General features: G+C 30.6%; 1 protein-coding gene and 2 long non-coding RNA genes across 24 annotated transcripts; all 3 read left to right on the forward strand.

Annotated features, from left to right (window-relative positions):
* Window positions 1–10,767: 10,767 nt before the first annotated feature.
* Window positions 10,768–15,646, forward strand: LOC147803274 (uncharacterized). The gene is made up of 3 exons (XR_015428841.1): window positions 10,768–11,004; window positions 11,110–11,164; window positions 15,302–15,646. It is a non-coding gene; the product is annotated as an uncharacterized LOC147803274 (long non-coding RNA).
* Window positions 15,647–18,581: 2,935 nt separating this feature from the next.
* LOC147803275 (uncharacterized) lies at window positions 18,582–22,546 on the forward strand. Its single transcript, XR_015428988.1, has 3 exons — window positions 18,582–19,006; window positions 21,462–21,611; window positions 22,404–22,546. It is a non-coding gene; the product is annotated as an uncharacterized LOC147803275 (long non-coding RNA).
* A 2,994-nt stretch (window positions 22,547–25,540) lies between these two features.
* Window positions 25,541–101,637, forward strand: Sec31 (COPII coat complex component secretory 31). Of its 22 annotated transcripts, none has more exons than XM_087150701.1 (29): window positions 25,657–25,790; window positions 28,243–28,365; window positions 29,378–29,467; window positions 36,414–36,609; window positions 37,890–37,985; window positions 42,217–42,354; window positions 42,432–42,574; window positions 45,235–45,346; window positions 46,590–46,742; window positions 49,140–49,271; window positions 51,757–51,990; window positions 55,090–55,164; window positions 55,247–55,327; window positions 60,168–60,261; window positions 61,309–61,332; window positions 64,680–64,861; window positions 67,864–67,990; window positions 71,320–71,453; window positions 72,597–72,767; window positions 75,260–75,478; window positions 78,510–78,705; window positions 80,364–80,559; window positions 84,202–84,281; window positions 88,372–88,487; window positions 90,243–90,260; window positions 97,328–97,528; window positions 98,074–98,193; window positions 98,274–98,345; window positions 101,347–101,637. In XM_087150701.1, exons 2-29 carry the CDS (start codon window positions 28,253–28,255, stop codon window positions 101,533–101,535), a joined length of 3,702 nt encoding a protein of 1,233 aa, XP_087006827.1. In that variant the 5' UTR covers window positions 25,657–25,790; window positions 28,243–28,252; the 3' UTR covers window positions 101,536–101,637. The 22 variants fall into 22 exon arrangements, with proteins under 22 accessions (XP_087006844.1, XP_087006827.1, XP_087006830.1 ...); XM_087150704.1 differs by having other exon boundaries at window positions 98,077–98,193; XM_087150706.1 differs by having other exon boundaries at window positions 80,385–80,559.
* The last annotated feature ends 42,542 nt before the right edge of the window (window positions 101,638–144,179 follow it).

A 144,179-nucleotide genomic window follows, 5' to 3' on the forward strand; every position in this document is an offset into this window, starting at 1 on the left:
TTTTTTAATTATTATTCTCCTCTACAAAAACGTGGTTTTTAAAAATAGTATTTCGATTTTTATTTTTTTATTTTTTGTACTCACTACCAAAATCTCAAGTTTTTCACAAAACTTTTCAATTGACATGTGACACTCATTTGAAATAATCGAATCGACAACAATCGTGAAAATATTAATTTTTCTTTAATTTTAATTTGTTTTGTATGCCTTATTTTCTCTTCATTTTCATGCATTGTCATCCAATCCTGAACTATGTGCCAAATTTGAAGTCTGTAGATAGTCGGGAAGTTAGTTTAAAATCAATTACAATATTCCACCCGAACAGACATACACGAAGACAAGTTGATATAAACTTGGTAAAAAAGAAAAAAAAAGGAAAAAAGAAAGAAAGAAAACACTTCATGGGACGTACATATTATATAAATTTATACCTTTTTTTTTACCATTTAATGTCTTTCTTATAATTAAGCTAGTAGGAAAATCTCGAGAACAATGTATTGTCATAAAATTTAGAAAAGAACCGCAAGAAGGCTTTATTTTTTCTGCAAAATGCTTTCGAATAAAAACGAATAAACAGTATTTTATAAGTATTTCAGCTTAATATTAAGCTGAGGTAAAATAGATAAAAGCATGCACCCTTTGTGGTAAGCAAAATAAAAATTTTTTTTAATGAAAGCAACAACAATAATAACAGGTATAAACAGTAATAAAATTATTGATGACCTAGAATGTAATCATTTTAGAATACATGATTTTAACAGTATTAAAATTAATATTTTAGTCATAGTAGATGATTTAAGACTACAAAAAGAAAAGCTTTCATATTTTTAGACAAAAAAATTTCACCATACGGGCTAAGCCAGTGTTTCCCAACCCCCGGTCCGCGGACCGGTACCGGTCCGTTGATCAAATGGTACCGGATCACCCATTTCATTGAAACTGAATTTAAATTCCTAAGTTTAAACCCCAAATTAAAAATATATGAGTTCCATTAAAATTTTTCTTGTTTGAAAAAAGGGGGTCCTGAAGGTAGTGACGAAAATTTTTTAATGTTTTAAAACGATTACCCCCAGATGGAATCGTCTCATTGCAAAGAAACAAGCTCGGGGTTCTCATTGATTTAACATTCTAGTAAGTTAAAATGCTATATCACTTTATATTTATTTTTTGGTGTAACTGTATTTTATTTTTAAGTCATGTTTAAATAAAATTAAATTCAAATTAATAAATCAAAATTATCTAAAATCTAAACAATCAACGTCCCCCCCACCCCCAGCGGGCCGCGGGAAAATTATCAAACGTTGACAGGTCCGCGGTGATAAAAAGGTTGGGGAACACTGGGCTAAGCGATGCATTCACAGATTAACTTTAATAATTCCTCTACTTTCTCACTTTTTCACATTAAAGATAAGCGTGCAAATCTAGGTAAAACGGGGATCTGATAAAGCTTCTCTTTATTAGATGTAAATGTTTAATGTAAATTTATTACTAAACAGGAAAAAGATTTTAATAAACATTACAATAGTAAGCCAATGAAAGATTTTGTTTTCTCACTTAAAGATAATGGTGTTTATAAGCTTAGAACTTTTATTAAGAACTTTTCTTTTAGTAATTTACACTTTAAAAATTCGTTGTTTTGATCTTGGAAAAGCGAAAATGAGTCAAATTTCACCTAATCAAAAGAAAAATTGAGATAACTTATATTTTATTCAAATTTCCTAATATACTTAAATTTCATAATATATTTGACAATTTAAAGAATTTGTTTCCATTAAAAGATTTTAGCATAAATAAAAACTAGAAATATAATAAAACTCTTAATAGAACTATTTTTCAAATATAATGATATTAGCAAAAATTTAATGAAAATTTATATATCCGATTATGAATGTCACTGTAAAGAAGACAAATATTGTTATTTTGTTGATAAACATCGTAAGCATTTTATTACTGGTAATTTAAACATTATATAAAAATTGGAACAAAAGAAAATGCATCGTTGAAAAGCACAAAATTTAGACCTGTTTTCCACGTATCAATTATTAAAATTCCAAAATACTTTCTTAATGATCTCAATAGTTTTTGCCTAAAAGATATCAAATAGATTCTCCTTATCTTTAGGTACGTTAACAGAATGGAAATGTGCTCTTTATTTTTAATAATAAGTGGAATTTAACTAACAATAACTGTTCAACAGTTTTTTCTAAAACTGATTGAGTAATTAAGCAATTAACCCTGTTCAGTATCTTAGAAATATAACGCCAACTTGGCATCATTGTCTTAGCATCCTCTCCACCGTTTCTTGTAACCCCATAAGAGTTGAAAATTAGTTGTTGATCTTATAGCTTAGCGTGCTCGTAGCACCAATCATAATAAAAGTCTTAAATACAGTCCAATCGCTATTTTATTCTATTGTTATCAAACGAACCAACATAGAATACAAATCAATTAGTAACGAACAAACCCCATAGAAAAAGCTAACAATAACTATGCTATCTTCTGTAAAATATTCGATGTTGAACTTTTAAATAAGGAATTAAAAAATTGTAAAAATTTTAAACTTAGCTATATAAATAATAATATTATCTTTGAAATTTTTTTAAGCTTTCTATAAGATACTAAACATTCAAATTAGTAATGTACAACTTCCTTACCAATCCAAAATTTCATAAAATTCCTATAAAATTTAGAACAAGCACTTGTGGGTCTAATACTTGCCTAACTAAACCTGGCACCATTTTCTCTTACTACTTAAATAAAACTATTAACAATATTGTCGACGAAGGCTTTTTTTGTTTGTTTTGGATTATCACTAATAATCAACCTATTTAAGAATATATTAAACGAAACAAAATTAATTCTATTATGACTTTTGATTTCCAAGATCGCTTCATTAGCATTCCCCTTTTTACACTAAAAGATGTTCATTTGAGTTATTACTATGATTATAAAAGTATCCTTAATTGCGATTTTGATGATTGGGAAATTCTAATTAATTTATGTCTTTCTAATAATTATCTTTACAATTGTAAATTATTTTTTATTTATTTTTTCTGAATAGGTGGATTACCAAAAGAATCTAATTTTTCCTCATTTCTAGCTAACTTATTTTAACACTTTTATGAAAAAATTATATTCGTAATATAAAATTTGTTTTCAGATTTATTGATGATTTAATTATCTTTGAGTTTTAAAACTATACACTATTGTTAAATAGTATTTATTCCGAGAGTTTAATCTTGCTTCGCAATCATGACGATAACATTAATTTTTATTTCTAGAATTTAAGATTTGAAAGAAAAGAAAATATCTGCATTATTGAGAAGAAATGTAAATGAACTAATTACAGGGAGTTCTAATGTTTCCAGAATATTTATTTAAATATTATTTTCAATCAAATAAATAGAATTAAAAGAATTTGTAGCAATGTTTATTTATCAAAAAAAAATTAGACAAATTTGATTTTAAAAATGGATATTTAGAATAATGTAATTAGAATCTATAAAAAAAGAAAAATGAGTTAATTGTGTGTTAAAACTATTATTGAATTAACTTACACAAAGAATTTTTTTTTATCTGAATAGATATTTTTACAATGTGCAAATCCAATTTAGGCGATTAGCTAAAAGTCTTCAAATATTTAATACAGAATTTTTCAATAAATATTAATAATTTCTCTAAGAATAATCAAGACTAATATATCATAATTAAAATTTTACCTTTTGTTATTTATGAACTTTGAATTATCCAGGATAGTATAATTGCCTTGCGCAAATCCAGTTTCGGGCCAATCCAAGGTAACTGACAAATCAAATGTGGTTGATTCTGTACTTCAGTAAGAACGAGCCATTAAATACATCTCACTATCTTCTCTATTTGCGCCTTCATTTTCAAATTTTGGCAAACTAGTTGCGAAATTATTTTTAAATCATTTGTGTAATAAGTCAGTAAGTAAAAGGATGTTGAAATTCGCTTCCCGCTTAATATGTACCTACATTTTGTATTTCATTCTGCATTTTTCTTGTATTTTTGTTTTCATTTTGTATATTTTACTTAATTGCTTTATTTTCATGTCAATTTTTTTAGTGATCCTCTAATAATTGTATTGACATGTTTTGCTTTGGTTTTCTTAATATATTATTAGAAAGCACTTTTTTGAGGATATAATCGGACGACGAGATTATTTTGTTCTTCAAATTTTCATTTTATTCATTAATTACATTTTATTTATTACTAATTTCTTTTTCTTTTCTTCAAAATAATATTTTTTCCTTGTTTTCTTTGTTAATCTCCCTTTTATTTAATTATATATATATATATATATATATATATATATATATATATATATATATATATATATATATATATATATATATATATATATATATATATATATATATATATACGTAAAGTAAATTATGAATACAAAATATCCGTTTAAAATTGAAAAGCAATATTAAGAATTGACTTTTCACTCTGTTACTACAAGTAATCTCTCTGGCTAATAATATTTAACGAGTTTTTAGAGTCACTGAAAATTAAATATTAATGCCGATAAACAATTTTATGATTATGGAGAAAATTGATTATTAATAATAATATTTTTCAACACATTGGATAAGGAAATTGGTAAGTAAAAGAATTTTTTTTTCTTTTTTAAAGTTCTAAAGAAAATAATTTATATTCGTATATAAAAAAAGGTCAAATGTGTTTCTCTTCAAAAAATGTATTTGTGTTTGCTGTAGAACACATTTTTAACTTATAATTTCTTCCATATGTTTTATATGACCTAAAATAGTATGAGTGACGCCAATTAAGTTCCGTTTCTACCCTTTCGAATTTTCGGTCGTTTAAAAAACAAATGAACTTTGATTGATTACATGTAATAACTTATTCTATTATTAACCTTTAATGTAGATGTAAAAAATGCTCACAATTTGCCGTTTATGTAAATTCACATAATCTGTACTTCCAGTTAGAGTTGGTATGATTAAAATCATGACAATAATTTGCCGTTTCGTTGACGATAGGATACATTAGATGATATATTATATAAATATAGAATATTTACTATATCAAGCATTATATTAGTATATTACAATAATTAGATTGAATGATTAGACGCGCTGTAGTTTTTTTAATAATGACATGATTGGCACGAGTTTACAGGCAATACTTTTATATTTAACTATACGTGTAATGGATTTTTATTCAGGAGATTTTTCATATACTTCCCATTTGTATTTATTTTTAACGTATTGCATTACAATGTTAACCCATTGATACAGGAGCGTAAACAAATGCAAACCGGTTTCATCCGAGTAAAAACAATACAGCTGTATAGTATCACCTGATAATTATAACTTTATATAGAATCTTATGCGTCTAATAACATGGCCAGGGACTTATGCTGTGGACCGTAAAACTTCTTAAGAGTCTTTGGTCCAAATTGTTTTAAGAAGATTTCAGCTTCATATTTTAATTGTGCTGTCCTTTGAATTTTAAAAGGTTTTTTTTCTTCTTCTTATTGATGCCCTGCGAGCAGTGAGAACGAAGTCCCTGTGATGACTTCGAGCAGTGCCGTTCCTGGGGTGGCGAACGCCTGCGTGCAAGAATAATTTTATGCGCCCCTATATACACTGGTTATCATAAATTAAGGAAAAATCACAAAAATAGCGATAACTCTTTCAAAAGTAAGCCAAACCGTGCAAAATTTGCATATGTTGTCCACTAAGAGTAGCTGAGTAAAATTGCAATATGCAAATTAGTGGCGCTGCACTCGGCTTACGTCATCTGCCTGGAGCATAAAAGTCCAAGTTTGAGAGAAAGCACACAAATTTTACTGTGATTGCGACATTGAAAATCTGAGATAGCCAATTCGTAATAATGACCTCTAGGCATCATTTGCCTGAAGAACTACGATGGAGAGCCATCGGGAGACTAGAGGCAGGGCAGAGTCAATCAGAAGTGGCCAGATGGCTAAATGTGAGTCCATCTGTGGTTCATAGACTTTGGAGGCAATTTCAAACCACAGATTCGGCATCTAGGAGGTTCAGTCAAGGACGGCCAACTGTTACGACCAGTGCCGATGACCGATATTTGACATTAAGTGCACGCAGGAATAGAACCGCTACTCCGACACATCTTAGATCCTCTCTTGCTGCAGCCACCGGAAGGTTGGTGTCAACGTCAACTGTGCGCAGAAGGCTCCACGAAGGTGGTCTGTATGCGAGACGACCAGCCATTTGCGTGCCGCTCACATCACGCCATAGGAGAGACCGTTTGCAGTGGGCCCGACAACATGTCCACTGGACGTCAGATCAATGGAGGCCTGTTCTCTTTACGGATGAGTCCAGGTTTAGTCTAGAAAGTGACAGTAGACGTTATTTGATATGGAGAGAACCTGGGACCCGTTATCATCCATCAAACATCCGTGAAAGAGATGCATACGGAAGAGGCAGTGTCTGTGTTTGGGGAGGCATATCCTTAGGAGGGCGCACATACCTCCATGTCTTTCCAAGGGGAACCGTGAATGCTCAGGTTTACCGAGACAACATCCTTGATGCTTATGTGCGCCCATATGCCGGGGCAATTGGTGATTGCTTCCTGTTACAGGACGATAATGCAAGACCACACAGAGCTCGCATTGTTGATGATTATCTTCAACAGGAAACAATTACTCGCATGGAGTGGCCAGCTCGATCCCCGGACTTGAATCCTATCGAGCACGTTTGGGATGCTCTAGGGAGGCGTGTATCTGCCATCAATCCGCCCCCTCAGACCCTTGCCACGCTTGCAACTGCTTTACAAGAGCAATGGCTCTCACTTCCTATTGAACTGATAGACCGCATAATTGAAAGCATCACACATCGCTGTTTGTGCTGTATTGCTTCTAGAGGCAATCATATTCCATATTAAAGGTACTTTTTCTATTGCAAACCGATACTTCCAATTTGTTTATTTTATACATGTGCTAATTTCTATACTACTATTAATGTCTGATAATTTCTTTTTATGTTGTTTAATACCTTACTATGTGTTGTATATTGTGGGTAAGTTCCATAAAATTCCATGTGTAATTTCTTGAGTTATCGCGATTTTTGTGAATTTTCCTTAATTTATGATAACCAGTGTACTAAGCTTAAATTCTGATGATAAGGTCAATTGTCATAATCATTTTTAATTTGAGGTTTAAACTGAATAGTTTCCTTAAAGACTAAAGTCACTTTAGTGTAAGTGTTTGACTATGAAAATGGGCGTAGTAAAATAAAACAACGAAAAAATATGACAAAAAATTTATTTTCGACATCAAATAAAATAGACTATTAACGTACAATATAAGTCATAAATTCCAGTGGAGAAGCAAGATGTAGAAGTTACTTCTTATATTAGTTTACTGTTTCTTCCTGTAATCAAAGTTTACAGCTTTGCTATAATTTGATTTTTAATAGTTTGCTATAATTTGATTTTTTTCGAATAGTTGAATTTGGCGCCCCTTAAATTGGGCGCCTGCGTGCGGGGCATTCGCTGCATACCCGCCAGGAACGCACTGACTTCGAGTTCGATTAGTGTAATTCGAAGGAATGGGTCAGATCCGCAACTTTCTTTCGAGGGACAGTTGTCGATAAGATTAACAGAGAAAAGTAAGGAATTCGGTTGTTACGCCGAAGAAAATAACAATCCCAGAAAGCATGTAACCTTACGACAACGTTGCGCCTGAATTTTCTTTTCATTGTCACGAAAAGGTTTGCAGTAAAAACCTTTTTTAAATAAAGCAAAAATATTGCAATTTCCAACCTTTTATCGTAAAAGGAAAACTAAATGATTTTTAAAGCTTTTTAATAAAATATTGTTTCTTAGGTTAAAAAATAAGCAAATGGCAACCCTTATTTTTTTCATTTTTGTTTGTTGTCATGATAAGGTCAGCAGAAATATAAAGCTGAAACCTTTTTCCAAGGAAACGAAATAAGGCAAATATTAACCTTTCCAGCGAAAATATTAATAAATAATTAGAAAATATTTTTCCAAAAAACCTCATTTAAGGGAAAACAAATAAACGAGCATAAAGACTATGTTTTTGGATTGTTTTCTAAGGTCTGCAAAAGTACATTGCGAAAACCTTCTTTTAAAGTTTTCTCGTAGTCACGGTTTAGATTTAAAAAGTTGGGAAAACATTTCTGTTGAATCTGAATCATATCTAGTCAACGGCTTCCTGTAATAATGAGAAAAACTTTAGCAGTTTTCGAGTTTTGCCTTTTTAAGAAAATGTGGACACAACAAATACAAGTTATCGTTAATTTTTCGAAACTTTTCATTCGAATAATCTCATTAAAAAATGAATAAAATTTTTAAAAAATTTCAATTTAATCTTCAATATTTTTTTTAGAAATTGTAATTTTTTTTCTTCAAATTTTGCTTTAGGGGTCCCATACGCAGCGGTTCCTTCAAAATGTATGGCCTTTTCTCGTTCATTTTACCTTATTGCAGACCTTATTATGGTATAGCAATGAAATATCCGCACCAAGAGAATTTTACTTAAAATATTCGATACAAAAAATTCGCCCAACTGTCCCTTGTGAACTAGAGGGTCATCGAGATTAAGACTCCACGTTTTGTGACTAACGGCGTGATGGTGACAATAAAATCAGAATTGCGCATCTTCCGCTTATATTTCCCTGACAAGCTGGTACCCGCTCTAAAGCTGGGTAGATTCAAAGCCTAGACCCATAGCTTTCTTTCATCATATCTTTGGAGTGAATTTAAAACCTTTTTGTACACAAAGCTCGCTGTATAGTGCGCAAAACAAGAAACAGACCATCCTGAATAAATTTTGATCTAATGATCGGATCTTCATGTTTTACTACTCAATCTTAACGGTTCGAGGGGATGACCTCAAATATGCTAATTAATTAGTGCAGACGCTATTTTAAGTTACGAAATCAGACGCAAAAACTTACTTTCTCTGAATAAATATACCTTTCTTCAGACGTATTTAGATTTTTAACCCCCGAAATATAGGGAGTAGCCGCAATCTGAGGAATATAGTCCACATAGTTTGATCAGAAGAGCGATCCAAAGTTTGAATCCATTAATTTTAATTTTACTTTTTGCGTATTTCGCCATTTTTCGAGATCTTCTCAAACAAGTCGAAAAATTTCTGAACATAATTTTAAAATTCGTTTTTCTAAAGATAATTGCACGCAAAAAATTTTTTTTTGTAGACATTTATTATTTTTTATAAAGTTATTAAATAATAGCTGGAAAATTTTTTAATTGTAAAGCATACAACTTTTCATTAAATTTTAATGTATGTAATTTTACATGGCAAAATACAAAATTGAGTTAAATCGGTCGAATCGTTCCTGCGTGTGTATTTAAAATTCGATTTATCAGAAAGTATTCAACCGATCTTGCTCAAATTTTGTATTTTGCCATGTAAAATTACCTATTTTAAAAGGATGTAAAAAATACATACTTCATAATTTAAATTTTTTCCGACTACTACTTAATAAAATAATAAATAATAATAAAAATATTTACTAAAATATACTTTTACCATAACATAATAGATAAACGAATTTCATAATTGTGTGCAAATATTTTTCAATTTGCTTAAAAAGTTCTTGAAATATGGTGAACTACGCAAAAAATAAAATTAGCATTATGGGGATCAACCGTTGGACCGCTCTTCTGGCCAAACTATTTAGACCATATATTTCCCTGATTGCGGCTACCCTCTAGATTTTGGGGGTCAGAAATCCAAATCCGTTGGGGAAAAAATTGTTTATTTAGAGAAAGTAGGATTTTGTGCAGATTTTGTAACTTAAAATATTGTTTGCACTAGGTAATTAGCATTTTTGAGGTTATCCCTTCGAAATATTTAGATCGAGTCCTAGAACGTGAAGATCTGATCATTAGATCAAAAGTTATTCAGGGTGGTCCGTTTAATTTTTGCACACTGTATAGAATTTCAATAATATCAATTGCAGTTTTTGTGATCAATGTCATTAGGTTGAATTTTTCAACGCTATTTCACTTGGTAGAGTTGAAAATATATGAAGTGCATTAGTGGATGTATCTGTATGTTTATATATCTTAATTTTTATTCATATAATGTTTTTATTTTTATAACGTTATTTACAATTTAACCTTGAAACTAAAAAGTTATAAATGCTGATTATTTTATTTTTGAAGAATAAAATTTATTTATTTATAAAATTATTATCTTAGACTGTACAAATAATTTTTAAATAAATTTGTCAAACTAACAATCAAACAATTTTCACTACTGTAAAATGTTTTCTCTAAAAAGTTTATGAGTTAGCAGGTACGTAAATGTTTAACCAATTGCTGATAACTTGCATCAGTTTTTTAGAGTAAAAAAAATTTTATATACATTTTTAACAAAACACTGCTGAAAATAAAAAATTTGTATAAAAAAAAATGCATAAGTGATATAAAGAAAGACGCGTTTTTCTAAAGGGGGGGGGAGGCTAAAAGTCTGTTTAATTAAATTTTACTTTAAAAAATCTTTTAAATCTCTAGTCTTTCTTTTAACGTCTTATTTGTGTTAGCTAACAGCTATACGTCTAAAACACATTAAGTTAAAATGAAAAAGCAATAAATAAAATTTAAAAAAAAGTTCTTTGAGAAACTAGAAAAACTTCTATTAGCCTTACTGTACTGAAACTTTGAGGCAATGCTTAGTGTTCAAACTTCAAAATTCTCATTCGATTAAAAATAATAAAAATAAAAAGAAAGAAAAAGAAATTATCTCACTAAATTTCACTTAAGAAATTCTTGTAAACCTGATTCCCCTAATGCTGTCTTAAAAACTGCTGTTTACGTCATGCGCAATATAGCACTAATATTACTGCTGGTGGTCATTTGCACTCTTGGAGTTATCTTCCTCGATTGAAGTTGAAATTGGCGTTTCTGTTTTATTGATATTCTGTTATATTGTTTCCAGTTAAAGATTTCTACTTTTCTTTGCAACAAAAAAAAGTAGGTACACCGTTTGAGTGCATTTCATTTTCATTATTAAGTATTTAATTTAACTATTGTTATTTATTTATTTTAAGAATCTCAATTAATAAACATGTAACTTAGGAATCTAAAACTTACATTTATGTTTGGAACGACACAACCTAAGGGACATTGAATGGTAATTATGATGTCTTCATAATTTCAGTAAATTTTAAGTAAACACTGAAACTATAATTTAAATTTATTTAACAATATTTTAATTTATTATTTGTTATTACTGTTTTACATTCTTATTATTTTTTTTTTGGATGTACGAATTGCCTATAGATTCAAGTAAATAGTTCCACACTGCAACAAAAAAAAAGTACACTTTACATAACTATTAATAAATGAGATTAATACTAACTGAAATTAATAAACTTGCATTAATATAAAAATATAGCTCAGCAAATAAAAATTATATTTCTCAAATTGGAAACTTATCCATATTAAAAGTTTTATAACGCTCCAGACTACTTATCAGGATTTTTAAATTTAAAGTGTGTATTACTATAGTTTGAATCTGAGTTTTGCCAAACAGCATTTATAATGTTTTTTTAACTCACTTTCTAGTTTATTTAAGGCTAGAAAATTGTAATTTAAATTTCGGTAACTTTCCAATTAGCTTAAGCAAATTAATTTCTAGACAGGGTAATATACTTATTCATGTAGCCTGTGTTCATGTATAATGTGTTTTATTCGTTTTCTAACCACTATAAGTAGAATTTATTGCTTATAGGAATAATTTTCTATCGAAAATTTGACTTTTTTTCTAGTAGTTGGAATGCTCAATTTAAAATAGGAACTCTCTGCTATATGTCAATACATGTTTTAATTTCTTTCTGTTCCCTATAAGCACAATTATTACCATATTATTGACTGATAGGAAGTTATCATAAATCGAAATGTTAACCCCTTCCAGACTAGCTAGAGCGCGAATTCAGACTAAACGTCTTATCGGGATTCATACACACCGTACCTTAAATTAATTATGGTTTTAAAATGGGCATTAAGATATAAGCATAACTAACAATTCAGAAACTCTTCGACCATTATTAATTTTAAAAAAAAATTATTAAAAAAATTTTGACAGAATTATTTTTGGAAAAATGAATTTTATAATTTTGCGTAAAAAGTTTAGATTTATTTGAACATGAAATACGCAAAGAATTAAATTGACATTAAAGGTTGACCCAAACTTTCGATCCCTCGCCCACCTAAACTATTGGTACCATAGTTTTCATATTGTGATTACAACAATGTAATTTAAAGGCAAGAATTAAAATCCTACGAAAAGGAGGCATGTTTTTTCAGCGAAACACGCTTTATTTTTTGTCTGACTTCGTTACTTAAAATATCGTCATACTAATTATTTAGCATAATTAAGATCACCGCCTTAAACTATTAACATTGTGTTATAGTACGTGTAGATCCGATCTTTATAGAAAAAAGTTATTCTGGGTGATCTTATTTTGCGCGCGCTGTACATACGTTACGTTGCGTGCATATACGTACGTATGTACGTAGGTACGATGTGTGCAGCAAACGTACATACAATATTATTACATAGCGCATACATACGTACGTATGTACGTGCATTAAACATGTGTACCTACATATATATAAACTGTGTACATATATATGAATGTTTGGATCTCTTAACGTTAACAAGCGAATGTTAAGCGAATCATGAAGTTTTGGCACACTATTATAAGATTCGTTTATCCAAAGATAATCTATGCAAAAAATAACTTTAAATAAATATTATTTTTTATTTTATTTACTGATTGTCGAAAACACTTAGCATTGCAAAATATAGAATTTTTTCCTCATCATTTTAAAGGCAAAATAAGAAATTCGAATGAAATCGGGCTAATAGTTTCTAGGTAGTCCAATTCTAAAAAGAGTTATTTATGTAAAATTCGATTTCTGAATAACACTTCGATTAATTTCATTTAAAATTTTCGATTTGCTTAAAAAGTTATATAAGGCGAAATTCGCAAAAAGAAATTTTAACATTAAGTGATTCAAACTTTCTACCGCTCTCCTTCATAAACTCTTGATACCATATTTTGCAGATGGCAGGTACCTCCCCTATTTTAAGGGTCTAGAAACTGAATCCCTCATAAAGTTAGATCTTCAACCCAATAAGATCGAGTCGTAGTAGATTAAAACCCGATCAATAGATCAAACTTTTTCAGGGTTTTCCCTTTTTTGAGCCCTGTTTATACATAAGTGCATACATCGTTATTACATAGAGCATGAATACAAGCGTACATGTATTGAACATATATAAATTGTGTACATACGTACGTACAAATATACCCACATTTACATAGATACATATTTATATTATATATACAAACATTCATATAAGGTATGTGAGTATCTACATATATGTGAATTAACGTACATAAGAATATGTACTACTTAAGGTATATATACGTATGTACGATACGCAAAAAATAAACGGACCATTCTAAATAACTTTTAATCTAATGATCGTATCTCCACATTCAAGGACTCGATTTTAAAGGTTCGAGAATATGACATATATGCTAATTAATTAGTGCACATGATATTTTAAGTTACGAAATCAGACACAAAAACGTACTTTCATACTCTGAAAAAACATACCTTATTTTTGGTGTTTCTTGGGTTTTTGACTCTCAATTTATAAAGGTGGCTGCAACCTGGGAAAAAATAGTCCCAATAGTTATGGTCAGAAGAGCGGAAGTTTGTACCCCTTAATGTTAAAATTACTTTTTACGTATGAGACTACATCATGAGAGCATCTTAAGTGAATTGAAATTTTTTTTGCACTCAATTAGAAAATTTGTTTGTCCAAAGCTAATTCCATGCAAAATATAACTTTTAGTCAAAACAATTATTTTTGTTATTTTATTCAATGATAGTCTAAAAAATTTGGAATTGTAAGTCAAACAATTTTAAATGGCAAAAGGCAAGACTTGAACGAAATGAATAACTCCTAAAAATGCGACTTTTACAAAATTCGATTTTTCAGGAACTATTCGATCCCTTTCACTCAAATTTTGTATTTTGCCATTTAAAATTTCCTTCTTTAAAATGATATAAAAAATATATACTTCATCATTCAAAATTTTGTCGACTATTAAGAAATAAAATAAAGCAAGTAAATATTTACTAAAAGTTATATTTTGCAAAGAATTATCTATGGGTAAACGAATTTTATATTTGTATGCAAAATTACTTTAACTCGTTTAAAAAATTCTCAAGACATGGTGAAATACGCAGAAAGTAAAATTAACATTAAGGGGTCTAAGCTTTGGATTCAGACCACACTATTGGGACGATTTATCTCGGATTGCGAATGTCCGTTGGACGGCTCTTTTGACCAAACTATTATTGGGACCATATTTCCCAGACTGCGGCTGCCCCCTATATTTTGTGGGTCAGAAACGTGCATCCGTCGAAAAAAGGTACGTTTTTCAGAGAAAGTACGTCTCATTTTTGTCTAATTTCATAACTTAAAATATAGTTTGCATTAATTAATTAACATATTTGAGATCCTACGAACTCTTAAGATTGAGTCCTAGAACGTAAATAACCGATCATTAGATCATCTCGCAGTAGAGTGAACTTTAGGACACGTTTCCCAGTAGAACACCGAAGCATCACTAGCTACGGTCAGTGTGTGGATGGGTGATCACTTTGTTCAACCGGCAAAGGAACCAAAGGTGTCCGGTATCAATCCTAATTAAACTTTTCAACCATTAAGTTTTCGACTTCACGCGCAGGTCGTCACTGAAGCAAGCGATCCATTTCCTCTGCAGAGGATCAAAGTTGTGTTGACATGTCTTCGGATCATCCTCAAGAATGTTTCCCAACTCTACACCAATAGCCCATTGTTCATCGTTAGTGCGACATAGACCAACAAAAACAACCAATCATTAAATCAAAAATTTTTCAGAGTGGTCTGCTCTTTGCTTTGTACAAATAATTTATTCTTTCTACGTCCATATGACACACAATGTACTCACGTGTGCATGTACTATATGCATGTACTACCTAATAGCAATGTTATTCATACAACGATATTTAAAGTAACTACATATATATAATTATATACTGCGTACGCCCGCGTGTACGCACGTGTTTTTATTTATACGTTTGTATGCAGCTGTACACATATAACGTACGCATGCATTCTTGTACGTACAATATACTTTTGTGTCTAATATGTACGTACATGCAATTTATGTGTATATGCATAAAATTTCATCTTATTTTTCAGAGAAAGGAGTATATCTGACGAGGAAGTAATTTATTTGAATGAAGATTGTTTCGCTAATTCCTGTTAAATATGTTGTGTATTTACTGGTGGTTATTATACCTATATCAGTTTTTTATGTATTGACGAAATAGTTGATTTAATTATGGTATATTTGTTTTGTGTCATTCACTAGTGGTTATTATACGGATAATATTTCTGTATATTAACAAAGTACCTAATTTAATTATGGCATATCTAATTTGTACTAATGCACTTGTCATTTATTAATTGTTATGATAATCATAATATTTATTTGTTGTTGTGTATTAAAAAAATATGTTTGGAGTTTCTACATGCATTAAACGATTTTTTAAAAAAAAATATTTTGTTATCATTAAATTTCCTACATTTATCAGATCATATATATTAAGTAAGAGATAAATAATCAGTTGCATTTTATTTATTTTGACAAAAGAAGATATTTCATGTTAATTTTCCCTGACATGCAAAAAAACTGCATTAGCACTTTTACATTCATCGAAACTTCTCACACCACATAAAATTCCGAATAAGAGAGGAAAAAAAATACGCAGACCCTCTTTAAGTATTAGATGTTCTATTTATTTTGTTTTTTCTTTAATCAAATCGTTGAATAAAAAAATAAAATTCTTATTAAACGATATTTTAACTTGTAAATTGCTAAGTTCTCACTGCAAAGTATGTCAAACTGATAAAGAAATGATTATTTTTCCCCAAAATAATCGAGCAAAATTGATGAAAAGGAGAATTTTCCTCGGATTGAGAAGCTATAAGAAGTAAAATATAAAACAAATAATGAAACGCGTCGTCATACTAACGTCGTACAACCATGGAAGAGATGACGTCACTTTCAGAATGACGTTTTAGCTGACGTATACTAGCAATAGTATTAAATTGCATTGTCAATGAAAATCTCACGACAAGGTAGATTTTAGCTGAGCATACGAAACGCTGCAAACGGAAACCTTATAATTATGTAGATTTAAGATGATTTTCACCTTAGAACTAGCTTTATTCAAGGTTTTTTTTTCAGCCTTGAAAACCCTAAGACAACCTCGTTTTAAGGTTGTTATGTGGAAGGTTGTTTTCCAAGGTTTTGGATTAGGGTAATGTGCGTAGAATAGAGCAAATTGTCGCAGACCTCGTTTTAAGGTTAGAAGGTTTACACGAAAACCGTGTAAAAAACCCTTTTTAGGTTTACATGAAAAGGTTTTTGTTGGGTGAAAAAAACCTTATATTGCTATCTGGGAATAGCTTTTGAGTTCGTTGACATCCCTGCTCGACAGATTGTCGTTTGCGAAGGGACAGCAGCAAAAGGCTGAAAGGGTGAATTAATCAAGTTAAATAGAAATGAACCAAAATCGTACTTGGAATAGCCATTAAAAGCAGTCAGATTGACATCAAAGCAGAGCCGTTTTTAAGGATGGGTACCAATCAACAAAATTGGAAAATTGGTACTTGCCGCAGAGTTATTACTCAATAAAGGTGGACTCATGGGATAGAGCATTCTCCTCTGAATGAGGTGCACCGAGTTCGAATCCCAGTGATGGCTGATCGATATGAATTCCACATCCGGCTTTTACCGACCACAGTGCTGACGTAAAATATTCTCAGTGGTAGGCGGATCATGAATTAGAGTTCCCTTGGTATCAGACTAACCGTGGGAGGATTTCGCGGTTTTCCTCTCCGTGTAACTCAAATGCGGGGTAATTCCATCAAAATGTCCTCCACGAAGGCAAAAATTTCTTCCACTACTTGATCCAGGAGTTCTCTTGTCTGCTGGATTGGGTTCAAAATTACAAGGCTACGGAGTTCATTAGTAGTAGTAAACTCGAAATCGGGTGGCCTGCTCAATGACTGTTATAAAATAAACTAGTAATTTGGCCATGATAGCTTGGTTGATGGTAGGGCTATGGACTCCTGTTCGTGAGAATGGGAGTTCGAATTGAGTCGGCGCAAGTATAAAATGGTGACTGGTGCATGTTAAATCTGCCGGGGTCATAAGCTGCGAGTTCTCTTAACAATTCAATACCTCTGAGTATTGATCCAGGATTTTCCTTGTCTTCTGAATTGGTTTTAATATTTCAAGGCTACGTAGTTAAACATTGGCTCAAAATTGAGTCAGTCTTTCAACGGCGATTATAAAAAAGAAACTAATAATCAAACTGCATTTTCTTGTATTTTTTATAACTCCTTGCATATTTTCTACACACCTTCATAATCTTATGTTTCTAAGTCTAACAGATTTTGATCTGCAAAGCAAAATGTATGTCTTACAGGAAATTGATTTTGATGATGCGATAGAAGATTCGCCTCTCAAAAAGCGCGAAAAATATAGTTACCTTAAATTTTCGATAAAAATAATGTATATAAGCTTTTATAATTAATTTATATGTTTTTTACTCCTAAAATAAAAAAAAATTTAAAAATTATTCAAAAAAAGAATTTTTTTTCTCTAAATTTACTCATAAAGGGCCCCCAGATAATAACAGGCCCAAGGCCCCTATAAACGTAAAAACTGCTCTGCGTCAAGAACAAACAATTAACGGAAGGTCAGATCCAAAGGAGAAAATACCGAAGATGTTGAAAAAATAAATCCTTCAGAATTAAACTCAAAGTAAAGAGGTTGAGAAAAACACAAAAAGTGAAGTGTATTGTTGTATTTCTTCTTGTTGTAAAGTGAAGGTAAGTGTTGTATTTGTTCCAGCCCTCATTGGTTCAACGAACGCGTTCTCTCTAAGGTACTTGTGGCTAGTGCTAATCTCTGTTCCATACTTCTAATTGGCTTTATTTAAATTCATACAACTAGAGCAGCGGTCCCTTATGAAAATTTAAGGTATATTTAAGGTTGATTTGAGGTATTTTTGAGGTATTAAGGTTGTTTTGAGGTATATTTGAGGTATATTTAAGGTTGCAGAGAAAACAGAAATAAAAATTATACCTCGTAAAGGTTGTAATTAAGGTGTACGAGGTTGATTTATATATACTTCAGCTTGTTTTGAGGTTGTTTAAAATTCACTTCAAATCATCCAGACTGATAAGGTGATTTTTAAGGTATACCAGGTTTATTTTCTTACATTTGTAACAAAAGAGGTATTTTTGAGGTGTAAAATTTTTTACCTTATTTCAACTAAAAAGAGTGAGATATTTATTGAGGTATATGAAGTCATTTTATTTATACCTAAGCTTATTTTGAGGTTGTTTTAAATTCACTTCAAATCAACCAGACTGATAAGGTGATTTTTAAGGTATGTCAAGTTGATTTTCTGATACTTGTAATAAAAGAGGTATTTTTGAGGTATAAAAAAATTGACCTTATTTCAACTAACGAGAGTGAGATATTTATTGAGGTATATGAAGTCCTTTTATTTATACCTAAGCTTATTTTGAGGTTGTTTAAAATTCACTTCATATCAACCAGAATCATGAGGCAGTTTTTAAGGTTCACCAGGTTGTTTTTTTTACACTTGTAACAAAAGAGGTATTTACGAGGTATAAAAAATATAATTTTTTTCAACTAAAGAGAGTGAGGTCTTTATTGAGATGTATGAAGTCATTTTATTTATACCTAAGGTTGTTTTAAGGTTGTTTAAAGTACACTTCATATCAACTAGCTCACTTCCCAGAGTTCCGTGCTAGCCAGCAAATGGCGTGTGTGTTTACAATCGAAAGTTTCTTTAAAATTCGGTAAGTGTGCTTGACATTTATTAATTTAGCTTTGTCACTTTTAATCAAATATGCCTCAATTTTCAAACTTAAATTTCATTATTTTTGTTTTAAAGACGCGTCCTGATCTTACATTATTTAAGTCGGAGGATATTCTTTGAGGCTATTGTTGTAGGCTTAGCAATAAGACAGATCAATCTAAATATTTCTCGTCGCTGTTTAGAGTAACGTTACTGGTGAATCGTTACAGCAGGTTACGCACAGTATATTTTATTGTTTGTAATTTATTCAAATATAACTATTCTTTTTGTTTTGCTTAAATGTATATGTTTTAACGTAGCAGTATGCAAGCTGATTGAGTAAAAGGTTCATAATTTCTCTTATAAATAAATCACTGAAAATTGAAAGTTAACAGTTTTTATATATTGCAGGTAATAAAACAAATAAACAATACTATTGTAAGGAACGAAATGCATATTTGTTGCCTTCAACAAAAATCTAACATACATATTTAACTAATAAAATAAACATATACAATAAAAATTGCAATCAGGGTAAATACATCACACAAAAATTTTAATATTTCTTCAAAAGTTGCATTTTCATAAAAATATATATTTACAAACATGAAGAAAAAAAACAATCCTGTTTTTCGAAGTAAATATTCATTTTTTTAAATTAATGTTTACTATTAACAGGTGATTCTAAGGTAGGAAACAAGTTTACCATATCAAATCAACAAATTTCATAAAAAAATATATGAGAATTCCTAATAAAATCTGAAATTTTTTTTAATAAAAATATATGTAATATGAGATAAGATTCAAGCTAATTTTAGTGAACTAATTTTTTAACCCCCCTCACAAATTAATAAAGCAAACTTCATAAATTTTCATAATCTGAAAAATATTTTGTTTTTAAACTCCAGAAATGATGAGAAATTGGAAATTCTAACATTATCGCAGAGAAAGAAAAGAATTTTTTTTATTTTTAAATGTGCAGAGTAAATAAAAATATAACGCTAATAAATAAAGAATTTTGAAAATTAAATTCTAATAACATTAAATTATGTAAGGATCACAGAAAACTAAAATAATGAAAAAAAATCAGAACCGAATAATTTCGGTAATAATAAGTGATTGATATTAACAGCGATTACATTATATATAAGCGGGGATTACTGAACTTACATATACATTGCCTCTAGAGAGAAAAAAGTTATTCTAATTCTAGATTGTTCACTACATTAGCAAAATAAATTTTTCCAGTGTCATCGCACTGGATGGAAATACAAACAGAAGATATATTTGTCACAGGAATTAAGTTAAAGTTGCCAGAATTAGTTACTTGTGTAATATGGCTTAGTTCAACATTAAAATTAAGATTAAGAGAACGCATCTTTTCACCAGAAATCATTTCTTCAATAACACCATAATAATTCCAGCAACAGCATATTGAATTCTGACAAGTACAAGTTACTAAAATTTTTACGAAGAAATTAATGCAGCCTAGTTTAAGTTTACTTGCCCTTTTATACATAAGCTTGGTTTAGTTGAGTATCTTAAAAGTATTTGTATGTGTATCACCTATTAAATAATAGCTGAAGTTAGTTAGCAAAAAGGCAACTATAGGTGAAGGAAAACTGGCATCCACTTAAAAAATTCTCATGCAAAATTCAAACTTTTTGTCCGTTTAGTCCACTAAGGCAACGCCCCGCTCTTCCGTGCCACAGGTCCTGGGTTCGATCCTTGGGCCGGGCAAGGTTGACTCAGCCTTTCATCCCTTCAGTGGGTCGATAAATGAGTACCAAGCATGCTTGGGAACTAAACACTGGGGGTTCCGCGTTCGGCTGACCACCTAACCGGAACATCTGCTCCTGCATCCCAGAGCCCAAGGTCAAGAAAACTGAAATGGGCACAGTAGACCTTGGCCCTCTATGGGCTGTCGCGCCACTGTGTTTAGTTTTATTTTAGTTTTTAGTCCGCTAAGGCAAAATCTTGAATATTATTCTAGATCAACATGATGCAGTTTAATATTTTGGAATGATTTTCAATTTATTTTTAATAAGACTCGTGAAGACTCGTAAAGAGACTAAAAGAACATGAAAACTTTTCGTATAAATAGTGTGCTCTAATAAAATAGTTTTTATCTTTAATCCACAAAGAATATTGTATAAAACAAATTTACTGAGACAGCTATTCCAAAAAAATAATTTTATTATTTCAATTAAATATTAAAATCATTTTGGTGAACCTATACTTAATCTGCTTATATTGTAGTTAAAAAAGTTTAAAAGTATTATTGACTCTGGATTTTTGTTGTCAACATTAGTAACTTATCAAAGTTATATAAATATATATTTCAATTTCCTTCAATTTCTTAAAAAAAAATCTCATCTGAAAATTTCCAAATGAAACTTGCTATGCAACTTTTATATAACTTGATTTTACTCAACTTGAACATGCAACTTTTACAGAGCTGCTCCGTAAATGGCATCCAGAATTTCAAGGTTTGAATAAGGCTGTCAATAATACGTGCTCTGCAGCTAGGAGGAAGTGGAGACTAGTAACTGGAGAGCCTTCCCCTGGGAGTAACTCTAAATATACACCAAAAAGAAAAAAGACAAGTAAATTATTCTCCTTTGATTCAATGAAATCTTTTCACCTAAAAAATTACTGATAAAGTTTGCATGATCTTTGATTTTTGAAAACATTATTTTATAGCATTATCTTAAATTATTCTCTCAGGCAAGTAAACATATAAACTTAATGTTGCTTTTATTTCGATGGGGCATGAAAAACACAAAACATTGATGTTCTACATTCTTTTATTAAAAGATGATTGATTCTTGATCACATTAAATAAAAGGTTGAAAATGACCTTTTGTTTTTAAAAACCTTACGTGATAGACAATTATTTTCGGAATCAGCAGCATTGAGAATTGGTTTTAGTACAATTTCTTTTGCGAAATTGGATTAAAAATTTAAACAAGCAGGCCAGTGTAATTGAATTTATTCAAAATTTGCTGAGAAAAAAATTTAAATATCAGTATAACAATCCATAATTAAAAATGGTCGGTTGAATTATTGGAAAATTAAGAATTTCAATAAGCGTGTTATTTCTACAGCAGTTTTTATATGCATCTTATAGAAAAATTAGCTTTTTTAAGTGATATGTTTAAACAGTCAAAATAAAGAATTGAAATATACGGGGAGGAGAGTTTTGCAGGTCATTATTATTATTATTATTCATCTGCTGTTACTAAAGTAACCATTTATTTATTCAAAATTGAATAGAAATAGTAATAAAATGTGATTTATGCAACGAAATAAGCTTTAAAATATTATTCTAATCTTTTAAAATTTGTCATTATCAATGTAAATATGACTCTCGCTAATTCAAATTTTTTTATTTATAGGTTCCAATGCTCCAAATAACGTAAGCACAGCAAACTTGCAGAAGAAGCATAGTAATTGTCAAGAATTTTGATTTCTTGAACGAAAAATTAATTTTTTTTTGTTAATAAAAGTTTTTATTTGTAAGCTGGCTAAATTATTTAAATTTGCTGTTATTTCGCTTTTACAAAAAATTAGCGCCTGTAACATCCGTTCTATATAAATGAGTTCCCACATTTTTCTGAAACAAATGTATCCTCTTTTCACGATAGTTTAATTGAAATTATTAAAATTACAGAAACATTTGAAATGTTCTTTTAAGGTTTATGAGTCAGCATACTTAACATTATTCAACTCTACATGTTAATTCAAGATTAATAAATTTTATGAACTATTTAATTGCAAATTAGCACAAGGTTCACAAACTATAAATTAAAGGCGTTAAGTGAAAATTCCTATTCTGAATTGTGTGAGGAAGAATACATTCCAATGGGTTGTATTTCAAAATTAAAGGAAGATATATTCTTTGCATTGCATTTTACTTTTCTTCACACAATACATGGAAATCAGTCGAAAATTCTTTCGAAAGAAAGATTCATCCGTATTCCGCCTATGTGTTTAGAAAATAGTTTCTTAGCATCAGGATTAGCAGTGAAAATTAAGACAGACCGTAAAAAGTTAATAAGTAATTACCACCTAATGTGTAACATTAAAAACTCCATCAGAGTGATAAATACCTCTACAAGTGAAAAGATATATATTTTAGGTTAAAAATTAGCAGTCTAAGGAGAAACATTTTAATTATATTTAATTACCAGCATTAGCATAAAAAAATATAACCTGAAGGGAAAAATGGCATATTTTAGTTTGATTAAAAAAATTTCCTTTACAAGCATAAAAACCTATATTTGAGGTGAAAAATAATACACCTTACGTTAGTAAAAAATCACCTTTCCAACTATCAAAAATTACACCTGAGGTAGATTTGAAATAACCTGAAGAGTAAAATGACATGCCTCAGGTTGAAAAATATATACCTCTACAAGCATAAAATTAGATACCTGAGGTTGAAAAATAATTACCTGAGGTCGAACAACATACACCTGAGGTTGATTTATAATAACCTGAAGTGTAAAATGACACACCTTAGGTTGTTGAATAAATACTTCCACAAGTGTAAAAAAATATATTTCAAGCTGATAAGTAATAACCTAAGGTCGAACAAAATACACCTGAGGTTGATTTGAAATAACCTGAAGTGTAAAATGACACACCATACGTTGAAAAATATATATCTCTACAAGCATAAAATTAGATACCTGAGGTTGAAAAATAATTACCTGAAGTGGAACAAAATACACCTGAGGTTGATTTATAATAACCTGAAGTGTAAAATGACACACTTTAGGTTGTTGAATAAATACTTCCACAAGTGTAAATAAATATACTTCAAGCTGATAAGTAATAACCTAAGGTTGAAAATGAAACACTTTAAAGTAGTAAATATCTACCTCTCCCCAGATGTAAAATTAAACACCTCAAGTTGAAACATATATACCTCTGGAGGTATATATTAAGGTATATTTGAGGTTGGTTTTGAGGTATTCATTTGCACCCTTTTCAACCTCAACGACGTCTTTAAATAACAACCTCCTTTATACCTTTAAAATATACCTTGTTTATACCTCATTTATACCTCGATTTTTTCATAAGGGGTGGCTCTGTGGATAGAGCGCTTGCTTCTCTATGATGTGTCTCAGATTCGAATCCCAGAGTGTTCTAGTTGATACGAATTCAGCTACCTAGTCGCTCCGACCACAGTGCGACATGAAATATTCTCAGTGGTAGACGGATCATGGTTAAGAGGCATGTTATTGCTGCTGCTTGTATTTATTGTTTTTATGGGCAAAATCAATCTTAATGAATCTGAGTGAAACTTATGAAAATAATAATAAAATTATAAGGCATAAAATTTACAACTACTCTACCTAAGCAAAGAAATCTCCCGATAAATCGAGTTATCGGCAGGTATGTACTGTACAAGCATTTATGAAACATGCTAATTTAACCTTTCAAATGAAATTCTGAAAGAAAAAAAACTTTTCTACATTGATTTGACTATTTTTACCCTAATATATAAGTTTTTAAACTACATTATTTACATTAAGTTGATCAAAGAAATTTTTACCATAATTTATATAAAAATATGATAAAAATTAAATTTTTTCAACTATTCGCGATCGCAACACTCGAATACGCCATCTGGGGAGAGACCGGTTTCATGCTTTTAGCCCTTCTCCCTTCCCTCTCTTCCTCTTTTCAGTTGTATAGGAATGTACTACGATATTTTCCCTTTTCTTAATATTTCTCCCTTTTATTTAATAAAAATATTTTCTAAAATTTCCGTGATACTTTTCTTTAGAACTATGTTTAATGCAGTTTTCAGTTCCATATAGTTTTTCAAGTTAAGAGATTTTAATCTGTATGAAAATCAAGAGAGAAACTAACGTACTTCCTTCCTCTATGACTTTCCACACGCTAATGGGGAAAGCATGTGAAGTGTTGCCATAGGAAAAGAGTTCTGCTCTACGCCACCTGCAGCCCATTTCGATCGCCAATCTCAGCTACTCTACATTTACTTCTTTTTACTCAAAGGGGGCAATCCAAATGAACGAATTTCAATTGTTAAATTGTTTTACATGCATATTTTAATAATAAGGAAATTTGAAAGGAACAAAAACATATACAAAATATGTATTCAGTATTTAGCACTGCTGTATGAAAACATTTTGAGAAACTTGCAATCGCAATACTCGAATACGCAATTGGAAAAATTCGCGAACGCAATTGGGAAGAAGACCATTTCCATGCCTAGAGCTTCCATCTCCTCAGCTCAGATCAGATGTAAGGGGATGTAAGATGTATGGGGATGTATTACGATATTTCCCCCTTTCATAATATTTTTGCAATTTTGATTATTCAAAATATATTTTAAAATTTCCTTGATGCCTACATTAGGCACAATGTTTAATGCAGTCTTGAGTGTCATATACTTCCAAGCTTATAAAATTTCAATCGGTTTGAAAATCAGGACAGAAATAAATGCACTGTCTCCTCCTATGACTATCCACGTGCTAATGGTGATTGATGAAAGCATGTCACAAGTATTAACATTAGATAAGACAAGACAACAATTAACAAGAGTTCTGTTACGCGCTATCTTTAGCCCATTTTAATCGCCAATTGCATGCAACGAGAATGCTCCATGAAACCGATTGTAGTCAAAATACTATTTTGCCTCTTGCAGAATGGCAACAAAACTTTTAAGCAGAAATAATAAAATTTCGATTTAGTGTTTATTTATAATACGTGAACATTTGAATGCCACGTTAGGAAGGCTGCGAAAGCTAGTAGGTATATTCTGTATGAAAAGAGAAGCATTTTTTATTTAGCTAATAATGATAATACTTCAGTTTATTTTTTACTGTTTGATAATTTCCATTTTGAAGCCAATTTGTTATGTTTTGTGACACGGCAAAGCCACGTCATTAGTGACAAGCCGGTCAGATTCTCATCAGCAATCTTTATCTTTTTCCTAGAATTGTTCATCTTTTATGTCATTGTTCAGTAATTATACACAATTATTTCGACATAATAAATTCATTTGAGTTGTTTAATTATTATTTTTTTCTTATTGTACTATTCTAATGATATATTAGGTACTTGAACGGCATATGATACCTATATGTTTAATTAAGTCGTCTAATGTATCATATGTGTTATATTTCCGTATATCAAGTTAACACCATCATAAATGTTCTGCAATCTCATTCAAAATTGATTAAAATTTGCTGTGTGTTGCAGATATTTTATTTATAAACACTGTTGGGTAATACCTTGTTTTGGGATTTAACGAATTATTAATTATTTTCCTTTTTAGGGCAATTCCATCATTTAAGAATGTCTTATTTGCACGTTTTAAAATCATATAGCTCTGTAAAGAAAATAAGAAAAATTCTAGTAGGGTGACCCCGGGGTAATTCATGATCACTCTGTTTCTTGGGTAAATAATGATCACCTAAGTTTTATTTTAAAAAAATTATTTTTTTTTTTAAATTTGAGACATGGACAAGAATGCTTGTACACTTTACTAAAGTATAACTACATTTAGTTAATAATAGTTTTTTGTTTAATCTAACAAAATAAGTATCTTTTAAACTGCTCTCTGTATTTTCCATTTCAAAGATGGGTTTCAAAATGTGCACATTTCTGCAAAGATCCCCCTCCTTCTCTTAATAATAAATATTTTGAGTTACTTTCTTTTTCTTTGATATAAAAATTTTGTAAGCTTTTGTTTAATTGTTTCACATCTACTGTAAACATTATAATTGATTATAGGAAACTACATCAAATGTTGTCCCCAACAGATGGGGTAATTATTGATCACTGGGGTAATTCCTGATCATTGTCATTTCTTCTTATAAATAGTTTAAAAAATAGCTAATAAATAGTTAATTTTCTTTTCTTAAATAACAGTTCATATTTATTAAGTGGAACAACTATAAAATATATTTTAACTATAATCACAAAATTTGTTTTTAACTGTATACAAAACAAATGTGCTCTGATATGCACCATTTCTAGTTTGTCTTACCTTGCTTCTATCTTAATTTTATGTGTGTACATTGTTAGAATAATTTTTAAGTTGATAAATTAACCTAATATAAATATGGTGAGAAATTATAAGCTTAAAAAGGATACTAAGCTTCTAGAAAGCAAAAATAGTGAATTTCTTTTAATGATTGAAAATGAAAATTTCAGTGTGAGAGCTGCTGCCAGAGCTGAAGAGTTAATCTTTATTCCTGCTTTTAAATAAAACGTTTTATTAGCAGCTTAAACATATCTTTTTGGTTTATTTGTTTGATCTTAATGTCTTATTTGTTAATTACCATTGTATAATTATTTTTAAACAGCCCATTTACTATAAAAACTGGTGATCAGTAATTACCCCAGAAATGATCAAGAATTACCCCGGGAATGATCAAGAGAAAGGGTAATTCCTGATCACTAAAAATTTAAGATCTTTTAAATTCTAATTAGATTTTCAAACAAAAGAAGGTAGAATAGGACTCATCTCATATAGCTTCAAACTTCCAGTAAATATTAAAATTCTATCTTGAATAGTTTTTTCACAAAATAGATGTTTGCATTTTTTGATCAATAATTATCCCAGGTCACCCTAATTTAACTTTCCTCAAAATAACTCCTGGTGGCATTTAAACCTACTCAAATTAACTACAGTAACTTCAACATGTAGTTAAGAAATAAACTCAGAAACTTAAAATTAAAAACGGGTCGAAATTCCCTTTTCTTTGAGTTTTTATTTTAAAAAGAAAAATGTTGTTGAAGTTGAAACTTAAAAGAAAGTTGTTAAAACCACTCGTAACCACTATTGGACAACTTCTACATATTTTTTTAAATAGACTGTGCCCTTATTAAATAGAATGCCTTTGCCGTATTGGTGATTGTAGATAACGCAAATAGGTACAGAAATATTGGGGGTGTTTCTGTATTGTGATCTGTCGTACCAACTACAATCACCAAAGTGTCAAATAGATTTTAAACCTGTAATTTTTTTTTGAAAAACTATGTAGGTGTTTACCCAAGGGTGGCCCTTTCTGCAACATTATTTTTAGTTTCTCGTGAGCCACAGCTTGGAAGTTGGCATGACTTGGGGATTATTCTGCCGCAGATCACAATGTGAAAATCTCCCCCAAAATATCATTTGAATTATCTCCTTATTAAGTTCTGCATTGTATTGTAATTCAAATAAGTTTTGTTTTGAATCATTTTTGTTTTTAGATTTTCTACAATGAAGGTTAAAGAAATTGACAGAACAGCTAATATAGCATGGTCTCCAGCTGCTCATCATCCAATTTACTTAGCTGCTGGAACTGCTGCTCAGCAATTAGATGCTACTTTTAAGTAATTTTTTTATATAAATTTTTAAGTATTTTGATTTTATAGTTTGTTTACGATAAATGTGGGTGAAATTAGTTTTAAAAAAAATAGTCAGGGTTAGCATTTTTGATTTATTTTCCTAACTGTTTGATTTTATTTTCATAATTGTAATATAGATTAGGTACAACATCTGTGCCTTAAAAAAATAAAGTACACCAAATTATATAAACCTAATATTTATAATATTAATTTAAAAAGTATAGGCTTACATAATTTGTCATCTTCCATGATATTGAGCTTTTATATTTTTTTGCAGAAACATATATTTTATTGTTTTACTCTATATAAATAATTTATATCTTTATTTCATTTTTAAATAAATCTTAAATTTGATATACTTTGATCCTTTTTCAGTTAAAAATTTCCCTTATTTCAAAAAAAAAGACAAAATAAATAAAAAAAGTGTTTTGAGATTTAAATCTTTTAATAGATCTTTTGATAATTTGAAAGCTCAATCAAGTGATCAGCTATCTGGTGTTATAAAAATATATGTATAAGCTGAGGAAATATTTGAATATACCATATTCAAATATTTAATGGAATTAATTTGAATTACCTGGAGTTAATTGAAATGCCCTAATTTCAGTGTTATCAAAATGTATTGACATTGGTTTAGAAACCACTTATAAAATTATGATACTAGTTACGCAATTTTTTTTAAGAACTATATTTAAAAAAATTTTATTCTGAAATTTATATTTACTCAAGTATAAATTTCCTAAAATGTAAACAAATTGGTTTGGGTTGTTGTCTGGTTTAACAGCTATTGAATTTTGTCAAATTATTTTGATATTCCAATTCAATTGTTATTAGTATGTATAATTCAAAAAGTTTTTTAATGTTATTTTGTTATTAGAAAACTTGTTTCCCCCCCTAAAGTTAGTTATAGTTAAGTTATATATTCTATGGAATTAATTTAAGAATATATTGTGAATGTTACGTTCTACCTATATATTAATATTCATTGTTTTTATAGCACTACTGCTGCTTTAGAAATATATGCCCTGAACTTAACTGAACCTGGACTTGACATGTGTATGAAAGGCAGTGTTGTCTCTGATTATCGGTATGAAATTAAATGTTGTATAGATTTTTTAAATTGATTTGTTATTTATTTGTTCCATTTGTGTTATTTAATTTCTCTTTATTTATAACTTTTTAATTTATTGTTATAACTGTATTATTTAATGATTTAGAAGTAGACTAAATTTTAATGCGGACCAAGTTAGGACCTGTAAACATACAAAAATTACTTGATTTTAAAAAGAAATGAAAGATTATTTTTGGTTGTAATTTTTAGTCTAACTATAGAAACGAAATATATGTATATACAATTGGTACTATTTAACAAAGTCGCTAAATCCCGAAAAAAAGTTCGTTAAATTGAAAATCACCGTTTGAAATACTTACACAACACAAAACGGGCATTAAATTTATAAACACTAGAAATAATCAAAATTGCAATGGATATACCTTTATCTTGTAAATTATTATCGATTATTTATTTTTGAATCTTAACCAGCGTTTTCACTACAGCGCGAGAATCTAGTATATTTTTTCTTTTCTCGCAATAAAAAATGATTAACGCTGGAAGTTCGCGCACTCTATTAATCAATTTCAAAATGCGCGGATTTTGGAAAAAATTTCGTCTTTTGCCATTTTGAATAAAATCCGTTTCACTTTTCTTCCTTGATCTTTCATTATTTTGAACATTGGTCCTTGTTATCTAGCTTCCCTATTTACCAGTATTGTTCAGAACCGGTGCGAACAGCAGAACCCCCCCCCCCCCCCCGAACCACGGAACCCCATTCAGAACACATTTCTCTGCAACCACGTGTTCACCGTAGGTAAGGTTTCTTCATGTAAGACGTTTACATTTTTTGTGCATGAATGTAAGTTTGACAAATACCTTGTTATGCCGACATCTTCTAATCTGTAACAGACAAATGAAAATGAAACAAATGTCGATAGAAATGGTCAAAACGAAACAAATACGGATATTTTTCAGCCAAATAAATATAATAGCTGATAAAAAAACAGATATAGGACATTTTCCACATGATGATGATGCAGCAAAAAATTTCAATTAGAAGATGTTAAAAATGTTTTATAATTAAAGAAATAATTTTTTCCAAGTCTATTCGTGTTATTTTAATTTTTAAAAATCTCACTTAACTTTTTGAAATCTCGCCCCGTTTTTGAGAAAGAGTGAGAAATTTTTATTTTTCTCCCATTTTTTTAAAAATTTTTTTATGTAAATATAAAATCATCATCATATTCATATTTTATGTAAATATAAAATGTTATGTTCTTTAAAAATCATTGTGTTTAAAAAAATGAAAGAAAAAACATCTCTAGAGCGAATTATCTTTTAAACTTATGTGATTTCAGAGTTTTGTTATTATTTTTATTTTATCAATTTACAATTTTAAATGAAGCAAGCCAGTCATTGGCAAATTTTTTTTTATTCCAAAAAAAAAAGGGAAAAAAATTATTTGCTTTTCTATTTTTTCCAGCTATTTTATTGCTTCAACTCTTAAATCTATAAATATGAAGATGCAAAGTTTTGGTTATACCTATCATTTCAATTAATGTTATTGTAATGCTTTTTTAAATTTATTATTGTGTTTTTGTCGGAGAAAATAGTAACTTTGTTAAGTCATGGAAAATTCTTGGAATTAATCATGGAAAGTCATGAATTTGAAAATCTAAAATGTAGCAGATACTGTCTATTTACTACTGTTTAACAGTGCCTTCACTACAAAGGTGCCACTCTTCTATCCTGGGGACTGAAATCAGTCTTGTAAGAAAATCAGTAGATGAAGTTTCATAAATTAATATCTCTTTTCAATTTGTTTTTAATATTAAAATTTATCTATTTCCTTAAAAATGTTTTAAAAAATTTTCGTTGAATAAAAATTACATTTTATTGTAAACATTGGTCATCTTTATAATTACTGTGAAATGATCAAGTAATGATGTAGCTCATTAATGAAAAAATGAGATTGAACTTCAATGCTTGCTTGTTTAAACAAAATTTGTACTATGGTTGTATCTAAATTTTCTTATTTTTATTTTTCCCCATGCTGACCCAAGTTAAATTGGGATTATTATTTTTTTTAGAAAAGAAGACATTTTAGAGATAGGACAAAAAATAAATAATGATGAAGTGAAAAAATAGAGATATGTATAGCTTAGAAAAAATTAGTTGTTTATTATTCAGTGGTTGATGTAAAAAGAGGTGCAAGGTTAGCTGTTATTTTTATCTAGTTTGCTGTAAAAAATAAATTAATAAAATGAAAGAAAAAAAACTTGATAATTATAATATATAAGTTCTTATTATAGAAAGATACATTCTGGAGTCGGTGAACTATAAATGTCTAAAAATTCTAGTAAATAATACTAGATTGTGTTCATTTATATGTTCCGTCTTGAAATATTCTTAGAGTGGCACCCATGCTTCACTAATTCAGCTTTTGGAAAACCGGTAGTTTCACATAATACTTTTTATGAAACAAGTTCTCGTGCAAATCCCGTTCTCATTGCAATCCAGGGAAAAAAGGAGCCTTTTTGCCAGTTATCTTTTACCAAAAGGTAGCACATGTTTGGTCAGATACTGCAATGTGTTAAATTTAACCGGTCGCTCACGCCATATCAAAGCGAGATTTTTTTTAGCCGAGTTTTTTAAAATGAAACGACGAGGGTCTCCCTTTGTAAACTTTAAAGAAAGTCAAAATTCGAACATTATTATAAACACTCGAATGTTATCTTAAGGTATCCGACTACCTTCGGGACAAAATTTTTGAAAAATAAATATTTTCCACAACATTATTGCGATTTATATTGTATATTAATTTAAATAAACATATTTAATAGAGAAAATTTAATTATACAGGAAATTTTTTGTTTAAAGAGTATTTTTTAGATAATTTTAATGAAAATAACTCATCAACGGAAAACACTCTACACAAAAAACTATTGTACATACAGCTATCAAACTTTTTGAGCCGTTTCGTATAACCCTCTGAAGTGTTATGAACCTCAACTTAAATGATATCATGAAATTAAAAAAATTTATGGAGTGTTAAGCATATTTTTCCATTTTTTTTCTCATTTTCTTCACATTATCTACTGCAAAATATCTCATAAAACAAAAAATAATATATTTATCTGAATTCTGGAGGTCTGTTACATAACCACCAATACAAGAAACAATCTCTGAAAGTTTGAAGACAAATTTATAATAATTAGTTTAGTTATCTTGTTTTCCGTAGACGAAAAACAGCAAAATTTTCATTTTGAGAAAAACACAATTAAAGTTTATAATTACATTTTTTCTAAACACTATGAATGTTTGTCAGTAGGAAGTTATTATATTTTATAGGGGCACATTCCTTCACACATTTTCTTAGTTTTATTTAACGTAGCGATATTTTGACGTATTATTTAGCGATATTTTAAAGTATTTAGTGAATAACATTAAAGTCTACTACTTATAAAGCATTTAACACAGGAACAATTTTTTATTAAAAAACCATCTTACTGTATTTTCACACTTTAATATATATGTCTAAATATAGTTTTTATTAATAATTAGAAGTAAAAAATATTTTTTATAATATTTATAATAGCCCAAATCTAGAATTTTCTTCTAAATGCAATTTGTTATCATAGCAAACCGGACAACATAATGAGGCTAATATCATCATCAGCATCTCAATATATATTATTGGATTGCCACACAGATTGTCTTTATCCAAAAGGATCAATTCTTTATTGATATCCATAGAAATCGATAATTTTGAGGAGCTTGAAGAAATAGATTCATCTGCTTTACACAATTTTGAAGAAATGGTATAATTAACTTTACTCAAATCATCGCTTTTGTTGGCATGTTGATTACCGTAATATTTACGTTTCTTAGATCGAGAAGTACGTCCCTTACCCATCTCAATAAATTTATCAAAATAAATAACAAATTTTTTTGAAAGAAATCAATAAATTTCTTCAAGACAAATCAAAATCAAGATATAAAAAGTACGCTTCAAATGTAAACAAACTATCAGAAAATATGCTAACTTTTCATGTTACCCACAAACAGTAACCACGAAACGTAAAATCTAATTAAAATATAATTCAGATTATTAGCCGAGAGTTTAAGAGCCTTTAAAAATTAAATATCTAAGAAAAATAAACACACAAATAGAAATGGAATCGAAACTATTACCTACTACCGGTTTCATTTTTGTAATTTCCGGTAAGTTAGACAGCTGTCATCTGTTACTAAAATAGCTATAACTAAAGTTCTGCTTGACGTGCATTCAAAAACAAAACAGTTTTGAAAACTAGAAAAATTGAGCATTATTATAAAGCAATAAAATAAAAAAGTGATGTTTTTTGAAAATCCTCGTTTTTAAGGTAGTCGGATACCTTAAACACTATTGCAAATTTATTCTAACAGGCTTTTATTTTTTATGAAATTTTTTTTTCTTAGTGGTACTTTTTTCTGTATGACCTAGTGGAAAATGTTCTCATAATAAAAATAACTTCTAGTGCTAGTACTGTTAAATCCATGTTTTTATTAAATTCAAGTTGAAATTTGACTATGGACAATGATTTTTATGCAATTTTAAGCCCACAATTTTACAATAGCAAAATTATCTTTTTTATGTGGGGAAAAATAAACAAAAATTTACCTGTCATAATTGATTTTTATTTGAAGTGACAATTTTTGAAAATATTTTCTTACATTACAATATTTTTGTGCTGATTTTTTAATATAATTTTTAATTTTCACAAATTATGTCTAAATTTTCACAAAATGGGTACCTCTTAAAAAAAGCCCAGACAGACCACCCCTGCATTAAGTCTACGGGTGACTGCCATAAAATGGATGTTGCTTTTGCATTATTACTCTTGATTGTGCTCCGGTAAAAATCCGGATTTCCGGATTCTTTGCTAAATGTGAGAAATCCAAGGTCCAGAAGTTTTAAGAAATCATTGATTACATTGATGCGTGACAACTCTTGTATATTTTATTTAGAAATATTAGCACTAGAATTTATGCTTGACATATTTTTCATTTGTAAATAATTTTTCTGGTCCAATAATAAATGTGATTAGAGATAAAAGTAAATTTATACATAATTATTTTTTTAAATTATACTACATGTAATTTATTTAGAATTTCATGCTTTGAAAATATCAATCGCTTAGATTTATAAAGACATAAATTTTTTGAAATTAATGTCATTAATGATTTTACTTAAGAAATTTTCAGGATTTTTGAGTTGGGCTCGCAATCACCCCTGCATTATACAGGTCACAAAACAGTTTTGTTGATGTTGAATACAAATATTAATTATTAATTTACAATCAAAATATCTATTTTCAAAATAAAAAGACTATTCAAATGAGACTTAGAATCTTGCTTTAAACAGAAAAAATAATTTAACAATGTTAATTCCTGCTGCCTCAGTGCAATTAAATATGTATTTTGGTGTCGAACGTAAAATATCTAAATATCTAATCTTTGGAATTTTTTTGTAAATGGAAATGTGAAATGTTTCTACACACTATTTTATTATAGTTTACTTTAATTATTATTTATTCCATTTTGTATTACTAGTGTGAATTTTTTTTAAAAAAAAACTGCTCTTATAAGCAATTAACTTTTTAAAAATTTCAAATGACATAGCCTCTCATTTAACAGCCTAAAAATGATAGTATTAAACTAAATATTGTTGTTTCTAAATCTCCAGTTTTTTACCTTGAAAATGATACTTTGATTGCTTAAAAGTATTAGGTTTAAAATTTTAGTCATCTGGTTGACCTTACTGCAATTGGCCATCCCCTCTGCAGAGGATCAAAATTGTGATGGCATGACTTCGAATCCTCCTCAAGGACGTTTCCCTTATCGTCGCCAATAGCGCATTGTGCAGCTCTAGTGCAACGTAAATAAAGTACAGTAGAGCACCGATTATCCGAACGTCCAATTATCCAAACTATGTCCTATGAATACTTTTTAACTTATCAAAAATTTTCTAAATTTAGAAAAACAAATAATACCCACTGCACCTGAAGACCATATTTAATTTAGTTGATTCATTTAAAAAGAATAAGGGATATGGCTGCTCAAAAAAGAGCATTTTCTTTGAAACAAAGGTCTTTTCTGGACTTCCTTTGCAATGGAAAATAAAGAAAAATGTAAAATCAGTAATTGGCAAAAAAATTTTAAAAAGATGAAATATGATTAAAAAAAAAGTTTAAAATGAAAGAAAAGTTTTTTAAAAAGATTAATAAATAAAAATTATTTAAAAATCGAAGAAAACCTTTTAAACAAGTCGGTGCTATTTTAGATATTACTGCCAGTCCTAACCCTGGTCGATGACACAGTATACAACTCGGCGTCGTGTTATGTCACACGTCTTTGCGTTGATGGACTAATCAGCATGACATGGAACTCAAGAGTTATGAAAAGTGTGAAGGGAAGTTAGTGCATAAATAATGGTAATTTAAACTAGATTTAACAGCTTTTCATTATCCGAACCACGTTAGGTCCCGGGCACTTTGGATAATCGGTGTCTTCTTTACTTTAAAAGCTAATTACTATACTTATGGTATTAATTATAAAAATGAAGAAAGTTGATTGAGCTGCTAAAATTATTTGTGGCCATCTTCTTACAAGAAAGAAAAAAATTCAAAGCAGGGTTTCAAATTATACTAGTCTTTTGATCTGGGATGACGAAAATTGACTCGGACCGTTGTAAAACAATTATTAACAGCAATCAATATGAAGGAATGATATTCTATTTGAGATTTTTTTTTGGTTTGCTGTTCTCATCACAAAATTTTTTTAAATTTAAATTAGCCTTAGACTAGTAATATCTTCTAGTGGCTGGTCCCTCAGACCAGTCACTAAATTTTCTCAATTTCTACCCCTGCTTTTAATGAAACCTGCATTTTATTTATTTTAAATTGAGTTACCTTTCTCTGATGTTTAATTCTTGTAGTTTCCATAAAGTGGTTTGGGGCTGTGAAGGCATGAAGACATCAGAATTGAGCAGTGGTGTGATTGTAGGTGGTGCTGATGATGGCAATATTATGATTTATGATGCAGCCAAATTGATTCTGGGTGAATCAGCTCTCATTCACCACAATACAAAACACACTGGACCGGTTCATTCTCTTGATTTTAATAAATTTCAAGTAGGAATCAATTCCTTTATCTATATTTAGAAAGCCTATTAATTTTATTTTTTTACTAGTTGTAAAGTATTGGATAATATAAGGTGAATTTTTTTTATTTTTTTTTATCCCTTTCAATTTCTAGTATTAGGTCACACTCTCCCTCTATCTTGTTCAAATTTTCAATCGTTCATAAAATGCTTTTTAATCATCCACTCAAGTTCAAATAAAAATTTTTTTAAGTTGTTGTGGATGACATTTGATGTTAATACAGTTTTTTTCAAATATTAATTAATTTTATTTTTATATGAGAGAAAAAAATGTAATTATTTAATAAAAAGTAACTAAAATAAAATTTTTCTTTGTTGACCTAAGTAGGAATTGACATTAATTTCTTTTACTTGTTTTATAATGTTATCTCTGCCACCTTGGGTGTTTCTTTGGCATATTTGGCACTTTATAGCATTATAGATATGTCACTGCATTAATTTTCTTTTATTATGAAATCATTTGTGTTTTTCTTTTAAATGCATTATTTAAATTTTCATTCAAAAATTGCTATGGAATATTTAATTTATTGGGATAATAATATTTTGTATAAAATATCTTCCTGTTTTTTTTTTTTTTTTTTTTTTCTTCTTTTAAGATTTGAAAATTAGCTTGCATATCATTAAATTGGCTTGCATTTTTTTATTTTTTACTGGATGCATATGCTAACTACTGCTTAAGTATTTACTATTCCTGTGTTCAATATTTCTTAATGCTATTGATACATTTACGACTTGATTTAAGATCAACCAATGTATAGATTTTAAAATGTTTAACAAGCTGTTTTTTAATATACTTATTAAAAAAAACACTCATTTTAGTTTATTGCATGAAAAAAATTGTTCAATAAAAATTTCCATTCGTAATACTTTTTTAGTCAATTGGGTACTGAGAAGACCTATGAGTTGGGTACCTATGACGTAGCGTCAGTATTTGTGGAATATAATTCTTTCTTAGATTTATTATTTGTTCATGTATTTTATTGTAACATGTGATATATTTTTGTTTTCTGTACCTGGCAACTTCGATGCATAATTAGTTTATGTTCTACATGGCTCCTGCCTGTCTTTTTGTTAAGTACGAAATATAGGGGGAGGGGGAATTTAACTCTGTGTGAAAGAATATAGAATGTATCACTTAAGAGAAGTGATACTCGGCGGGTTAACTTGAAATTTGCAAAACATTCTTGTTGTATTAAGTTAATTAATTTTGCTTAACTGTTCTTCTCAAATGTACCATTTTATTTTTACTAGGACTGCCTATTAGCATCTGGTGCTACCGAATCAGAAGTGTATATATGGGATTTGAATAATCCTGCTGCACCTGTAACACTTGGAGCAAAATCTCAGGTATTTTTGTAAAAATTTCATGCCTTTCTCTAGGGCACCCAAATTTTCTCGGTTATGTATTTCTAAATGATCAACCTCAGTGTGATGAAAACCCAAACTTTTTTAATAAAGTATGTGAAGGCAATTGGGAACTATAAAAGACTATTCTGAAAATATTCAATAAGAAGAATGAAGTTTTTTTTAAAATAGTTTTACCATTAATAATCTTAAATTAGGTTTTATGTTCAAAAATTAAATTTGCACTTTTAGAACTGTATCTAGTCCTTTGACTAGATACAGCTCAAAATTATAACTATAGTTATGATTTTGTTTTTTCTGTTCATACATTAACTGAAAATAATAAAATAAGGCTAATTATTTTTCTTTCAAATGAAAACTAATAAGAACTGCTATAAAAGTAGAAAAAACTTATTCAATATGTTAAAAGAAAGATTATATATTACTTCTGAAAACAATTTCCATTCTTTTTTTATCGGCATTTTATTAGGTGTTTTTATAAATATTGTAAGATTATAATTTCACTTTAACTGTGTACCTTCTTTACGGTTTCAAAAATTCTTCTTTTCTAATTGATTCATATAGATAAAAAAGTTTCCTATTAATCAACCTCTAAATCCAATTGTTTTTTAAAAATACCAGGGTGCATAACGTTTTTAAAAGGTGCTTGTGGGGAGTGAGTTGTTATCGACAATGTTAACCTTCATCTATGAAAAGGTACCCCACCATAGAATCGAGTGTCTTATATACTAGTGTATTGGAATTATATTTTTGTAGTGGTAGAAACACTACATACTTATAAGTGCTTATTTTCGATTTTAAAAATCCCTTAAAGGTGCTTTTTTCATGGGATGTTTTTAAAAAGTGCTTAGTTTTTCCTTTTCGAAAATGAGATTTTTTTTCTTTACCATGTAGATTTTCACTTCATATTATGCAAAAGTGCGGTTTTCACATTGTCCTATTTAATGCTGTTACAATTCATGCAACCGCAATGCTTTTCGGGGTACTGTCGGTCTGTAGTGTATGAAAGCGTTAATCATATCACATGCTTAATAAAATACTTGCGGATACGCATGTGCATCTACTGTGCGGAGTTCAGTGAGATTCTAGCACTCTCACATGTAACTCTGCTGCATTTTGCAACATATTCTCAATATCAGGCTTCATTTTACACCCTCAGAAATCGAACTGAAAAATCTCTCCATCTTTTTATGTTGGCTGATATAATCAGGAAAAGAGTTCTTTGTCAGAAACTAGTTATTTTATCATGATCATATGAAGTGCTTGAAAATTATTTTGCATTTTGTTAATGTATATAGTGCTTAAAAATATTTTTTTAGTGCTTAAAAAGTACTTAAAAGGTGCTTATTTTTTGTTTAAAGATCTGGCTACGCACCCTGAATTACTCTTGTATGCTTAACAGCACTGTTTTTAATAAATGAATTATAAAATTGGATCCTAATCGAGAGAAATGAGGATCAAGAAGAAGAAAAAAGAATCCATTGCTTCTAATTTGGTTCAATGCTGTTAGATCTTCTCTCTAATAGTGTTTTCAAAAACTTTTACATCATTTTTTTTTTCTTCTTTTGGAATTGTTCCCAACTATGCATGAAAATCGATAAATGTAGGCTCTGTGTTTTCGTTCTATTACATACAAGCAAAGTTGCATGACTTTTTTATCGTTGTCAAAACGTACCTACTAGGAAAAACAATCGCATGCAATACTGTCACCCGATAGAATCTTATAAAAGTTATCACAATTAAATTATTCATGCTCATTGTAATTTATATTCTATAACTGTATGTAGTTATGTTTTCAAAATCGCAAACTTCTTAACACCTATTTTTTTTTTAATGTCACAAAATAAATATAATTAATACAATATAAATTTTTGACATTACAAAACAGTGACTCACTTTTGGCTCTATTAAATACCCGGTCGGTATAATGATTTAAATTACTTAATCTTGAAAAATAAATTTAAGTAAAAAATATATTTTTTATTTTGGATCATTTATAAGCTTATTCTTCAGGCTGAGATTTGTATTAAAGTCTGATTTTATTCATGTTGAAGGTTTTTATACAGAGCATGCATATTTAATTATAGAATTTATTAAACTGTAATGAAATCACCAAAACTTGTTAATGGCCTTGCATTGGTGTCAAATATCATTGTTCAAAAAGAGAAACCAAGTTAAGTGATTTAGGGCAAGAACAGAATAAAAAATAACAAATTTTAAGAACAGAAAAACGAGATTTTTCATTCTTTTTTTTTATAGAAAAATATTTTTTTCTTTCTTAAAGTATAAAATCATAATTTTTTTACAAGACTATTGAGTGTGTTAAAGTAACCTTAAGTCTGGATTTTATTTTTTATACAATTATATTGAAGGACAATTCACTTTTTGTTTTCTAATGATGAAGAAGTTAAATTGAGATTATTTGTTATAATTTTATTCAAGCTATTGTCATAAGCTTTTTATATTTATATTTTCTCTACCCTGACAAATTAAAAGGCACTTAATTCCAACTTTTTTTAAAAATGTTTTTGTTTTGTTTTCTAATTGTTCGAAAAAATAAAATTATGACATCAAAAAGATTTAAATCTTATACACTGAGTTCTATTGAAATTTATAGTGGCTCTGATCCCTATTTAAAGCCAAACAAATAAATTTTCTTTTTTATTTCCTGCAAAATCTGTTCTTTGGTGGTAAGGCTTTAGATGTTAGGTCACTTAAGTCCAATTTTCACAAAAAAAAAATTTTTACTTTAGCATTTAACGATTTGCATTGATTTTTTAAAATTTTTATTACAAACTTATGCTTAGCCTCTTTTTAAATTTTATAAATTTCTGCCTTTTGAATTTTTGCAAACTTACGTCTCTGTTGTGTATTAAAATTTCATAGCTGCCGCCAACTCTGCTGGATTTTCCAGTAGACTACTGGATTTTATCTGTTCCTCCCGGTCTACTGGTTTAATAAAAATTCTCCTGTTTTTTGTAAATTTTAGAAAATTCTCTAAAATTGTGTTCATTGTTTTTAAAAGAATCCTTATTGAAATAGAATGTTTGCATAGATTCTTGCTTGCTTGAATATTTAAATAAGTGTTACTGATTTATAGAAATCAGTTTAAAGCTTCTTTTTGTTTTTGTTCTAAAATGTTAAGTTTATTTTTATTCAGAACTCCCTTTATTTAAATTAATTAAATAAACTTTTTTACCTGTCTTTGAGGAATTATGCCTATTACTTTTCTTAATTATGAGTAAACATAATAAATAACATTTCAAGTTTATTTAATGTCAATCATAACTGGAAAATATTAACATTTTTCTGCTATAAAATTCCATGCGCATATAATATTTAATACATTGTGCGGCAGTTATCATGAAATTTATATTATTTCGTAAAATCTACTGGATTTTTTTCTGTCCATGTTCTGTGAAATTTAATGTCTTGAGTGAAAAACTAGCATGAATTGATATTAATTTCAATGACCTTTATGCATGGTAATTTTGTCTTCTAAGCAAAGTCTTTTCTCAGAATTCCTTTACAGATCAAATTTTACTGTGCTTACTCTATAACTTTTGTTCCTATTGCTACTGCATAGCTGCCAATTCTACTGGATTTTCCAGTAGACTACTGGATTTTGCTAGTTTCTCTTGGTCTACTGGTTTAACTTAAATTCTCCTGGTTTTTGTATATTTTAGAAAATTCCCTAAAATTGAATAAATTACCTAAAAAAATCCCTATTGAAGTAGAATTTTTGTGCAGATTATTGTTTGCTTGCTAGAATATTTAAATAAGTATTACTAATAACATAATGAAGCGAACCTGATTTATAGAAATCAGTTCAAAACTTTTTTTTTTTCTAAAATGTTCAGTTTATTTTTATTCAGAACTCTTTTTAAGTTAATTAAAAAAAAATCTTTTAATTATCTTTGAGGAATTAAATGCCTATTAATAATTGAAATTGTGAGTAAACATGATACATAACATTTCAAGTATGTTTAATGTCAATCATAACTGGAAAATATTAAAATTTTTTTATTTTGACGACTATAAAAATCCCTAGAAATGTATAATATTTAGTACATGTGTAAAATAATTAGTACATTATGCACCAATTATTATAACATTCTGTTATTTTTAAAATCTACTGAAGTTGTTCCTATTCATGTTGGCAGCTATGCTACTGTCAAGCTAAAAAAAATAACAAAACATTCTTATCTCTTAGCCCCCTGAAGATGTTACGTGTGTCTCTTGGAATTGTCAAGTGCAGCACATCTTGGCATCTACCTTTCCTGCTCGCTGTATAGTTTGGGATTTGAGAAAAAATGAACCCATCATAAAAGTTTCAGACTCATCATCAAGGGTAAAAAACATTATGATCAATAAAGATTATTGCTTAAGAGATTATTTTATTTAATGATTGTTATTTAATGATTGTAGCTGAGGTGTAAAGTTGTTGCGTGGCATCCTGAAGTTGCAACTCAACTCTGTCTTGCTTCTGAAGATGATCACAGTCCTGTTATTCAGCTCTGGGATCTAAGATTTGCTACATCTCCCCTCAAGACTTTAGAACATCATCAAAGGTATTCTTTCTGAAGTTCATTTCTAAAATGGTGAAGATCTGTAGAACATTTATAAAGTTCATTTCTAAAAAGGTGCAAAATCTAAAAAAAAAATTTTAGATTACTTTTTTAGATTTTCACCATCTTAGAAATTTCATCATTTAGATTAATTATTCACGTTCACAATGATTCTATAGTTATAAAAAAATATTAATCATAAGATGTACGTGGGCTGCATTTTCAACAAAAGAAAGTGCCAATCGGGTGGCGACTGCCAATTTTTTAATGGCGTTCTAGTCGCTTTGTGCCCAGTGGACATCATTAAATTTGCCCTGTAATTTATAAATGTATAAATTTTTTTGGGGGGCTTACTACAATTATAACTTAATATATTTAGAAGTATAATCAATATATCAGTAGTAATTAAATAGTTGGTGTTAACCACTTGAAAATAAATGCATCCAACTTTCCTCCTGCAATCACCTTGTATCATCTATATATAAAACCCCAATGTGTATCTTATCTTACTAAATATAAAAATCTAATGATGATGTCACAGTTTTCCATTGTTGTAATACGTTTTTATTGGCGGGAAAATCATATGGTAGGATCCAGTTTTCCATCATTAAATTTCATTTGGTTTGGTTGTCATCAGCATAAAATTGATAAACATTTTTGATTTTGTTTGATTTCTAAATAAAGAGTTTGGGAGGATTGTTTTCAGTATCATTATTATTAGAATAATGTAATTCTCTGTTGGATGTTAAGATAGTTTTTTAAATTGATGTCTGATATTATGAACCATTTTAGAATTATAATTTTTTTGGTGCAAATTACACTAATGTACTATTATGAATTACGATTTAAGAGATCCCTTAAATAATTTAGAATTTAACTTTCAGCTTCATGCACAAAGTCATGAATGCCAAAATAATAATTGAAATATACATCTGTTCAGTTGGTAAACAAAAATATTAAATGACAGTTGTGAACGCACCAAATTTGTTATTTAAATATAGTTTTAATTTTAAATGTTATTTCAAGAAATGATTAGTTAAAAAAATGATTTATGTTCACTTATAGTATCCATAAGGGAAATATTTGGACATAGGAAGTCAAGTGGAATCACAACTGTTCTTTTTAGTACATATATTTTTAGTTGAATAATTTCAACTGATTATGCCAAGAACCAGCAATTAGTAGCAAACAGTGGGATTAGCCCCCTAGTGTATGTATATTTGGTTTAAAAAAACCAGATTAAATTTCTTTTTCCCAATGGCAGCAAATAACTGAAATATCAAAGAGTGTGTGGGCATAAGCTGGAGCACTTAATGTACCTATTCACAAATTTTGGAATGAAAAGTTAACGGAAAACTGATATAATCTAATTATAAATTGTGCAGTAATGAAGAAAGCAAACAATTCATATAAAGATACCTAATTCTGAAAGAAGTACCAGATATAAGCAAGGAAAATGAATTAATAAACCTTCTTAAGTTAGCAGCTATGTTTTTGTTTTCACTTAGCTTATCAATTTAGAGCTGTTCTGTTAACATGAAGGAAAACTGAACTACATAACAAGTGTGTTTGAGTTTTAATGATGCTTGTAAAGTACTAACACAGGGTTGCCACTCCTCAGGGAGAACAGGGGAAACCTGGAAAATACAGGGAATTTAAAAATCACCTAAAATAACAGGGAAAATGCAGGGAATTTTGATTTTTTATTTACAAACTGGGAAAATACAGGGAATTTTGTTTCTTACTCTCGTCTTTCAAAAAATGGTGAATCTATGGGATATTTCAGCTATACTAAACTATTTCATTTACTATAGCAATATTTAAGTATGTTCAACTGTTTTTCCAGCAATTAAAACTAATAAATATAGTTAGCCCAATATAGCTCACACAAGAGCACAGTAATTGTTGTTTCATCTTAATATATTGTGTATAATATGTACAGGGAATTTTTGTTCCAGATTTCAGTGGCAACCCTGTAACAAATGTTTAATTTATATATTTTGTTTTGCAGGATCAATAATAATTTAGAGCTATATTTGTTTTTAATAATGCTTTATAATTTCTGCATTTCTTTTCTTTATTATACAGAATAAAGGAGGTGTTATGTAAGAATAAAGAGTGCTGCATCACCAAATACTAAAATTTATAATTTTGTAAGCATATTGTTTGTATGTGCTGTGTGGATTATTATTTAAATTAAATGTAACAACAGGGTTGCCACACCACAGGGGATTTAAAAATCACCTAAAGTAACTGGGAAAAATGCATGGAATTTTGAGTTTTTCCTTGGAAACTGGGAAAATTTTGTTTCTTATTTTTGTCTTTTAAAAAATGGAATCCACTCAGAGCTCTCAAATGGTAACCACTCATTTGCTGTAGCATTATTTGTTTTAAGTATGATCAGCTGTCAGTTTTTCAACAATTATAACTAGAATACTTAGCCTAATACAGCTCATACAGTGATTGCTGTGTTTCCTCTTAATATATATTGTGTATAATATGTAAAGGGAAAACACAAGGAATTTTATTTTTTTTACAACTTTGAGTGGCAACCCTGGCATTGATTAAAATATGGAAGTGAAGTGAGAAAGCAATTCCAGGAGTCAAATAAATGAAAGGAAATGAACCTTTTGAGTGAAATAATCATAATAAATTTTATTTAGGGGTATATTGTCCATAGCTTGGTGCCAGCAAGATCCAGATCTCTTATTATCCTGTGGGAAAGATAACAGAATTCTGTGTTGGAATCCAAATTCAAGTTCCGAAAATGGAGAGGTTAGAACTCTTTTGATGATCTCTTTCGAGATTTAATGCTTTTTATACTTGTTTATAAATTTGAAAAAAGATGAAAAGATTTATTAATCAAATAATTCCATGATCACCATTGTAACTATAGACTTTAAAAGCATATCACTCATTTTAAAAAAGAATCAAGCGATTCTAATATTGTTTCTTAAAATAACTATTAATTATTAATATATATATATGCCCAGCTTTTTCATATCATCTGTTCAGGTCTAGAAAACTAGTAGCAAGGCATGAGATTTTTTCTCAGAATTCCACATATCTGAAGACCATTGATTTGCAGACTTACACGAATCAGAACTTCTAATCCGACAAAATTTTCACTGCAATTTAAAATTTGGAGTCAGAATTAAGTTCTATAATCTATAATTGAAATTTTGAAACCTTGGCTGAATCGCGTTAACGAGATATTTTCAATCACGGGACTCTTCCGCAATTATCATTTTGGTTTGTCATATTTTCATAGTTTTTAATATTTGAGACTACACTGGAATCCTCTAATATCGAGATTCATGTTCACTCAATTTTAATATCGAACATCGATTTTTTTATTTACCTCATTTAAAAGTTATTCATTGTGAATTGTATTTATGTGATTTAAAAATCGTACATCGCGATTCATGTTTAAGCGAGTTTAAAATCCAACATCACTATTCCCATTTACTGGATTTAAAAAATCATGTGTGTCACAATTTGTATTTACGTGATTCAAAAATCCAATAATGCAATTAGTATTTTCACGATATTAAAATCTAATTTTGTGATTCATGTTCGTGCGATTTTTAATCCAATGTCTCGATTCTTGTAAAAACTAAGTTTTTTCTTAAATTAGTTACTATAAAAGTCTGGTATTCTTTATTGATAAGTAATTTAATTATCGAAAAATTCTATTAACTATAAATAGTATATAAATTGTTATCGTATCGATTTTTTACACATAAAATTGTGGGGAGTGAGTTGCTTTCGACAATGTCAACCTTTCTCTATGAAAAGGTACCCCACCATTGAATCGAGTTAACATGTCTTATATACTAGTGAATTGGAATTATATTTTTGTAGTGGTAGATACACTACAAAAATTTCCAGGGTTTTTCAGTTTGTGTCACAATCACCTAGCTATTTAAAAATATTGTGTCACAATATTTTTAAATAGCTGGAGTTATCATCAGAAATTGAAACTAAATGAATATCTCATCAATGTGTATTTTCAAAGGTTCTGTGTGAGTTGCCAACTGGAAGCCAATGGAGTTTTGATGTTGCATGGTGTACAAGAAATCCAGCTGTTATAGCAAATTCTTCTTGTGACGGACACGTTAGTGTATACTCTCTGATGGGTGGACAGCAGCAAACACAATGCAGCTCTAAGGTTCTTCTATTTAAAATAATTTCATTTGTGCATGTGGTTGCATTTTATTACTGTACTAAATAAAAATCTCCAGAAAAAGGATCTCAAACAGTGTGGGGAATACTAACATGAATTAAACTAATATGAGCCATCGAATAATGAAATGAAACTAAATTGCCAAAATAAACTTTTTATTAAAAACTTTAAAATAAAAACAGACCTAGCACATGCTGGAGCTTCCAAAATAGCTGGGAAAAGGAACTGTGCGCCCTGAAGCTCGCTTCAAAGATAAAGTAAACACGCTGTGCGAAATCGCTAATCCAACTGACAAGCAGGCAAGAGTTTCAGAGCGCATGCACTACGAATAACAAATAAGAAAAGATTTGTTCTTACAAGTTATTGTTAGATTATTCATCTACGGCTGAGCAAACAGAAAAAAAAAACTTTGTAAAGAGTGATGGAAAAAAAAAATTCACTTATCTTTTTGTTATTAAAGCCTGTATTTTGATAATCTTATGCAATCCATAAAATGATCTTTTAAAAAACAATAAATGTTGTTAAAGAATGTCAGTGAAATAGAAAAAAACTCCTCTTTCAATTAAACATTTGATACGGTATTACTTTCTTAAATTTACACAACTGTATTAAAACTATTATGTGTCAATTTAAGGTAGTCAGTAAGCTTGAAATAGGACATAGTTTTGCTTTTTACCCTTTTCCTCATATAATCAAAAAAGAATGTTATACTACCTGGAATAAATTATTCATTTAAAAGCTTCTACTGTTTTATTAATATACTGCATAATATGAAACTTATGACAAAAAAAGAGTCTAATGACACAAATTTTGCACCTGGTGGCAAAAAAGGACCCTTCTTTTTTTCTAACTAATGGTTGGTCTCAACATTCATTTTTTACGTAGCCAGTTTTTCACAAGCCTGCTGTAATTGTGTTAAAATAATTTTAAACAAAATTGAGGCAATTAAAGTATGAATTGAATATTTAATGGGGAAAAATTTAATAGTTAAATTTTGTTGCTTGAGATATTGAGTTACAATATAAGAAGCAAAAATATTAGAAAATATCAGGTAAAAAGTTACCTAATAAAAGTTATATACAGGGTATCCGCGCAAGTGGAAAGTCATGAATTTTGGTATTGAACAAAATTTGTCATGAAATCTCATGATTTTAACAATTTTTTTAAGAAAATCATGGAAAGTCATGGATTTAGGTTGCTGAGAAATCTACTTTTAAAATGGAATCTAAAAATTCCCCCCCCCCCTTTCATGATGTTCTGAATATCTGAATTTGTAATAAAATCCCCACTCAGTCATATTTTATTAAAATATAAAATGTTTTTATCATGTTCTTTAAAAAATATCGTATTCTTTCAAAAAATTAAAGAAAAAGCATTTCTAGAGCGAATTATCTTTTAAATTTCTGTGATTTCAGAATTTTTGTTATTATTTTTATTTTATCAATTTAAAATTTTAGCTGAAGGCAAGCCAGTCATTGGCGAATTTTTTTTAATTCTGAAATGAGAACAGAAAAATCAGGAGTATTTCTTTCCTTTCAAGAAAAGTATCTTTAGAAGTGTAATTCTGCAGGGAAGAAAAATTATTCGCTTTTGTTTTTTTCCAGCTATTTTATTGCTTCAACTCTTTCTTTACTCTGTTTTTTTTTTTAATTTAAAATCTTTAAATATGAAGATGCAAAGCATAACAGTTCTGGCTATATCTATCATTTCATTTTATGTTATTATAATGCGTTTTTTAATTTCTTGTTACGTTTTTGTCGGAAAAAATAGTAACTTCGTTAAGTTATGAAAAATTCTAGGAATTAGTCATGAAAAGTCATGAATTTAAAAATCTAAAATGTAGCAGATACCCTTACCCTGTAAATATAAAAAGTGTTGCAAAATGGAAGAAATATCCAGAGACGCCAAAAATGTAATATCTCAAAACTGTTAAAATAAATTCTATAAATGCCAGGAATTACTTATTTTTTTTATAGAAAAGTTAACTATTTATAAACAATGTCTGTTTTAAATAAACATAAAATGTATGGAATAGTTGTTAGCTGAATCTGCATGGCGACCGGTATTTCTTTGATGCTTCATCAATATTTTCTTTAGCTGATGTCAATACTAATTTTTATAATGCTTTAAAATCAGAAAATTATTCTTAACTAATAATTCTGGTTACAAATTTAATTCACGTGAACTAATAAAGTTGAAAGCATTTGTTATTACTTTTTTTCTGATTAAAACCATACTTTATATTGACTTCTTAATTTGTTAAGTATTTTAAAGTAAAATTTGTCATTAACTTTTTCAATAGTGTAATTACATGACTTTATTGTTTTACCAAATTTTTTTTCTTGAAATAAAAAGAAAAAAAACTTATGTTCCTTTTTACAGATTGCTGAATCATTTCCTGGGGCTGAAAAATTGATTCAACCTCCAAATGTTGAATCCATTCACAGGCATATTTCGGTCTCTTTACAGAAGCCCCCAAAATGGGTCAGAAAGCCAGTTGGAGCATCATTTGGGGTGAGTTTTTTACTTTTATAATAAAATATTGACTGCTTTAGGGGAGAGTAGCTTTTGACCATGTCAACCGACAACTATGAAACGGTACCCCCACCATAGAATCGAGTTAACATGTCTTGTATACTAGTGAACTTCAATTATATTTTTGTAGTGGTGGAAACACTACAGTACTCCCCCACCAGAATTATTTTATTTGTGATAGAATTCGATGACTGGATACCACTCGTTGATTCATTGCTATTTTGTGAGAAACCAGGAGAGCTGTATGAAGATAACCGTACTTTTTGCTCTTCGTGAGAGCTGTATTAAGATCACGGTCATTGTCGCTCCTGTGTTGCCGTTAGCAGTCGAGTGTATGCAAGCCGACGTTGTGCGTGATCGAGAGGAGACTGAGTAGCAACAGTGTGAGGAGGTGGATGACGTTGCAGTCACAAGTAGCAAGTCAACTGTTCAATGTGGATTATCCAACGTTACTGTCGATTCATATCGAAGTGGGCGTTTCTGCCGAGGTAGGCGTGTTCACATCACGTCCGAAGGTCACCAATTTGGGAGTGGAGTTATCGACAATGTCGGCCTTAATCTATCAAAAGGTACCCCGAAATAGAGTCGAGTTACATGTCTTATATACTAGTGAATTGGAATTGTATTTTTGTAGTGGTAGATATGCTGCATACACATTTATTTTTTTGCTTTATTCTACAGAGCCCAAAATGTAGTCTTTCTTTTTCATTTTTTTTTTTTTTTTTTTTTTTTTTTTTTGGATTTTATGGTGTTAGTACAGTTATTCAATTGGATTAGTTTTATTTTCTTTTTCAAATAACTTTTGATGTTTTTATGGTTGACTTTTAACATTTTTTAAAAAATGTTTTATTGTTTTTAAATTGATTTTCCTCAATACATATTGTATAGTGATGTAAAAAATAGTAATTGGATTGAATGCTGAATATTTTCTACCTATAAATAAATTAGCTTAATCACTATTGAAAAATAATCAAAACTTAGCTATATTATTGGTATGGGGTAAAGGAGGGAAAAACTTGTGAAGTTGAAAACAGACAAAAATCCTCCTAATTCTTAAACCAAAACTTTAATGCTAAAATTGATATATTTTCCAGAAAGAAAGCGCCCATGAAACATTAAAGGAAATTGTTTATCAGAAACACTTTTAAAAATGCCATGATATCATAAAAAAGATTATGCACAGAAATGAAACTGAAAAAATAAATTTTAATTTTTGAAAGAAATTTTTAAATCTGAACATGTCAGTTTTCCAATTACTATATTTTTAAGAAAATGATATAAGTCTAATAGAATCCCTCTTAACCGTGTCATGATAAAAACAAAAGTTATTTGAGAAAGAAAAGGAACAAAAATTGTTCTTAATTTTTAAATTACGAATTGGATACTAAAAATCTAAATAACTTACACATTGCCATATATATATATATTTTTTTTTGAGTGACGATGAAAGAAAAATGTTTCTTAGAAACACTCGTTGAAAAATACTGTATCATAAAAACACTAATAAAAAGTGGACCACCTTTGAATTTGAACATGCAATAACAATAGTTTACTTATTTAAGTAAGATTATTTGTGTATCAAGCAGGGTTTGGTGATTTAAATCAGCTTGATTTAAATCAAATGATTTTTTTAAAAAAAAATCATTGATTTAAATCAAGCTGATTTTTTTTAATATTATATCTTGATTTAAAAATTTAAATAACAGTGTTTTAAATTATTGATGCTTTTATTATTTTCTTTTCTTAGTTTTAAAATTTATTTGAAATAAATTGCTGCATTCATTAATTTTAGTTAATGAAATTACTTTCTTTCTTGGTGTTTCTTAAATTCCAGCACATTTAAAATTACATTTTTAAAAATCTTTTGATTCTTGAGATTGAAAGTACAGATTAATGTAAACATGTAATGCTGTCTTAATACAGACTTGCATAGCTGTAGAAAGTAATTAATAAACATATGAATTTTTTTCACAAAAAAATACAAGTAATATTAATTAAATTTCTACTTTTTGATTGAAAAAGCACGGAATTAAAATCTACATTATATTTTATTGGTGGAAAGTGTATATTTGTAAAGCTTGATGTTATCTTAAGAAGAAATTACACTTATGTCAAAAATAGGGTTTAAATTCTTTAATTCATGTAGTCTTTAAATTTCAATCTTGCATTTGTTTCAAAATGGTTGCTATGCATTCAAAGATATGTGTAATAATTAAAAATTGTTTTAGGTATAATATAGTTTTAATATTAATTTTGATTAAGCATTCATGAAGTTTTTTTAATCATAAATCAAAGTTCTTACAGTGCATTTGAATAAAAATAAAAATAAATCCGATTTAAATAAAAAAAATCTGATTTAAATCAAAAAAATATCACAAACCCTGGTATTAAGTAAGGTTAATTTACTTATTAAATAGCTGTGAAAAATATTTCTCCATAAATGTAGCACTTTTTCTCCCCTCAGTTTGGTGGTAAACTCGTGTCTTTCTCCACTGAGGTGACCAGTAATACTCAGACTCAAGATCTACCATCCAGAAGGATAGTACAAATATGTCAAGTTGTTACAGAGCCAGAACTTTTAAAAAATTCTGAGAAATTAGAATCCTCTCTCGCTAATGGAAATCTCGTCGAGTTTTGTCAAAGCAAGGTGGAAGGAAGTCGAAACGAGCAGGAGAAACTTGTCTGGAATTTCTTGCAGGTAATTTCATTATCCTTTAAATTTTAGTTTTCAGTATGATTATATAAGCTTATGTTTTTTCTGTGTGCGTTCCTATTTTTGTCATGGTCTTCAAACTTTAGAAGCATCTGAGCTACTGTACCATTTTTGAGTCCTGTGGGTTGCCAACCAAAAGAACTTTCCACTTTTTATAAAAATCTTTCATTTGGTAAACTTATATTTGTAGTAAATATGAAGCAGAAGGCAGAGTGTTTTTGAAATGTGTATTTTTGTTTTTTAAAAGTCCTTAAAGCTGCTTTTTTTTCAGTAGATGTTAGTAAGAGATTTTTTTTTTCTTTGTTGTTATGATTTACGAGGAAATCTTGATATTCAACAATGTTCTGTTCTATATCATCACCGTTCATTTTACCTCAATTTGTTTCTCAGGGATGAGATTTTTCCGCTTTTTAGCGGATTTCCGCTTTTCTCACTTTTTATCTCTTAAATTTCAGCTTTTTTTTTAATCAAAAATTCAGATTTTCTAAAAATTTCATTTTTTTTTATAAGTATTCCGCTTTTTCAGAAAATTCACCGATTTTCAAAGAAAAACAGAAAATTCAAACTACAGAGCTACCAATCCTTTCTCATTTTTACTTATTTTAGCTATTTTCTCCCCTTTTACTCTCAGCAGATAAGATTTTCAGAATTTTTTACCCACCCTCCAGATAGATTCGATTTTTGTAGTTCAAACGACACTGCTTCTGACAAGCCTTTTAGAGGTCCCAAGCTTGGAATCTGCTAATATCTCGATTCTTATTCACACGATTTTAATATCAAACATAGCTTTTCATATTTACGTGTTGCGATTCTTATTCACACGATTTGAATATTGTACCTTGTGATTCTTATTTACTAGATTTAAAAATCCGATATTGTGATTCGTATTTACGACTTTTTAAAAACCAATGTAGTGATTCGTATTCACGCAAGTTTAAAATTCAATGTCTTGATTTGCTCATGCGGTTTATAATATCAAACATTGATTTTCATATTTATACGTGATTTTAAAATAAGGCATTGGGATTCGCATTCACGCATTCTAAAAATTATGCATCATAATTCTTATTTATGCAATCAAAAATTATGCATCATGATTCGTATTTACGCGATCTAAAAATTATGAATCGTGATTTGTATTTACGCGTTTTAAAAATTCTATAACCCAGTTTGCATTTTCTCATTTTCAAAATCGTATATCTAGTTTAATATTCATGTGATTTCAAAATCAATAATTGTTATTCATATTCACGCAACTTTAAGATCAACTATCGCGATTCTTGTATGAAGTAAATTTTTTTTTAATTAGTTACTGTAAAGGTGACTGTTTTTCTAACAAGGATTATTAATATATATAAGTGTTACAACATCAGAGAAACCGGAAGGGAATATATTCAAAACTTACATTCTGTACTTGCAAAGAATAAAAAATAGGATTTGTCACAAGATGTTTGAAGATGGACTAACGACTAAATATAGCAAACATAAAAGATATAGCAAACAAAAGCAATCACTTAAAAAGGGATTTAATAATTTTTTTTTTTTTGGAAGAGTTAATTAACTCATCATCGAAATTTTATTTATAATTGCTGTTATTTATGCTATAAAATGCAGTAATCTTATCAAATAAAAAACAATTATCTAAACAGTTGCTGATTGTCATGGAATTTTTCAAACTAAAATAGCAATTTTTGTATGTTAAGGAGTTACTATATATTTCTACTTCACTGTTATTGATATGTTTCAAAGGGCTCTAGTTAGATTGGACTATAATATGAACATGAAGATTCGGTCCATTGTTGAAGTTTTTTTTTTTCCAATATAATTTAAAAAGTAATATTACAGATACATTTGCTATAAATCACATAACAGTATTTATTAAAAGAAATGAAATATTAATGTATATTCTTAGTAGTTTTAATTTGCTAAACCAGGTAGTTTTTCAAGTAATAATTGTCTCTTATGTGAACTGAAGGAAAAATATAATTTCCAGCTTTATTTTTTCAATTGGTAATTTTTATTTTTATTAAATGTTAAGTATCAATGTAATCATTTATATAATAATAGATTAGTACACAATTGTATGTCTACACATTATTTATTACCTTAAACTGTCTGGAATTTATTATTAAAGGGCTGTGCTTGCGTAAAATTTACTATCGTGGAAATTCAGCTTTTTTGCCTTTTGGCTAATCTCATCCCTGGTTTCTGCATTGCCTTCATTTGTATCGTACGAATGAGCCATCATTCTTTATCATTACTTTCATTATGTGAATTAAATTTTGTGCTAAAAAAATCTTTTTCTATATGTATTTTGAAATAATTATAAAATAGATGAACTCTGAACATAATTTTTTACTTTTCTAATGATTCCGCAAGATCTTTGAAACCGTGGGTCACTAGGATGCAGGACTTTTGAATTTCTGGATCCTTTTTTAATCGATGCAGCACCCTATTTAAAATACCATAGATGATTGTGCTCTGGAAAAAATCTGGATTTCCGGATTTTTCACTAATTATGTTCCGGAAGTTTCCTTAAATCCAGGCTCCAGAAGTTTCAAGAAATCATCCATCCCATTTATGCATAAAAATTCTTGAATATTTTATTTAAAAACATTAGAACTGGGATTTATACTTGGCATCTCTTTCATTTGTAATTATTTCTTCTGGTGGAATAATAAATGTGATGATAGATAAAAGTAAACTTATACATAATTATTCATTTAAATTATGCTTCATATAATTTATTTAGAATTTCATGCTTTGAAAATATCGATAATTGAAATTTGGAAAGACATTAATTTTTTGAGATGCATCATTAATAAGTGTCCTGTTTTTTAATGAAGACTCCCATATTTTATGACTATCTCTCGTTTACCTGCATTTTCTCAAATTTCTCTGGTCTTTACCTATAGTAATCTGGCAATAACTTGGTTTGTTTAAATTGCATTTTTAACGATTGCCGTTATATCATAAATGTATTTCTGTTATTGTAAGTTGGAAACCCCTTTGCTAGACAGTCCCAAGGATTATTTTACTGTGTGTAATTTGTGATATTACCTAATAATTGTTTCCTTGATGTAGGCAACATTCAATAGCACACCAAGGGCTCAGATGCTGTCACTGCTTGGTTATAGTTACGAGAAAGTGGGCTCTGAGGTAATATATATTTTAATTTAGTCATATTAATAAGTCTATGTATTTGCATTATGTTTGAATCAGTTTGTGTCTTGTCTTATAGATAAATTCGATTTTAAAAAGCAAAGGAGCTCTGTCATTGGATAATGTGGATCTAAATGAACAGCTTTCTAACTTGAGTACTGTAAGTAGAAAAAAAATTATTTCTACATATGTAAAATCTCACTCTTGTATTTGTAAAATATTACTGCCTTTAAATTACCAGCACTTAAATTAATAAATATACAGGATGTTTATAAAGTCGACCCATTTTGATGTTTAATAACTCATAAAATAATAAAGATTGATTAAAGTTAAAAACATAAATGGTTAGATAGACTCAAAAAGTTTCATGACCCTTGTCAATGAACTTCCACGTGTGCCCCCTTAATCGCATGGAGAATATTAAGTCGATAGTCAATTTCACGCCAGGTAGCGGCAAGCAGGGGGCACACGTGGAAGTTCATTGACAAGGGTCATGAAACTTTTTGAGTCTATCTAACCATTTATGTTATTAACTTTAATCTATCTTTATTATTTTATGAGTTATTAAACATCAAAATAAGTCCGGGACTTTATAAACACTCTGTATATTTTTTTATTACAAACTCTGCTGGGTTTTTAGCTTATTGCATATTATTAGCTAAGTTCAGTGGGGGAAAGAACTACTTTTTTTGCAGTAAACCACAACTATTTGTTTACAAAATGTAGTCACTATATAGCTAAAAATTCATGCGGAAATGTATGGCTCTAATTTCCGAAAAAACGGTGGAAAAGTAATTTGGATTGATGATGAAATCGATGCAAAATTGTATCAAAAGGTGATTATTTAAATGTGCCATTTAAAACTTGCATATCGTAATAACATCATCAACAAAAAAGTGGAATTGTTAAAATCACGTGGAAAAACATTGCAATACTTGCAACAACAACAAAAAATTTACGATGAAATCAGCATGATCAAATTGTGTCAAAAAGTAATTATTTGCATGTGTTATTTAAAGCTGATATGTTGTAAAAAAATTCGAAATTTTTAAAACTTCTTGAAAATGTAAAACTGCCGTCAAATGTTTCGAAAACAGCTCTGATTTAGGATATCAGCATGAACAAAGCGTGTCAAAAAGTGATAATTTAATTGCGAAATTTGAAACTGGTGTTTCATAACGATCTCTAAGTAAAAAATTTGGGATTTTCAAAATCACATGAAAAGGCATAGCAATAACTGTCTTTTTAAAAATTTTATAAATGCCTTTTTTAAATTTAGTTCTGTCATGAAATCTGCGTAAATTATGTACATCAAAAAGTACGCGATTAAAATATGTATAAATTATCTGCACAATTTAAAACTCAGAAGTTTTAATATCGTATTAAATGTATCGTAATTTTGAAAACCATGCAGAAATTTGTAGTTAATAACTGGTAGAAAAGGATTGAAAAATCATTTGACTCTATGGTATCTGCAAAAATAAAGCGAGACAAAGAGTGATTGCTCAAAATTGAAATTTCCGTATCATAATATTGTATTAAAAGCATTTGGCTTTTTAAAAACCATATGCAATTCAGAAACAAATATAGCGGAAAAGGTTATAGAGAACCATAGATTTACAATAGAATCTATATAAATTGAGCTCATTAAAAAGTGATGACCCTAATATGCAATTTAAAATTTTTGAGGCATTTTTTATTTTTCAAAATTAAATTTGTGTTTCTGTCTTTGAAAGTTTCTGGGGGCCATGCATCAGCAGTTGACAAGCCGCATGTTCAGCTCCCCTAGTTTACTCGGTCCTAACCAGGGTGGGTTTTTGCCGTCAAAAACTGGTTTTTGATATGGCAGTGGTAAAAACCGTGTTTTTACCGGTAAAAACCGTCAAAAACCTACTGTTTTCTTTAATTTATGGCATATAGGGGACAATATATTATTTTCACATAATTGCCTTTATAAATGAATGTTGTAAATGATTGATATTGCAACTATATTGATTGATTACAATATTGATTTTGCAACTATATACATCAGGGTGCGTAGCGTTTGTAAAAAGTACTTAAAGGTGCTTTTTTGGGGATTTCGTTTTTAAAAGCTTTTAAAGGTACTTTTTTCAGCTGGCGTTTTTAAAAAGTGCTTTTTTTCCGAATAATTTTTTTCCCCTTCAGTGATATCTGGTGAATCCCATGCATTTCACGAAAAATGGGGAGTTTGCTATGTAATCATTCACGCGGACTTCATGTCGTACCCACATTATGACTTGCGCATATGCGCACACTTGAAACCGAAACCCGAGTGCTCCAATTCGGATAGAGAATATCAGATCCTTATGTAATGTTTTTCTTTTAATTTTGTTCTTGTTTATTTTATTTTACTTCTAACGCTTTTTTTGACGTAGGGGGTAAGGGTTCTGAGTTCAGGGTCAAGTTGAATTCACTCGGTGATGTGGGAAAGTACTGATTGTTTCAATTTACGCCCGTTTCTTTTTGGATTTTTTTTAATGCTAAAACTGTTTATAAAGAGTTTTTGTTTTTCAATAATATCATTGATTGAATATGAATTTTTTGAGTGCTTGAAAATTTTTGTAAAGTGCTTGAAAAGTTTTTAAAAAGTGCTTATTTTTGATTCAAAGATTTGGCTACGCACCCTGATACATGTATTCTTATAGAAGGATATACATTCATACAGAAATATTGTAATATACTTATTGAAAATAGTGATACTTACTTTTATCATTATAGCTTGATTTGCAAAGGATTCAAAATTTTGCACTTCTTAATTGTTAGAAATAAACAAACAAAAAAGCTTGGAACTATTAATAAATTCAAGAACTGAAAAGAGGAATTTAAAATTTGGCTTTTCTTAAATATTAGAAATAAGCTAAACAAAACTTTCTAAATTTGTAACTACTGACAAACTCTAAGTCAAGAATTATTGCTATTTTGTCAAGTTAAAAACTTTTATTCAGTTGAAAAAGCACATTAAACAAAACTTAATTACAAACAAAATTATATGTTCAGTAGTCGGGGTCACTGTGAGTGTGTGTGTATAAAATATCTTTTAACAACTTTTTTTCTAATTTTATTGTCCAAAAATGAATTAATTTTAAATTATAGGCAGTTAAAATACAGTTTTACCAAAATTAATACAGTGCCCGCCGTTTATTAAAATCACTTTTGTTTTATACTCTTTAAGCGGCTGATTTTATTAAGAGGCGTTTCAAAATTTGAAGAAAAAAAATCAAATTTTTACGATATTTCTACACTTTAAAAGCTGAAATAATGACAACATTAATGCTTTATTTTTACTAATTTAATGATTTTAATAAAGTAAAACCCTACTTAAGATTAAATTTACAAAATTTTTGCAAAAAAACGATCAATGGTTGCTTTAGTTGCAGTATTTAAAATTAACTTTTCAACATCATTTGAGAGTTTATAGAAGTTTTTATAGTTTTATAATATGGAATATGCAAACAGACAGTTTTTGGAAATCTATTCATGTTCTCTGTTAAGATAGATAACAAAAGAAACTTCTCTCCCTTCTATGGTTCATTCAATAAAAAGTAAGATAAGAATTTGACCCCCTGTTTAGTAAAATAGGTTTCTCGAAACTTCATTCAAGTCAAGAAATTGACATTGACTTCTATGGACTCGCTGCTTACCACCCACATTTTTCCTTAACTCTTACACTATGTACATCACAGGAAAGTGCTAACCACACCTGTTTGTAACTGTTAACCGGCACTGTGAGTAACTGTTGCTTCTTCTAAAAAAATCTTTAAACTTCAAAAAAATAAAATTTTATAAATAAGAACAAAAAAAAGCTGAAATATTGTACTTTTGATTTATTATGTAGTCAAAATTTTGATTTTAAAAAGCGGCGGCATTGATTTTATTAAAGGATGTTTTTAACATGTTATAATATTGTAACGATTCGGTTCTTGCCAATTTGATTTTATAAAGTGGCTGATTTTATTAGCGGCAGGCACTGTAATAAAAATACAGTTTTACCAAAACTATGGGTTTTTGACATGACGGTAAAAACCGTCATGTGTCAAAAACTTGCCAACCCTGGTCCTAACTTTTTATCATGCAGAATGGAATCAGGAATCAGCTTTTTCACATGAATTTATTACTTTCTGCTATTCATAATTTAGTTCAAGAATGAAATAATTTTATTATAAAGGACATTTTTCTACCTTAACTTGTATCTCTATTAATCTTTTATAAAGTTGAAGTTTATGTTAAACATTTTTACTTTTTTTTTCAAGCTACTTATTCCATAAATAGCTTAAATGTTATATTTATGAAATTGTTGCTTCATTCTACTTACTTCAAAACAAGACATCTTTACCCAAAATTGCTCCAAACATGTTACAATTGTGGCTCACTTTGTCTTGGATAGTCTTTAAAATGCTCTGAAATAAGCATATTTTCAAAACATTGTTCCAAATATTCTCTAAATCAGGGAACATCTGTAAAAGTGCATTAAAATTTGTTCAAAATATTACATTTTGCTATATACATATATATATACAACAAAATAAATAAATACAAGAAAACACGAAGAAAGTTAAGAAAAACAATAAGTTTCATTTATTGCGCATAAGCTGCAAGTAAACAGAGCTCATTAGATAAGTTCAAAATGAAGATAAAACAAAGGAAAATTATGGACATATGAAAAGGAGGGGGGGAATAATAATGAAAAAAATAACAAACAACTGATTAAAGAAAAAAGTATGAATTTTTTTTTTTTTAAAAAAAAAAAAACGGAAAATAAAAGCTATAATCTTTTCATCAGCTCACACGATTATATCCGCAAAATAGAGTGCTTTCTGATATTGTATCAATATAACTAAAGCAAAATATATTAATACAATAGTGTGAGGATCACTCAAAAAATTGCACTCAAAAGGAGCACTCAATATATATATATAGTTCACTTCAACTTAAAATGTCTATTAATTGTTTTTATTTAATTCTTACTGAATGTGTCTTAGGGCAATAATTCAATCCCCGGGGATGGCTCAGATGCTTTTGACACTATAGCTATGAAAATAAAAGATGAACCTTTACTGATTGAAACAGATTCAAGTAAGTATTCATTTATTATTTGCTTAGATTTCATATTACAACTGTACTAAAAATCACCGTATCAACTAATATCACCGTATCAAAAATCAACTGTACTGATAAACTCACCAAGAAAGGTACCGCTGTTTAATTTTGTGGTTTTGTACAAATTTTAATTTTGTAAAAACCAAACCTTTCACTTTTCTGCTAAACTTATCCTCACAATGGAATCAATGATAATATTGAAATTGGAGTTGAGTACATTAGCTAGGGGAATTGAATTTGAGGACTCTCCGTCTTGCTGTCTTTGTGACACTTAACTCTTCTAAATGGTCAGTTGCCATTTTGATGCTTGCATTTCATAGTTTTAATGGCATTGTTCAGAAACATTTGGAAGCCAGAAAGGTAATGACTTTATTGTTAAAGCCTTTCATTTGCTGTAAATGAATAAATAAACTATAAGCCCATTAAAAAAACATTAGTCAAATGAGAATTCAGAAGGAACCACTAACAATGTTCATTGCAGCCCAGGTTTGATTTTATCCCTTGTAGATGACAAAAAAAAAAAACAATAATATTGCTGTAAATTTTCTGCTGCAAACTGTACAAAATTGAGTAAAATAAAACTATATCCATGGATTGATAAAGATTGAGATTAGATGTTGTCCAGTGTGGCTTATTAGGGGATCATTCACTGATTAAACTTTGTGGTTCTATTAATTAAAATGAGCTTTTTATAATCAGTTTTGATAAGTCATTCATATTAGTTTATTCTCATGCTATCGTAAATTCTTATTTAATTGAAACTTTGTAAGTTACTATCATTCTTTGTGACATTCTATCATTTCAAGATACTTTCTACCCATGTCACGAGATTTAAATAAAAACGTTGTTAGTTTCTAAATTTGCTTTACGCATTATTTTTAAATCTCATTCTTTCATTTTTAAAAAAAAAATTTTTTTTACTTTGGAATCTAATGCCAGATTTTGGAATGGCTTCTTTCAGTTAAATCTGTATCAGCTGTACAGGAATTTCACACTATTTATGCCATTTTTATTTGATTTCAGCTGTAGATACAGAGTTAGAAATCCGTAAGTAAAATCATTATAATATTGTGTTTGGAAGGCCTGTGTTTGTACTTCTAGTCTTATAACATCTCTCTTGTGTTTTTCTTTTTCCTTTTTATATTTTGTATCTAATTGCATACTATCAGGGTTGTCACTCTGCGGGGAAAATCTGGAAAATACAGGGAATTTAAAAATCACTTAAAATAAACAGGGAATTTTCAGTTTTTCTTTAGAAACTGGGAAAATACAGGGAACTTTGTTTCTTATTTTTGTCTTTTAAAAAATGGATACCGCTTATAGTGTTATCTATGGAATATTTTAGGATGATATTTCAGCCATATTAAACTAGTTCATCCCGGGTGCAGAATTGCGGCGACATTGTCACAGAATGTTAGAGTTTTTGCAGAAAGATTTTTCATCTGAGAATTTTGGTTTTCATTTCTGCATAAATGTTCGAAAAATGTTTTTTTTCTTCTTTTTTCTGCAGAATTTTTTTTTTCAAAGATGTCTTTCTTGCGCATCAGAGAGGAAAGAAATAATCATATTTTTCTATTCTCATTTGTGATTTTTTTAAAAATCGATAATGACTGGCTTTTTAGCTAGAATTTCAAATTAATAATATAAAATAAAAAAATTCCCAAAACGCGAAACATAAACTTATTTGAGTATCACTGTTTTAAGCAGTCCTATTCATGTGATTTCATCGTCGATCTTTATTTTGGGAGTTTTTGCACAGATTTTACGATTTTTAATTTATTTACAAATTTTTATTTATTATCGTTTAATTTATTTACGAATTTTAATTTGTGTAATGATTTACAAAGTTCGAAAGAGGAAATAATTAGTGCATTTTTCCACCTACAAAATGCGAGAATATCGCCTATAGTATTAAAATTACAAAAATATTACTTTTACAATTAAAATTTTTATACATTTTTATTCCATACTTGCTTCTGTAAATACAGCGTTTTTGTTACTTTGAATTTCTAATTGTTATAATTAAAAGTATGTTAGAGCAAAATATATTAGTGTTAGAGAAGTTTGTCACAGAAAGTCCGAAAAAATTCTGCCACAGGGTAGTTCATTTACTAATTGTTTTAAGTATATTCATCTGTTCCATTTTCAGCAATTATAAGTAGTATAGTTAGCCTAATACAGCACATACAAGAGCTTCAGTGATTGTGTTTTTCCTTTTACTATAATGTATTTACAGGGAAAGCACAAGAAATTTTTTTTCTTCCAGATTTGAGCTGCAACCCTGAATATGTTCTTATTTTTATTAATAATTATCACCCATACTTAATTCCGATTTTTTTTCCCCCAGCTATGAGTAAGTATTTTAGATTACATTTTTCATATGCTTTGTTTCTTCAGTTGCTGACAACATTCCCTATCATTTCAATAATTATTTTAAATTAAAGGAGTTCAATCTATTATTAAATAAGTGTAAACTTTATCAATGTGCAAAATTAGTGAAAAATATCCCAGCATTTTGAATATTTTATAACCTTCTTTGTACAGCTGACCCAATTTTCAGGTCGCCCAGACCCAGAATTTCAAGGCTACACTGTTGATTGATAGTTTTAGACCCAAAAATGTGATAACTGTTTAACACCAGCTATAAAATAAATAAAACAAAAACAGTTCCATAAGTTTTCATGAATTCAGAGAAGATTAATTTGTATTAAATTTGGGGGGGGGGAAGTATCTCTCTAATGTTTATTTTGAGATAAGTTCATCTATTATTGTAACTTTTCTGTAGCTAAAGAGTTTTTTTTATGTATTCAAAAAATTTTTTTTTAAATTGGACATAATTACAGTTCAATAATTCTATTCATTAGGCTGGTAAGAATTATTTTTAAAAATAGAGTCACAAAACAAATTATGGCTATCTGGTAAATAAAGCTTAATAAATCAGAAATGATTGTGCTCTGGAAAAAGACCGGATTTTTTGCTAACCGCGATTGGGAAATTTTCGAAAGTCCAGAAGTTTCATGAAATTATTGATCACATTTATGTATAAAAATTCTTGTATATTTTATTTCAAAATATTAGAACTGGAATTTTTACTCGGCATCTCTTTCATTTGTAAATATCTGGTTGAATTATAAATGTGATGATAGATAAAAGTTAATTTATACAAAATTATTCATTTAAATTATGCTGCATATAATTTATTTAGAATTTCGCGTTGTGAAAATATCAATGATTTAAATTTATAAAGACATTGATATTTTGAAATGCTTCATTAAGGATTTTAGTCTAGAAATTTTCTGGATTTTTGAGTTGGGCTCACAATCACCCCTGATCAATAAATTATATTACATTGATTTTCTTCAATTTTCTCTCTTTCTATAAGCAGGGTTTGTTGATTTAAATCAGCCTGATTTAAATCACGATTTAAATCAAATGATTTTTTTAAAAAAATCATTGACTTAAATCAACTGATTTTTTTAAATATTATATCTTGATTTAAAAAATTAAATAGCAGTGTTTTAAATTATTGATGCTTTTATTATTTTCTTTTCTTAGTTTTAAAATTTATTTTAAATAAATTGCTGCATTCATTCATTTTAGTTAACGAAATTACTTTCTTTCTTGGTATGTGTTAAATTCCAACACATTTAAAATTACATTTTTAAAAATCTTTTGATTCTTGAGATTGAAAGTACAGATTAATGTAAACATTTAATGCTGTCTTAATACAGACTTGCATAGCTGTAGAAAGTAATTAATAAACATATGAATTTTTTTCACAAAAAAATACAAATAATATTAATTAAATTTCTACTTTTTGATTGAAAAAGCATTGAAATAAAATCTACATTATATTTTATTGGTGGAAAGTGTATATTTGTAAAGCTTGATGTTATCTTAAAAAGAAATTAGCCTTATATGCCAAAAATAGGGTTTGAATTCTTTATTCCCTGTAGTCTTTAAATTTCAATCCTGCATTTGTTTCAAAATGGTTGCTATGCATTCAAAGATATGTGTTATAATGAAAAATTGTTTTAGGTAGTTAGAGCTTCTTAAATATTGTTATAATATAGTTTTAATATTAATTTTAATTAAGCATTCATAAAGTTTTTTTTAATCATAAATCAAAGTTCTTACCGTGGATTTGAATAAAAATCAAAAAAATCTGATTTAAATCAAAAAGATCTTATTTTTTTAAAAAACATCAAAAAAATCACAAACCCTGTCTATAATGTAAAAAATTAAAAATAATTTTTCTTCACATATTTTATACTGTAAAATTCTTATTACTATATTCAGTTATTTAAGCTTAATTTTACTGTTTGAATAAAAAATATGCATTGGAAAAGATTTCAATAAACGAATACTAATGCAATTTATGTTGTGTTGAATAGAGGAAACGGATGGTCTGATATCTCAAGCGCTTTTGACTGGCAACATTTCAAGTGCTGTAGAAATCTGTATACAGGATAATCGATGGGCAGATGCTTTAGTCTTAGCTCAAGCCGGGGGACAAGAATTACTTCAGAAAACTCAACAGCTTTATTTCAAGTCTGTTAACACAAATGCATCAAAAGTAAATCTTTTACACTATCATTCACTTAACTTTTAAAACAGTAAAATTATATGCAGGGTATCAGCGCACCTGGAAAGTCATGAATTCGACAAAATTTGTCATGAAATGTCATGATTTTTACTATTTTTTTAAAAAAAGTCACGGGTTTAGGTTAGCGAAAAATCTAATTTTTAAAATGGAATGTAACTCCCTCTCCCCAATTTTACGGTGTTCCGAATATCTGAATTTGTAACAAAATCAACACTCAAAGTCATATTTTATTAAAATATAAAAAGTTTTTATCATGTTCTTTAAAAGCTATGGTTTTCTTTCAAAAAATGAAGGAAAAAACATAATTTCTAGAATGAAGTATCTTTTAAATTTCTATGATTTCCGAATTATTCTTATTTTTTTATTTTATCAATTCGAAATTCTAGCTGAAGCAAGCCAGTCATTGGCAAATTTTGTTTTCCTTTGAAATGAGAACAGAAAAATCGGGAGTATTTCTTTCCTTTCTGATGAACAGGAAAAGTATATTTAGAATATAATTCTGCAGAAAAAAAAATTGTTTACGCAGCTATTTTATTGCTTCAACTCTTTCTTTGCTCTGTTTTTTTTTTTAATTTAAAATCAATAAATATGAATATGTAGAGTATAACAATTTTGGTTATACCTATCATTTTAATTAATATTATAATGCTTTTTAAATGTATTATTCTGTTTTTGTCGGAGAAAATAGTAACTTCGTTAAGTCATGAAAAGTTCATGAATTTCTAGCTGATCTAGAATGTAGCAGATAGCCTGTATATGCTTAGAATTAATACTCATACATAATTGCTCTTTGTGAAATGTTATTGCATAGTTATAATTTCCGTAAAATGAATGTCTGTTGATTTACTGAAAAAAAGTTCATAATCAATCTTTATTCTAATTCAGAATTTATGTGAAAGCCTTAGAGTAATATAGTGATAAACCACTACTTTTCCAAAGGTGACATTTTTACATCTGTTTTTTTGGTATTCTAAGCCATACCGGACATAAAATGACCAGAATTTCAACTTCATAATATGTAGAAACTGTATTTGGCTTTTAATCTGGGCGTCGATCGTAATGTTAAGGCTGAACTCGATTGCAAGCATTATCTAAATTTAATCATTTGGAACCCCAACTCTAGTGATTGTTACTAAAATCATTGTTTTTTAATGGGTGTTTGAGATATCTTTTTGTGAAAGAAAAAAATATGTGCTAGACCTTTTTAAGATTAGATATTAGGCAAATTGGATTTATATTCTGTAGCCTTGAAAATTATTTAATATAATGTTTTTTTATGAAAAATATTTGTTTCAAACTCTCTCTCTCTATTAAAAATGTTTTCATTGATTTTATAATTGTAGTAGAAAAGTAATTATATGTAAGTGATAATTAAAGTGACTTATAAAAAAAATATTAATAATTTGGGTCTGAAGTTTTTGTGAGATTTTATAAAGCTAAACCAGGTAAATTGTATTTTGAAGTAAACACCATAAATTGGCTTTTCCTAGACATGATTAGAAATATTGACTGAGCATAACAGATAACCATTGTTTATGTAGCAGCCTTAACAAAAGCAACATTGCTGTTGTGACAGTCCATTTGAATATAATGAGATAGTGTGATACGTAACTTTCAAGTTACCATTACAGTTCAGTTTTGGTTTTGTGAAATTAACTCCAAATCCATTAATTTTCATTTGAACTGAGCCAAATAATAATTACAGTTGGGCAAAATTATTTTAAATGTGTAAAACTCGTTTTATGTTATGTTTTTGTTCATTTCTCATTTTGTTCACTGTGGGTAATTGTCTTGTTGTTAATCCAGCTACCCATCTGTCATAATCACAAAACACATCAGAAGCGCATCAAATAATTTAATGTCTGCTTCATTTAAGGAACTTGTTTGAAATTCAGTAGCATTTCCCAAACTCTAGACCACAGGAAAATGGTAGCCAAAAATATGTACCAATATTAAGTTTTCATGGTTTAAAAGTCCAAACCTGGAAAAATCATGCAGCAAACCTTGAATATAATGAATCTTAACATTTAAAGTTGCAATAAATAGCCGGTGCTGTTTTGTTAAAATAAGTAACCTCTATTACTGATTTCTTGTAAAAGTTTCACTGTACCACAACTTAATTTTTTCATCATCAACGGCTCTACAGCCCAGGGTGGGCCATGGCCTTCTCAAGAAGTTTTTTCCAAGCTAACCTTAGTTTAATTTTTTAGATGTATTAAAATTAGAATGCTGCACAATACTCTTAACACTTTATTGTTTCTGGTTTTTTTTCTACTCGAAATTCAACCTAAATTGGTTACGAGTTAATTATTTATAAAACTAAACTTTTTAAATTTTTGATTCAGGATAAGATTTAAGGTTGTTTCTTACCAAATATGAAATTTGACACTTTTCTTCTTATAATCAAAAGATTAATTGTCTATTGCAGTGTTTCCCAAACTTATGACTTTTGTGTACCCTTTCTAAATTTTTTGAAACGCTGTGTACCACTCATGAAAAAATGAATGCATTTTTTACTGTAAAAAAATTGTACAAAAGTTAAAAATCACGACTGGCTGATGACACCTCTCATTATTAACTGTTAACTGTGCAAAAAATGGCCAATAGAAAAATACATCATCGTAAATTTTCACGGCTAGCTTTGTTTCTAAAGAAAAGTTTTTGAAATTTCCATTTGTTGCAATATATTTCGCATAAGAATGTGTACCCCCGCTTAACTGTTCCAGTAGCCCTGGGGGTACATGTACCATATTTTGGGAAACACTGGTCTATTGAATAAAAAATATTTGGGGTAGTCACTCCACAGAGAAAACCTGGAAAACACAAGGAATTTAAAAATTACCTGAAATGCAGGATTTTTCTCAAAATACATTCTTTGAGATATTTAAGGATGATATTTATAAACTGTTTAATTTAATTTTGTAAACTTAGTTGATCATTTTTATAATTCTTTTTTTCTTTTTAATATTTAGTTAATATCTGCAGTAGTAACATCAGATTGGATGACAATGGTTAAAAATTGCAACATCAATTGTTGGAAGGAAATTCTTGCAGCAATTCTTACCTATGCTAAGCCTCAAGACTTTCCAACTTTATGTGGTAAATCTTGAATTTTTAAATATGATAACCCAAAAGTCATTGATTGTACAGTACAGAACCCGTTATCCAGAAATCAGAAAACCAAAAAACCGGAACGAAATTCAATAAATTTTCCCACCATATTTAAAAAAAAAATAAATAAATTTTTTTACCTCATAAGATTTTAGGATTTTTCTTTCTTTTTTGAAAGATTTTTACCTTACCATCATTTTGGAAATAATCATTAGTGTATTACTTCATCGTTTTTTCTTCTTTTTAAGATTATTTCCAAACATTTTTTAGTTGCGTTTAACGATTAAAAAAAAAAACGGCTTTTTGTAGCGATTCAGAAAACCGGAAAAATCAATTATCTGGAATAGCGATGGTCCCGATCTTCCGGATAATTGGTTCCCTACTGTACTAATCTTTAAGAAAAATAAAATGAACGAAAAGAAAAAAAAACTTACTCTGATAACTTGAAACAGGGTGCATAAGGTTTTTAAAAAGGGCTTACAGGTGCCTATTTTTGATTTACTTTTTTAAAAGCCCTTAAAGGTGCTTTTTTTTTATTCGAAGTTTATAAACTGTGCTTCATTTTTTTTATATTTTAAAAAGAGATTTTCCTTTGCTACAGATTTTGTTAGACAAATAGAGGCTAAAAGGTATAAGGTTCGATTTTTTGGTCGTCGATCTCATGCATTCAACTTGCGTCGGTGACGTCATGATCTGCAGAGATCGGCCAGTTTATTTTCATTTGCTGTTGGTCGTTCTTGCATGGATCATGGCGTCACTCGTTATCTGTATTTAAGCTTCTGTTGAAGCAGATCATTTGGGTATTCTTTCTTTTCTTTTCATCACTCTGTGACATTTTTTATTACTAATGTTTTTAAATAAACTCATTTCTTCAGAAACTTCTCTGTATCATTTATCAGAAACTGAGTTATTTTATCTTGATTATGTAAAGTTTCTAAAAATGTTTCTAAATTTTATTGAATTTATGTTTCTAAATTAAGAACTTTAAATGATAGAGAAAATAATTTTTATTACTGCGCATATCCTAATTAGGATTTTTTTAAATTTTTTGTAGGTGGTTAAAAATATTTTTTGAGTGCTTAAAAAGTACTTAAAAGTTGCTTATTTTTTGTTGAAAAATCTGGCTACGCACCCTGTTTAAATTAGATTATACATTACCTGAATTGTGTATTTAGTATCGTTATTAAAAATATGTTTTAATTGCAAGTAATTTATTTACCGACAAAATGTTCAGAGTTCTGCTGATCTAAAATGTAAATTTTGTCACTTACGCAAAGTATCGTTAATAGGGCATTCATTCTGCCTTTATCGCTAGCATCTTTTTTTTTCTTTCTCATTTATGTGCCATAACTTCTTTTTAGCTTAAATTTGTTTGATAAAATCACAACTTCGGATAAACATTGCTAGAACACAAGAATGAAAAAATATTCCATAATAACTTCAGCTAGAATTTATAAACTACAGAGGCAAACACAGAAGTAAAAAATTTTAAATTTAAAAGTAATTCCGAAATGGCAAACATTTAAATAATCATTTGCTAGAAAAAATAGTGTTTTTTTCTCGATTTTTAAAACTTATATTTTAATTCGTGGCAATTTTGTTGGATTCCAATATTTGATTCTTAATAGAATAGTTATTTAATTAATGTGATATTTCCTTTTTTTATTTGCTTTCAATTAGATCGAATTTATTTTTAATATGATATCACACCATGGGAATTTCAAATTGCATAAATCAGTAAAAGCTCAGTGCCATTGTAAATCTGTGGTTTGATCTTTTTTTTCTTTAGCAGTTGATTTTTTTATGGTATTTAAAATTCCAATATTCCATTACGCAAAGTTTGAATTGAGTGTATTAAATAAAGAAAAATTTCTTTCACTCTTAAAATTTTATAAATGTAACTTCAGTGCATAAAAATGAGTCTTTTATTTATCTACTATATACAAAAAGATTTTTAAAAAAAACTACCCTCTGAGAAACAAATTTCGGATAATTTCTTCTTCTAGCAGTTACATGTCTGCTAGTGTATCTGCCCATTCTTTACCTGCTATTCCAGCATGTGCCGGTATTCCTTGCAATAGAACATTCATCTCTTTTGTGACTAAAAAAATTAAGAGTTCTTCAAAATTCAATAAATTTAGATTCCATGATGTGAGTGGAAATAGGATTGCTGCAATGCATTTGAAATATGACTGTGTTTTTTAAATGAATTGTTCTAAGAGTTTATTTGAGATGAATTAAAGGGAGGTTTAGAATGCAAAATGTTTTGGAAGTGCACTGAATCCTACTTTGTTGAGCATTTTTGATTCATCAGAATATGCGTGAAGCCAGCATCGCATTTAAGTTCTGTTTCCCTTGACGATGAGTTTGTGATAGCATGCATCGAATAATGATAGTTTTTCAATGATCTTAGAAGAGCAGGGTTTGTTAGTTTCCTGAGTTCTGTTGGAACTTTCTTAGGAGCTTAATCAAATTCCAGTTTTGAAACTTTATATGAATCACTTTTATCTCTTTTAATCACTGATAGCATTTTTCAAATTGCGATGCCTGCCATCTAAGCTTCTTACTGAATTTTGCAAATTTGAGTGTTCACTTTTTAATTCGTCCATTGTAAGTCTATTTCATTTCTCGATCTCCTGTTCAATGATTATTGCTACCAAATTCCGCATGATTTAAAAAAATAATAATAATTAATATGATATTAAGATGCCTGAATTTCGAATTTGAGTAATCACTTTTCATATATATATAAACATTTACGTTTATATAAAAATTATCATATTTGCCACCAACTTGACTGAATGGGTCATCATACCTGCCAACTTTCACTCTTTCTGAGAACGAATTTTCCAAGTGGTAGTATGACAATTACCGAAAAACAACCTTACTCAAAAATATATTTATTTTTTGACTAGGTTAAAATTCGCTATCGTTAAGATTAGTATGCTTTCATATATTTGTTGTAATTATTTAAACGTAGTGGTGGTCAAACTCATTTATAATTATTATTATAATTCAAAAATTTTTATGACATCACATGAGTTTCGGTACCACTTTAAATACAAAATTAAAATCTTCCGGAAAAACCGGAAGAGTTGGCAGGTATGGATCATACTCTATGACAATTAAGTCATTAACAAAATTTTAGTCATATTTTTGATGAATTTTTGTTCTTATTTAGGCAACTGTTTTCCTGTTTTTGGCTACTATTTTCATGTTTTAGGCTACTGAAAGCAACTATTTTGTTCATTTTTTTATGTGGCAACCCTGCTATAGTGGGGTTATATTACTGATCATATTTTGAAATTTTATTTCAGAAACTCTTGGTACACGTTTAGAAAAGGATCCTAACTTGCAGCAGAATTCAGCCCTTTGTTATATTAGTGCTGGTAATTTAGAACGCCTTGCTCAGTCGTGGGTTAAAGTCAATGATAGTTTAGATGCTCTCCAGGTATTTGACTCAAAGAATTTTGTATAAAATCTACCCAATATGTAGAAACCAATTTTATTCTGAGAAATCAATAACTTTAATGTGGGAAGAATGTTTGTTTCTCAGATCAATTACTTCTTGGGTTAACAAAAAACCAGGTTTTTTTGGAGAAAAAAAAAACCAAGAAACCCGTTTTTTTGTTTTGTTTAAACCAGGTTTTTTCCGACATTCTTTTTTCATGCATACTTAAAACATGAAAATTACTTCCGAGAAATACTTCTTGCGAATGTTTATATAAAAATTATCGTATTTGCTGCTAACAAGATTAAATATGTGTGCAGCCCTTCATTAATCTACTTATTGTGCAAGTGGCCCTTCACTGAAAAAGTTTGGACTCCCCTTCTCTATTTTATGTAACTACTTTAAAGTAATTTGGTAGTTTAATGGGGCAAACATTTCATTAAAATCTTTTTTGAATTTTCAATTGCGCAACTAAATAATTAATTCATTCAAAAATAATTCATTCATTTCGACCTGATCAAAAATTTTCATGGAAAGTCATGATTTTCAGTGATAAATGCTAAACAATTATGGAAACTCCCAGTTCCTCGTGGATTTGGGATATTGGAGCCCTTCATCCTTGAAAGTCCAGCATCATGATTTGTATTTACATGATTTAAAAATAGTTATCTTCGCGTGATTTAAAAATCCATCATTACGATCTGCATTTGTGTGGTTTAAAACTCAAATATTGTAATCTGTATTCGTGCGAATTTATAATCACACATCACAATTTCTGCTCGTGATTTAAAAAGTACACATTGCGTTCCATATTTGTGCGATTTAAAAATCACACATCGTGATCCGCATTCATGGATTTCTTCAATCACTCATCACGATCCGCTTTTGTGTGATTTAAAACGATCACGCACCAGAAAGAAAGTTGCACTCATTACGATCTTGTTTTGACTCTATTGAGTTATAAAATATTAACTTGCGTAAGCCATGGAAAGTTTTTGGTAGAATTCATGGAAGGTTATAGATTTAAAAACTCTAGATTTAGCAGATATCCTGGATTTTTTTTGCTCTCTCTAAAATAGTTTTGAAGAAATAAAAGTGAGTATAAACTGATTTTTAACATATTTTGCTCTTTTTTTTTTCTAGAACTTGATAGAGCAGGTGATGATTTTACGTAAAGCTGTAGAACAGTTATCGGGTGCGGCACCACCTCTTGAAACGGGTGTTCTTTCTTCTCTCCTTGGACAGTATGCAGAACTACTTGCGACTCAGGGGAGTCTTAGCAGTGCATCTACGTACTTAGTGGATCCAAATGAGGTCAGTATGGCTTTCATGTACACATTTACAGGGTGCGTAGCGTTTTTAAAAAGTGCTTCAAGGTGCTTATTTTTGATTTTCTTTTTTTAAAAGCCCTTAAAGGTGCTTTTTTCATGGTGTGTTTTTAAAAAGTGCTTAATTTTCCCTTTTTCAAAGTGAGATTTTTCTTTTACCATGTTGATTTTCGCCACGAATTATGCAAAAAGACACAGTTCACATGTTCTATTCAACGTTTTCACAATTGATTCAACCCCAATCTATTTCGGCTTATTGTCAGTCCGTAGTGAATGAAAACGCCATTTGTTTTACATGATTCAATTTACATGATTTTTGACAATTGTCAAAAACAATTCCAAAAGTATTTATTCATTTTTTTGACATGATGGTTGAAACAAGTTAAAACCGTCAATTGTCAAAAACTTTTCAATTCTGCCCGATATTTTTAAATGTGCTTAAAAATATATTCTGAGTGCTTGAAAAGTGCTTAAAAGGTGCTTATTTTTGGTTGAATAATTTGGCTATGCACCCTGATTTAGCAAAAAAATATAGGCTTTTTTTCTCCACTATTTTCTTTAGTAGACATCAGAAATGTTTAACTTACTTATAGATGAATGGTTGTAATTGAATTTTTGATATTTGAGGGGAAAACGAAATGATATATTCTGACGGGTTAACCGTTAGTCATTGTTTTAAATTTTACTATAAGCGATTCAGCTTTTCCTATATTTGAAAAATAACATCAGTGATAATTTCTAACTTAAAGCTCTATTTGAACAAAAAAAAAGTAATTTTTTGCACACATTTAAATATTGAATTATTCTATGTTCGCTGTGTCAGATCAATTTAATAAGGAACATGAGTTGATAGCTTCTGTGGGTCGTGTCATCCAATTTATACTTTTATAGTCGTCTGATACTACGCGCCTTTTTTTTAAATTTTTAATTCCTTAGTAAAATACTTTTTATTCATCCATTCAAGTTCAAATACATTTTTTTTAAAACTTGTAACACTTAATATTTATATAGTTTTTTCAAATATTAATTCATTCATTAAATTTAATGAATTTAAGTTTTATATGGCAGAAAAAATTTTGATTATTTAATAAAAAGTAACTTACGTAAAAAAAAAATTTTTGACCTAAGTAGGATTTGACTTTAAAACATTTTTTCATATAACTTGTTTTTGTTTTGTTTGCCGTATAAAAAATATATTATTTTGAAGAAAAAATAAACAAGTCATTGATATTCTCATGAAAAGATTTTTGCTGTCATTGAGCGATATATTTCTGAAAATTCTGTTAAACAACGCTAAACTGTGTTAATTAGGAAAAAAATAAGTTCAGTCTTGCAATTATTTCAGGGTGTCACCCGTGTTTATATGTTATAACTCCCTGAAACTAAAATAGAGTCCTGTGGCAGAATTTTTTCGAGCTATCTGCGACAAAACTCTCTATAGCATTAATATCTTTCTGCAAAATACTTTTAATCATAACAAACATAAATGTTACTAATTTAAAAGACCAAAAGCGCAGTGTTTACAAAAAAAACTATATAATCTTTTTTAATTGAACATGCAATAACTTTTTAGGTACTTTGGGATTATCCTGTTGACCATTTTCACCAAACCTAAAATCTAACATCAAAGGATTTGCAGGTCAGCGGGATAATCTGAAAGAGGTATGAGGCCCTTAGGCCCTCTCGTCGACCATTTCCGCCAAAACGTAGCTTCTGAATGATTAGCCGCCGAAAAGATTTATATAATAATATGTATGGTTATTACTTATTATTTGTTAATTATTTTGATTTGATAAATCTATTGTGTTTGCAATGTTTATTTTGTAAAAACTAGCTCCAAAGGATTTGACAGGTCGACTGGCTAATCCCAAAGTATCATTTTTTATTCTAATATTATGGCCGATATTCTCTGATTCTGTTGGGGAGGGGATGCACAAATTATTTTCTTCGTAATTTGTAAATAATCATCATAATAAAAAAATAATTAAATTATGTGATCTGTAGTAATTGCCGAAATAAAGATCAGCAACAAAATAACCCGAATCGGATTCCTCTAATGCGTGTTTCGTTTCGAGATCAGGTTGTTGTAATAACTAATATCGTATAAAAAATATCAGATTTAAAAACTATGGAGAAATCAATAGTAATAACTGCCAAAAATTCGATTGCAATATTGCCTTAAAAGGTATATACTCAAATGCAGGATTCAAATTTTCCAGATTGCTTAAAATATATTGGGATATCTAAAAACCACGTGAAAAGCTATTTCCATAACTGCCGAAAATGCAATCAAAACGATTAGAGATACCATCCGCGAAAATTAAGCACACCAAAAAGTTATTATCTAAATGCATGATTCAAATACTACGTGTAAATTTCTGTAGAAAAGAAAAGCATATATTTTTTTTTTCAAATAAAAATCTTTCTGCAAGAACTCTGTTAACAACCATTAATTGTAAGTATTTTGTTTCTCTTTAGAGAACTCTTGCAATATTGAGAGATAGAATCTATCAAGCTTTGGGTCACCGTTCACCAAACTTTCCATTTCAACGTGTTGATGTGCGTCGCTCCAGTTCCATTTCCCAGTCTCATGTTTCTAATGTTCAATACCAACAGCAGCAGCAACAACAACAACCTGCCAATCCTGTACCTACTCAAAGGCATTCTTCTTTCTCCCATCCTCAACAACCAAATCAGGTATACTATACTGATAATAAAAAAAAGGTTGTCAAAAATCGATTTTAAAAAAATCAAATTCTTATAAATATGTATATGTATGTATGTATATATTTGTATGTATATATATATATATATATATATATATTTATAAATATATATGTATTTATAAATATATATGTATTTATAAATATATATGTATGTATGTATATATAGTTAAACCCCGCTATAGTGAACCTTCAAGGAGCCGACATTTCGATTCACTATAACCGGAAGTTCACTATATTCGTTACGCAGGCAATTTAACGAATGGTTGCTTAACTCCTCCCTTTTATTACACATTATCTGAATAAGTGACTGAAAAGTATTATCTAGTAGCGAAACATGTGTTTTTTTTTTTTTTTATTACTCTTAGTCTTGCGTACGAAAAAAAATTAGTAATCTCTAGCTGATGAGCAATCCTCAACATCAAATATGGAAACACTTCCCGACTCTCAGATGATTTTTCCTCAATTTCTGTTATTGCGCTTTTTATACCTGTCTAAATTGCCATTTTAGCTCTTAAAAGTTGTCTCATAAAATCGCTTAGCAAATTCGTCGACATTTGTTTAGATACTGGAAGATTGTGGCTTCTTCTAATGCTGGATCACTTCAGTAATGCTTCTTCATCATCCTTGTGATCTGCTTTTCTCAACTTTTTTCTGGCAACAAATTTTTTTCCTGAGCGGAAGTTATTAACTGCCTATTTTTCCATATGTTGCAAACTGCAGATTTGGATAGTTTATATTCTCTGCAACTATCAGCTGGACTGCATCCATTTTAAATTTTTCTGATTATGCCCATTTTATCATCAATGAAGATCGTCTTACGTTTACTAGTCGCCATAGTTAAATTTGAGAAACTTCTTTGCAGGCTTTTTTAAATTGAACTGAGAGCAAAAAGGAGTTGAAATGAGGGCCTTATCAACACATATTAGTGTACAACCCTTTGACCAATAATGAGTAAAGACTCATTCCCTCTGACAGAAAATGCATATTGATCCCACTGACACCTTACAGGTGCATCATCTGCCTGGGTTGGAAACATCTGCTTGGTTTGTTTAGGGATGGGAAGGTGAGATAAAAGAGGCGAAGAAGAAAAAATGCTTATCGCTACATTCTCCTCTATATGTGGTTTTAAAAATCGGTTTAGGTATTTATTTTGAAGTAGAAATTTCAAAATTATTACCAAAAAAATGAAGAAAAAAAATCAGTCGAAGACAGAAAAACGTTTATTATATCCAACTTCCTCACTTTCTTGGTTCACTATATCCACAAAAAATAACATTATACGTGTATAGCAAAGCACAGGACTGAACATTTCGTTCACTATATCCGGGAGTTCACTATAAACCGTGTTCACTATAGCAGGGTTTGACTGTATATGTATGTATATATATATATGTATGTATATATATGTGTGTATATATATATATGCATTTGTGTGCATCCAAACACCAGCCAAATCTCTGATAGAATATATTAATAATGCTTAACACTGCTGAAGCTCTACAGTGGTTGTAAGATCCCGGTAGATCACCAAAGTCAAGTATTAATGTCAGTGCATGGGTGGATGGCCAGTTTTGTCAGCCTGCAAAGAGACCGAGGGTGTCCTCACTACTGTATACAGGGTGTCTCAGTTAAGCGTTTCAGAACTTCTAAGAGGGGTAGGGGGCATCCTGACGACTCGAAATCAATACAGCAATGCGGGGGTCGGAAATGCTTTCCTGGCGCGGTAGATGGCGTTGTTCGAAAGTTCCCAACCGAGCTTTCCAGTGCGTTGGCCTCCTCAGTCACCCGACCTATCATGTCTTGATTTTTATTTCTGGGGTCATATGAAAACACTGGTTTATGACTCCCCTGTTGACAATGCTGAGGAGCTGGTTGCAAGAATCTCAGTAGCTGCCGGGGAAATTCGAGATATGCCTGGAGTATTGCAGAATGTTCGGATGTCTATGCACCGGAGATGTGAGGGTGTGCATTGTCGCTGGTGGCAGAAACTTCGAACACTTACTTTGACCCATGTGCCTTATGCTTTTTTTCAATGTATTATTAAAACGATTTTTCACTTACGGTCTCTTTTCTTTATGGTGCTTCTGTGTACGTCACTGCTTCAGGAAAGCATTTCCAACCCCACATTGCTATATGATTTCGAGTCGTCAGGATGCCCCCTACCCCTCTTAGAAGTTCTGAAACGCTTAACTGAGACACCCTGTAGTGCTTGACTTAAAGCGTAGGTCATTGAACTACCTAACTGGACAGCCTGCAGACGATCAAAATTGTATCATCCTCAGGAATGGTTTTATGGCCCATTGTACAACTCTACAGCAACTAATAATGCTTAAGTTACCAATTAAAATGGTTAAAATTATTAGATAATTTTTACAAACTAATTGCTGTAAAAAATAAAAAATCGTTATCAATACTTTCATAAATTTGTAAAGACAATGGCTTAATTTGTCAGTTATCAAATGAAGAATAAATTAATTTAGATCAGGAAACATAAAAAATTTAAATTATTTTAAATTACTCTTGGTAAAACATCTATTATAATAAAAATAAAATAATTGTATTAAAAAAAAATTTGTGTGTGAAATAGCAAATTATTTTTCATACAGCCAATGAAAAGTTATTTAAAAGTTTCCCTTCACTTTAATCAATATTCAGTCTCTTTTATTTCAATTTTTAGTCTGTTTTCAACGTTAAATAATAATTTATTTGCATTGCTATCGATCATTATTTCTCTAGACAAAACCTTCAATACCAATAAAATGAAACTTTCAAAAAGTCACTATCTTAAGATTATGTTTAAAAATAAACCTAATAAAGAATATTTTTGACTTCAATAAATTATTCTTATAATAAACAAATATGAGCAGATTTTAATCATTATACAAACCATGATTTAAATCAAGCTATCCCTCATTAAAGGTTATTAAATTACATGAATTATTTTAGTTCCGTTTGTTCTTTATTTTTTTTTTTATTGTTTTAATGTGCGAACATTATTTCAGTATCCTTTTAGCAGTGTTCCACAATCTCTTCCCAGTACTTATGCTTATCCATCAACAAATACTATTCCTCAAGCATCGTCGTATCAACAACCTATGGTGTCTTCACCACCACCTGGTATGATTCAGCCAATGCCTACATCAGCTCCACCTCCTTCAGCTGCAGAACCCCCACAGCCATCTCTCAAAACTCGTCAAAGTAACTTTTACTCATTCTGGCTTGTTATCAAAATTCTTGTTCAAAATATTACTTTAGTCTATAATTTATATACTGTGTATTATAATATTCACGTCTTTATTCTTCCCCAGGGAAATTTTGTTTTTTACAAAATGTAAAATCTGCTGGGTTCCCACAGTTCAGGGAAAACCTGGAATTGTCACTCCAAAAATTAGGGTATAGTCATGTAAAGTTGCAATTTTTTTACACAAACCTTGAAAAAAAACCAGTCTTAAAATTGTCAGTAACAGTATTTAGTTGTCGAAATTCGAGTTAAATCACTTTTGCATCTATTACAATTATTTATTGTAAAAATGTCATATTTTAGACAAACTGAAATGCTTCCTTCCTCGTATAATGATATTTATTTTACACAGAAGATCTAATACTTGGCATTACAAATAAAAGAATCAATATTTTCTGATGAAAAATTTCATAGTATAGATAACATATGGTATGAATTTTTCATTGAAATTTGCCTGATATACCTGGAAAAGTCAGGAAAAATTTCTTCTGAAATTGAGTGGGAACCCTGAATTTGTCATTTTGGTAATGTGGTAAATGGTGACTGGTGCGCGTTAAATCTGTCGAGTCGCAAAGTCCTCCATGTTCCCATAACAAATCAATACCTCCGGGGGTACCGATGCAGGAGTTTCCTTGGCTTCTGGATTGGTTCAAAAATGACAGGGCTACGGAGTTGAACATTAGTAGTCGCACACCCAAAATTGGGTTGGTTGTTCAACGACGGATATAAAGTAAAAAAAGTAGATGGCTGCAGAAATCGTAGGTGGGAAAAAAACTTTCAACCAACCGTTTAAAACTATTGAATTTAGTAGGAAGTGTATGAGGGGATTTTAATTATAGTCGACTATGTCAACCTTCATCTATCAAAAGGTAGTACTGAAAGGTATACCTAAGATAGAATCAAGTTAACATGTATTATATATTAGTGAATTGGTATTCAATATTTGTAGTGGTAGTTACGCCACATTACTCCCCTTCCAGAATTTTATCTGTGATAGAATTCGATGAACGAATAACACTAGTTGATTCATGCTGTTTATATATATATCTTTAAATTTTGCTCATTATATTTTTTTCTTCATTCTTTTTTTTTTTATTTTTTTTATAGCATTTCGCTTATTTTTTTTTCTATATTGTTTATAAACGGGAGACTTTATTTACTTCACCTGATCTTTTTTTCTTTTCTTTTTGAGCAGTTTATATTAAACAAATCAACTGTTTAATGTGGACCTTCCATCAGGTTAGCGAGTAACTACCACTATAAATATTAAATACCAAATCACGTCCGGGTCACCAACGAGGGGATTTTATTATAGACTATGTCAACCTTCATCCATCAAGAGGTACCTTTTGATAGATGAAGGTTGACATAGTCTATAATAAAATCCCCTCGTTGGTGACCCGGAGAATTATCACCAATGAAAATTATTTAATTTCATCGAGTAAAAAGCTATTGGCTCCCATTTCCCCTCTGAAAGTTGACGTATTCTAAGATTAAATCCCCTCATGTACTTACTATAGCCTTATAATGGTTTATGTGTATCAGGTATGAGTTCTTGAATAATTAGCTACTTGTAAATTAATATGTTTAAGTCTATCTTTGATTTATCATAAAGTTTCTTTTTACACTTTTGTAGATTCAGGTGGGTCCCATCATTTGTCTCAGAGGTATCCTCGACATCTACATGATCCCAGTGTGTATTCTGAAAATACTTATTCTTCCCAACAATTTTATCAGCAGCCTCAGGCGTTTCCCTCCTCTCAGATGAACTCTTTTCAGTCTCAAGCCCCCTTCTATTCACCTGACGCAAGGTAACTGATTTTAAAAAAATTAAAATAATTTAAACTTCATACAATTTCTTCTGTATAACAATATGGAAAGAAAAATTGCATTCATTTTTTAAGATACGAGGCGCATCCAGAAAGTAAGTTTCCCTAATTTATAAAAAAAAAAAAAAAAAAAAAAAAAACTCACACTTTCAGGAACATTTTTATTAGCAACAAGTACAACATATTTATTTTCAACATAGCCACCACCAGAATTGAGACACTTGTCGCGTCGTGGGATCAACTTTTGTATCCCTCTGTCGTAGAACTGTGAATGGAACCAGCGTGTGACAGACGTCTACCGTTACTGTGAAACACTGCGGAAATTGTGACGTGCCATTCAAAACAAGAGTCTTGGAAAGCTTACTGCAGGTGTTGCGCTCCTCCTTGGCAATGCTCGTCCACATACGGCACGACGTACAGCAGCTGTTTCGACAGAATTTGGCTGGGAGTTGTTTGTTCCTCCATCCTGCAGCACTGATATTGCTTACAGTGATTTTCACGTTTTCTTGCACCTCGAGAAATTACTGTCCTCCGGTGAACATTTTGGCAACGACGAAGAGCTGAAGACTTCCGTCGCATGCTGGTTCCATTCTCAGACGGCAGAATTCTATGACAGAGGGATACAAAAGTTTATCCTCCGATACAACATGTGTCTCAATTCTGGTGGTAACTGTGTTGAAAAATAGCTGAAACATTGCTGCACTTGTTGCCAATCAATATGTTCCTGAAAGTATGATTTCTTTTTCTTAAAAAAATAGGGAAACTTACTTTCTGGATGCGCCTCGTACTTCTCAAAAATCCAAATCTCGAAAATTACACCTCACAAATGAACCATGCCAAAAATTCTGACCTTTAACAAAGTTCTGGAAAGAAGGATATCTCAAAAAGATCTTTTTACAAAACCTATTTCAATACAAAATGATATTTTTGTCAGAAACATGAGAAAAACTTATGTAATACAATTATTGGAACAACCAAGAGTCAACAAATAAGTTTGCTTAAAACATTAATATAAATGTGGGGGGGGGGAGATTTCTAAAAAATTATGTTTCATAGAAACAGAACCTTAGTTTTTTTCAGAAGTAATTTTCAAAACATTCCATATTCTTTTTAACAAAATTCAAAAGACCTGAAATCTATCTTTTCTCTAAGTTTTATCAAAAAAAATCTGGAATTGTTAGGAATTTTGATTTTTAGCAAAAAAATATCAGTGAATACTTTTATTAATTTATTGATTTTTTGAAATACGTAGAAAATTAGAATTTTTAAAATTTATGGTCATAAACAATTTATGTCTATTTCAATTATATCTTGCAAAGGTATCACTATTTAGTTAAAACTTTTTAATGTTAAATCAAAATGTGTTTGTTCATTGATTTTTTTTTTTTTTTTTTTTTTTTTTTTTTCAAAAACATTTTTTTGAAGCAAATATATCTATGTGTATGTACAGTTGGACCTGCTTATCTCGTATCTCACGGGAAAGTCGAAAAATTTGTGATAAAGAGGTTTCAAGTTATACAGGTACTTAAAAATAAATTTAATTTGACTAAGAGAAATTCTATTAAAAATGCTTCAATTGTTTTTAGTAAAAAAATGTAGGCATTTCTGTAAATTAAATATACCACAGATATCTATTTACATAACATTTCTCTAACATACTTTTAACACTGAAAATAATCTTTTAAAGTTTTTTGACGTCTAACCTTCTTAGCTTCGATAATTCTTTTAAGGTTAGAAAGAGCAGCAAATCCCTCATAGCAAACATTTTCCTGTGATTCAAGAAAAGTTCTATAAGAGTTTCGCAGTTTTTTTTTATGATCAATATGATCTTCATCTATCTTTTTTATGATCAATATGATCCTTTAACGTTATCTATGATTTCCGCATCTGTCAATATTCTGAATATTGCCAGGCAGTTGTCCACTTGCAAAAAATCTTCAAAAATTTATGTCAACATTAAATCCCGATTTTCTTGCATTCCATTCTTGCAAATCTGGCATTGCATTTCCAGCATCAGCAGTTTCGTCTTCTTTACTCATGCCTTCAGTCTCTTCTTCACAGCTATTCTTAAAACCAGCCTTTTTAAAACCATTTTGGATAGTTTTCAGTGATGCATTTCTCTGGGCATAATCAAGTAATTCTGATAGCATCCAACACATTTATCTTTGGAAGAGATCTCTTCATCCCTGACATCTACAAGTTAGCATATCAACTTTTTTTTATAGTCAGGGTATCCGCGCACCTGGAAATTCACGAAAAATCATGGAAAGTCAAGAATTTCAGTATTGAACAAAATTTGTCATGAAATATCATGATTTTAACTTTTTAAAATGGAATGTACCAACCTCCCCCAATTTCATAATGTTCCGAATATCTGAATTTGTAACAAAATCCCCACTCACAGTCATATTTGATTAAAATATAAAATGTTTTTATCGTGTTCTTTAAAAATTATGGTGTTCTTTCAAAAAATGAAAGAAAAAACATCATTTCTAGAGGCGAATTATCTTTTAAACTTCTGTGATTTCAGAATTTTTGTTATTATTTATTTTTTTTATTTTATCAATTTAAAATTTTAGCTGAAGCAAGCCAGTCATTGCAAATTTTTTTTATTCCGAAATGAGAACAGAAAAATCGGAAGAATTTCCTTCCTTTCCAATGAACAAGAAAAGTACCTTTAGAATGTAATTCTGCTGAAAAAAAGAAGAAAGAAATATTTGCTTTTATATTTTTTTTCAGCTATTTTATTGCTTCAACTCTTTCTTTACTCTGTTTTTTAAATTTAAAATCTATAAATATGTAGATGCAGAGTATTACAGTTTTGGTTATACCTATCATTTCAATGAATGTTATTATAAAGCTTTTTTAAATTTATTGTTGTGTTTTTGGCGTTGAAAATAGTAACTTTGTTAAGTCATGAAAAATTCTTGGAATTAGTCATGAAAAGTCATGACTAATAATATTTGTTTATGATGTAGATTATTATATACCTGATTATTATTAATCGTTGTTTTTAAACTATTATACCAGCATTCCTTCTTCTTCCTTATCCCTAAAATTAGCAGGGCCATGAAATTCATGACCGAGGCAGTATGAGAGTTAGAACAAGACATGAATTTCATGGTTGGAGTAATAATACAGCTGCTGAAGTCCTATGACTGGAGCACCATGCTAGCAGAAGTCTGACTTGGCTTCTTCGCCTGTTGACTTTAGCTGAGTGTAATGGAACGGCCTTTTCGCCATGGGTGACCCTTCCAGGAGTAAAACTCCAGACGTACATCGCCCGTTCCACTCAGGGTCACCCCTCGCCACGATGAGGCAGCCAACAGGACTTTAGGGGGCCAGCATTCCTAATTATAAAATATTAATATTATAAATTTCCCTCAAAGGATAATGTTCCTAGTTTTGTTTTAATAATTTACATAAGGTATTTAAATATTATGTCTATTAATGTTATTATTTAATAGTTAAATTTTTGTCTTACTCTCATAATTGGTGCATATAATTTTGTCGTATATAGTGTTCCTAATTTTTTATTTCTAAGGTTTGCAGCAATGCTGTATATATATGATTGTTTGCTTTTTATTTTGACAATTTCAATGTTCATTGCTTTATTTATTGCAGCGGTGGAGGCAATTATTCATATCCCCCTGCTAGCGTGGGAGCTTTCCAACCTCAACCCCAATATGGTTCTTATCCTCCAGGTAATCAGTTTAAACTTGTTTAATCGATTATTCATTTCTTACAATCTTATTAAATAATCATAAAATTCACTCCATTAAAAGCCCTGCTATCCAGAATTCAACCCACTGGAGAGCTCAAGTAACTGGAGCTTTATTATTCCCCCCCCTCAATTACCTTACAATTAATTGTAAATCACGATCAATTATAAACAAGCATTTAGTTTAGAAAGAGAGCTACCCTTATTTTCTTTCTTTCTTTTTGGGAACTATTTTTATGAAAAACTTTCATAGTTTTCTCTCATCTGTAATTATTTTTTATAAGCATTGATTACAATATTACAAATTAAGATTTTGGTGTTAAATTATCCACAATTTTAGCATATTCAGAATTTGCAGATTCCCGAACATTCTGGGTAGCCAAACTTTTTATGTATATTATTTAAATGTTTTTTGCGTAAGTAAATGAGATTTCGTTAATCTTCCTTTTAATGTTTTAAGATTGTGTGTGCTTAAAACTTAGTTTCACCCACTAGAAAATTTTCATAGCTTTTAAAGATTCTTATGCTAATATTATTAATCTTCTATGTAGGATGTTGCAATCACTATTACTTGAGTAATTTAGTTATTTTATGAATATTTTATTTATTATTACACCGTTTAAATAGGATATGTTTTTTTTTTTAAAAAAAGTATGACTGCTCAATTATAATTTTAAATTGTTAGACAGTGGTAAATTTTCCTTTGTCAAAAGTATATTCTCTTTTTCCCTATACAGATGATGGTAAGCTTAAAATTCACTTTTCAATTTTAGTTATTCTATTCGATATTTTATTTTAAACTCCAGAAAATTTTAAACTTTGTACTAGTTTTGCAAGCGTTAAAAACATAAATCTCTTATTTTTGACCATAATTAAATTCCCTGTGGCAGAATTACGGCGACATTGTCGCAGAACGTTAGTGTTTTTGCAGAAAATTTTTTCATTTGGGATGGGGAAAATTTTGTTTTTCCTCTCTGCTTAATTTTTCGAAAAAAGTTTTTTTTCTTCTGCAGAATTTTTTTTTAAATATGCCTTTCTTGTGCATCAGAGGGGGAAAATGAAAATCGTGATTTTTCAATTCTCATTTGTGATTTTAAAAAAAATCGGTGATAACTGTCATTAGCTAGAATTTCAAATTAATAATATAAAAATAAAAAATCAGAAATCGCGAAAGTAGAAATGATGTTTCTTTCATTTAGAAACACCCTGTTTTACATATACTTATTTTAGTATCTCTTTTTTAAAAGAGTCCTATTTGTGTGATTTCGTTGTCGATCTTTATTTTGGGAGTTACGTACAGATTTCACGATTTTTTAATTTCTGCACGAATTTTAATTTATTATTATTTAAATTAATTACGAATTTCAATTTGTGTGATGACTTATAAAATTCGAACGAGAAAATAATTAGTACATTTTTCCGGCAGCAAAACGCGAAAATATTGCCTATAATATTGTAATTAAAAAAATATTACTTTTACAGTTAAAAACTTTTTATAAATTTTCCTTCTATACTTTCTTCTGTAAGCACAACGGTTCTGTTACTTTAAACTAGTAATTGTTATAATTAAAAGTATCTTAAAGCAAAATATTAGTGTTAGGGAAGTTTGTCGCAGAAAACCTGAAAAAATTCTTTGTCCTTAATCCGAAATAAAGATCAATGTGTGTTATATGTGTTTGATGTGTAATATCATGCTAATAATAAATCTGAACTGTTACTTTATTACCTATTTTGGTATTTCATTCATTTATTATCAAAGTGTGATTGTACATTTTTCTAGAAAATTTTAATATTTTTAGGACTGCAACCATTGCATCAAAACTTTAAATTTTTTGAAAGATTAAATTTTTTTTATTTTCCAATTAACTTGTTTATAACCATAGCTGGAAAAAAATTGGACTAGTTATGTACAAGTCAAATGCTTGTTCTGCTTTTTATTATTGCTGATACCATCCTGACTTTTTTAGAACTTTTACAGTGATTTCAAATTACTTTAGAAATACTAATTTGGTAATGTATGCCTATGCTACCACACTCAAGATAATCATTGAGTTTTTCTAACTTCATGAATAAAAATAAAAATGTCTGAAACCTTTATAATGGTCTGCAAATTTATTTATGTTAATGGTGCTAGCTCTAAACCTTTCTTTTTCTTTCTAAACCTTTCTTTTTTAAAATTCTTTTTTTTTTCTTCCTTCAAACATTTCTGCTGAACGATCTAATTAAAAAAATTTGAAGGATTTTTAGGGTCTAGGGCTGAATTGTTTCAGAACGATAGCACAAACGTTTCTAGAGTTATAAGAAAAACGCACTCACAAATTCATTTTATTGTAATAGATTTTTTTGTACTGTGTTTATTCTTTGTATCATATTTTTATTCAATTTAGATCTCTTTATGCAATTTTGTTATTGAAAATTAAGCTCTTGGAATCCAAAAAACATACTTTTTTGATTTTCAGACAAATTATGAATCATTAAATATTGGTAATAGAAATATTCACATTTATTACTAAAAACTATTTTTTTTTTTTTTGAGACAAATAAATTTAGAATCCCTAATTCTAATTGCTAGCACCTCTGTTTTAATCAGCCATTTTTCTTGGCGATATATAGTTGTATTGTAAAGAGTAATCTAATATGGTGCCATTCAAATTTTATCCTCTTTTTTCTTCTTCTTTTTTTTACCCAGTATACCACTGGTGACCAGCTGTGCCACTTTTTGACACATGTTGCCAATTTTTTTTCAATGATTAGAAATAACTATTAATCTAAATTAAAGCAGGGTTCCCATGGTCCTTAAAAACTGCTTAATTTTTATTTTGGAGAAAAAGGGCTCTTATAAGTACTTAATTTTGGTTCAAGGTTTTTAAAGTCCTTAATTTTTTTAGCGTCACTATGGTTGATAGGAAAAAATTTTCAATTCAATTTTTTAAAGCAAAATGGAGTTCTTTTATCACTTAGAATTAGACCATGTATCGAGGGTAAAGCATTTTAGAGAGACAAAAATTAATGTGTGTGAAAGGCAAAGGGAAGAAAACATGCCCTTTCATTAATATATTGGTTCTTTCATTAAAAAGTAAACAGATTTGTAAGAAACAGGGTTTGAAAAATCCCAGCCCACCTAGGTTTTTCATCAAGAATCTGGGGTTTATTGGTAAAAACCAAGTGTTTTTTCAAAAATACTTAATATTTTTTCCTGGGTACTAACAATAAAGCATGATTTGCTTCTTACAAGAAAGTTAAATATTTGGTAACTAGTATTTATAATTTGTTTTGTTACAATATAAATTTAAAGTTTTAGATTGTTACGCTGTTATTTTTATTTCTTAAGGGTAAGCAGGTTTGCCTGGTAATTCTTTGGTGAGCCTATTAATTAATGCCATTATATCAGTGCTTACATTGTAATAAAATTACTTTTTATTTATTGATTTTTTAGGAAGGTAAATAATTCACATTGTCACTGGTGGCATATGTATATTCAATGATAAACAATCACACTATTTTTTTAAAATCCTTAATTTTTCAAAAAAGTCCTTAATTTCTTCAAAAAAAGTCCTTAAAAGTGTTTAATTTTTGCTCTGTTGAAAGAGTGGGAACCCTATAAAGGTATTTCTCAAAATATGTTTGTACAAGGTTCCTTTCTAATAAAAAGAATTCTTTTTTTTTTATAAAAAAGATGTTTACCATCATTTTAGAAATAATTAGTTCCCTACACTGTCCTAAGATATAAGAGTTTTTTAAAATTATTCTAATTATATTTTTTTTTTAGTTGAGTTTGACAATTAAAAAAAACGGCTTTTTGTATCGATTCAGAAAACTGGAAAAATCAGTTACCCGGAATAGCGATGGTCCTGATCGTTCTGGATAATCGGTTCTCTACTGTAATTTTAAATAAGGAAAGTTTTTGTTAAATATCGCTGTAAATTTCATTAAATTGAGAATTCACTTCGCTGTTTGTAAATTATTTTACGAAAAAATTTCCAAAATGTTCTTGGTTCTTTAAAAAAATTCGCAAAATGGAAGTTCGTTAAATAGAAGTCCGACTGTATATTAAATGATGTTTTTATGTTCAGCACCCCAGGCACCTGTTTCTAATCAAGCTCCGCCACCCGTGTCCTTGCCTAGTTCTTATGGAGAAGTGAAACCTGGTTGGAATGATCCCCCACCCTTGAAACAACCTGCTGCTAAGGTATTATTTTGTTTTCACTCTTTACAGGGTATCTGTGTATCTGGAAAGTCAGGAAAAATCATAAAAGGTCACGTTATGGAGCAAAAATTTGTCATGATTTTAACTATTTCTTTTTAAAAAAAAGTCATGGATTTAGGTGGCCGAAAAATCTAATTTTTTCCACTCCACACGGAAAACCTGGAAAATACAGGGAATTTAAAAATCACCTAACAGGGAAAACGCAGGGAATTTTTATTTTTTCTTTACAAACTGGGAAAATACATGGAATTTTGTTTATTTTTGTCTTTTAAAAAATGGTGACCACTCAAAGCGTAATTTATGCGATATTTAACCATGATATTTCAGCTATACTAAACTATTTCTTTTACTGTAGCATTTTTTAAGTATGTAGAGCTGTTTTTCCAGTAATTGAAACTAATAAATATAGTTTGCCCACTATAGTTCACACAAGAGCACAGTAATTGTTGTTTCCTCTTAATATATGTTCAGGGAAAACACAGGGAATTTTATTTCCAGGTTTGAGTGGCAACCCTGTTTTAAAATGAATTTACCGCCCCCCCCCCCTCTCCTATTTCATGGTGTTCCGACTATCTGAATTTCTAACAAAATCCCCACTCACAGTCATATTTTATTAAAATAAAAATGTTTTTATCATGTTCTTTCAAAAAATGAAAGAAAAAACATTTCTAGAGTAAATTATCTTTTAAATTTCTGTGATTTCAGAATTTTAATTATTTATTTTTTATATTTAAAATTCTATTTCAAGCAAGCCAGTCATTGGCGAATTTTTTTTTTTCTTTTCGAAAATGAGAACAGAAAAATTACTAGTATTTCTTTCCTTTCCTATGTATCTTTAGAATATTATTCTGTAGAAAAAAAGAAAAAAGTTTTTTGCTTTTTTTTAATTTTTTCCCCAGCTATTTTATAGCTTCAACTCTTTCTTTTACTCTGTTTTTTAAATTTGAAATCTATAAATATGAAGATGCAGAGTATAACAGTTTTGGTCATGCCTATCATTTCAATTAATGTTACTATAATGCTTTTTAAATTTATTGTTGCGTTTTTGTCGGAGAAAATAGTTACTTCATTGAGTCATGAAAAATTCTTGGAATTAATCAGGAAAAGTCATGGATTTGAAAATCTGAAATCAGGGGTCTGTCTAGATTTTTCTGAGAGGTACCTTTTTTGTGAAAATTTAGACCTAATTTGTGAAAATTAAAAATTATATTAAAAAGTCAACGTAAAATATGGATTTATAGTTTTTTACGGGGTACAAAAATAAAATTTCAAGAATAAGTAGTTTGTGAAACTACCGTTTTTCCTAAAGTTGAATATGTGAAGGTACTGCTAAACGGTAGTAAATTTGACTAGGACAGACCCCTGCAAATGTAGCAGGTGCCCTGTTTGTAATTTCTACTAGTTCTAAATCATTTGTACAGAGAAAAAAAATTGCAAATTACATAATTTCTCATAGGTCTATCCATTGTTTCTTTTAATTTAATTGTTTTTGTGCACTCTTGAAATATTGATTTAATATTTTCTACAAGTAGAATACCAATTGATCAATACTGTAATTAAATACAATACTTATTATTTTATTATACGAAAAATTCCAAAGTAATCCCTTGGAATTTTTTATAAATTCTTCATGTGTAGCATACAAAAACATGTACAAATCATATTTCCTCAAAAATTGATTTCTTTGAAAAAATTTTAGTCTATATTATTCTATTATTATTCTATATCTATTTATAGACACTATCTTGTGAAAAGGTAAATATATCATACAATATCTTTGTTAAACCTCTCTTAATTTTTGTAAAAATAAAAATAGTAAATGTAAAATCTCTACTATTGCTCAAAGATTTTAACTTCCCTCTTTTTCTTTTTACTCCATTTTCTCATTTCATTTTTAGTTTTAAACTTGTCTAGGAAAGTGCTTTATATGTTTTAGAAGTGTTATTTCTTTTCTAGATAACTCTAAAAGTTTAGATACTACCAGCAGAAATGCATATTCCTGCATTTTAAGATTATTTATTAATTGAAATGAGTGGATTATAAATTATTGTAAGCTTTGCTGGGTTAACTTAATTTAAATCAGTTGATATCTCTTCTTTATATTTTTAGAAATTTTCGTTTAAATTCAAAAATATTTTTCAATGTACTGTTTTGAAAGTTTATTTGTTATATGTGACTTTTTATCAAGAATAATAATGAGAAGGAAATTTATTTAAACTGTTACTTAATGTTCAAAGAAAGCAAATTTAAAAAAAAGTCAAAGAAATATTGCAAAATGTTTAAATATCTCCATAAACTGTATGTGAAATAATTTTTTGTTTAATTATACCAATTTAGTTTATTACTTAGTTTTCTATTTATTTTAATATAAGTACTTTTAAAACTCATTAAATACATAGTTTGTGAACAAAACAAAAAATTAAAAGTCTTTTTCTGTCAAATATAATTTAGAAATGTTTTTTTTTTAAATTTTTTTTTTATCCTGATCTAAATTTGATTAATTCTTCTTACTATTAAATTAGAACTTTGTCTTTTCAAGTTCAGGAGGTAGCTTGATATTGAATTTGAATGAAAATAAATGATTTTGACCTTTTAATTATTAGTTTGTAATAGTTGTTTACAAAATGATTTTAAACAGTTAGTTAGAATTTGTAATTATTTTAAAAATGGAATTTGTAAGGAAATAAATATTATCTGTTATTGTTGCTGTAAGTTTTTGAGGTGTGCATCAGTTATCAAATGTAATTGTAAAGTCATAGGTGCTTGTATTGTTCATAAACTATTACTTTTATTTATTTTTTCAACAAAAAAAAATTTCATTTTTAGAACTTTGTACTGATAAAGAAATTTGTTTAGTGTCTCTTAAACGAAATGCATTGAAAGATTGTACATAAATGTTATCCAATGAATTGTATTAAATTACGTTTCTAAAGTTCATCTCCTTTAGGTGAATGCCAGTTAAAGCCACTCTCTAACCATTCTTTTTTTTCCTGTATATATATATATATATATATATATATATATATATATATATATATATATATATATATCAGACACTAATTCTGGTACTATTTTTTGCTGTGTGAGGTCTTGCTAAGAACAAAAATAACTTTCTAATGATTTCTTTATTTCATGTTATGATATATGTTAGTGCTGTGGAAACTAAGTGAGAATGTAGTCTGTATTTTCTTATGATAATTGTATATTTCTGTTTATAAAGTTTTTTTGTGAAGAAAAAAAGAGATTTTTAATTTTGAAAAGTACCTCGAAAATTTAACTTATTTTGAAACATTGCACATTTTATTTATTTATTTGCACATTTTATTTAAATCTCTTAAGTATGCTAACTAATTCTCTAACATGGTGTGTAGTGTTTTTAAAAAGTGCTTTTTTCATGGGGTATTTTTAAAAAATTCTTAATTTTTCCTTTTCAAAAATGAGTTTTTTGTTTTTTTACCATGCCGATTTTTGCCGTGTATTTTGTAAAATCGTGGTTTTTCACATTGTTCTGTTCAATATTTTTCACAATCCATTTGGGCGTATTATCAGTCCATAGCGTATCAAAGTGCCAATTATTTTACATGCTTGCCGTAATACTCGAGAGTCTGCATATCCGTCTAATGAGCTGGGTTTGGTGAAATTCTTGTACTCTCATGTTCAACTCTCCTACATTTTGCAAGATATTCTTCATTTCAGCCCATTGTGCAGCTCTAGTGTGGTGGTAAATAAAGTACCTACCTCTTCATTTGAGGCTTAATTTTCGGCCTTCTGAAATTGAAATATAATCGAGAAAAGAGTTCTTTGTCAGAAACTAGTTAGATCATGTAAAGTCTTTGAAATTTATTTTGCATTTTGTTAATGTATATAGTGCTTTGAAAATTATTTTGCATTTTGTTAATGTTTATAGGGCTTAAAAATATTTTTTGAGTGCTTAGAAAGTACTTTAAAGGTGCTTATTTGTTGTTGAGAGATACTCACCCTGTCTAAGATTTTAGCATTTTCTTTAGATGTTGGATCTAGTGAAACTAGATTTAATATAGAAATTGTCATAGAATATAGAATTTTTTTGGTTTCAATTTATTTGAGGTTTGCTAATCAATACACATAAATTCAGGGTTCTCAGAGAGGTTCATGAAAACTAAGAGTTGGCAGGAAATTTAATTTCAGGGGAAAAAGTCAAGAAATAAATTTTTTCTTCCTAAACCTGGAAAAAGCTTGCAAAAAGCTTGTTAAATAACAGTAGCTAATGAAAACATCTATTTTCATTATTTCTTATAGAAATTTTGCTGCAATATGGCTACATTTTTTAGAATTTTATTCTTTTATTGTTTTTCAAGGATACTTGCCTTACAATTATGCTAAGTCTTTAAAAATGAAGTTTTCTGTGTAAATTAGTTTTTGTTCTTAAACACGATTAAGATATACAATGGCTGACTAAATGACTGTGTTGATAAACTATGTTTTATTAATTAAAAAATATTGTATTTCTAATATATTGACATACAGGGTGTTTATAAAGTCCCGAACCCATTCTGATGTTTAATAACTCATAAAATAATAAATATAGATTAAAATTAATAACTTAAATGGTTAGATAGACTCAAAAAGTTTCATGACCCTTGTCAATGAACTTTCACGTGTGCCCCCTTCGTCTCACGGAGATTATCAAGTCTAGAGTCAATTTCACGCCAGGTAGCGGCAAGCATGTCGGCATCCACAGGGGCTATTGAGGTTGTAATTCTGGCTTTTAGGTCATCAATGTTCGACACGATCCTCCTGTAAACATTGTCCTTTATTAATTTCCAAAGAAAAAAGTCCAGCGGCGTTATATCAGGTGATCTGGGTGGCCAAGGAATTGAACCTCCTCGCCCAATCCATCTTCCTGCCTCATCAGTCGTATACTTAGACATGTTGGAAAACTTTGTATTTCCACAACTAGAAGAGCTTCAGCCACATGTCTTTTTGCAACAAGATGGTGCACCACCTCATTGGGGTATCATCGCTCGTGATTCTTTGAATGACCATTTTCCAGGAAGATGGATTGGGCGAGGAGGTCCAATTCCTTGAGCACCCAGATCACCTGATATAACGCCGCTGGACTTTTTTCTTTGGAGATTTATAAAGGACAATGTTTACAGGTGAATCGTGTCGAATATTGATGACCTAAAAGCCGGAATTACAACCTCAATACAGGGATGAGATTTTTCCGCTTTTTTAGCTTTTATCTCTTGAATTTCAGCTTTTTTTATCAAAAATTCAGATTTTCTAAAAATTTCACTTTTTTTTTTTTTTAAGTATTCTGCTTTTTCAGAAAATTCACCGATTTTCAAAGAGAAACAGAAAATTCAAACTACATAGCTACCAATCCTTTCTCATTTTTACCTATTTTAGCTATTTTTTCCCCTTTTACACGCAGCAGTTAAGATTCTCCGAATTTTTTACCGGCTCTCCAGATAGATACGATTTTTGTAGTTCAAACGACGCTGCTTCTGACAAGCCTTTTAGAGGTCCAAAGCCTGGAATCTGCTAATATCTCGATTCTTATTCACACGATTTTAATATCAAACATAGCTTTTCATATTTGCGTGTTGCTATTCTTATTCACGCGATTTGAATATTGTACGTTGCGATTCTTATTTACGAGATTTAAAAATCCAATATTGTGATTCGTATTTACTCCTTTTTAAAAACCTATGTAACGATTCGTATTCACGCAATTTTAAAATTCAATGTCTTGATTTGCTCATGCGGTTTATATCATCAAACATTAATTTTCGTATTTATATGTGATTTTAAAATAATGCATTGGGATTCGCATTCACGCATTCTAAAAATTATGCATCATAATTCTTATTTATGCGATCTAAAAATTATGAATCGTGATTTGTATTTACGCATTTTAAAAATTCTCTATCCCAGTTTGTATTTTCTCATTTTCAAATCGTATATCTAGTTTCATATTCATATAATTGTTATTCATATTCACGCAATTTTAAGATCAACTATCGCGATTCTTGTAAGAAGTAAGTTTTTTTTAAAAATTAGTTACTATACAGGTGACTGTTTTTCTAACGACGATTATTAGTATATGTAAGTGTTACAACATCAGAGAAACTGGAAGGGGATATATTCAAAACTAACATTCTGTGCTTGCAAAGAAGAAAAAATAGGATTTGTCACAAGATGTTTGAAGATGGACTAACGACTAAATATAGCAAAACATAAAAGATATAGCAAACAAAAGCAATCACTTAAAAAGGGATTTAATTAATTTTATTCTGATGAAGAGTTAATTAACTCATCATCAGAATTTTATTTATAATTTGCTGTTATTTATGCTATAAAATGCAAAATTCTTTTCAAATAAAATACAATTATCTAAACAGTTGCTGATTGTCATGTAATTTGTCAAACTAAAATAGCAATTTTTGTATGTTAAGGAGTTACTATATATTTCTACTTCACTGTTATTGATATGTTTCAAAGGGTTCTAGTTAGATTAGACTATAATATGAACATAATGACTCGGTCCATTGTTAAAGTTTTTTTTCCCAATATAATTTAAAAAGTAATATTACTGATATATTTGCTATAAATCACATAACAGTATTTATTAAAAGAAATGAAATATTAATGTATATTCTCAGTAGTTTTAATTTGCTAAACCAGGTAGTTTTTCAAGTAATAATTGTCTCTTATGTGAACTGAAGGAAAAATATAATTTCCAACTTTATTTTTTCAATTGGTAATTTTTATTTTTATTAAATGTTAAGTATCAATGTAATCATTTATATAATAATAGATTAGTACACAATTGTGTGTCAACACATTATTTATTACCTTAAACTGTCTGGAATTTATTATTAAAGGGTTGTGCTTGCGTAAAATTTAATATCGTGGAAATTCAGCTTTTTTGTCTTTTGGCTAATCTCATCCCTGTCAATAACCTCTGTGGATGCCGTCGTGCTTGCTGCTACCTGGCGTGAAATTGACCTTAGACTTGATATTCTCCGTGCGACGAAGAAGGCACACGTGGAAGTTCATTGACAAGGATCGTGAAACTTTTTGAGTCTATCTAACCATTTATGTTATTAATTTCAGTCTATCCTTATTATTTTATGAGTTATTAAACATCAAAATGGGTCCGGGACTTTATAAACACCCTGTATATTTATATATAAATAATTTAATTTGGAATTTTGTTGAAGTTTTCCTAGAAAAATCAGGGAATTTTGTTCCTAAAATTGAACTCTAATAAAGTATTCTTACTTACCATTCATCAGTCAGCTTTTTATTCTGAACATAACTCAAAATTTGTGTAAAAGAAATGGGCATAGCCTGAAATAATTTATTAAAAAAAAAAAAAAACTTAGTCCTAAATTATATAATGTATTCAGTATTCGTAATTTTTAAATTATATAATAGCATTTGATTCCATTTTTCAAACTTCATCTTATGAAATTTTTTTTAAAGAATAAACTAGTGAATCTGAATAAATTTGCAATATGTTCTTCATTCGCCTAAATCGATTTCTACTTTATTTTAAATTTATCTTTTTTTAAACGACTTAACTGCTGTGGGCGTATATATACGTCTCGGCCAGACGATGCCTTAACTGCCGCGTGCGTATATATACGCTTTCCCAAAGTACGATGCTTTGCATTGCGCTGCTATAAATAGAACTCCACCCCCTACTTTAGAATGCAGTAAAATGACTCTGAAAGTGTTTGCTTTGCAAATGTATTACAAATTTTGGAGGGGGAATGGGAAAAGGATGTTATGGAAAAGTGATATTGTATTAATTGCTTGTATGTCTCTATTTGAGTAAGGTCAGGTTTATTCTTCTTTCGCTTTCATTTCCCGTGTGTATTTGGTGCTTTTTATTCTTTCCATCAACGTCTTCAAAGAAAAATGCATTGCGAAAATGTGCCGTTTGTCCAAGAAGAAAAATTTGTCATGAATCCTGCTATCAGTGCAATAAATGTGATGTTGGTTTATGTGTCCAACCATGTTTCAGGATTTATCATACAACAGCTAAGCTTTAACATCTTTTATATTGTATTTTTATTATTTAATTCAAATTTTGTAATTTCTTTCTTTCCTTTTTCTTGTCTTGTAAGAGTAAACTGTTTTTAAATTGCAAAGCGTGCACTTGAGCGAAAAACGGTGGCACTGGGGAGTGAATCACGTAAATTTTACTCGGCAGTTATGGGGTTAAAAGGTAAATTTATTGTAGTGGTATTAAATTTATGTTGTACAAATTTTAAAAAGCTTTTCAATCATTTAGTGATCTGAATACAAAGAGATTGCCCAAATAAGTGACTTCTATAATATTGACATCCGAGATTCTCTCAGAATATCATATCTGTATTTCAACAACTCAAAAAAAGAGAAAAGAAGTTTCTAAAGAAATGAGTTTATTTAAAAACATTAGTAATAAAAAATGTCACAAACAGAGTGACGAAAAGAAAAGAAAGAATACCCAAATGATCTGCTTCAACAGAAGCTTAAATGCAGATAACGGGTGACGTCATGATCCACGCAAGAACGACCAACAGCAAATGAAAATAAACTGGCCGATCCCCGCAGACCACGACGCAAGTTGAATGCATGAGATCGACGACCGAAAGTTGAACCTCATACCTTTAAGCCTTTATTTGGCTAACAAATATAACCAGTCCTGTATTATGATTATGCTTAATGTTTAAGAAAGTAAGCACAAGCTTTTGAAAAGGTGCATTTCTTGTCTTGTCATAAACTAGTAGTTTGTCCTGAATGCAAAAAAACTTTCTTTATTATTTCTAATCATTCCATGTTTACAGCCTGTGTCTTCGACTTTTGAATCTTCAGCAGCACCCATAACGTCTCCCTTTCCTGAACTTCCAGTCAATGAACCCCATGTAGGCCAAACTCCTGGGGGTTATTTTGTGCCTTCTTTCCCACCACAAAATCCTGCTGCTGTCATGAATCCTGCTGCATCAATGGTGCCTAACACAATGCCTCCACCCGAGGAAACAAAACAGGTACAAATTTTGAATTACTTACCAGGGGTCTGTCCAGACATTTTGTGAAAGGTCCGTTTTTGTAAAATTGTGAAAAAATGACTCGTAATTTGGCAATATAAAATAGGTGTTAAGTCACATTCTTTCAACCAGGGTCCGCTTTTGTGAATGTGTGCAAATAGGGTCCGTTATTGCAAAAAAACTTTTTCAATGAATTTTTAAATTGTAAAGATATACAAGATTATGCTCAACACTGTAAAATTATAATTAAAAAAAATTAAATTTTAAAAAATAAAAAGCAATTTCTGCTACTAAATTAGCAATGCAACATATAAATATTTGGTATTTAGTCTTTTTAAAAAGTTATGTGATGTCCAAGTTGAGTTATATTTTTTTCTTGCTTGATAAAAATTCAAAAATTAGTTTTTCATTAAGCTTGCTGAGCATTTTCCACTGAACTATTCCAGCAAAAAAAAATTTTTTGATGGGTTTTAGAGTTTTCATTTTTTTAAGAAGTTCATCCTAACCCTGATTAAAAGTGATCTCAAAATTTGAATTTATTGCAGCAGCAACAGCATCCTGTAGAGCAACCTAAAGAGAAAGGTCCCATTCCTCCTGAACACCAAGTTTTGCAGGATATTTTTGAAGATCTTAGAAGGCAGTGTCAACAAGTTGCTACCAATCCTGTAATTTTTCCCTTCCTTTCTTTTCTTGTTGTTAACCCCTACAGCAATGCACTGATTAAAACTGTGTATTTTATTTGTAGCAAACTCGACGAAAATTGGATGATGTTGCAAAGAAATTAGAAAACTTGTACGATAAACTTCGAGACAATTCGGTGAGTTGAACCAAATTTTTTTTCTCAAAGTTTATTTTATGTTTGTGGGAAAAACCTGTTCCTTAAAATAGGAGAGTTCAATCTTTTTAGCTTAGGTGCAAAGCAGCCTAGACCTAGTTGTTTTATTTTAAAGGGGTCATCTCCCACCCCTGAAAGATAGGGTCGTTTAATGGTCTAATTAATTCAATATCAGCGCTTCTGTTCAATGATGATTCTTGATACGTTGTGGCTCAGGGGATAGAGCATTCGCCTTTGAATGAGGCGAACCGGGTTCGAATCTCAGCGAAGGCTGGGCGACACGAATTCCACTCTCTGCTCGAACCGATCACAGTGCTGAAGCAAAATATCCCCAGTGGTAGACGGATCACAGGTTAGAGTTCCCTTCCCGCCAGGCTGACCGTAGCTGGTTTTCGTGGTTTTCCTCTCCATGTAACTCAAATGCGGGTTTGTTCCTTCAGAGTCCTCCACGAAGGCAAAATTTATCCCAATACTTGATCCAGAAGTTCCCTTGTTTTTTTGGATTAGTTTCAAAATGACAAGGCTGGGTAGTTGAACATCAATGTCGTAAACCCGAAAATTGGGTCAGTTGTTTGACAACGGGTATAAAATAAAATGTTGATTCTTAAACATCAAGATATGGGAAATAACTGAATTGTAGAAAATACGTCCCAAACACTTCAATCACAAGAATTATCTTAAGAGTGACGCTAATAATAAAATAAACACTTCGTGTTAAATTCTGTTTCATCTCCATTTAAAGTTTTGAGTTTCTAATACTCAAAAGAATATATTCACAACATCAAAATTCAAGCGTACAATAACTTTCCCACTACATCATCCTATGCAATTCTGCCATAATTTGTTTGCATTTTGCTATTTTAAAAACATTTTTTTTTTCAGTATTTAATCTTATGAGTTTCCCCTGCAATTAAAACTAATAAATGTAGTGTATAGCTCACACAAAAGCACAGCAATTGTTATGTTCCTCTTAATACAGGGTGAGCCAGTCAAACCTGCATTTTTGAAAAGGGCGAGAGAGCCGTGAAAGTGGGCAGAGCGAGTTACCATGGTTACCATTGTGTCCCCCACAGCTAAGCATTTCAGTCGCCATGGAGCAGTGGTCTAAACAACAACGTTCGTTCGCTGTGAAAGCGAACGAAAGTTTTTCCAAATCGGGTGATATCCCGAAATGGAGCAATTTCTAGACCTTTCCGATCGCCGGACTTCACAGCGTGCGATTTTTTCTTGTGGGGGTACTTGAAGAGTAAAGTCTTTGAACAACGACCTCCAAGGCTTGGGGAACTCGAGAGGAGAATCCGGTTGGAAACCGAGAGAATTCCTCAGCCTATGCTCCGTGATGTGATAGACAGTTTCAGAAATCGCCTACAAGAATGTCTCGATCGAGAAGGACACCATCTTACTGGCATTATTTTTAAGCAGTGAGTGTTGTTTCTTAAATGCTTTTTAATGTAGATTAAGATAGTAACAATAAAATTTTGAAATATCCATCCGTTTACTTTTTACAGTCATTTCAAAAATGCAGGTTTGACTGGCTCACCCTGTATATTGTGCATAATATGTACAGGGAATTTTTGTTCCAGATTTGAGTGGCAACCCTGTATACCAGTGATTCCCAAAGTGGTCTATATCGACCTCCAGAGGTCGATGACGACTGACAAGGGGTCCATGTCAAGTGAAAAAAAATTTGAGGGTCCATGAAATGAAAATGCGGGTCAACGATAGTAGATCTTATATGAGCATGTCGTGATTTTTAATTTTGGCATTTCGTGAATGGAATAATCAACAGACTCTGATAGTGCCTATTTACTTACATTATACTTCCTTATAATATAAAAACATATATCTATCTACATTCTACATAATTTATAAAAGTAGCTGTGAAGTAAAAATTTTAGTAAAATTCAAGTTTTTAGGATTATTTTCTGATGTATGAAACGGAATTATTATAAACTAGCAGTTGCCTGCAGCTCAGCCCGCGTACGTAATTATTTTCTCTGCGTGTAAGGTTTTATATTTTGTAACAAAAAAGATTTTTTCCATGGTGAATTGTAGCCTAGCCTGTGTCAACTTTTTAGCTAGCTAGACCTCCAACTTTATCGAATCACAAGATCTCGGAGATTTGTTGCTTAGTTTTTACATGAAAATGTAATAAACTGACCGACACTACACTGCTACGGTTTTGTATACAAACTTATATCCGCAATTATAATATTAGTAGCGGAGTAGGGGTTTTATAGTGCACTATTTTATTCCATATATGTATTAATTAAGTGAAATTAGTATGTTTCATAAAATTGTGAAAGTTGTAGGCATTCGCTTTGTGGTCGCAATACAATTTGAACTTGTAAAAACTTGCACATATACTTATTCCGTATTATGGAATATCGCGAGAAAGTTTTTAATTGCTTTTCCATCTTCATACCTAGTGGAAAGGGGTTTCAGCACAGTTGCCAATTTCCTAACAAAAAAAAAAGCCAGACTGAACATTATTAATCGAGGAGATTTGAGATTAAACCTAACTATATTGATGCCAAATATTGATATTTTATTATGAAAGCATCAGGCTCATCCCTCCCACTAAAAGCATTTATTTATTGCTTAGTTATTTTATATAACAGATACTAAATTTTAATTAAGCTCGTTTTAATTTGAATTTAATTAATAAATGTATAAAATTAACATGTGTTTTTTTCTTAAGTTTTACACGCTACACTTCACTGCAGTTAGAAATTTAAATCTTTCGCGGTGAGTAGCACTATACCAGCTATCAAGAATACATTTTAAATTGATGAATTCGCGAAAAATTAATATCAGGTAAGCAGGGGGTCTACCCGAAACAGAAAAACTTAGCGAGGGGTCTACGAGAGAATAAAAGTTCGGGAACCACAGCTGTATACAATAACAGGGAACTACTCCACTAAATTTATGTACTTTATAATTACCTATTTGAAATAATTGTGTTTTTGTTTTTTTCCTCCAGCTTTCAAATCCAGTAACGTTAGGCCTCCACCAGGTAGTGCAAGCAATTATGCAAAGTGACTATGCCAATGCATTGGGAATTCATGGACAACTTGTTGCTAATGCTAATTTCAGTGAAATAAGTGGGTTTATGCCCAGTCTGAAAGTCCTTTTGCAGACATCCTCACAACTGAATGTATTCTTGCAATAGAACTATGAATAGGGTTTTTTTTATATTTAAAATATATCTCTCAAGTCATGAAAATTGTATAATTATTATGCTATATATAAAGAATTATGTTTGGAAGAAAAAGGTTTTTCAATTATGTGTTGTGTTATTTCCTTTTTTTTAATTTTGTAACTTATTGTAATACTTCTGATGAAATTGTCATTATACATTATAGAAAATGTAACACTCTAAAACGTAAAAAAAATAATGAAAGCTAGTTAACGATGTAAGTTCTGTAAGATTTGAAAATCTGGCAATTATTTACAAAGGATGGGTACACTCTCAAAATATCATGGTTTATATATATATATATATATATACTTATTTTAAAAATATAAAAAAAATCGGATTTAAAATGCTATAAGTAAAAAATACTTTATGTTAAAAAGATTGAAAAGATAGAAATAACCGTGTTATTTGCAACAAAAAAAATCATCCCTTTTCAATAAGTACTTTTATGTTATAAGTATTAAAGAAACTGATTTAAATTTTCTCTTTGTTCTTAGTTTGTGCTTTGGTTCATTGCGCTCAAAGTACTAGTGTAATTTTTTTAATTGAAACACTGCAATATATCTGTTATAAAATCTTGAAATGCTTTGTAAATTCTTAAAGTAAAAATCATCTCATCCATAATTTTTGTTTCAATTTGTAATGAGAATACTTTCAGTCTGTTATTAGACAATGAAACTGTTTTATCCCTTAACATTAGATGAATGATCATGTCTGTTTATTTGAAACTCTTGAGATTACAAGAGTGTTGTTTAGGGCAGTGTTTCCCAAAGTGTGGTACGCGTACCCCCAGGGGTACGGGAGCAGTTTAGAGGGGGTACTCGTTCTTACGCGAATTATGAAAATTTCTAAAAAAAAATTTTAAAAACAAAGCTAGCCATGAAAATTTACGATTACGTATTTTTCTGATGGCTATTTTTCACAGAATTAACAATTCATAATTAGTTGTGTCAACAGCCAGTTGTGAGTTTTACCTTTTGTGCAAATTTTTTATAGTAAAAAATGCATTTATTTTTTTATTAGGGGTACGCAGCGTTACGAAAAATTTAGAAAGGGTACACAAAAGTCATAAGTTTGGGAAACACTGGTTTAGGGGAGTAAATTTATTCTTCCTTTCCTCTGGAATGTATTTATACAAGTATTTTTTACAATACAACTTCCTGTTGTAATAGACTTTGCATTAAAACTATGTCATTGAACTCAAATGCTGAATGTACATACGTTAAAAATAAATTTATTTTGGGGTGTTTTTTTTTTTTTTTTTTTTTTTGTTTTTGAAAATTTTAAGAATTCTTTAAATCGCAACTTTTGCAACCTCAATTTTGCTTCTGCAAAATGTTAAATACATTTTTCACCAATAATTATGAAGGTATTTTTCACAAATAAATTATATTTATTTTTGATATTTTTCACAAATACAGGTATTTCTTATTTTCGGTAAGTAAAAAAAAAAAAAAAAAATGTGGTTTTTAGCCAAAATTCTATGTATTTTTAATAGCACAAAGGAAAGCTCTTTGACTAAATTTTTTTTTTTCATTAATATTTTTCAACATTAAAAAAAATCAAACGTTTTTTTTTTTTTTTTTCTTTTTGTCAAGGCTGTAGAGCTGTGATATTTCACCTTAAAACACTAAAAAAAAAATTTCTGACAAAAAATCTAAAATCCATTCGGAGAATTTTAGTGAGGAAAAGTGTAACATTTATTATATGAAAAAAATTAAAGGTCAGAAATTTTGTGTTAAAAAAAAATTTCCTGTAAACTCTTTTTATTTTTTTTAATGACAAAATAACTCTCTCTTGATTTTTTATGTTGAAAAATATATTTAGCATTATGTGAAACAAAATTGTGGAAGTTTCCCTGTTAAAAAATACTTAATACATCAAAAATGAAGAAAAAAAAATTATCAATAGTAAATAGTTTTTCATATATTTTCAGCATTTCGATAGTTTAGTTATATAGTTTTTTTTTTTTTCTCCGTGAAGGACTTATAAGAGTTTCAAAATTATAATGATTCAAAAATTATGAAGATTGGATCATAAATAGACATTTTTAACACATTACATTATCATTTATTGCAAATGACATATTTTAACATTTGTAGTTATGCAATTTTCTTAAATTGAGTCCAATTTTAGAATAGCCCCTAATCGTAGTTTTAGTCCAAAAATTCTGAAAAATTATTTTAACCATTTTTTGACTTATCTGTGGGAAAAAAAATTTTTTTTTTTTTCAACAAAATCTGCAACACGAGGTAAACTAGATTTATTTTGGTCGATTGCACTTGGAATGAGTCGTTAAAATTTTTTATGTAGTCAGTTCGAAAGCTATCCGAAAAGTAAGGTCACTTTTTTTTAAAAAAAATAATAATCTTTATTTTAAAGGTCACCAAATCTGTGAATGTATTTTTGAAGGAGTTCATGTCATGCCAGCTCATATTCTAATATAATCTCCTTTTAGAATGAAAGATTGATTTTGTAGAGGGAATCTGAAAGAGGGAAAAATCTTCTCGAAATTTGAAGAACCTGGCTGAGTTTTATTAAGGCCGCTATCAGCTGGCCGGGGTAGCCTGGTTGGTAGGGTACTGGGCCCATGGCCAAGAGTTCGTGGGTTCGATCCCTCCCCCCCCCTCCCTGCCGAAGTCTCCCTGTGTAGTAAATGGTGACTGATACACGTTAAATCTGTCGATTCACAAAGTCCTCCGTGTTCCTATAACAAATCAATACCTCTGGGGGTACTGATCCAGGAGTTCCCTTGTCTTCTGGATAGGGTTCAAAATGACAAGGCTACGGAGTTGAATATTAGTAGTCGTAAACCCAAAAATTGGGTCGGCTGTTCAACGACGGATATTTAGAAGGGAAAAAAAACAAATAAAAAAAGAAGGCGATTCTTAAGACTGATTCTCAAATTGATTCAGAATTAAGTAATTTTGATATCTTCATTCGAAGGACCCATTACAAAAACGTGACGATATCAGGAATCCCCCCCTCTAGAGGGCTTTCACGGAAGAACTTGTTCAGTGAAAGTCCGGAACAAGATCCCTCAGAGAAGGGGGGGGGACAGAAAGAAGAAAAATTACAAGTTGAAGACGCAACAGTACTTTCCCACGCAGGTGTGTGTTTGGAGAGTTGCATTCCACAGGTGCGGCCCCCGGGGTCAGACATCTGGGCTCCCTCCCCCACACACAGGTCGCATGCCAACCAGGTTGTTCTTATGTCTTTCAAGGTCTCTTCTTCCCTCATGCAGCAACTTTTCAGACGGTTTATTGTTGGGAGAAAACGATAGTTAATTGATCAGATTGAGCTTCACTTGAAATAATGCGAGTGATCTTTTTTTTATCTGAATTAACTGATGCTAATCCACGAAGAAAAGTCAACAGTTTCGCGAACAAATCGAGGAAGAAGAACATGGCCCTAATTTAATGTCATTTAAATAATTATTCGGACGTAATGAGATATTTTGTAGAACAAAAAATTAATTTAGTTACAAATTTTTATTGAACGTAACTTTGAATACATAATTGTATTGTTATAAACAACGTATGATTTAAAAATCATCTCTCACATCTTCAGAAGTCATTTATGAAGCCAGTCTGTTCCCGAAATGATTAGTTTTTATATACTGACTTAATGTATAAAAACAAATTTGGATTTAACTGCTTTAAACGCTTTTCTAATTTGAGTGGGATGTATTTTTTTTTTTTTTTAAACAGGACGATTTGTTTATTCATTTGTTTTTGAACGGAAGTTATGTTATATTTATATATATATAGGTATAACGAAAGATGTGTAATTTTTAATAATATTTTTGTAAAAGTTAAAGGTATTTAGATAAGCAGTGGGGGGAACTTTTAAGTGAGACGCATTTTTTTTTTTTTTCCTTCCATTCTCTGTAGGTTATTTCGTTATGAAAGATTTGTTATTTTTAAGCTAATTTTAGTGCAGAAAGAACTGAAACGATTCCTTTCTTTTCTCTTGCTATTTTAATAGTTGATTCTCTACTGGAGGTAAGGGGGGGGACTTTTCCCCCTTTTATTTTTATAGCTGTAATTTATTTACTTGTCACTGGAACTGCATAATGAGCTATTGGCGACGAATGATGATCCGAAGACATGCGATCACAATCCTCTGCAGAGGGGATGACACCCTCGCTTCGGTAGCCCGACGACCTGCGCGTGAAGTCAGACACTTTGCGGTAGAACAGTTTAACAAGGACCCATACCGCACACCATCGGTGCCATCGCAGGCTGATCCTAGTGGTCATCCACAGCACACTGACCACAGTCTGTGATGCTTGACTTCGGTGAGCCTTGTCTCAACGATCAATCCACTGCGGAACTTTTTTTATTTTTTATACGAGGGGGTTTATTTAAAATGTTATTTCTTATGTTATAAAATATAAGTTAATTTTTGTTTCTTTACTCAATTTTATAGAAAGGTGCTGAAACAATTCTCAGCATCATAAAGGTGTTTCTCGCTATTTTAATAGTTGATATTTAGATTCGGTAATTGGGGTAACGGGAAGGTTTTGGTTGGTTTCTTTTTTATAAAGCATGTTTTTTTTGTTGTTTTTTTTTAATAATGAATTTAATAATAATTTTTTTTTTAAATTATTTTTACGTAGAAAATTATGAAATGATTCATCATGAAATTTTTTCTCAATATTTTAACAGTTATGATTATGTTAAAAGAAGGAGGCTTTTAAGTGTGAAGTATTATTTTAATAATACTTAAGGGGATTATTTTAATATTTTTATGAAGTATTTATTCTAATATTTTTGAAACATTTATTTTGTATTTGATATTTTATTAATATTTGATGAACTTTTTTTTATTATTTTAACGAAATTTTTTTATCAAGATTACTTTTTTTTTTTTACTTTTTATTTTATAATTTCAAATACTTGATTGAAATTTTTGTTTTGGAAAATGAGAATGAGAAATTTCAAATTATCTTTCCAATCGCAGGTTGTTTTATATATATATGTAGTGTTTTAGAGAGGAACGACAGTTTTTTTCAATGAAAGAAATATTTAATAACAAAATGAATTATTTATATATGTGATTAGATTAGATATGAATAGTTTATGTTAAAAGTATGAAATTTCAAAAACATGGGCCCTCAGCCCCGTTCACTCAAACATAAGCCCCGTTTGGGCTATGCAGTTCAAAAGATATGGGCCTGTGCCCTGTTATCACAACCATAAGCCCCGCCTGGGCTATTGCAGTTGATTGTTCAGCAACAAAACGAAGAGTGAGGCTCTGGATTAAAAAAAAGGAAAGGCGGTGGTGCGGGGAAGTTGTGATGCTGGAATCATGGCGGTAGTGGAAGGGATGATATATATATATATATATCGATAGATATATAAAGGAGAGAGAGAATGTTCCGTGTGTTAAAAGATAAAAAGGTAGTAGTTGAAAGATTGAGTTTTGTGTGCCCGAAGGAGGAGAAAATATTTCCTCTTCTTTTTGGTAACTGAAGTTACACCGTTTCCTGTCAAATGTTCAGATGGAACACAAACGTATACAAAAGGATCAATTACAAGAATTAAAAACTGATCTCCCCTCTAAAGGTTGATGCATCAACTCTCTATTAGACATTTAAAGCCTCTGCTATTAACTGAAGTTAAACCAAGCAAATCTTTTTTTTCAGAAACTATTCTAAGAGTGCTTTTTTAAGATTTCAAGCAACAACAACAAAAATAATAAATAAATAAATAAGTAACAATAAATAATTTGAAAATGTATAAAAGCGTGCGTACCTTTTTATTGACATATACTCTATTTAAAATAAGTTGCTAAAAACTAAATTCGTTTTCAAATCTTAAGTCTTAATATTTAAATTTTAACCTTTAATACTCCGAATCATAATTTGCGTAAAGTCTCAGAAAATTAATACAATTAAAATAATGCAGTTTAGTTACCCGTTTTGAAGACCTATAGTTTCACATTCAATAGTAGGTTGTTGTTGTTTTATGTCACACAATAGTCTTTTGGCGACCGTCTGGGAAACTTCCTGAGGATGATCCGTAGACATCACAATTTTGATCTTCCGAACTGAGGGGGATGGCTCCCCCTCTTCGGTAGCCCGACGACCTGCGCGCGAAGTCGAGCACTTTACTGTAGAACAGTTTAACGAGGATCGATACCGAGCACCCTCTCTCCCTATGCAGGCTGATCAAAGTGGTCACCCACCCTCACACTGACCGCAGCCAGTGATGCTTGACTTCGGTGTTCTCCTGGGAACCTCGTCTTCATGATCAGTACATGATCAGGAACTGGGGAAAAAAGCGATAGAAAACGGAACAAAAAAATCACAGTAGCCGAGAGGCAAATTAGGGTAACATTCGTTTCCATGCGTTATGGCGTTGTCTGTTGCATACATTTCACTGACAGATTTATGAAGCAGCAAAATTCCCTGCTATCTTGACCGAGAATAATGCTACTCTATGACTCTCTCCGGGCAGCTTTATTGGACTCTTTTAGTTGGGAAGTTTTTTACCATCCCACCTTACAGCCCAGACCTTGCACCTGAGTGATTTTCATCTTTTCCGATATTTCAAACATCATTTTGGCAGCAATGATGACGAATACGTGAAAAAACGGCCGTGATCTCTTGGTACCCGTATCAAGGCGGAACGTTTGTATGAAGAGGGTATTCTAAATCTAGTTGTAAGGTATGATAAGTGTTTAAACGAACTTGACAACTGTGCTGAAAAAAAGAGAAACGTGTGTAGAATCTGTAAATAAATTTGCTCCTTTAAAAATGTCCCTTCTTTTGATGTTTATTTTCAAACTTCCCTTACTTAAGAAACAACCCTCGTAGAATATACGGCATGCAGCATTAACAAGAATAAAATCGCAGACACTCGAAACAAAGATATAATTTTATTAAACAAACATGCAAGGTGTTCTGTAAAGATCACCCTTCATATGTAGTCTTAGAATCCTATTAAAAGATGCAAACAAAGATGTATACACATTAGGGGACAATAAATTAATATTAAGGAATTAAAAACCGTTATCGAAATCTGACAAATCACAGTACAGTAAGACGGAAGTAACAAACACCCAATAGCGTTTAATTGGAGGTTGAAACTAGAACGTGTTTCTAATAATCTTCTTTCAACTCCTCCCTGTGCCATCCCGGATATTTAATTTTGTTGACTCCCCGTGTAGTAAAGTGACTGATGCACGTTAAATCTGTCGAGTCGCAAAAGTGCCATAACAAATCAATACCTCTGGGGTACTGGATTAGAGATCGATCGTTCTCTGATTCAGGTCAAAATTACGATCTGTGGATGAGTGAATGGGTCCGCCCTATAAACGGGTGTGACGTATGGTGTGACAGAAGTCGAATTCTTGGCCATAGATGGCGCCACTGAAAAACAAGAACAATCGCACCCCCTCTGCCTAAGCAGGCATACGTCAACAACAACAACATTTAATTTTGTTTTGTTTGAAAGATTGAGTTTTGTGTGCCCGAAGGAGGAGAAAATATTTCCTCTTCTTTTTGGTAACTGAAGTTACACCGTTTCCTGTCAAATGTTCAGATGGAACACAAACGTATACAAAAGGATCAATTACAAGAATTAAAAACTGATCTCCCCTCTAAAGGTTGATGCATCAACTCTCTATTAGACATTTAAAGCCTCTGCTATTAACTGAAGTTAAACCAAGCAAATCTTTTTTTTTCAGAAACTATTCTAAGAGTGCTTTTTTAAGATTTCAAGCAACAACAACAAAAATAATAAATAAATAAATAAGTAACAATAAATAATTTGAAAATGTATAAAAGCGTGCGTACCTTTTTATTGACATATACTCTATTTAAAATAAGTTGCTAAAAACTAAATTCGTTTTCAAATCTTAAGTCTTAATATTTAAATTTTAACCTTTAATACTCCGAATCATAATTTGCGTAAAGTCTCAGAAAATTAATACAATTAAAATAATGCAGTTTAGTTACCCGTTTTGAAGACCTATAGTTTCACATTCAATAGTAGGTTGTTGTTGTTTTATGTCACACAATAGTCTTTTGGCGACCGTCTGGGAAACTTCCTGAGGATGATCCGTAGACATCACAATTTTGATCTTCCGAACTGAGGGGGATGGCTCCCCCTCTTCGGTAGCCCGACGACCTGCGCGCGAAGTCGAGCACTTTACTGTAGAACAGTTTAACGAGGATCGATACCGAGCACCCTCTCTCCCTATGCAGGCTGATCAAAGTGGTCACCCACCCTCACACTGACCGCAGCCAGTGATGCTTGACTTCGGTGTTCTCCTGGGAACCTCGTCTTCATGATCAGTACATGATCAGGAACTGGGGAAAAAAGCGATAGAAAACGGAACAAAAAAATCACAGTAGCCGAGAGGCAAATTAGGGTAACATTCGTTTCCATGCGTTATGGCGTTGTCTGTTGCATACATTTCACTGACAGATTTATGAAGCAGCAAAATTCCCTGCTATCTTGACCGAGAATAATGCTACTCTATGACTCTCTCCGGGCAGCTTTATTGGACTCTTTTAGTTGGGAAGTTTTTTACCATCCCACCTTACAGCCCAGACCTTGCACCTGAGTGATTTTCATCTTTTCCGATATTTCAAACATCATTTTGGCAGCAATGATGACGAATACGTGAAAAAACGGCCGTGATCTCTTGGTACCCGTATCAAGGCGGAACGTTTGTATGAAGAGGGTATTCTAAATCTAGTTGTAAGGTATGATAAGTGTTTAAACGAACTTGACAACTGTGCTGAAAAAAAGAGAAACGTGTGTAGAATCTGTAAATAAATTTGCTCCTTTAAAAATGTCCCTTCTTTTGATGTTTATTTTCAAACTTCCCTTACTTAAGAAACAACCCTCGTAGAATATACGGCATGCAGCATTAACAAGAATAAAATCGCAGACACTCGAAACAAAGATATAATTTTATTAAACAAACATGCAAGGTGTTCTGTAAAGATCACCCTTCATATGTAGTCTTAGAATCCTATTAAAAGATGCAAACAAAGATGTATACACATTAGGGGACAATAAATTAATATTAAGGAATTAAAAACCGTTATCGAAATCTGACAAATCACAGTACAGTAAGACGGAAGTAACAAACACCCAATAGCGTTTAATTGGAGGTTGAAACTAGAACGTGTTTCTAATAATCTTCTTTCAACTCCTCCCTGTGCCATCCCGGATATTTAATTTTGTTGACTCCCCGTGTAGTAAAGTGACTGATGCACGTTAAATCTGTCGAGTCGCAAAAGTGCCATAACAAATCAATACCTCTGGGGTACTGGATTAGAGATCGATCGTTCTCTGATTCAGGTCAAAATTACGATCTGTGGATGAGTGAATGGGTCCGCCCTATAAACGGGTGTGACGTATGATGTGACAGAAGTCGAATTCTTGGCCATAGATGGCGCCACTGAAAAACAAGAACAATCGCACCCCCTCTGCCTAAGCAGGCATACGTCAACAACAACAACATTTAATTTTGTTTTGTTTGAAAGATTGAGTTTTGTGTGCCCGAAGGAGGAGAAAATATTTCCTCTTCTTTTTGGTAACTGAAGTTACACCGTTTCCTGTCAAATGTTCAGATGGAACACAAACGTATACAAAAGGATCAATTACAAGAATTAAAAACTGATCTCCCCTCTAAAGGTTGATGCATCAACTCTCTATTAGACATTTAAAGCCTCTGCTATTAACTGAAGTTAAACCAAGCAAATCTTTTTTTTCAGAAACTATTCTAAGAGTGCTTTTTTAAGATTTCAAGCAACAACAACAAAAATAATAAATAAATAAATAAGTAACAATAAATAATTTGAAAATGTATAAAAGCGTGCGTACCTTTTTATTGACATATACTCTATTTAAAATAAGTTGCTAAAAACTAAATTCGTTTTCAAATCTTAAGTCTTAATATTTAAATTTTAACCTTTAATACTCCGAATCATAATTTGCGTAAAGTCTCAGAAAATTAATACAATTAAAATAATGCAGTTTAGTTACCCGTTTTGAAGACCTATAGTTTCACATTCAATAGTAGGTTGTTGTTGTTTTATGTCACACAATAGTCTTTTGGCGACCGTCTGGGAAACTTCCTGAGGATGATCCGTAGACATCACAATTTTGATCTTCCGAACTGAGGGGGATGGCTCCCCCTCTTCGGTAGCCCGACGACCTGCGCGCGAAGTCGAGCACTTTACTGTAGAACAGTTTAACGAGGATCGATACCGAGCACCCTCTCTCCCTATGCAGGCTGATCAAAGTGGTCACCCACCCTCACACTGACCGCAGCCAGTGATGCTTGACTTCGGTGTTCTCCTGGGAACCTCGTCTTCATGATCAGTACATGATCAGGAACTGGGGAAAAAAGCGATAGAAAACGGAACAAAAAAATCACAGTAGCCGAGAGGCAAATTAGGGTAACATTCGTTTCCATGCGTTATGGCGTTGTCTGTTGCATACATTTCACTGACAGATTTATGAAGCAGCAAAATTCCCTGCTATCTTGACCGAGAATAATGCTACTCTATGACTCTCTCCGGGCAGCTTTATTGGACTCTTTTAGTTGGGAAGTTTTTTACCATCCCACCTTACAGCCCAGACCTTGCACCTGAGTGATTTTCATCTTTTCCGATATTTCAAACATCATTTTGGCAGCAATGATGACGAATACGTGAAAAAACGGCCGTGATCTCTTGGTACCCGTATCAAGGCGGAACGTTTGTATGAAGAGGGTATTCTAAATCTAGTTGTAAGGTATGATAAGTGTTTAAACGAACTTGACAACTGTGCTGAAAAAAAGAGAAACGTGTGTAGAATCTGTAAATAAATTTGCTCCTTTAAAAATGTCCCTTCTTTTGATGTTTATTTTCAAACTTCCCTTACTTAAGAAACAACCCTCGTAGAATATACGGCATGCAGCATTAACAAGAATAAAATCGCAGACACTCGAAACAAAGATATAATTTTATTAAACAAACATGCAAGGTGTTCTGTAAAGATCACCCTTCATATGTAGTCTTAGAATCCTATTAAAAGATGCAAACAAAGATGTATACACATTAGGGGACAATAAATTAATATTAAGGAATTAAAAACCGTTATCGAAATCTGACAAATCACAGTACAGTAATCGGATGTAACAAACACCCAATAGCGTTTAATTGGAAGTTGAAACTAGAACGTGTTTCTAATAATCTTCTTTCAACTCCTCCCTGTTCCACCCCGGATATTTAATTTTGTTGACTCCACGTTTAGTAAAGTGACTGATGCACGTTAAATCTGTCGAGTCGCAAAAGTGCCATAACAAATCAAAACCTCTGGGGGTACTGGATTGGAGATCGATCTTTCTCTGATTCAGGTCAAAATAACGATCCGTGGATGAATGAATGGGTCCGCCCTATAAACGGGTGTGACGTATGGTGTGACAGAAGTCGAATTCTTGGCCATAGATGGCGCCACTGAAAAACAAGAACAATCGCACCCCCTCTGCCTAAGCAGGCATACGTCAACAACAACAACAACATTTAATTTTGTCGAGTTATTCGTTGCTCCCGTACATATTTCGATATCGTTTAAGTATATACTTCGCTTCAATGCTGGTAGGTAAGCCCCAAATGTGTCTGATTTTTAGATTTCATTTTTGGTAAGAATTCTAAAGATACATATTAAGGCAGGTCTTTACAGAGCATCCTGTAAATACCATCTTGCGGTAAAAAAAATTTTTGACTTTAAAACTGGCATACTTGAAAAAAAAATAAGAATAATCAACAAAAAAAGTTGTGATCGCCCTATTAAGATCACGGTCACCCGTGGATCAAATGTCTTTTCTTTCTGGATTGACTCTGTTAAACGCCACACCATTTCAAATCATGGGTTGCAAAAACTATCTCCATTGATGTTTATCGTCTGAATGGTTTTCAAATCCTGCCTATGTACGTGTTTCAAGACGTCACAAAATACTTTTCCTTCCTCAGTATTCATATTTACATTGAGATCATCAAGACAGTCATTATAAGTTAATAATAAAAAGAATATAAAAATGCTTTAAATTATTATTGTGTCAATACATTGCCTGCTAGTGAAAATGAAAGCAGCAGCGGTCGCCATAGCAACGCATGCAATGACGACGCATGCGCACTGTTTACTATTACTCTTGAACACAGTTGAAAAGTGTGTGGACCCTATCAAATCCAAACCAAGAGACATTTTGCAATGGATAAGAAAAATATATACAACCTTTTTTTAAAAAAAAAAATTGCTAATTGAAGAATTTGTACACCAACATATAAGTCATTGCAATGTTTACAGAACGTAGGAATAATTTCTCAAATTAAATTTACGAAGGCATTTCATTTTGTTCCAAATAACGGGTAGACTATATTTGAGGATGCCCCTTGATTCTCGCCAAGTTGTGATCGCCAAGCTGGGCGATGTTGAAACCCAATCGTGATTCTGATTGGTTTAGATTTTAGCGTTATTTTTAAATGTTCAACGGTATATGTAATTTCAGAGGTCCGTTAGTTCTGTAGCGTAACTACCACAGTTCTACGTTGGATACCGGCTGGTAAGGTTACTTTTGCCTCCGGTCAATAACATCGAAGGCATGTGGGCAGTCATAAAAAGGGACTTTAGAAAAAAATTTCATCGCCAATCCGGTACCACAGACGACATTTTCGATTCGTATTTCGTCGAATTTATGTGTCGATGAAGGTACACAGATACTATGCATGATAAATTTAGACAGTATCGAACTGCTATTAGAGAATTCGATGCATCTAAATCTGAGGATATTCAAACTTAATGAAGGAGTTGTTTTTTTTTTCCTTTTCTCTCTGCGCCTACTCCATTAATTTTTGCTTCGATTCAAAATCCTCTTGGGTTTATTAATTCTGCTTATATTGGGTTCATTGCAAGTTTTGGCCGATGTTTTGTTGAAATTTTGCAATGTTTTATTGAAATATCCGCCATTCCTGTTTTGGCCGCCATTCCTGTTACCACGGTGTTCCTCGCAAACAGGAATAGCGCCAAACATAAGTCGCCAAGGAGCACCCTCAAGTATATTTTTCCCCATATAACTATAACAAAATTGAATAACTCTTAGAAACAGTAACAGTCCAAAAAAATGTTATTTCATAGGTGCTATAAATCAGTGAACCAAGCCCGGGAAACGAAGCGTTTTTTCATCTTTTATGAATTCTCAAAAGTTTGGCTTTCATTATCTATATATCTTGGGTAACATAGCGGCTTATCTTTCGTAGAGCTCACATTTAGCTTAAAAGGCTTTAGATAGTCAAAACTTAAAACCTAACAGTCACAAATAACTGGTTAACTCGCTAAAAATGCATTACGTCATACGAGAGCAGAACTTTTGAAGAACAACCTACAGTCGGACCACTATTTAACGAAGTCGCTAAATCCAGTTAATAAGTTCGTTATATGGAAAATTCGTTAAATAGAAAAGCACCTTTTGAAATACTTAAACGACACAAGACATAAACAATTAATTCATAAACACTGGACATCATTAAAATAGCGCAATTCATACACCTTTGTCTTGTGAGCTAGTATCTATACTATTTATTTTATAAATCTTAACCCTAAAAGAAATCTGCATGGAAAGCAAGAATAGAGCAAAACATTATCCAGTGTTACACAATCATGCTGCATACATTTTCAACTAGAAAAAACCAAATTTATGTATGAAATTATAGCTGTATTTATTACAAAAAATAATTTTAAACATACTACATGCGTTCAACTTGCGTTCTTAATTGCTACTGATAAAATCCGTTCATTTTGTCTGAATTTTTTGTTTGAAATGAAACAAAAAGGAAAAGGGTTTTTATTGTTTTTTCTAAAAGTTGAGTGGCTTCGAAATTCAATTCAAGTTCATTTCTCCCATAAAATACGTTAACAAGTTGGAAATTTTCTGATATATTTTGGGAAACAGGGAAAAGTGGATCACAAAGAAAAGTTCGTGCAATAGAAAACTCACTTCGCTATTTGGAAGTTATTTAACGAAAAAAAATTACCGAAATGTTCTTGGTTCCTCGAGAGAAAAAATCGCAAAATAGAGAAATTCTAAAAATGGAATTTTTACTGTATTTAGCACCATTTTAGTTTTGACAGGCAAGCCTGTTAATTGCAAAAGCTATGAAAATAATTTATATTCAATAGCTAAAGAAAATAATTCATATTCAAAAGTTATGAAAATAATTCATTATTAAAGAAAATAATTCATATTCAATAGCTCACTTCAGTAGCTAAAGAAAATAATTCATATTCAAAAGAAAGCTCACATCGCTATTTGGAAGTTATTTTACGAAAAAAATTACCGAAATGTTCTTGGATCCACGAGAAGAAAAAAAAAAAAAAGGCTAAATAGAGAAAATTTCGAAATGGAAGTCCGACTGTATTTAGCTCCATTTTAGTTTTGACAGGCAAGCCTGATAATTGCCAAAGCTATGAAAATAATTTGTATTCAATAGTTTACTTCAATAGCTAAAGAAAATAATTCATTATTAAAGAAAATAATTCATATTTAAAAGTTATGAAAGTAATTCATTATTAAAGAAAATAATTCATATTCAATAGCTTACTTCAGTAGCTAAAGAAAATAATTCATATTCAAAAGAAAACTCTCATCGCTATTTGGAAGTTATTTTACGAAAAAAATTACCGAAATGTTCTTGGATCCTCGAGAGAAAAAAAAATTGCTAAATAGAGAAATCCTCGAAATGGAAGTCCGACAGTATTTAGCACCATTTTAATTTTGACAGGCAAGTCTGACAATTTCAAAAATTATGAAAATATTTCATTATTAAAGAAAGTAATTCATATTCAATAGCTTACCTCAGTAGCTAAAGAAAATAATTCATATTCAAAAGAAAACTCACATCGCTATTTGGAAGTTATTTTACGAAATAAATTACCGAAATGTTCTTGGATCCTCGAGAAGAAAGAAAAAAAATGGCTAATTAGAGAAAATCTCAAAATGGAAGTCCGACTATATTTAGCACCATTTTAGTTTTGGCAAACAAGCTTGACAATTTCAAAAGTTATGAAAATAATTCACTATTAAAGAAAAGAAAAACCAGCCTTAACGCAAGTAACGGAGTGAAATAAAATTAATTTCTTATGGCCCATTAGACGAACTTCATAAACTGAGCAACCGTTGAATTTTAAAGAAGATCTTGAATCCGGTTTACAAAAGATGAAAACCCAGGTGCCTCAATGCACGGACTGAACAGGTGAGATTGCGGGAGGGGCAACATTTGTCAGGTGGGGGCAACTATCCCACCTGACCCACACGATCTTTAATGATGAGGCTTGACGGACAAGGAAAAAAAAAATGTTTGCCGATATGCGCCTCTCTTTTTTGATTTAACACTGACGTCAATATTGCTCGGGCACTTGTAAGCCGCAACTGTTCCACACAGGTGTGCCACCCTTGGCTGAAGGGCACGTTTTCAATATATATATAAAAATTGCAAACGATTCTTTGAGGGTGAAGGGTTATTTGCGTAGCTGCAGACGATATTCTGTGATATCTTCGTGACGGTCATCTTTATACAGGATGTTCCTGGGATCGGGAAGGTGTGGGGGTGAAAAATATTAGAATTCATGTCCAGCTCTGAGAAATCGTGCAACCATGCAGCTGTTTTTTGGATCGTTTGGTTTATTATTTTGTTCGGTATGCTGAGGTGGTCTCCGTGTTGTAGTCATTGTCCTGCTGGGCATGGATCTGCGGCGATCGGGTGTTTACAGGTGTTCGAATTTCGGATGAATCGGTTTATAATAATTTGGAAGTACTGCGAAAGAATAAGATGAGAAAAAAAATTCTAGAATTATAAAATAAGATAATAACTTTTAATACGTTCAAGTTTGTGATATAACTTACTACAACTTCTACTGTCAATTGATTATTAGTAAGACATAAAATGACTACAACTTCAACTGCACTTGATAAGTAGATGATACCAAAAGATGTCAAAACGTACCTCATGTTTCATTCTATTTCAATAAATACTAATCATAACTAATGTCGACTCTTTTTATTATTGAAGTGAAATATTATTAAAAATAGTTACAAAGACACAACAAAGTTAACTAAAACTGAGGAAATGACTTTATTCTTCTCGAACAAAAAACGTATCACTTTCGAAAAATGTGGGGGAGTGGCGATGTAAATTTATAGGGAAGTGATGATTGACTTCATTTCCGACAAAAGTCAAATTATTTCCTCTTTTTTAAATACATTTAAAAAGCGTAGTTTTTATAGTTTATTTTATTCTTTTTTTTTCAGTTTTGGGTCTGTTTATATTGGAAAGTGATGAAAATTTCAATCGACAGTAAAAAAGAGTTTGCATACACCGAACTGATAAAAGTCAATTGTACCCTGTCTGAGCATCAGACGAAAGCACTTGTTAAAATCTGAATCCCCTAGCTCAGGGGTTTCCAACTTACATGAGGTCGGGGGCCACAATTCAAATAGCGCACAGCACCTTTTCAAAATTTTATGTGGGGCTCTTTTATGTTTGAAGGAACATTAAATATTACTGTCAGATTTTAACCAAGTTGTACAAAACAAAAGTATTGAATTACAAATTAAAATAAGTAGATTTTTAAAAATATTTAATTGCATAAATTCGGGCTACAATAACTTTAATGTGCACACTTGTATTAAGCAATCAATGTGCAACAGATATCTAATTGTTAAGATATAAAACTCTAAAAAAGTTGGTATTAAAACTTACATAGTAGCACACAAAATGTTCAATGGCAAAATCGAGGTTTGTCTGCTGCAACCACCAAATAATAGATATTTACATTTTAAATTTAAAATTTACAAATGTGTGAGTAAATATTTTCGTCCAAAATGAGTGGTTTCAAAAAGTTAAATCGGAGAATTTCTTCGAGAAAATTTCTGAGACACACATGCTAAATTATATTCACAAAATACAACCAAAAAAAAAATGAAATAAAAAAGAGCAACATACCTGATTATTTTTGTATTTGAATAAATATTTTCTTAGATGCAAAACCTGAGAATTTTTTTTTTTTTTTTTTTTTGCACCGTCGGTATAATAAATTTCACAGAAACGAAGCAATTAGGTTTTTTATTAACGAGAAAAGTATTTTAAACCCATATAGATGTCTTACGAAAATTGTCCGCAAAAAAAATGACAACTAATATATTTTAGTTCGCGGGCCGGATGCGGCCCCCGGGAGGCCAGTTGGACACCACTGCCCTAGCTAATCTCTTAAGCTCAGGGGATAGAGCGCTTGCTTCCTAATGAGGTCACCCACGTTCGTCTCCCCGCAATGGCTGGTCGTTTCGAATTCGTTCACACCGATTACAGTATTGACATAAAATATCAGACGAGGGTTGGTACCGTCTGGCTAACCGTAGAAGAGTTTCGTGACTTTCCTTTCCAAGTAACGCGTATGCGGTATACTGCCCTCAAAAAGTCCTCCACGGATGCTATAGTTTGTCTAAAGTAAGAACTCCCCTACTGTGTTAGCTCTAGAGTGAAGAGAAGCTACTTTGGCGAGAAATCGGTTGCGTTTATTATAAGTCTGCGTGTTTAGATAAATCTGTCGCCAAAGATAACAGAAAGGAGAAATGCTAAATTTAAACATAATTTTAATGAAAACTTAACAACAAAATTAAAAACATACAAGAATAATCGAGCAAGTAATAACTGAAGAAAAACGTAAAGCAGATTGCGAAAAGAAGAAAGGTAAAGTAAAGAAAAGAACAAAGTATCACGATGGTTTCGATGGTAACGAAGTTTTACGATGATCACATTTTATTTCTTGAACTTCAGTTCAGTTCAAAGAGATTACAAAAAATACTTTGAGCGTAGGTTGAAACTTTCAGATTCGCCAGAGCATGAACTTCTCGATTCAAGTACGATGATTACACCACAGAAACTCTACGATGATTACACCACACTACCCTCCCTGAAATGAATAATCTTGTTTCCATAGCAATAGACGGCCTCAGACTTTGCGGCGGGGGGAGTTCTTGCCGTAGACAAATTGTAGTTTTCCCAATGTTTGATCCAGGAGTTCTCCTGCTTTCTAAGTTGGGTGCAAAATTGGCTATTAAGTTTAACATCGATGGTCGCAAACTCGGAAATAAGTTTGCTTATTATAAAACTTGAGCTGCTCTGGTAGTGGTCAAAATTTCGATTGAAGAGTGAATGCACCGAGCTAAGATTGAGCTAACTTTCTTCACATAAATTAGAATGTTAATTAACTACAATGCCATGACGCTTTATCGAATTTGTCAAAATATAATCCTTTCTTGTCTCAGTCTTTTTTTTTTAACTTAGATATATTATTTGCTTATGTAGTTTATATTAACCGTGATTATTTTCTTTTTGCGTATCCGGCAACTTTATTGCATAATTAATTAATTTTTTATGTTCAGTGGTCGGTAGTGGCTCACTAAAAATAGTGAAAATACTGTAGTCGCAGTTTGTAGTGTTTTTTTTTGTTTTTTTTTTATAAAAAGTAGTGTAGTGAGTAGTACAATACAAAAAAAAAGAATAGTAGTTTGTAGTGATTCCTGTCAACTACTTTTTACGTTAATTTAGTATTAATTTGGTCTAATTGATTCATCAATGTTATTACGTTTATGCTCATCATTGAGGTTATCTGGCGTAAAGAATGAAAAATAATTAAAGATTAAAGGAAAGTGCAAAAAAAAACTCTTTTTTTTTAAGTAAGAGCTATAAAGTAGCAAATATTACTGGTGTAGCCGTAAAAGTATTTGGCAGAAAGAGAATCTTCTGCAACCTCAATTTTATCAATGGCGAGTTCAAAGCATATGAAAAAAAATTTTTGAACAGCTCTTTTCGAATAAACTAATTTAAAATTTTGAACAAATTTTAGAAACGGGGTCTAACTTTTCAGCCGTTTTCCAAATTTCAGGATGATAGAACAAACTCCAGAAACACAGACGAAATCTTCATTCTATAGACGAAGTTCTTTTTTTTTCTGGACCTTTTTTTCCAACTATTTTTTTTAAACAAGACTCAAAAAATCCTAAGTAATAAAAACGTTGATTGGAATGATGAAAAATGAATCTCTAAAATATGCAGAGAGTTATGCACCCTCTCAGTGGTCGAAAGTTGCTCACTGCAAGTAGTAAAACTACTGTCAGGGCCTGATTATCGCTTAGGGGCCCAATAGGCACGGGCCTAGGGCCCACATTTTCTGGGTAGGCTCAAAAATTAGTAAAAAGTCCACAATATTACGTATAAAAAAATTCTGAAAGAAACAGTTTACAGATCAAAAAAGACATTTTTTATTTCAAATTTTCTTTATATTGTGATAAACCAAACTCGCGTAAACATTGCACTAATCAATTTCGAAAGCACATCTCAATTTTAATGGGTACAGTTTTTACTCCAACAACAAATGCAACGAGAATGCATATTCGCAAAGTCTCTTATTAATGATTAGTGTCAACAAGAACTTAACAAATGTGTAAAGCTGTAGATGGAAGGCTGCAATCTTTAAAATAATTAAGCTAATAAGTGACTTTAGCAAAAATCACTAATTTCCCTTGTTTGCGGTCACCGAACTATTTTTATTTTGACATAACATTTTTTTTGTTGTTTTCTATTTTGCTTTAATAATTACATGTTTAAACTTTATCTTAGAAAAATAATCTTCAATTGTCTGCCTTCAAAATTTTTTAGAAACTTTCTCTTGAATCATGCAGTTGCATTGATTCTTTTTATTGTTAGGACTACTCTTCAGAAATTTAATTTCAAAATATTTTGTTTGGGACCCCAAAAATTTTGTGGGCCTTGGGCCTGAATTTGTTTTGATCAGTCTACTGTAGTCGCTATTTTTTTTTTCATAGTTTGCTACCATAGTAAAGTGCTACCATTTTTTAAAAAAATAGTGGAATGAATAGTGCCATACACAAAAAAAAGAAGAAGGAAAAAAACGGTAGTTAGTAGCGATTACCGACAGCTACTTTTAACGTTAATTTAGAAAAGAAACATGGTTCTAACACAGCTAAATTTTCGAATTCGATTGATACAAATGTTGGCGTGTCTGTCAAGAGACGTAATTTTAAATGCTCCTCATAAAACATTGATGTTAGTTCAAAGGAAGGAAACATATTTTCGATGTACTTAATTTCTTAGATGAAATAAAAAAGAGTATGAAACTCTTAAACGAAATTGCTAGTATACTTCATAATTTCCTAACATCTCTTCAATTAAATATTCCAACAAAATTGAAAAAAAAAAATGTTTTGGAATGGCTCATGCAAACATAAATAAATATTTCTAAATAATTATTAATGTTTAATATAAGACAGTTTTTTTTATTGAAAACCATTTTGTGGTTATTAATTTCTCCAGGCAGTGCAAATTATGCAGGTGTAAAATAATTTCTCCGTCACTATTCATTTCCTTAGAGTAGCGAAGTAGTCACGACATTTTTTATTTTTATTTTTTTTTTATAACCGTACAGCCAACCCAATTTTATGGGTTTACGACTACTAATGTTCAACTCCGTAGCCCTGTCATTTTGAACACAATCCAGAAGACAAGGGAAGGATCGAGTATCGGGAGAAATTTGCCTTCGTGCAGGACTTTGTGATCAAGCTAACCCGCACTTGCGTTACATGGAGAGGAAGACCACGAGAACCTCCCGCGGTTAGCCTGACGGCAAGAGGACTCTAACCCATGATCCACTGAGGATATTTCACGTCAGCACTGTGGTCGACGCACGCCGGATGCGGAATTCTTTTCGACCGACCATCTCTAGGATTCGAACCTGGTTCACCTCATTGGAAGGCTAACGCTCTACATCCTGAGCCATCATGGCTCCGTTAAGACTCCATTGTAGCTCTGTGCTTCATGTAAATGAAAATTTCAATCCTTTTCTAACCGTTCCAAGCAAAATATATTTTATTCTATTCCATATCCGGCGCTGAGCAGCAGTTCCATTTTAGGTTTACGGTTATCAATGTTCCAACTCGTAACCTTTTCACTTTGAATCCAACCCACAGGGCATCGAAACTCCCGCATAAAACATTTTATTTTATAACCGTAGTTGAACAGCCGACCCAATTTAGGATTTATGGTTACTAATGTTCAACTCCGTAACCTTGTCATTTTAAACCCAAATCCAGAAGACAAGGGAACTCCTGGATCAAGTGGAGGACTTTCTGATGCAGCTAACTTGTAATTGCGTTACGTGGAGAGGAAAACCATGAAAGTCTTCCATGGTTAGTCTCACGGAAAGGAAACTCTAACCCATGATCCGTCAACCACTGAGGATATTTCACGTCAGCACTACGGTCGGTGCAAACCGGATGCGGAATTCGCATCGACTGGGATTCGAATCCGGTTCGTCTCATTGAACGTCGAACGCTCTATCTCCCTCAGACATCGCGGCTACAGTCGCTACATTTAAAAAAAAAAAGTTGATGTAGTTAACTGCATTTGTAACAAAGTAGTTGTAAAAGTTATAAACTACAAAAATAATGTAGTTTTTTTGGCCACTGTTTATATTCCACATGGCTTCGTGTCTATTTTCGTATTAAGTAAAAAATAAATAAAAAAATTCTTTGTGAAATAAAGTAGAATGCGTCACAGAGAATTCATATGTGACAGTCTGGACTTGTTCGAATGAAATATAATGGTAAGAACAGTTGCTAACACAAACAAATACCTCGTTTCAATCGTCATTCAGGATATATATATATATATATATATATATATATATATATATATATATATGTATATATATATATATATATATATATATATATATATATATATATATATATATATATATATATATATATATATATATATATATATATATATATGTATATATATATATATATATATATATATATATATATATATATATATATATATATATATATATATATATATATATATATATATATATATATATATATATATATATATATATATATATATAGTTAGTATGAAGTGGTATATAAACACATGTACTTGATAACTAAATATTTAATATAACAAAAGTAAATTAGTTAGGACAAAAACAACACTTATGGAATATAGAAGAACGTCTGTTCTCTTCTAAAATATACATCGTACATTACATTTCGTTACATATACATCGTAATACTCTCTTTACAAGATTGTCTCTCGTCATCTACTATTGTCTAATAATCAGTTATCGCCATCTGGCGGCGTTTATAGCTAAGTTCAATTCCATGGCCATAACATATATATATACAGTCAATTCGCTATAACTCGAAGTACGATAACTCGAATATTACTATAACTCGATTTTTTTATGAGGTCCCGACCCTTTTATCTTCAATTTCATGTTAATTATTCTCGATTACTCGAATTTTACTCCCTTTAACTCGATTTTTTTTTGGATCTTTTAAAGCAAGAAAAAAAACCTAGGAGCTGATATCTTGCCCCTTCCTTTGCAACACACACACAATGTCTTTCGCACTCTTCATGGAGAAGCTAAAGGTGTCCCTCTTGAAGTATGTGAACAGTGGTTAAATGAAACGTTACCAAATTTACTTCAAGGATGATCTGAAAATGTTTTTAATATTAGTGAAATGGGTTTATTTTTTAAAGTCTTCAAAATAAGACTATGATGTTTAAGGATGAAAACTGCTCAAGGGGTAAAATGAGCAAAGAACGTTTGACTGTCCTTAGTTGGAGGAAATGCGTCTGGGACAGAGAAATTGCCCTTACTTGTTATCGTTATCCCCGATCCGAAATTCCCGATATTTCCAAAATGTAAAAACGTGTCCTTTGAATTACAAGTCTAAGAAAAAGATTTGGATGACATCAGTTTTATTTGAAGACTATGTAAGAAAATTTGATCGGAAATTCTTCGCTAAAAAAAGAAAAGTGATACTCTTAATGGATAAATGCACAGCGCATAATGATCTACCTAATTTGAAAGCAGTAAACTTGCAGTTTCTCCCGCCAAACACAACAGCAAAGTTGCAGCCGATGGACCAGGGTATCATAAAGTGCTTCAAACAGTCTTATCGTAAATGGCTTGTCAGAAAAATAATCTTAAATATTGTAAGCATTTAGAAGATTTGTAATTAATAAGCATCAATTAAATAATCCGACAATATTTTGAAAGTCAAAAACCGAAACTAACGTTAAGTCGAAGTTTTTCGTCAGTCCTATCAGATTCGAGTTATCGCGAATTCACTGTATATATATATATATATATATATATATATATATATATATATATATATATATATATATATATATATATATATATATATATATATATATATATATATATATATATATATATATATATATATATATATATATATATATATATATACAACAAAATAAATAAATACAAGAAAACACGAAAAAAGTTAAGAAAAACAATAATATTACCTTGCGCACATCCACTTCGGGCCCATCCTTGGTAACTAACAAATCAATGCACAGAATTACAAATCACTTCAGCAATACAGTAAGAACGGCACTTTAAATCCCTCTAGTTACACTCAATTTGCGCTTTTGTTCTAGATATTTTGTAATCTGGCAATCTTGTTGCGAAAATATTTTTAAAGCATTCTTGAAAAATTTCCCGTTCATGTAAGTACATCTGATTTCGCTACTCGTTTTATAGTTTTTGTTTTATACTGTTTTTCTTTTATATTATTTTCTGTTTTCACGTGTTATTTTTACTTATTGTGTTCTATCTTATTTGTTGTAATTTTTGCAAAAAAAATTTTTTTTTAGTGCTCCTCACACTATTGTATTAATATATTTTGCTTTGGATATATTGATACAATACCAGAAAGCATTTTTTTTTGCGGATATAATCGTGTGGGCTGATGAAAAGATCATATCTTTTATTTTCCGGTTTTTTTTAAAAATTTCATCCTTTTTTCTTTTTTTTTAAATCAGTTTTTTTTTTCATTGTTATCCCCCCCCCTTTTTTTTCATACGTCTATAATTTTCCTTTGTTTTATCTTCATTTAGAACTATATATATATATATATATATATATATATATATATATATATATATATATATATATATATATACACTATCTGGCCATTAATGACCGGACACCCCTCATTTCGGATACATGAGGTGCTAGTATCAAGTCAGTAGGGCGTAGGGCCGCAACTCGCCTAAATCACAGCTTCAACCCTTCTAAGAAGGCTATCCACTAGGTGTTGGTACACGGCGGCAAGTATTGCCCGCCATTCCTCCTGTAACATGGCGAAGAGTTGAGTGGTGGTTTTAGGGCATTGTGGTCTGGCCCTCAACCGGCGCTCCAACTCATCCCAGAGATGCTCAATTGGATTGATGTCGGGACTTTGGGATGGCCAGTCAAGCTCTTGCACCTCCATTTCATCAAACCAGTCCGTGATGGCATGTGCTTTATGAATGGCAGCGTTATCGTGTTGAAACACAAACGGGCCATTACCGAACTGTTGCAACAGGGTGGGAAGCGCCGAATTGTCCAGGATGTCTCTATACCCTTCTGCGTTCAGGGTTCCACGCACTAATACCAAGGCTCCAAGGCCAAACCATGAGAAACAGGACCAAACCATAATTCCTCCACCGCCGAACTTCACAGTGGTGACAATGCACTCCGGTAGGTACCATTTTCCGGGCATTCGCCAGGTCCACACTCGTCCATCAGAGTGCCACAACATGTAGCGTGACTCATCACTCCACATAACGCTTTTCCATTGCTGTTCTGTCCACTGGCGACGTGCTCTGCACCACTGAAATCGGTGGCGGGCGTTTGATGGAGAGATGTTTGGCTTATGTGCTGCTGCTCGTCCATGGAATCCTTGTGCAATCAGCTCCCGACGAATGGTACGAGCACTGGCAACACTGCCAGATGCAGCCCGGAAGTTGGTAGCGACAGTGTCCAACGACATTTGTCGGTTTGCCTTCACTACACGTCGAAGAGATCGTCGATTCCTGTCGGACATTATTTTGGGCTTGCCGGGTCGGGACTGCGGTTTTTCACTCTCTCTCGTTCCCATTTCAACACGACGTCACCAACTGTTGACTGTGGTACCTGAAACTTGTCGGAGATGGCACGTATGGAATGACCAAATCGGTGGGCGCCTATGATCATGCCCCTTTCCGCCTCATTCAACTCTCGTCGTCCACTCATTTTCACAGTTAACGCTCGTATGGCCGTCGCCTGCTTGCCAGTGGTCTTTCCCCTTGACTTGACTTGTTATGATGTAGAACAAAGTACCTGCCCGCGAAGCGGGCATCTCACTTCTTCATCTGGCTAAATTTTGCCCTTAGGCAAATGTAAATAATGACTTTAGAAAGGGTAAATCCCACAGAAAAATTTTCTGTGGTCGTCATTTGTGGGCTCTCCGTTTCTATGTCTTTGCAGCTGGGAGAAGGGATTGGAGTAATGTAACTAACTCCGCGTCTTTCAGGAGTTCCTGCAGCTCTCTAACGATGTGTAGGAATCTGGTGGCTGAACTGGCAGCACTCCGGTGTAGCCTTTTCTTTTGTGCTGTTTTCTTCCTCGGCCTGGCACCGCAACCTGTGAAACAGGCCGGGTGTTCGCCTTGGCAGTTGATGCAGGTCGGAGGCTCATCTCGGGGCTTTGTGCAGCAGTAGGAGAAATGCGCACCAGCGCACTTCATGCAGGCAGGCGTTGCTGTGCAGTTTCTTTGGGTGTGGCCAAAGCCCTGACATCTGTAGCATTGTATCTCGTAGCGGCCGCCGCGAAATCTTTCTACCCGTACAGGTGTTTCCAAGAGCCGGTCGACTTTCAGAATTTCCCGGTGTTCTGGGACGTCGGTCAGGATCACTAAGTAGAGGGGGAGGAGCTTAAGTTCCTGGCCCCGCCTCTTTTTCATCTGCTCGATCTTGGAAGGTCGAAGACCTATATCTGAGAGGTCTTTTTCGAGACGGTGAGTCTCGATATCGGCCTTAAGTCCTCGGATGAGAACTTTCAACTTTCTGCTGATGGGCTGCAGAGTCTCTATCGGTTGAGGATTTTCCACTGGTTTCTCGACTGTCGCCGGGGTCTCAGTAGTGGTCGGTTCTGGGGTGGGTTCTTCCGTCTCAGGTGCGGGAGTGATCTTTTTCTCAGGGTGAGCTGGTTCACTTTCTGGCTCGGAATCAGAGTTTTTTAATGTCGCCAAGTTGACATTTCTCTTCTTGCTTTTCTTCTTTTTCCTGATCTGTTTGTCTGCTGGTGCTGTTATCTTGGAGTTGTTATTTGAGATAGGGCTAGTCTCCACTGTAGGAGTTTCTGGTTGGATTTTCTCCGCATGGTCTGTGGGAGTTTCAGCTGATGTTGTTGTTTGAGCTGTTTTTAGATTTTGAATTATCTGGAAATATTCAGCACTGCTTGCGGGCTGTACTTCTTTCATGACTTTCAGTCCTTCAATCGTGCAAATAGCTGTATATAATCTATCATGGTATTCCAGATTAGTAGGATCCTCTTCAGTCGATTTTGTGTAGAGATCCACATATGACTTGTTTCTCCCAATATGATCGTCGATGTTCGCTTTGGGGTTTGTATATATCAAATATGCCTGGAAATATGCTTTTTCACGTATTTCCTGCATCCGGGCAGCATCATCTGTATTCCCTTCGCGAGTGGGTCGGAAAGCCTTCCCACCGCGTCCAAATCTGTATGAAGTCATCGTTGCGCAGAGCTCGGTTTTAAAACAACCTTACTCCTCTGTGTCTCGGTGGGTCTTTCCCCCACCACAGGTTCCGTATTTATTCCACCAGGACGAGTCCACCTGCCGTTCAAGGGGTGTCCGGTCATTAATGGCTAGATAGTATATATATATATATATATATATATATATATATATATATATATATATATATATATATATATATATATATATATATATATATATATATATATATATATATATATATATATATATATATATATATATATATGTACATACACACACACACACACATATATATATATATATATATAGTCCCTTGCTAAATTAGTAGACTCACTATTATATTCTATGTAAAATCTTAATTATTAGGTAAGGTGACTCTTTACAACTTTATTGTTTTTAAGCGACTGCAATTAGTTTGCACTTGTTTACGTTCGTGTATCAATTGGTTAAATTAAACGATAATAATAACGATAATAATTGGTTAAATTAAACGACAAATAATAATCTAACGTAGGCGATATATTAGATAAATATAGAATGTTTATTATATCAGGTATTATATTAGTATAGTGTAATAATTAGACCACATTTTTTAACGCACTGTAGTGTTTTAACAATGACATGTTTTGCACGAGTTTATAGACAATACTTTTGTTTTTAAACACGCATGTAAGGGGTCTTAATTTAGGAGATTTTTTATATACTTCGCATCAATATATAATTTTTTTTAAAGTATTGCATTACAATGATAACTAATTCATACACGATTGTAAACAAGTGCAGACAGTCAGATAAAAATAATAAAGCTGTATAGAGTATCAGCTGATAATTAAGATAGAACCTTAAGATTGCACCTAATAATATGGCCAGAAAAATGCCTTGTTTATACATAGATAAGGCATTTTTGTAAAATGGAAAGAGCTTCTAAAGATACCTATGATCATTTTTATGTCGAATTCTTGATCATTTTTTTTTTCTTATACTTAACATTTACTTCAAATTACTGTTAAAATATTTGCTAGTTTTTAGATAATTATTTTCAGCAAAGATAGTATAAAATACAATTATTTATGCTAATTTTCTTTAGCAATATAGTTATACAATATAGCTGAAAATGAGAGAGCTGAGTTTTAGGATCACAAACTGTGTATCACTTTTTCTTTCCTTGGCTAAAGAAGAATTCCTTTTTAAGTAAAAAACCTGTTAGTATTAAAAAATGCAATCTCGCAACGTTACAACGAAACAACCCCTAACCCGAACTCGCGTGTGCGCAGGTCGGGCGCACAGGTGTCTAGCCCGGAGGCCAACCCGTGATCTCTCTCTCTTCCAATAAAGGAAGGGCCCAAAGGAGAAAATAAAATGGTAAAGTTAAAAAAATAATAAAAAGATTCCAAGGAATTTATTAAAAATAATGATGAAGCCGACCATTGCGTCACTTCAGAGTTTTTTTATTATTATTTTTTTTTTTTTAAAGTCGTTTGGGTGGAAAGTGGATCGTTTGGCAAACGATAATTTTTTCGAAGTTCGAAGGGGAGGCGCAAACGATTTGGTTGCCTCAGGTGAAGAAGAGTTATTTCGGAATCAAAAGTACAAGGTCGCCGTGGAATAGAATAGCTAATAATTATCAGAAACAATTCAAGTACTATTAACAAATGTTAAAAATTTTAATAATCCTTTATAAATAATGTGAAGAACGAAAAGTGTCTCGCTTAGTCAAGTATACAACTTTTCGCATCATTTTAATGAATTATATTAACATATCAAAATACAAAATTTGAGCTAAATCGGTCGAATAGTTCCTGAGAAATTTTAAAAAATGCGACTTTTTTGAAAAATTCAATTTTTTAGAAACTATTCGACCGATTTTGCATTAATTTTGCATTTTGATGTGTATTTTTTATTTATTTATTTATTTTTAAAATGATGTAAAAAAAAACTTATTCTTTTCGATCCAAAATTTTTTCCGACTACTATTAAATAAAATAACTTAAAAAAATTAACTCGTAGCTTGTAAAATATTATTTTGAATATTATATAACTGCAAGGCACAACGACTAAACAGTTAAGAACTTTACAGTTATAATCGACTCAAAATACAAAATTTGAGCAAAATCGGTCGAATAGTTCCTGAGAAATTTTAAAAAAGGCGACTTTTTTGAAAATTCAATTTCTTAGAAACTATTCGACCGATTTTGCATTAATTTTATATTTTGATGTGTATTTTTTATTTATTTATTTATTTTTGAAATAATGTTAAAAAAAAAAACTTATTCTTTTCGATTCAAAATTTTTTCCGACTACTATTACATAAAATAATTTTAAAAACTTCACTCGCAACTTGAGAAATATTATTTTGAATATTATATAACTGCAAGGCACAACGATTTGGTTGTGCTTAACAGTTAACTTTTTTTTTCTTTTCTTCCAGACGTGGACACGTACCTAAGTTTGCAAAACCCTTAACCGTATAGTCCACGTCTTGAGGACGGGCTAGCTCGCACAAAATGCGGCACATAAGTAAACCATTACAAAATTCATAATTGCACCACAATTACAAAGCACAATTGCGCAATACAGATGACAATAATGCGTATCACATTTGTTAAATTTATAAAAAAAAATTTTTTTTTAAAAAATTCGAAGCTAAGAGAACAATAAATGAAGCGAATTTTGTTACATACATAATAATTGAAAAAAAAAAGAAGCAAAAAGAAAACAAATAAAGAAAATGTAAACGAGGACGAAATGTATAATGAAGGACAAAATCAAAAACTGTTAAACACTTTCAAGATTACTTAAAAAGTCAGGTTTAATTGAAATTTTAATAAGGAGTCGTTTTCTGCTAGAAAATTTATTACGTTAATTAATTTAGAGTTTAATGTTTTATTTGTAAGACAGTTTATTTGCCAAATATGTTAATGATTAATGTTTGAAAGTCGTGTATGCCATGATATTGTGTAAAGACAAGTTGATAAGTAATGCTCTGGTGTACCACAGGTACAAAGGTTTGTATCCGAGATATGAAGGTAATGAAAGAAAGAAGGAAAAGGGCCGTGACCTGTTAGGAACCAGATGACTTGTTTAATTGGAATCGAATTAAAGTAGTTGACATTATTGATGATGTTAAACAGACGTCTTCCTCTATCGGAATTATACTATCAGTTAACAGTTAGAACTTAACAGTTATTTTCGACTTACAGTTAAAAGCAAAGCATATCAACTAAATAAGAAAAAAAGTTGTGATCGCCTTATGACAATCACTGGTTAACCATGGGTCGAAGTTTTTTTCTTTTGTGGATGGACTCCGTTAAACATCTCAAATCATGAGTTGCAAAAACTGTCTCCATGGATGTTTGTCGTCGGATTGATTTTCAATGTACGTGTTTCAAGACGTAAGAAAATACTTTTCCTTCTTCAGTATTCATACTTATATTGAAATCACAGTCATTATGCGTTAATAATAAAAATACTTCAAATTATTATGATGTAAATACATTAAGAATGCCTGCTAGTGAAAATAAAAACAGCAGCGGTCGCCATAGCAACGCATGCAACGACGAACTGTTTGCTATTACTCGTGAACACAGTGGAAAAGTGTCTGAACGCCATCAAATCCAAAACAAGACCCATTTTGTCAGTTGGTAATAATAAATATTTACTAAAAACTATTTCCTGAATGTAATTGTGTTTAAATAAACAAATTTAAAATTGAGTGCAAATATTTTTCAATTCGCATAAAAAATTCTCCAGCTATGGTGAAATACGCAAAAAGTAAAATTCCAACTTAGGATTCAAACTTGGGACTACTTTCTTGGCCAAATTATTGGGGCCTTATTTCCCAGATTGCGACTACCCCTTACGTTTTGGGGGTTCAAAATCCGGATCCATCGGATAAAAAAGAAAGAGAAAGAACGTTTTTGAGTACGTTTGTAACTTAAAATATCATCTGCGCTAATTAATCAGCATATTTGAACTCAAACCTGTCGAACCATCAAGACTAAGTTCTAGAACGTGAAGATCCGATCATTAGATCAAAAGTTATTTAGAGTGGTCCTTTTTTTTTACTCTGCGCTCTGGACATAAACTCATGTCATGTTTTGTACATAAAAACAATTTCATCTTTTGAATTATTCATTCCATTTGCCTTGTGCATAATTTCGTTCGATTAACATGAAAAGGGAAAAAATGTATTACTCCCCACTTGTGTAGATGGCAATTTCAGATAAGTGAATCGGTACAAGTACAAAAATATACTTTTTGTATGCAAAATTACAACTTCTATTAACAACTTCTTAACTATTTGTCTAATCGTCTCCAAAATTGTAACAGTCATTTCAGGGTGAAAAAATCGATCGGAAAAAAAAAAATTCTCATTTGCCTGTGTATAGGAAATTTAATTTTCTCCCTGAAATCACTCCCATTTCTCTCAAAAAAGGTGTGAAGCATGCAGGGGTAATAATAGGAGTTTACAGGTATCCAGTTTATATTGTATCACTCAAACTAGCCGAAAAGTGGTAAAAATTTTAATTAACTATAAATTCCCTGCAAACTATAAATTCTGATTGTAGCTGTCAGATAAGAAAATATTTATTTTTTCCTGATTCGGAAGGAATATTGATTTCTTCATAGGTAAAAATTATAACGAGAGAATATTGATTTCTACCTGATTCGGAATTATAATGAGAGAATATTGATTTCTACCTGATTCGGAACTATAATGAGAGAATATTGATTTCTACCTGATTCGGAACTATAATGAGAGAATATTGATTTCTACCTGATTCGGAACTATAATGAGAGAATATTGATTTCTACCTGATTCGGAACTATAATGAGAGAATATTGATTTCTACCTGATTCGGAACTATAATGAGAGAATATTGATTTCTACCTGATTCGGAATTATAATGAGAGAATATTGATTTCTACCTGATTCGGAATTATAACGAGAGAATATTGATTTCTACCTGATTCGAATTATAATGAGAGAATATGGATTTCTACCTGATTCGGAATTATAACGGGAGAATATTGATTCCTACCTGACTCGGAATTATAATGAGAGAATATTGATTTCTACCTGATTCGGAATTATAATGAGAGAATATTGATTTCTACCTGATTCGGAATTATAATGAGAGAATATTGATTTCTACCTGATTCGGAACTATAATGAGAGTATATTGATTTCTACCTGATTCGGAACTATAATGAGAGAATATTGATTTCTACCTGATTCGGAATTATAATGAGAGAATATTGATTTCTACCTGATTCGGAATTATAATGAGAGAATATTGATTTCTACCTGATTCGGAATTATAATGAGAGAATATTGATTTCTACCTGATTCGGAACTATAATGAGAGAATATTGATTTCTACCTGATTCGGAATTATAATGAGAGAATATTGATTTCTACCTGATTCGGAACTATAATGAGAGAATATTGATTTCTACCTGATTCGGAATTATAACGGGAGAATATTGATTTCTACCTGATTCGGAATTATAATGAGAGAATATAGATTTTTTTCATAATTCAAAATGATGGATGGAGAAGATTAACTTTTCGGTATTTAAAAATATGATTAAAAAACGTAGAAGTTACCGTGATTCGATTTTTTGTTTGTATTATCAAAGGCACAGAGCTCCAGTTTATATTTTAGCACTCTAGCTAGCCGGAAAGTTGTCAAAACTTTAATTAACGATACATTTTCTTCAGGTATCAATTCTGATTGAAGCATTCAGAGAGCGACAGAAGCTTGCACTGTTATCAGTGCTCGGATCATATTTAAGCATTCCAGTTAGACGAAAAGAGGGAGGAATTTTGATTGGCGATAAATTATGATTGTATTGTCATCAAACTCGCAGTACCAAATGAGATTTGAGCTTTCCTGTTAACTGAAAAGTGGACGGAATTTCGATTGATGATAACTTATTTCGATTATATATATATATATATATATATATATATATATATATATATATATATATATATATATATATATATATGACTGCTCTTGCCGCTTGGTAAATGGTCAAATTGATTAGCGTAAAATTCCACTCGTAGTAATACAAAATCCAAGTTAATGACAACGTAATGAGATAATTACGAAATGACTAGTGTTACGTAATAAAAATCAAATACCTGTCTCTTTAATAAAGCTAAAAGAAAATATTTTTAAAAAGTTTATGTCTTTGAAAAGGAAAAACAAAGTAAAATTCAAAAGTAGCGAAAGTAATATTTGCGTTTATCAGTAAATTTAGTTTCTTCTCGGTAAAAAAAAAGGATTTAAAAAAAAAATGAAATTGATAAAGTTGAAAGAAAAATAAGGGAAGAAAATGTTGAAGTTTTGAAAAGTTTTTACAGCTTGGCAAAAATGTTACCGGAAATTCTCTAACGTGAAAGTAACAGAAAAAAGCAGGTTTTGAAGCTAAGAAAGTTGAAAAACATTCAAAACCTATGAAAGAGAAAGAAAAAAAAAAAAAAGCGAATATGAAAAGGTTTCTCTTTTTTTTTTCTTAACCGAAATCTTTCAACATCTTTTAAGGAAAAAGTTAAAGGCAAGATAAAAAGTGGAAAAAAAAGTCATATATGGAAAGAAGAAGGATTTGAAATACTAATATCTACACCCGATAATCGAGATCGATATTATTGATTTCGAATATATGAGCAAGAATATTAAATTCTAAAATCGATCTTTTTTTTTTAGAGAAATATATTTCTGGCACAAAATCAGTTTAAGGTGCACATTTTTCCCCCCTTTCAAATCTCATTACCTACTAAAACTAATATCACCTTCTTAAACCATTTTCCGTTATTTCAAACTTAGATATTCTAAACCAAATCCTCTTTTAAAATCAAGTTTTAGACTGCTTGAATCATCTAAAACCATTTGAGACTTCGAACTTAAACATTTTAAATCACTTTCTAAAACTTATATATAAATCTAATGATCTTCTAAAACCTACTTTCCCGCAGTGGACTGATCGTTAGAGACACGGTTCCCAGCAGATCACCGAATCAAGCGACACTGGCTGCGGTCTGTGCGCGGGTGGGTGACCACTTGGATTAGACTGCGTAGGGACCGAGAGTGTGCGGTACGGATTCTCGTTAAACTGTTCTACCATAAAGTGCTCGACTTCGGGTACAGGTAGTCGGGCTACCGAAGCGGGGGGTGCTATCTCCTCTGCAGAGGATCAAAATTGTGATGGCATGTCTCGGATCATCCTCAGGGATGTTTCCCTGACAGTCGCCAATTGCCCATTGCTGCAAACTCTAGTGTGACGTAAATGAACTGCAAACTACAACAATCTAAAACATATTTTTGATATTAATAGTTTTCAAACAAAAAATCTAATAAAAGTTGCTGCAAATTTAGACGATATTAAGTTTAATATTTTGAGCTTATGGCTCAAAACGTTTTGTTTCCCAATGAGCGGCCTGGGTTCGAATCCCACAGATCCACTCATCAGTTTATATACTGCTTTGAGCTTGCCCCCATCAAAGTACTGAACTGAATATTCTTGGTGGTAAATAAATTATGAATCAGAGACAACTTTTCATCGGGCTAACCATGAGAAGTTTTCCTAATCATCTTATCCTTCTCAGTTTCGGTTACCAAATGAACCGAAAGAAACCGAAACCGAAATCTTGTCATTATTGATACTGTTTAAGATGTCTAATAATAATGGTTGGGTAAAGCACTAAAATAAGAATATTTTAAGATTCCAAAAATTAAGAATTAAATAGGGTGGATATCAGTAAGAAGAAAAAGTGAAGAATTTGAAATGGAGCCTTTTAAGAACCTGAAAATATGTAAGAAAAAGTTGAAGAACGGAAATGATAAATAAGCTTTTTTATAAGATTTTTAGAACCGTTTTATAGCTTTTAATCTTGTCATTATTGGTATTGTTTAAGATGTCTAATAATAATGGTTGGATAAAGGACTAAAATAAGAATATTTTAAGATTCTAAAAATTAAGAATTAAATAGGGTGGATATCAGTAAGAAGAAAAAGTGAAGAATTTGAAATGGAGCCTTTTAAGAACCTGAAAATATGTAAGAAAAAGTTGAAGAACGGAAATGATAAATAAGCTTTTTTATAAGATTTTTAGAACCGTTTTATAGCTTTTAATCTTGTCATTATTGGTATTGTTTAAGATGTCTAATAATAATGGTTGGATAAAGGACTAAAATAAGAATATTTTAAGATTCCAAAAATTAAGAATTAAATAGGGTGGATATCAGTAAGAAGAAAAAGTGAAGAATTTGAAATGGAGCCTTTTAAGAACCTGAAAATATGTAAGAAAAAGTTGAAGAACGGAAATGATAAATAAGCTTTTTTATAAGATTTTTAGAACCGTTTTATAGCTTTTAATCTTGTCATTATTGGTATTGTTTAAGATGTCTAATAATAATGGTTGGGTAAAGCACTAAAATAAGAATATTTTAAGATTCCAAAAATTAAGAATTAAATAGGGTGGATATCAGTAAGAAGAAAAAGTGAAGAATTTGAAATGGAGCCTTTTAAGAACCTGAAAATATGTAAGAAAAAGTTGAAGAACGGAAATGATAAATAAGCTTTTTTATAAGATTTTTAGAACCGTTTTATAGCTTTTAATCTTGTCATTATTGGTATTGTTTAAGATGTCTAATAATAATGGTTGGATAAAGGACTAAAATAAGAATATTTTAAGATTCCAAAAATTAAGAATTAAATAGGGTGGATATCAGTAAGAAGAAAAAGTGAAGAATTTGAAATGGAGCCTTTTAAGAACCTGAAAATATGTAAGAAAAAGTTGAAGAACGGAAATGATAAATAAGCTTTTTTATAAGATTTTTAGAACCGTTTTATAGCTTTTAATCTTGTCATTATTGGTATTGTTTAAGATGTCTAATAATAATGGTTGGGTAAAGCACTAAAATAAGAATATTTTAAGATTCCAAAAATTAAGAATTAAATAGGGTGGATATCAGTAAGAAGAAAAAGTGAAGAATTTGAAATGGAGCCTTTTAAGAACCTGAAAATATGTAAGAAAAAGTTGAAGAACGGAAATGATAAATAAGCTTTTTTATAAGATTTTTAGAACCGTTTTATAGCTTTTAATCTTGTCATTATTGGTATTGTTTAAGATGTCTAATAATAATGGTTGGGTAAAGCACTAAAATAAGAATATTTTAAGATTCTAAAAATTAAGAATTAAATAGGGTGGATATCAGTAAGAAGAAAAAGTGAAGAATTTGAAATGGAGCCTTTTAAGAACCTGAAAATATGTAAGAAAAAGTTGAAGAACGGAAATGATAAATAAGCTTTTTTATAAGATTTTTAGAACCGTTTTATAGCTTTTAATCTTGTCATTATTGGTATTGTTTAAGATGTCTAATAATAATGGTTGGATAAAGGACTAAAATAAGAATATTTTAAGATTCCAAAAATTAAGAATTAAATAGGGTGGATATCAGTAAGAAGAAAAAGTGAAGAATTTGAAATGGAGCCTTTTAAGAACCTGAAAATATGTAAGAAAAAGTTGAAGAACGGAAATGATAAATAAGCTTTTTTATAAGATTTTTAGAACCGTTTTATAGCTTTTAATCTTGTCATTATTGGTATTGTTTAAGATGTCTAATAATAATGGTTGGGTAAAGCACTAAAATAAGAATATTTTAAGATTCCAAAAATTAAGAATTAAATAGGGTGGATATCAGTAAGAAGAAAAAGTGAAGAATTTGAAATGGAGCCTTTTAAGAACCTGAAAATATGTAAGAAAAAGTTGAAGAACGGAAATGATAAATAAGCTTTTTTATAAGATTTTTAGAACCGTTTTATAGCTTTTAATCTTGTCATTATTGGTATTGTTTAAGATGTCTAATAATAATGGTTGGATAAAGGACTAAAATAAGAATATTTTAAGATTCCAAAAATTAAGAATTAAATAGGGTGGATATCAGTAAGAAGAAAAAGTGAAGAATTTGAAATGGAGCCTTTTAAGAACCTGAAAATATGTAAGAAAAAGTTGAAGAACGGAAATGATAAATAAGCTTTTTTATAAGATTTTTAGAACCGTTTTATAGCTTTTAATCTTGTCATTATTGGTATTGTTTAAGATGTCTAATAATAATGGTTGGGTAAAGCACTAAAATAAGAATATTTTAAGATTCCAAAAATTAAGAATTAAATAGGGTGGATATCAGTAAGAAGAAAAAGTGAAGAATTTGAAATGGAGCCTTTTAAGAACCTGAAAATATGTAAGAAAAAGTTGAAGAACGGAAATGATAAATAAGCTTTTTTATAAGATTTTTAGAACCGTTTTATAGCTTTTAATCTTGTCATTATTGGTATTGTTTAAGATGTCTAATAATAATGGTTGGATAAAGGACTAAAATAAGAATATTTTAAGATTCCAAAAATTAAGAATTAAATAGGGTGGATATCAGTAAGAAGAAAAAGTGAAGAATTTGAAATGGAGCCTTTTAAGAACCTGAAAATATGTAAGAAAAAGTTGAAGAACGGAAATGATAAATAAGCTTTTTTATAAGATTTTTAGAACCGTTTTATAGCTTTTAATCTTGTCATTATTGGTATTGTTTAAGATGTCTAATAATAATGGTTGGATAAAGGACTAAAATAAGAATATTTTAAGATTCCAAAAATTAAGAATTAAATAGGGTGGATATCAGTAAGAAGAAAAAGTGAAGAATTTGAAATGGAGCCTTTTAAGAACCTGAAAATATGTAAGAAAAAGTTGAAGAACGGAAATGATAAATAAGCTTTTTTATAAGATTTTTAGAACCGTTTTATAGCTTTTAATCTTGTCATTATTGGTATTGTTTAAGATGTCTAATAATAATGGTTGGGTAAAGCACTAAAATAAGAATATTTTAAGATTCTAAAAATTAAGAATTAAATAGGGTGGATATCAGTAAGAAGAAAAAGTGAAGAATTTGAAATGGAGCCTTTTAAGAACCTGAAAATATGTAAGAAAAAGTTGAAGAACGGAAATGATAAATAAGCTTTTTTATAAGATTTTTAGAACCGTTTTATAGCTTTTAATCTTGTCATTATTGGTATTGTTTAAGATGTCTAATAATAATGGTTGGATAAAGGACTAAAATAAGAATATTTTAAGATTCCAAAAATTAAGAATTAAATAGGGTGGATATCAGTAAGAAGAAAAAGTGAAGAATTTGAAATGGAGCCTTTTAAGAACCTGAAAATATGTAAGAAAAAGTTGAAGAACGGAAATGATAAATAAGCTTTTTTATAAGATTTTTAGAACCGTTTTATAGCTTTTAATCTTGTCATTATTGGTATTGTTTAAGATGTCTAATAATAATGGTTGGGTAAAGCACTAAAATAAGAATATTTTAAGATTCCAAAAATTAAGAATTAAATAGGGTGGATATCAGTAAGAAGAAAAAGTGAAGAATTTGAAATGGAGCCTTTTAAGAACCTGAAAATATGTAAGAAAAAGTTGAAGAACGGAAATGATAAATAAGCTTTTTTATAAGATTTTTAGAACCGTTTTATAGCTTTTAATCTTGTCATTATTGGTATTGTTTAAGATGTCTAATAATAATGGTTGGATAAAGGACTAAAATAAGAATATTTTAAGATTCTAAAAATTAAGAATTAAATAGGGTGGATATCAGTAAGAAGAAAAAGTGAAGAATTTGAAATGGAGCCTTTTAAGAACCTGAAAATATGTAAGAAAAAGTTGAAGAACGGAAATGATAAATAAGCTTTTTTATAAGATTTTTAGAACCGTTTTATAGCTTTTAATCTTGTCATTATTGGTATTGTTTAAGATGTCTAATAATAATGGTTGGATAAAGGACTAAAATAAGAATATTTTAAGATTCTAAAAATTAAGAATTAAATAGGGTGGATATCAGTAAGAAGAAAAAGTGAAGAATTTGAAATGGAGCCTTTTAAGAACTTGAAAATATGTAAGAAAAAGTTGAAGAACGGAAATGATAAATAAGCTTTTTTATAAGATTTTTAGAACCGTTTTATAGCTTTTAATCTTGTCATTATTGGTATTGTTTAAGATGTCTAATAATAATGGTTGGATAAAGGACTAAAATAAGAATATTTTAAGATTCTAAAAATTAAGAATTAAATAGGGTGGATATCAGTAAGAAGAAAAAGTGAAGAATTTGAAATGGAGCCTTTTAAGAACCTGAAAATATGTAAGAAAAAGTTAAAGAACGGAAACGATAAATAAGCTTTTTTATAAGATTTTTAGAGTCGTTAAAGTATTTTTAAGAATTAAGAGCTTTCAAAAGATTTTGAGAGGGTTAATTTGGCTCTAAAAATTACTACGGAATTTGACAATCACAAAGAAAGACAAAGCCTTTAAACTATTTTTTCAGTAGCTGGAAGTTTTATAATTTTTAATATTATCTATTCATTTTTTTAATTTTTTGCCCGAAGGTGGTTTTGAGCATCATACGAATGTTGGAGTAAGAAAGACCCGGCACTGGTCCATTAAAATCAGTTGTGGAAATGCCGCACAATTTCCAATAACCTTAAAAAAACTCAGAGCAAAAAAATATCCGGCAACGGTTCTTTACCTTAGAAGAAAAACAGTGGGGAAGGGGAATACCGGGCAAGTGCAAGCCACCCAAACTTTTTAAAATTATTTTTTAAGGCCCTTTACCCTTAGTTGTTGTTTTTCTTGTTGTTCATTTACGTCGTACTAGAGCTGCACAATGGGCTATTGGCGACGGTCTGGGAAACATACCTGAAGACGATCCGAAGACAGGTCATCACAATTTTGATCCTCTGCAGAGGGGATGGCACCCCCGCTTCGGTAGCCCGACTACCTGCACCCGAAGTCGAGCACTTCACGGTAGAACAGTTTAACGAGGACTAATACCGCACACCCTCGGTCCCTACGCAGGCTGATCCAAGTGGTCACCCACCCACACACTGACAGCAACCAGTGATGCTTGATTTCGGTGATCTGCTGGGAACCGTGTCTTAACGATCAGTCCACTGCGGGATCCTTCTCCCTTAGAAAATAGTTAAAGGAATATCGTGCATTCCTTACTTCGCATTGCAAAAATTAAGCTTATTGTCAGGGAACTTTATTGAAATCGAAAGAAGAGTGCTTTATGCTCGTTGTTTTGTAATCTTGTAGCTACCACAGTGGCGTAGTTTTGGGGAGGGATTGGAGGACAAAACCCCTTCCGAAATTAAACATTATTTGATTAATGACTTGTTAGGTGAGATGTAGATATAAAAAAGTTTAGAATAATAATAAAATAGAAGAACTTTTAATGAGAAAACCTTAAGGTCTTCATCAGGACACATCCTGTTCAGTAGATGCGATATTTCTGAATAAAGAGAATAATTATCCTAAGATAAAAATTACTCTTTATAATGCATCTATATCGCTAAAAAATAAATAAAATGTACCTTTACATATATAAGAAGAAGATAACCTCTCTCGAATATGCGTTAAAACTACGCCACTGTACCAATCTGACAGAAATTTGGAATAAAATTAATTATTGAGACTTGAACCCATTTTCTAATGGTGACCGAAACTAATTCAAACTATTTTTTTATCGATGGTCAAATAGCAGCTGATTCAGCTGTTCTCTTTAAGACAGTTGTAAGTCATTAATATGTACTAGAATTTAATCAAACCTCACCGTTTAATCAAGCAAAGCAGAGCATTAGGAAACAAATAATAAGACACCTGCAACAGACAATAACACCTGAAGAATCAATCAATCGTTTTCTCCGTCCATTTATAGGCATCTCGTAAAAAGGCTTATAAAGAAAAAAGGAAGAAAGTAGTCAGGTGGCGTGGCTTAAAGATGATTGAATTGCTTGTTTTGGAAGAAATAATAACAGATTATTAGAGGTCTCTTCAAATAACATCACAGTAAACAGTCCGATAGAGGGAGTTAGTAACGAATGTTTGGCGTACTATTTGTTTTTAAGGACATAAATCTAAAACTTTTTCCGGAACAAGCAGGCTTCTCATTCATCACTGTTGTTTATCCTTAAAAATATATATTTCCCAGAAAAACAGATAACATTTTGTGGCTCAAAATAAATAATTATTGTAATTTCATAAAAACAATATGTTAATTGTAAGGAAATGAACAATGAATATAAGAAAAAAATAACAGTAACAAATAGTAGGGAAATTAATTCCTTAAATCAGACCATACACCCTATCAAAACGATATTTGTTATAATATAACCACAGTAATTCCCGCAATTTCAAATTATTTTAAATGTTTAATAATAACAAAAAGTTTCTCAGCGTGAAACTAATAATAAATGAAGTTTGTCTGAGAATATGAATGAAAATTTTATGGATCGTGATAGAGAAATGATAATGTCGATGAAACGACTGTGACAGCAAAATGAGCTGTCGGCGAAGTGGTCGTGTCGCAAAATTGCGTCGGTGATATGATTCGAATCCCTCCAAAGACAATGAACGAGGATATTTCAATGTTCCCCAGATTAGAATGTTAGAACAAAATGTTAACCATTCAAAACGTATTAGAATATGCAAAATAATTTCTTTTTTTGCTAAATTGACAATTGAAAAAAAATTAATAAAAAATTCTTAAAAATCAAGTTAATGACTACTTTTAATAAGCAGTTAAAGAAAAAAACTCTTTTTAAAACCATACAAGCTCGAAGAAATTAAAAAATAAAAGCATTTTTAGTTGTTTTTTTATTCTAGGGAAAAAAAAACTTAATTTTTCAGATTTTTGTAAAATAGAATTTTTTTTTTGCCCCACCCCAAAATGTACAATATTTACCAAATGCTAGTATAAATTTAATCTACATATCACACTCAGTCCATTTGCTTGATAGGTATATTAGAAAACGAGTCCAGGTCATGGAAAAAACATGAATGTAGAAAAACTGATATAAAGAATAAATAATTGTGTGTTAAGACGATTCCAGTTTAATGGGTTACTTGCAAGTGATGGGTATTTCGGGGTTGTTATAACGTGGCATTTGTTTACGTTAGCAACTGTTCTTTCCATTCTATTTCGAGTAAGGCAAGCCCGTTACATACCAATTCTCTTAATTAACGCATTCGATATTCTCATGCAAAGATTTCAATCTCTCTCTCTCTCTCTCTCTCTCTATATATATATATATATATATATATATATATATATATATATTTCTCTCACACGGCGACAAAAAAAAGCCTCATTACAACTCCCCGAATGGCAAAGCTAGAAAATCGACCAATGATTGCCGCTAAAAATGTCACATGCCAAATCTAGCTGAGGTGGCTCAACTTATAGCACTTTTAAAAACGGAAACTGAAATAACCTTAAGCTAGGCAGAAGTGAGTAGTCTTTGTCGATAGATCTCTATTTTAGTGTTTTGTCGAAAGCGCTTTTTTTTCACGAATTTATATATTACGAATTTATTTGACGATTTTTGATTTATATCACGAATTTATTGGTTTTATTATTGTTATTAGTTATTCATTGAAAAATGAGTCTCAATCGTGCTGTTACGCTTTAAGATCTTATACTATAGCACATTTCTAATAGGTTTAACGAATTACATGTCCTTTATTTGAATTCAAATTTATTTTAATGACTTGGTATTCACTAAAAAGATGTAATTTTTTTTTAAAAAATGTTGTTATATGGATTTGAATGATTGTTTCGAATTCTTAGAATTTTGTGCATTTGCAATGTACATTAGTTAGTAGCGAGCTAAGCGATCTTGATTTGCGAAGCAAACCATATAAAATTGCGTAGCAATTTTGGGGGGTTGGAGAGCGTTAGCGAGCAGGGGGAGCAGCCCACTAGTTATTTATATTTCTTAACACAAAGACGGGCATGTAGAACACAAACAAACTAATCATGCATCGAAGTTGCCAGGTGCACAAAATAAAAATATGTCACTGTTACAATA

The sequence above is a fragment of the Parasteatoda tepidariorum genome, chromosome 9 (assembly GCF_982258835.1).
Source record: "Parasteatoda tepidariorum strain Cologne lab strain chromosome 9, Ptep-v5.0, whole genome shotgun sequence".
Lineage (NCBI taxonomy): Eukaryota > Metazoa > Arthropoda > Arachnida > Araneae > Theridiidae > Parasteatoda > Parasteatoda tepidariorum.

Excerpts from the sequence above, each read along its gene's own strand:
- Sec31 (XM_087150701.1), top strand. The coding sequence starts at position 28,253 with ATGAAGGTTAAAGAAATTGACAGAACAGCTAATATAGCATGGTCTCCA. Across the intron at positions 42,355-42,431 it reads TTTCAGACTCATCATCAAGG|CTGAGGTGTAAAGTTGTTGC; the intron begins GTAAAAAACATT and ends TAATGATTGTAG. Across the intron at positions 49,272-51,756 it reads CAGTTGGAGCATCATTTGGG|TTTGGTGGTAAACTCGTGTC; the intron begins GTGAGTTTTTTA and ends TTCTCCCCTCAG.